The sequence below is a fragment of the Meles meles genome, chromosome 2 (genome assembly GCF_922984935.1).
Source record: "Meles meles chromosome 2, mMelMel3.1 paternal haplotype, whole genome shotgun sequence".
In the NCBI taxonomy this organism is placed as follows: Eukaryota; Metazoa; Chordata; class Mammalia; order Carnivora; family Mustelidae; genus Meles; species Meles meles.
In genome coordinates, this window is record NC_060067.1 from 156,513,275 (window position 1) to 156,657,453 (window position 144,179).

A 144,179-nucleotide genomic window follows, 5' to 3' on the forward strand; every position below is an offset into this window, starting at 1 on the left:
TGTGTGTGGTGTGAGAAAGTGGTAGTTTCATTCTTTTGTATGTAGTTGTCTAGTTTTCTTAGCAGCGTTTATTGAAGAGACTGTCTTTTCCCTATTGTGTATTCATGTCTTTTTTGTCATAAATTAATGGACCATATAAGTGTGGGTTTATATCTAGGCTCTCTATTCTGTTCCATTGATCTATGTGTCTATTTTGTGCCAGTACCATACTGTTTTGATTACTACAGTTTTGTAGTATATCTTGAAATCCAGAACTGTGATATTTCTAGCTTTATTTTTCTTTCTCAAGATTGCTTTGGCTATTTGGGTTTTTTGGTGGTTCCATACATTTTAGGATTAGTTCTGTGAAATGCTATTGGTATTTTGATAGGGATTCCATTGAATCTGCAGATTGCCTTGGGTAGTATGGACATTTTGACAACATTAATTCTTCCAATCCATAAGCATGGGATATCTTTACATTTGTTTGTGTAGTCTTTAACTTATTTCATCAATGTTTTATAGTTTTCAGAACACAGATCTTTCACCTCCCTGGTTAAGTTTATTTCTAGGTATTTTATTCTTTTTGGTGTAATTGCAAATGAGGTTGTTTTCTTAATTTCTCTTTCTGCTACTTTATTAAAGATTATATTCTTTAAGGAATTTATTATCAGTTTCTTCCACGTTCTCCAATTTGTTGGCATGTATTTTTTCATAGTATTCCCTTATAATCCTTTGTATTTCTATGATGTCAGTTGTTAAATCTCATTTTATTTCTGAGTTTATTTATTTGTATCCTTTCTCTTTTTTTCTTGATGAGTCTGGCTAAGGGGTTACCCATTTTGTTTATATTTGCAAAGAACCAGCTTTTTGTTACATTGATTTTTTTTCTTTTCTTTTCTTTCTTTCTTTTTTTTTACTCTATGTCAATTATTTTTCCTTATATGGAACCACAAAAGACTTTGAACAGCCAAAACAACTTTGGGAAAAAAAAAAAGCTAGAGGGATCCCATTTCCTGATTTCAAAATGTTACAAAGTTGTAGAAAGATTTAATTTTGTAAATATGTCAGCTCTCCCTAAATTGATCTCTAGATTCACTACAGTCTCAATGAATATTCTCACTAAATATGCATGTATGTGTACTTGAACAGATTATTTTAAAATGTATATGGAAGTTCAAAGGAGCAAGAATATTCAAGATAGTCCTTAAAAAAAGAAAATGTAGACATCTTCTCTACCATATATGAAGACATCATAAATTCTCATTAATTAGAATTGTATATTATTTGTGCCAAGAGAGACAAATTGAGCAATGGAACAGAGTAGGTAGCCTAGGATATACACTAGATTTATGACAAAAGAGCACTGTAAATCATTGAGAAAAGTTTTTTTTTCAAGAAAGGTTGTTGGGTCAATTAGCTATACTATATGGTAAAAACAAATTTAAGGATGAATTTGTCCCCAATTTCATGAAAAGCAATACTAGGTCGAGATTTACAATCTAAATTTGACAGGCAAAATAATAAAACTTTTGGAAGATACAGAAAGCATTTTGAAGAAAATATTCAGAGAGTATCTTTATGACCTTTAGGTGAGAAAGGAACACAAAAAGCCCAAATTAAAACAAAGTTTGATGAATTGGACTGTTGACATTAAAAATTTCTTTTTATAAAATGATATCATAAAGGAGGTAAGAGGGCAAGCCATTGGGCAGAAGATGGTTTTAAGACATGTAATAAAGCATTTGCATGCAGAATTTATATTAAAACCCTACAGATTGCTGAGAAAATAACAACCCAATGGGATAATGGACAAAATAATTAAAAGATATTTGGGAATTGATATTAAAGTGGCCAAGAAAACAAATGAAAATATCTTCAATCTTACTACTAATATAGGAATTTGAATGTGAAGTACATTTGGTTACTACCATACATCTGCTGAATGGCTATAAATTAACACCTTGATTATTTAAACTGTTAGTGGGGATGTGGATCAAAAAGAGCTGTTCTTCACAGCTGAAGATAGTCTAAATTCGTTCAACAGCTTGGGAAACTCTTTGGCATTATTTCCTAAAGTTGAAGATATACATGTTCTATGAAAAAACTTTAATGCCTGGGCATATACATGATAAGTATGTGTCCACATATACAACAAGAATCATTTAGCAAAAATTTACAACAGTAACAGTATTTATAGCAGTTAAATCCTAGAAACAACCTAAATGTTCATTGGTAAAATGAATAAATGTACTGTGGCATATTACTATGTGGAACACTATAGAGAAATTAAAACTAATGAACTACAGCTGTATACAATAACATAGTTGAATTTCATGCATGTTGTATGGCGTATAGTAAGCCAGATACAAAATGTATATACTATATCATTTCACTTATATGAATTTTAAAACAAGGTGACAGAACTAAACAACAGTGTATAGATATATGTGTTTTGGAGCCAGAATCCTAATATGTGTTCTTGTAGCCAGAATACTAATGTTTGGTTGTCTACCATTCTTCTAGTTTTCCTAGGCAAAAATCTGTATTAGCTTAAGCCAATGATAGTGTTCTCTATTTCTCTGCCAGTGATTAGTTTGAGGGTAGGTATGCAATTCATTTCTGGGGAACTTCTGAGAAAATATTCCTTGTCAATATAAGAAGAAATGTACTCTGTTTATTCTGGTGTAATTTGGTGGATCTGGATATGATGTCCAAAGCAGTGACAGGTATCTTGAGACCATAGGAAAAGCTAGTCAAGAATAAATCCGACTCTCTTCCAACATTTGATGGTATGGTTAATCTGTTGGATTAACCAGTTCAGAACTCTCTGACCTTTGGACTTCTTATGTGCAATAATATATTTTTTTATTGTTTAAGTCAGTTGAATATGAATTGTTTGTAGCTTGAACCTGAAAACATACTCACTGCTACAGCAAACATTTACAGTAATATATTAAAAAAAAACCTCACAGAATGGGAAAGAATATTTGCAACCCTATGTCTGATAAAGGTTTCCTATCCAGAATAATAAAGAACTGGCAACTCAATAATAAAAGACAACCTAATTAAAAAATGAATAAAGGATTTGAATAGACATTTCTACAAAGAAGATACAAAAATGGCCAATAAAACATGAAAAGATGATCAGCATCATTAAGTTGCAAATTAAATGCAAATTAAAACTACAATGAGATATTGCTACAGCAAGTAGGATAATGATAATAACAAAGACAGACATAGCAAATGTTGGTGAAGATGTAGAGAAATTGAACCTTCATGCACAGCTGGTAAGATTATAAGATGAAACATACAACTGTGGAAAATTGTTTGACAATTACTCAGATTTTCATATCTCTGGAATGAAAGATTTCTGTCTTACCTTGAGGAACTATGGACAGCAAAGCAAGGACTCCAAGGATGGAATGCAAGACCCTCATGATTGAATAACTAGAGAGAATCAGTAGCTTGGATGAAGAGAATGTCTTTGTATATTTAGGACTCAAGAGACAAGTTGTTGTATGATTATTGAACCTTTGAGTAGCAAGAACATTTCTGTGTTCCAATGAGCCTTCATATCAGGAAACAGCATGCAATAGACATGACTATCAGTCATTCACCTGATTTAGCCAAAAGGCTGAGAAGTGATGACTATCAGTCATTCAAACTACATTTGTCAAATGGTTGATTGGGTGTAGGAAAGGACAATAGAATGCACAGCACTTACAGAGGAGGAGAACCATAGTGAAGGAAGAAGACAGTCTGTTAAAAATCATTGTCTTATGGGTCCTGGCAGAACTGTAAAGGTTAAGGCATTTCCAGAGTTAAAGTATTCAATTTATTTCCTCACTAACAGGAGAATGGGACACATAGTTTCATTATTGGAGAAGGTCCTCCCTGTCTATTGAGACTTTGAAAATGACTTCTTGAGCTGACTCAGGATATGAGATTGGTGGAGGCACGTGGTGCTATTACTGTAGGTCTTGAAAGACGTAAACCTCCAAAGTCTTAGTCTAAGCCAGTGGGATTGCTGAAAGCTCTGGGATGACTTTCCCTAAGTCTGGGTTCAGGTTTTTTCTCCTCTGAAATTGCTGGGACAGTGGTACCTGGGAATAAGCATCTCCCCTAACCCTAAAAACTCACAGTGGGATTTTAGGGCCATTGGGGTGTGTGCTGGTTATTGAGGACTGTTCCATTTACTTAAACTTTTCTGACCTGGAGTCTTTAGTCTCTCTGATTATAAATTCAGAAGTTACTGATTTTTCTTCTGTGTCTTGTAATTCTTGCCTTCTTGATCATGAGGAAAAGCTTTGGAAGTATAGCTTACATTGCAAAGAAATCAAATTTATGAACACACATCATCAAGTTCCATTATGGGACACTGAGGACAGTATTTTCAGTGATACTTTGACATTTTCTATACATATTTATTTCCCATCCAGGTAAATCTGGAGCCAGGAGGTGGGCTTGAAAGGCTGCCCAGGAGGCCCAAGAACATTGGGTGATCCATGGGCTGGCAATCAGGGACATCAAAGAAAGGATAGGAAGAAGTTCACTGTGTTCTGGGAGTGGGTTGGTGTGCATCAGGTGAATGTTGAAAGGTAGCTTATCACCAAATTGTTTAGGGCCTCGGGGTGGGGGAAAAAGTACATTGAGAAATGCCTTTCATTAGAAGAACACGGAGAAGAAAATCAGATATCTATAAAGTTATCAAAGTACAAACTGTCACAGCAGAAGGAGAAAGGAGTTAATTTACCATGAGATAGTAAATTAGAACTAGGAAAATTACTGGGTTTTATTGGACATAGCTCTCCAGAAAGGCACTAAATACTCAATAAATAATTTATAATCAAGTGTTTATTGTCTATCTTCCCTCCCTGTACTCAGTAGTATTGAAAGCTTTGCAGTCCTTAATGCATCAATTATTTCTTTTTCTTGTTTTTGCAATCTTCCTAAATTAAATGTTTCCTTACCTTTGGCCTATAAATAGCCTCAAGTTCTTGTACTTTAAAAACAAAATATAAAATTATTTTTCTTGTCTTTAGTTTATTTTTATGCAAGACTACCTTTTTCACCTTCCTCTCAGAAAAATAGTAGTATATGCTCTGTTTAAACCCAATTCTTTCCATTCACTTCCTACCTTATAGGTTTCTGACATTTTCCTTCATTTTTCTACTGAAAATACTTGTGCTAAGTCACTAATAACTTTTCTCTCTATATAAACAAATACACGTTCACATATACACCCATAGATGCTTATAAACTCTGTTTTCATTTTCATTTTTTTCAAATTTTGATTCCTCAGTAGTCTTTTTATTTAAAAATTAGAAAACCTATAAAAATATTAAGATAATAACAAATATAATGCATTATTCTACCACTTAAAGTTCACTACTATTTTGGTTTATTTCTTTTCCATTGAAATAACAGATAGAGAAGAATTTAAAGATTATAACATGATACTACAAACTTCCTATATCAAATATCTGAATTAAATGGACACTTTTAGGGAAATACAGTTGTCAACAAAGTTGGCTAATCAAATAAAATTGCAAGTAGTCAAAGTTCTATCTTTTCACATTCAAGCTAGAATTTATGTACAAATTTCAAGGAATGGATAATTTCTGTTTTTTTAAAAATTATTTTTATTAATATATAATGTATTATTTGCCCCAGGGGTACAGGTCTGTGACTCATCAGGCTTACACATTTCACAGCACTCACCATAGCACATACCCTCCCCAATGTCTATAACCCAACCACCCTCTCCCTATCCCCCCACCCCCCAGCAACCCTCAGTTTGTTTTGTGAGATTAAGTCTCTTATGGTTTGTCTCCCTCCTGATCCCATCTTGTTTCATTTTTTTCTTCCCTAACCCCCACAACCCCCTGCCCTGCCTCTCAAATTCCTCATATCAGAGAGATCATATGATAATTGTCTTTCTCTGAATGACTTATTTCATTTAGTGTAATACTCTTTAGTTCCATTCATGTCATTGCAAATGGCAAGATTTCATTTCTTTTGAGGGCTGCATAGTATTCCATTGTATGTGTGTATGTATGTGTGTGTATATATATACACACATATACTACATCTTCTTTGGATAATTTCTATTTTATAAGAATAATTCACATGATAGAATAAAATAGCTAATCAACATTTTATGAAATAGAATGACTACTATATAGAAATGTCACAAGGACAATGTATTATGTATTAATTGCATAACAAAATACCCCAAAATGTAGTGGCTTAAAATAACAAACACTTATTACCTTATGGTTTCTGTGGGTCAAGAATCTGGGTGTGGCTTAGTTGGGTGACCATTTTATGCTTATAGCAACTTACATTCAATAGCTGACAAAAGCTCTATACTTTTACTCCCATGTTTTACATTTACAATGTCCCAATTTACGTCATTTTATATTGTGCATTTGTTAACCAATTAAAGTCACTAGAGTTACTTTTAGTACTTTTTCCCCCCTTTAACCTTTATACTATAGTTAAGTGGTTAACTCACTATCTTATTGTAGACCTAAAGTTTTCTGAACTTGACAATATATTTTTCACTTTTACCAGTTTGTTGTATACTTTCATATGTTTTCATGTTGCTGACTAGCATCTTTTTATTTGAGCTTGAAGGACTCAGTTTATTATATTTTTGTGACATGGTGATCAGTGGTGATCTAGTGGTGATCAGCTTCCTCATTTTTGTTTATCTGGGAATGTCTTTACTTCCCCTTCATATCTGAAGCACAATTTGCTATTTACTATTCTTGGATGCCAGTTACTATCTTCCAACATTTTGGGTATATTATTACACTCTCCTGGCCTGTAGGGTTTCCACTGATCCCTGACAGACTAATAGTGGTTCCTTTGTGAGGTATGCACATTTTTCCTCTGAATTTCTTTAGGATTCTTTCTTTATTTTTGATTTTCAATAGTTTTGTTATAAAGTTTCTTGGAGAACATCTTTTCACATTGAGATAATAGGGCACAGATAATCTATTAGCTTTGCAAACATGAATGTCCAAGTCTCCCCCTTGATTTGGGAGATTAATCAACTATTATTTTTTTTTAACTATTACATTTTTATTTTTATTTTTTTAAAATTATTTTATTTCTTTTCAGCGTAACAATATTCATTGTTTTTGCACCACACCCAGTGCTCCATGCAATACGGGCCCTCCCTATTACCCACCAATGGTTCCCCCAACCTCCCACCCCCGGCCCCTTCAAAACTCTCGGGTTGTTTTTCAGAGTCCATAGTCTCTCATGGTTCATCTCTCCTTCCAATTTCCCTCAACTCCCTTCTGCTCTCCATCTCCCCATGTCCTCCATGTTATTTGTTATGCTCCACAAATAAGTGAAACCATATGATACTTGACTCTCTCTGCTTGACTTATTTCACTCAGCACAATCTCTTCCAGTCCCGTTCATGTTGCTATAAAATTTTGGGTATTCATCCTTTCTGATGGAGGCATAATACTCCATCATGTATATGGACCACATCTTCCTTATCCATTCGTCTGTTGAAGGGCATCTTGGTTCTTTCCACAGTTTGGCGACCGTGGCCATTGCTGCTATAAACATTGGGATACAGATGGCCCTTCTTTTCACTACATCTGTATCTTTGGGGTAAATACCAAGTAGTGCAATTGCAGGGTCATAGGGAAGCTCTATTTTTAATTTCTTGAGGAATCTCCACACTGTTCTCCAAAGTAACTGCACCAACTTGCATTCCCACCAACAGTGTAAGAGGGTTCCCCTTTCTCCACATCCTCTCCAACACATGTTGATTCCTGTCTTGCTAATTTGGCCATTCTAACTGGTGTCAGGTGGTATCTCAATGTGGTTTTAATTTGAATCTCCCTGATGGCTAGTGATGATGAACATTTTTTCATGTGTCTGATAGCCATTTGTATGTCTTCATTGGAGAAGTGTCTGTTCATATCTTCAGCCCATTTTTTGATAGATTATCTGTTTTGTGTGTGTTGAGTTTGAGGAGTTCTTTATAGATCCTGGATATCAACCTTTTGTCTGTACTGTCATTTGCAAATATCTTCTCCCATTCTGTGGGTTGCCTTTTTGTTTTGTTGACTGTTTCCTTTGCTGTGTAGAAGTTTTTGATTTTGATGAAGTCCCAAAAGTTCATTTTCGCTTTTGTTTCCTTTGCCTTTAGAGACATATATTGAAAGAACTTTCTGTGGCTGATATCGAACAGGTTACTGCCTATGTTCTCCTCTAGGATTCTGATGGATTCCTGTCTCATGTTGAGGTCTTTTATTCATTTCGAGTTTATTTTTGTGTATGGTGTAAGAGAATGGTCGAGTTTCATTCTTCTACATATAGCTGTCCAGTTTTCCCAGCACCATTTATTGAAGAAACTGTCTTTTTTCCACTGTATATTTTTTCCTGTTTTGTTGAAGATTAGTTGAGGGTCCATATCTGGGCTCTCTACTCTGGTCCACTGGTCTATGTGTCTGATTTTATGCCAGTACCATGCTATCTTGGTGATCACAGCTTTGTAGTAAATCTTGAAATCAGGTAACGTGATGCCACCAGTTTTATTTTTCTTTTTCAACATTTCCTTAGCAATTCGGGGTCTCTTCTGATTCCATACAAATTTTAGGATTATTTGCTCCAGCTCTTTGAAAAATACCATGGAATTTTGATCAGAATGGCATTAAAAGTATAGATTGCTCTAGGTAGTATAGACATTTTAACAATGTTTTTTCTTCCAATCCAAGAGCATGGAATGTCTTCCATCTTTTTGTGTCTTCTTCAATTTCTTTCAGGAGTGTTCTGTACTTCCTCAAGTAGAGATCCTTTACCTCTTTGGTTAGGTTTATTCCCAGGTATCTTATGGTTCTTGGTGCTATAGTAAATGGAATCGATTCTCTAATTTCCCTTTCTGTACTTTAATTGTTAGTGTATAAGAAAGCCACTGATTTCTGTACATTGACTTTGTATCCTGCCACATTACTGAATTGATGTATGAGTTCCAGTAGTTTGGGGTGGAGTCTTTTGGGTTTTCCATATAAAGAATCATGTCATCTGCGAAGAGAGAGAGTTTGACTTCTTCCTTGCCAATTAGGATACCTTTTATTTCTCTTTGTTGTCTGATTGCCGTTGCTAGGACTTCTAATACTATGTTGAACAAGAGTGGTGAGAGTGGGCATCTTTGTCGTGTTCCTGATCTCAATGGGAAGGCTGCAAGCTTTTTCCCATTGAGGATGATATTTGCTGTGGGTCTTTCATATATAGATTTTATGGAGTTCAGGAATGTTCCCTCTATCCCTATACTTTGAAGCGTTTTAATCAGGAATGGATGCTGGATTTTGTCAAATGTTTTTCTGCATCAATTGAGAGGACCATGTGGTTCTTCTTTCTTCTCTTATTGATTTGTTCTATCACATTGATTGATTTGCGAATGTTGAAACAACTTGTAACTCAGGAATGAATCCCGCCTGGTCATGGTGGATAATCTTTTTAATGTGCTGTTGGATCCTATTTGCTAGGATCTTGTTGAGAATCTTAGCATACATATTCATCAGTGATATTGGTCTGAAATTCTCCTTTTTGGTAGGGTCTTTGCCTGGTTTGGGAATCAGGGTAATGTTGGCTTCATAAAAAGAGTCTGGAAGTTTTCCTTCTGCTTCAATTTTTTGGAACAGCTTCAGGAGAATAGGTGTTATTTCTTCTTTGAAAGTTTGGTAGAATTCCCCAGGAAATCCATCAGGTCCTGGGCTCTTGTTTTTTGGGAGGTTTTTGATCACTGCTTCAATTTTGTTACTGGATATCAGTCTATTCACGTTGTCAATTTCTTCCAGGTTCAATTTTGGGAGTTTATAGTTTTCCAGGAATGCATCCATTTCATCTAGTTTGCTTAACTTATTGGCATATAACTGTTGGTAATAATTTCTGATGATTGTTTCTATTTCCATGGTGTTAGTTGTGATCTCTCCCTTTTCATTCTTAATTGTATTAATTTGGGCCTTCTCTCCTTTCTTTTGGATTAGTGTGGCCACACTAATCTTATCAATCTTATTGATTCTTTCAAAAAACCAGCTTCTAGTTTCACTGATATGTTCTACTGTATCTCTAGTCTCTACCTCATTGATCTCTGCTCTAATCTTGATTATTTCCCTTCTTATGTGTCGAGTTTGTTTGATTTGTTGTTGGTTATCCAACTCTTAAAGTGTAGAGACAGCTGGTGTATTCTGGATTTTTCAATTTTTTTTGAGGGAGACTTGGATGGCCAAGTATTTCTCCCTTAGAATTGCCTTTGCTGTATCCCATAGGTTTTGGACCAAAGTGTCGTCATTCTCATTGGTTTCCATGAATTGTTTAAGATCTTCTTTGATTTCCTGGTTGATCCAAGCATTCTTAAGCAAGGTGGTCTTTAGCTTCCAGGTGTTTGAGTTCCTTCCAAACTTTTCCTTGTGATTGAGCTCCAGTTTCAAAGCACTGTGATCTGAAAATATGTTGGGAATAATGTTAGTCTTTTGGTATCAGTTGAGTCCTGCTTTGTGACCGAGTATGTGGTCTATTCTGGAGAAGGTTCCATGTGCACTTGAGAAGAATGAGTATTCTGTTGTTTTAGGGTGAAATGTTCTAAATGTAACTATGAGGTCCATCTGGTCCAATGTTTCATTCAATGCTCTTGTTTCTTTACTGATTTTCTGCTTGGATGATCTGTCTATTACTGTGAGAGGTGTGTTAAGATCTCCTACTATTAATGTATTCATATCAATATGACTCTTTATCTTGAATAATAGTTTTCTTATGTAATTGGCTGCTCCCATATTGGGGGTATAGATATTTACAATTGTTAGATTAGCTTGGTGCATAGTCCCTTTAAGAATTATGTAGTGTCCTTCTGTATCTCTGACTACAGTCTTTCGTTTAAAATCTAATTTATCTGATATGAGAATCGCTACCCCAGCCTTCTTTTGAGGCTCATTGGCATGAAAGATGCTTCTTCATCGCTTCACTTTCAGTCTGGGTGTATCTTTAGGTTCAAAATGGGTCTCTTATAGACAACATATGGATGGGTCCTGTCGTTTTATCCAATCTGCAACCCTGTGTCATTTTATGGACGCATTTAGGCCATCCACATTGAGAGTGATTATTGATAGATATGTTTTTATTGATATCATGTTACCTTTGAAGTCTTTCTTTTCTTTTTTTGATTGAACATGCTAATTTTTTTTTAATTAATTTTATTATTATTATTATTATTATTATATAATTATTAATTTATTTTTTCAGCAAAACAGTATTCATTGTTTTTGCACAATACACAGTGCTCCATGCAATACGTGCCCTCCCTACTACCCACCACCTGGTTCCCCCAACCTCCCACCCCCGCCCCTTCAAAACCCTCAGGTTGTGTTTCAGAGTCCATAGTCTCTTATGGTTTGCCTCCCCTTCCAATTTCCCTCAACTTCCTTCTCCTCTCCGTCTCCCAATGTCCTCCATGTCATTTGTTACGCTCCACAAATAAGTGAAACCATATGATACTTGACTCTCTCTGCTTGACTTATTTCACTCAGCATAATCACTTCCAGTCCCTTCCATGTTGCTACAAAAGTTGGATATTCATCCTTTCTTTCTTTCTTTTTTTTATAAACATAGAATGTATTTTTATCCCCAGGGGTACAGGTCTGTGAATCACTAGGTTTACACACTTCACAGCACTCACGATAGCACATACCCTCCCCAATGTCCATAACCCCCTCCCCCTCTCCAACCCCCCCTCCCCCCAGCAACCCCCAGTTTGTTTTGTGAGATTAAGAATCTTTTATTGTTTGTCTCCCTCCCAATCCCATTTCGTTTCATTTATTCTTCTCCTATCCCCCTAACCCCCCATGTTGCATCTCCACGTCCTCATATCAGGGAGCTCATATGATAGTTGTCTTTCTCCGATTGACTTATTTCACTAAGCATGATACCCTCTAGTTCCATCCACGTCATCGCAAATGGCAAGATTTCATTTCTTTTGAGGACTGCATAGTATTCCATTGTGTATATATACCACTTTTTCTTTATCCATTCATCTGTTGATGGACATCTAGGTTCTTTCCATAGTTTGGCTATTGTAGACATTGCTGCTATAAACATTCGGGTACACGTGCCCCTTCGGATCACTACGTTTGTATCTTTAGGGTAAATACCCAGTAGTCAATTGCTGGGTCATAAGGTAGTTCAATTTTCAACATTTTGAGGAACCTCCATGCTGTTTTCCAGAGTGGTTGCACCAGCTTGCATTCCCACCAACAGTGTAGGAGGGTTCCCCTTTCTCCACATCCTCGCCAGCACCTGTCATTTCCTGACTTGTTAATTTTAGCCATTCTGACTGGTGTGAGGTGATATCTCATTGTGGTTTTGATTTGTATTTCCCTGATGCCAAGTGATGTGGAGCACTTTTTCATGTGTCTGTTGGCCATCTGGATGTCTTCTTTGCAGAAATATCTGTTCATGTCTACTGCCCATTTTGTGATTGGGTTATTTGTTCTTTGGGTGTTGAGTTTGCTAGGTTCCTTATAGATTTTGGAAACTAGCCCTTTATCTGATATGTCATTTGCAAACATCTTCTCCCATTCTGTCAGTTGTCTTTTGGTTTTAACTGTTTCCTCTGCTGTGCAAAAGCTTTTGATCTTGATGAAATCCCAATAGGTCATATTTGCCCTTGCTTCCCTTGCCTTTGCCGATGTTCCTAGGAAGATGTTGCTGCGGCTGAGGTTGAAGAGGTTTCTGCCTGTGTTCTCCTCAAGGATTTTGATGGATTCCTTTCTCACATTGAGGTCCTTCATCCATTTTGAGTCTATTTTCATGTGTGGTGTCTGGAAGTGGTCCAATTTCATTTTTCTGCATGTGGCTGTCCAATTTTCCCAGCACCATTTATTGAAGAGGCTGTCTTTTTTCCATTGGACATTCCTTCCTGCTTTGTCGAAGATTAGTTGACCATAGAGTTGAGGGTCTATTTCTGTGCTCTCTATTTTATTCCATTGATCTATGTGTCTGTTTTTGTGCCAGTACCATGCTGTCTTGATGATGACAGCTTTGTAATAGAGCTTGAAGTCCGGAATTGTGATGCCACCAACTGTGGCTTTCTTTTTCAATATTCCTTTGGCTATTCGAGGTGTTTTCTGGTTCCATATAAATTTTAGGATTATTTGTTCCATTTCTTTGAAAAAAATGGATGGCATTTTGATAGGGATTGCATTAAATGTGTAGATTGCTTTAGGTAGCATGGACATTTTCACAATATTTGTTCTTCCAATCCAGGAGCATGGAACATTTTTCCACTTCTTTGTGTCTTCCTCAATTTCTTTCATGAGTACTTTATAATTTTCTGTGTATAGATTCTTAGCCTCTTTGGTTAGGTTTATTCCTAGGTATCTTATAGTTTTGGGTGCAATTGTAAATGGGATTGACTCCTTAATTTCTCTTTCTTCTGTCTTGTTGTTGGTGTACAGAAATGCACCTGATTTCTGTGCATTGATTTTATATCCTGACACTTTACTGAATTCTTGTACAAGTTCTAGCAGTTTTGGAGTGGAGTCTTTTGGGTTTTCCACATATAGTATCATATCATTCGCGAAGAGTGATAGTTTGACTTCTTCTTTGCCAATTTGGATGCCTTTAATTTCTTTTTGCTGTCTGATTGCTGAGGCTAGGACTTCTAGTACTATGTTGAATAGCAGTGGTGATAATGGACATCCCTGCCATGTTCCTGACCTTAACGGAAAAGCTATCAGTTTTTCTCCATTGAGAATGATATTTGCGTCTACGGCCATACCACCCTGAACGTGCCCGATCTCGTCTGATCTCGGAAGCTAAGCAGGGTCGGGCCTGGTTAATACTTGGATGGGAGAATGATATTTGCGGTGGGTTTTTCATAGATGGTTTTGATAATATTGAGTATGTGCCCTCTATCCCTACACTTTGAAGAGTTTTAATCAGGAAGGGATGCTGTCCTTTGTCAAATGCTTTTTCAGCATCTATGGAGAGTATCATATGGTTCTTGTTCTTTCTTTTATTAATATGTTCTATCACATTGATTGATTTGTGGATGTTGAACCAACCTTGCAGGCCTGGAATAAATCCCACTTGATCGTGGTGAATAATCCTTTTAATGTACTGCTGGATCCTATTGGCTAATATTTTGGTGAGAATTTTTGCATCTGTGTTCATCAAGGTTATTGGTCTGTAGTTCTCTTTTTGGTGGGATCCTTGACTGGTTTTGGGATCAAGGTGATGCTGGCCTCATAAAATGAGTTTGGAAGTTGTCCTTCCATTTCTATTTTTTGGAACAGTTTCAGGAGAATAGGAATTAGTTCTTTAAATGTTTGGTAGAATTCCCCTGGGAAGCTGTCTGGCCCTGGGCTTTTGTTTTTTTGGAGATTTTTGATGACTGTTTCAATCTCCTTACTGGTTATGGGCTGTTCAGGTTTTCTATTTCTTCCTGGTTCATTTGTGGTAGTTTATATGTCTCTAGGAATGCATCCATTTCTTTCAGATTGTCAAATTTGTTGGCGTAGAGTTGCTCATAGTATGTTCTTATAATTGTCTGTATTTCTTTGGTGTTACTTGTGATCTCTCCTCTTTCATTCATGATTTTATTTATTTGGGTCCTTTCTCTTTTCTTTTTGATAAGTCTGGTCAGGGGTTTATCAATCTTATTGGTTCTTGCAAAGAACCAGCTCCTAGTTTCATTGATTTGTTCTATTGTTTTTTTGTTTTTTTTTTTTTGTTTTTTTTTCTGCTCTGATCTTTGTGATTTCTCTTCTGCTGGGTTTAGGGTTTCTTTCTTGTTCTTTCTCCAGCTCCTTTAGGTGTAAGGTTAGCTTGTGTACTTGAGACCTTTCTTTTTTCCTTAGAAAGGCTTGTACCGCTATATATTTTCCTCTCAGGACTGCCTTTGCTGTATCCCACAGATTTTGAACCGTTGTGCTTTCATTATCATTTGTTTCCATGAATTTTTTCAATTCTTCTTTAATTTCCTGGTTGACCCATTCATTCTTTAGAAGGATCCTGTTTAGTCTCCATGTATTTGGGTTCTTTCCAGCTTTCCTCCTGTGATTGAGTTCTAGCTTCAGAGCATTGTGGTCTGAAAATATGCAGGGAATGATCCCAATCTTTTGATACCGTTTGAAACCTGATTTGTGACCCAGGATGTGATCTATTCTGGAGAATGTTCCATGTGCACTAGAGAAGAATGTGTATTCTGTTGCTTTGGGATGAAATGTTCTGAATATATCTGTGATGTCCATGTGGTCCAGTGTGTCATTTAAGGCCTTTATTTCCTTGTTGATCTTTTGCTTGGATGATCTGTCCATTTCAGAAGGGGAGTGTTAAAGTCCCCTACTATTATTGTATTATTCTTGGTGTGTTTCTTTGATTTTGTTGTTAATTGGTTTATATAGTTCCCTGCTCCCATGTTAGGGGCATAGATATATAAAATTGTTAGCTCTTCTTTTTGGACAGTCCCTTTGAGTAGGATATAGTGTCCTTCCTCATCTCTTATTATAGTCTTTGTCTTAAAATCTAATTGATCTGTTATAAGGATTGCCACCCCAGCTTTCTTCTGATGCCCATTAGCATGGTAAATTGTTTTCCACCCCCTCACTTTAAATCTGGAGGTGTCTTCACGTCTAAAATGAATTTCTTGTAGGTAACATATAGATGGGTTTTGTTTTTTTATCCATTCTGATACCCTGTGTTTTTTGATTGGGGCATTTAGCCCATTAACATTCAGGGTAACTATTGAGAGATATGAATTTAGTGCCATTATTAGCCTGTAAGGTGACTGTTACTGTATATTGTCTCTGTACCTTTCTGATCTACTACTTTTAGGCTCTCTCATTGCTTAGAGGACCCCTTTCAATATTTCCTGTAGAGCTGGTTTGGTGTTTGCAAATTCTCTCAGTTTTTGTTTGTCCTGGAAGCTTTTTATCTCTCCTTCTATTTTCAGTGATAGCCTAGCTGGATAGAGTATTCTTGGCTGCATGTTTTTCTCGTTTAGTGCTCTGACTATATCATGCCAGCTCTTTCTGGCCTGCCAGGTCTCTGTGGATAAGTCTGCTGCCAATCTAATATTTTTACCATTGTATGTTACAGACTTCTTTTCCTGGGCTGCTTTCAGGATTTTCTCTTTGTCACTAAGACTTGTAAATTTTACTATTAGGTGATGGGGTGTGGACCTATTCTTGTTGACTTTGAGGGGGGTTCTCTGCATCTCCTGGATTTTGCTGCTTGTTCCCTTTGACATATTAGGAAAATTCTCTCCAATAATTCTCTCCAATAGACCATCTGCTTCCCTCTCTGTTTCTTCTTCTTCTGGAATCCCAATTATTCTAATGTTGTTTCATCTTATGGTGTCACTTATCTCTCAAATTCTCCCCTCATGGTCCAGTAGCTGTTTGTCCCTCTTTTGCTCGGCTTCTTTATTCTCTGTCATTTGGTCTTCTATATCACTAATTCTTTCTTCTGCCTCATTTATCCTAGCAGTGAGAGCCTCCATTTTTGATTGCACCTCATTAATAGCTTTTTTGATTTCAACTTGTTTAGATTTTAGTTCTTTAATTTCTCCAGAAAGGGCTTTTATATCTCCAGAGAGGGTTTCTCTAATATCTTCCATGCCTTTTTCGAGCCTGGCTAGAATGTTCAGAGTCATCATTCTGAACTCTTGATCTGACATATTACCAATGTCTGTGTTGATTAGGTCCCTAGCCTTCGGTACTGCCTCTTGTTCTTTTGTTTGTGGTGATTTTTTCCGCCTTGTCATTTTGTTCAGATAAGAGGATATGAAGGATCAAATAAAATACTAAAAGGGTGGCAAAGACCCCAGAAAAATGCGCTGTAACCAAATCAGAAGAGACCCCAAATTGTGGTGGGGAGAAAGGGGATAAAAATAGGTTCAGAAATAAAACAAATAAAGAAAAAATATAAAAAAGAAGGAAAAAAATATATATTTTGTATAAACTAGTCAAAAAACGGTAAAAAAGAAAAGGGCAAAAGTTTTAAAAAATGTAGCAGAAGAAGAAAAAAGAAAGAAAAAAAAGTTGAAAAATAAATTGAATTAACCGCAAGACTAAAGAATCATGGGGAGAATTCCATGAGTTCCGTGCTTTGCTTTCTCCTCCTCTGGAATTCCCCTGCTGTCCTAGGTATTGAATCTGCTTTCCTTGATAGATGAACTTTGTCCTGGCTGGATATTTTGTTGATCTTCTGGGGGAGGCGCCTGTTGTTGTGACTCTCAAGTGTCTTTGCCCGAGGCGGAATTGCACCACCCTTACCGGGGGCTGGACTAAGTAATCCGCTCGGGTTCCCTTTTGGGAGCTTCTGTTCCCTGAACACTTTCCATAGAGTTCTGGAGTACGGGAATGAAAATGGCGGCCTCCTAGTCTCCGGCCCGGAGGAGCCAAGAGCCCGGGGCCCCACTCCTCAGTGCGCCCCCCAGAGGTAGGCGCCCAATCACTCGCGTATCCCCAGCCTCCAGCCGCGCTCCGAGCTCACCCAGCTTGCGACCAGTTCAAGGTAACCCCGAGCTGAGAGTTCAGTCCTCAGCTCTGTCTCTGTAGCTGGCTTCTCCATTCTAACACCTGCGAGCTCTGTGACACTCCGACACCCCTGATCCTTCTGTGACCCTGCGGGTCCTGGGGCCATGCTGACCCCGCGTGGGCTTCACCCATGTTTAGTCTCTGGAGCAATGTCCCTCAGTGGAACAGACTTTTAAAAGTCCTGATTTTGTGCTTCGTTGCTCTGCCGCTTGCTGGGAGCCAGCCCCTCTCCCCACGGTCTATCTTCCCATCGTTTTAGATTCACTTCTCTGCCAGTCCTACCTTTCAGAAAGTGGTTGATTTTCTGTTTCTAGAATTGCTGTTCTTCTTCTCTTCGATCTCCCATTGGATTTGTAAGTGTTTGCAATGTTTAGATAAGCTATGGAGCTGATCTCCTGCTACTTGATGTAGTCTCAGCCTGCTACTTCACCGCCATCTTGACTCTGCCTCCAGGAGCCTTGATTGGAACTGGAGTTCCACCTGTCATGACTTCGTGTTACCTTTGAAGTCTTTCTGTCTGTAGATTGTCTCTATATTTCTGTTCAATGATATTCTTAGGATTTTTGTTTTTCATAGAACCTCCCTTAATATTTCCTGCAGTGTCAGATTGGTGGTTGCATAGTTTTTAAGCCTTTCTGGTCTTGGAAACTCTTTATCTCTCCATCCATTTTGAATGTCAGTCTTGCTGGATAAAGTATTCTTGGCTGCATGTTCTTCTCATTTAGTGCCCTGAATGTATCTTGCCATCCCTTTCTGGCTTACCAGGTCTCTGTGGACAGGTCTGATATTATTCTAATGGGCTTTCCTCTGTATGTAAGGAGCTTCTTTGTCCTAGCTGCTTTCAAGAGGGTCTTCCTACAGTTATAATTCTTCATTCTTACTATCAGGTGTCTTGAGGACTTTCAAGAATCTATTATCTTGAGGGGGAACCGTTCTGCTTGTAGTACATGAATGCTGGTTCCATTCGTGAGATTGGGAAAATTTTCATAGACAACTTGTTCCACTATATCTTCTAGACTTCTTTCTGTCTCCTCCCCTTCAGGGATTCCAATAATTCTGATGTTGGAACGTTTCTTGGCATCATTTATTTCCCTGATTCTGTTTTCGTGGCTTCTGAACTGTTTGTTCCAGGTTTCCTCCTGATCCTTTCTCTCTATCTGTTTGTCCTCTAGATCACTAATTCTATCTTCTGTCTCATTTACCCTAGCTTTTAAAGAATTTAGATTAGATTGGAATTCATTGGGAGCATTTTGAACATCATCCCTGGTGGCTCTCAGTTCTGCCCTAACATTATGAACATCATCCCTGGGGACTTCAGTTCTGCCCTAATCAATTATGTTTGGTCATCCATTGCTTTCTCCAACCTAGCTATTGCCTGGATAATTGTTAACCAGAATTCCCTTTCTGACATATTGTCTATGTCGATTGCCATTATCTCTGTTGTAGAAGGACCATCCTCTGTGTTTTTCTTCTGTTGGGCATTTCTCCTCCTAGTCATTTTGGTGAGAGATGACTGATTGGATATAGCTGAATATATCAAACGTGGTGCAGTCAAGGGGCACCCTGGAACGCTTCTGAGCAATCAGGATTCCCCACCTAGATGAGAGGAAAAAGAAAAAAAAAAGAAAAAAAAAAGAGAGAGAGAGACATGGAAAAAAGGGAAGATAAAGGAGAAGGCTCAGCCCAAATGGGCCCCAAGGTAAGATTTATGAAGTATACAAGCAAAAGCAGACAAACAAAACTGATAAAAGAATATGCCAAGAGGAAAACAAAAATATGTATATATATAAAAGAAAAAAAAAAAAGGAAGAACCTCGTCAAAAAGAACCCCAAGTATAAGATTTATATACTATCAGGACAAACACAAATACACAGAAACACTGGCGGAAGAAAAAGATGGGAGAGTGGTTATAAATTCTCAGTGTGGGCAAGGAAGGTTCTTTTGATTCTTCCTGGATGTATCTTGATATCTTTGTTAAAGCACTCAACTTTCCTAAGATAAAGAGGGATTAAAAATTGATTTACCTATAGGGGTAGCATTGATTGGGGAAAGGGGATTACCTTGAAGTTTAACTCTATATGAATATTAGAAAATAAAAAATAAAAAAAGAATAAACTAGATTAAACTGAACTAAAATTAAAAAAAATTTAAAAATAGAAAAGCAAAAGAAAAACAAGGGTGCATGTATCAAAAAGTTCAGGTTAGAAAGTTATTATGGAATTTGATGTACTGGACATCTCACTGTGATGGTAAATAGGTTAAAAAATTATCTATATATATTAAAAAAAAGAAGCAGAATAGTGGGAATGATTTAAAAATAAAAGTTGTATCTATGAAGTAGTAGTGGCTGTTCTCTTGTTGTCTTTTTTTTCCCCCATTCCTGGTTGGTTTTCTGGGGGAGTGGCCTGTCCCATGGATTTTTAGTCAATGATGTTCCCTGAGTTATGTCCTCCCGCCCCCCTTAAGGGGGTGGGCTCTGAGGAGACCGGTTTTTTCAGGCTTTTGTCTCTGGAGGTTTTTATATTTGTTCATCTGTTTTCTCTCGCCTTGACAGCTTTTGATGGTTTTTGGAGGTTTAGAGGAAAGCAAACTGCACCCCAACCCCCTTCAGAGAGAAGCCTCAGCCTGCTCCCCTGTGGATGTTCGAGAGCGCATAAATTCCCCGTTGGCCGCTGGCAGAATGGGTTCTGAGTCGCAGTCCCTGGGGACGCAGAATCTCCAGCTTGTATCCAAAACCACGGCAGCGGCGGCTGTCTGGGCAGCTCCAGACCACCAGAGAGGTTCCAAGCAGTGATCACACACTGAGATTTTCCTGCTGGCCTGGGCTGGGCATTCCTGTTCTTTCCGGTCCAGGAGTTCCTGGTCTTTCTGGTCAGGGAGCTCCCAGCTGGCACTTGTGTGCACTCTCCCAGGGGAGGGTGTGGGGCGTGAGCTTCTCAGGCTCTGATGGCGCAGCGTGGGTCTAAGAGCGAGCGCCGGGCTGGTGGTGCCTGCCCATACCTCTCTTAAGGGAGGGTGTGAGGTTCACGCGTCTCAGGATCTGATGGCAGGGCCTGGCTTTCTGCCGTCTTGCAAGTCTCCCAGCCCCTCACAAGAGCTGGACCCCATGCATTCTCGGGCACACTGGCAGCTCAGGGACCAAGACCTGGTTTCTCCATAGCACTATCTCTGGCTCAGCACCAGGGGAGGCTGTCCTAGGTCTGGGGACTTAAGCCCCTGTCCCTAACTGCCCCAATTCCCACAACTTCCCCCCACAATCCTTTGCTCTTTTTGAGTGCTTTCAATCAGACTCCAAGTTAATGCTGGTCCCCAGTCGCAGGGCACTCTGTATTGGGGTATTACTTTCCAATTGGTTGCCTCTGGTGGCTTCCTCCCCCTTTTGTTTATCTTCCGATATCAGTCCAACATTCCCACTCTGCTTTACCTGCCACTGGCGTCTTCTGCCCCTGTAGAGATCCAGATGTGTATAATTCTGCTCTCAGGCTGATTTCATGGGTGATCAGAGTTCTTTGGTAGGTAATCAGCTCACTTTAGGGTACAGGTTGAAATGGCACCTCCTCCTACTTCCCCGCCATCTTGTCCCCCCCAACTATTACATTTTTAAATAAACTTTCTGTCCCATAATTCCTCTTTCTTTTTCTGGAATCCAGATTCTTTTCTATTCTTTTCTTTGTTAAAGATTTATTTATTTTTTTTGTAGAGAGATAGAGAGAAAGAGTAGCAGAGAGGGCGAGAGAGCATCTCAAGCAGACTCCCTGCTGAGCACAGAACCTGGCAGGTGACTCTATTCCAGGCCCTCAGGTTCATGACCTGAGCTGACACCAAGAGTCAGATGCCCAACTGGCTGTATACTCAGACATCCCTGGAATCCAGTTTATTCTAACATCTTTTTGTTTGAATGCCATAGATCCTTCAGGCTTGTTGTGCTTTTTAAAATTCTTTTGTTTTGTTCTTCCAACTGTGTTATTTCAAAATCCCTATCCTCTAACTTATTTATTATTCCATCTGCTCTACTCTACTGCAGGCATTCTCTATTCATTCTTCATTTCCTTCATTGAATCCTTTTTTAAAAATCAAGTATAACTGACATACAATATTGTATTAGTTTCAGATGCATAACAGTGATTTGGTATTTATATATTGCGAAGTTATCTGTCATCATACAAAGTTATAATTATTGACCATATTTTCTATGCTATATATTATATCTCCCTGTCTTATTTATTTAATAACTGGAAGAATATACCTCTTAATCCCCTTCACCTATTTTGTCCATTCCTCCACTACCTCCACTCTGGTAACTATCAGTTTGTTCTCTATCAATGAGTCTTTTTTTGTTTTGTTTTGTTTGTTTGTTTCTTGTTTTTTTAGATTCCATATACAGGTGAAATCACACAGTATTTTGTCTTTCTCTGTCTGACTTATTTCATTTAACATAATACCCTTTAGATCTATCTATGTTGCCTCAAATAGCAAGATTGCATTCTTTGTTATAGCTGAGTAAATATTACTTACACACACACACACCACATCTTTATCCATTTGTCTATTGATGGACATTTAGTTGCTTCCACATCTTGGTGATTATAAATAATATTGCAGTGAACATAGGCATGCATATGTTTTTTTGAATTCATGTTTCCATTTCTTTGGACAAATACCCAGAAATGAAATTCCTGGATTGTTTGATAGTTCTTTTTAAGATTTTTTGAAGAACCTCTATTTTGGTTTTCATAGTGACTATACCAGTTTACATTCCCATCAGCAGTGAAGGAGAGTTCTTTTTCCACATCTTTGCTGACCCTGGTTATTTCTTGTCTCTTCACTAATAGCCAGGTGTGAGGTGATAGCTCACTGTAGTTTTGGTTTGCATTTCGTTGATGGTTAGTGATATTGAGCATTTTTTTCATATGTCTGTTGGCCATCTGTATGTCTTCTTTGGACAAAATGTCATCTTCCCATTTTTCAATGGATTTTTTGATATTGAGTTTTATGTTTTTAAGGTATATTTTGGATGCCAACCCCTTATTTGATATATTACTTGTGAATATCTTCTCCCATTCAGCAGGTTGTCTTTTTATTTTGTTGGTGGTATTTTTTATTGTGCAAAATATTTTTGGTTTGATGTAGTCTCATTTGTTTATTTTTGTTTTTGTTGTCCTTGCCTGAGGAGATGGATCCAAAAAAGTATTGCTAAGACTAATGTCAAAGAGCTTACTGCCCAAGTTTATTTATTTATTTATTTATTTTTATTTTTAAATATTTTATTTATTTTATTTGACAGAGAGAGAGGTCACAAGTAGGCAGAGAGGCAGGCAGAGAGAGAGGGAGAAACAGGCTTCCCACTGAGCAGAGAGCCTGATGCAGGGCTTGATCCCAGGACCCTGAGATCATGACCTGAGCCGAAGGCAGAGGTCTAAACCACTGAGTCACCCAGGCGCCCCTGCCCAAGTTTTCTTCTAAGAATTTTATGGTTTCACATCTTATATTTAAACCTTTAATTCATTATGAATCTATTTTTGTATGTGGTGTAAGAAAGTTGTCCAGTTCCATTCTTTTGCATGTAGCTGCCCAGTTTCCCAACACCAATTAATGAAAAGACTGTCTTTTCCCTATTGTACATTCTTGCCTCCTTTGTCATAGATTAATTGACCATTTAAGCCATAGATTTAATTCTGAGCTTCTATTCTGTTCCATTGATCAATTTGTCTATTTTTGTGTCATTACCATACTGTTTAGATTAGCCTTGTAGTATGATTTGAAACCGGGGACCATTATACCTCCAGCTTTTTTCTTTCTCAAGATTGTTTTGGCTATTCAGGGTCTTCTGGGCTTCCACACAAGTTTTAGAATTATTTGTTTTAGTTCTGTAAAAAGTGCCATTGGTATTTTGATAGATATGGCATTGAATCTGAAGATTGTTTTGTGTAGTATGGACTTTTTAACAATATTAAATTTTCTAATCCATGAGCATAGTATACCTTTCCATTTATTTGTATTATCTTTAGTTTCTTTTATCAGTGTCTTATAGCTTTCATAATAATGTGTTTTACCTCCTTGGTTAAATTTATTCCTTGGCATTTTATTTTATTTTTTGATATAATTGTAAATGTTATTGTTTTCTAAATTTCTCATCTGATAGTTCATTATTAGTGTTTAGAAATTAGTATATAACAACAGATTTCCAAATATTGATTTTGTATCCTGCAAGTTTATTGAATTTATTTATTTATTCTAATAGTTTTTGGTGGCTGTCTTAAAGTATATATATGTGTATATATATATATATATATATAGTGCATATATATATATTTATGCACCATATATATGGCATTATGTCACCAGAATGTAGTTGACAATTTTACTTCTTCCTTTCCTATTTGGATGGTTTAGGTATTACTGTAATGCTGATCTCATAAAATGAGCTTGGAAGAATTCCTTCCATTTCAGCTTTTTGGAATAATTTGAGAATAGGTATTAACTGTTCTTTAAGTATTTGGTAAAATGCAACTGTGAAGCCATCTGGGCTTGGGTTTTTGTTTGTCAGGATTTTTGATTACTGATTCATTTTCATTACTAGTAATCAATCTGTTCAGATTTTTGTGTCTTCCTGGTTCAGTCTTGGAATATTGTTTGTTTCTAGAGATTTATCCATTTCTTCTAGGTTTTCTAATTTATTCGTGTATAACTGCTTGTAGTAGCCTTTAATGATTCTTTGTGTTTCTGTGATATCAGTTGTAATGTCTCCTTTTTAATTTCTGATTTTATTTATTTGGGCCCTCTCTCTTATTTTCTTGATGAGTCTTGCTAAAGGTTTATCAATTTTGTTTATCTTCTTGAAGAAAAGATTTATTTTTTTAGTCTCTGTTTATTTCTTTTTTTTTTTTAAAGATTTTATTTATTTATTTGACAGAGAGAGATCACAAGCAGGCAGAGAGGCAGGCAGAGAGAGAGAGAGAGGAGGAAGCAGGCCCCCCGCCGAGCAGAGAGCCCAATGCAGGACTCGATCCCAGGACCCCGGGACCATGACCTGAGCCGAAGGCAGAGGCTTAAACCACTGAACCACCCAGGCGCCCCATGTTTATTTCTTTTTTTTTTTAAAGATTTTATTTATTTATTTGCAAGACAGAGATCACAAGTAGGCAGAGAGACAGGCAGAGAGAGAGAAGGGAGGAAGCAGGCTCCCTGCTGAGCAGAGAGCCCAATGCGGGGCTTGATCCCAGGACTCTGGGATCATGACCTGAGCAGAAGGCAGAGGCTTTAACCCACTGAGCCACCCAGGCACCCCTAGTCTCTGTTTATTTCTGCTCTCAGTTTTATCATTTTCTTTTTTCAACTAATTTTATCCTTTTTTTTTTTCTAGTTTCTTTAGGAGTAAGATTAGATTGCTTACATTTGAAATTTTTCTAGTTTCCGGAGGTGGGCCTATTTCATTTTTTTAAAAGATAAAATACAAGTCAAATTTATTTGATTTGTCCAGTCAGCAATGGTGATCTTCTTTTTGGTCTTGCCATTCCTGGATCCAAAGCACTTCATGGCTTCCACAATATTCATGCCCTCTTTCACCTTGCCAAGGACCATGTGCTTGCCATGCAATCACTCAATTTTGGCTGTGCAGATGAAATCCTGGGAACCATTTGTATTGGGTCTAGCATTTGCTATGAGCAAGATGCCAGGATCCATATGCTTCAGGATGAAATTCTCGTTATCATATTTTCCCCAGAGATGGACTTGCTGCCAGTGCCATTATGGGATGTGAAATAACTACTCTGGCCAATAAATCCTAGAATAATCCTGTGAAAACAGGAACCTTTATAACCAAATCCATTTTCCCTGGTGTTCAGGAAAGTTCTCTGTTGTCTTTGGAAATTTGTTTGCAAACAGCTCAAAGGAGATGTGGCCTAAAGGCTTGCCATCCATGGAGATGTGGAAGAACACAGTGGGTTGTCTGTGGCTGGTAATATGGGTGGTTCTAGGGCAGCTGTGTCTGCAAGGCCTGTGTCTTCATTTTCATTTGTCTCTAAGTAGTTTTTGATTTTTTTTCTTGACCCATTGATTGTTTAGTGGCATGTTGGTTTCCATGTGTATGTTTGTTTGTTCCATTTTTATTGTAATTGATTTCTAGTTTCATATCATTGTGGTTGGAAAAGATGCTTGATATGATTTCAATCTTCTTAACTTTATTGAGACATGTTTTGTGGCCTCATGTGCAATCTATCCTGAAGAATGTTCCATGTGCACTTAAGAAGAATATGTATTCTGCTGATTTGGGTTTGAATGTTCTATATATATGTCTATTAGTTCCATTTGGCCTAATGTATCATTTAAGACCAACATTACCATATAAATTTTTTGTTTTGTTTTTGTTTTAAATTTTATTATTTATTTCTTATTTTTTATAAACATATAATGTATTTTTATCCCCAGGGGTACAGGTCTGTGAATCGCCAGGTTTACACACTTCACAGCACTCACCATAGCACATACCCTCCCCAATGTCCATAACCCCCCTCCCCCTCTCCCAACCCCCCTCCCCCCAGCAACCCTCAGTTTGTTTTGTGAAATTAAGAGTCACTTATGGTTTGTCTTACCATATAAATTTTTTGCCTGGGTGATCTATCCATTGATGTAAGTGGGCTGTTAAAGTCCCTACTACTATTGTATTATTGTTAATTTCTCCCTTTTTGTCTTTTAATATTTATTTTGTATGTTTAGGTGCTCCTATCTATGTAATGACCTTCTTTGTCTTATTACACTTTGTTTTAAAATCTCTTTTGCCTGATATTTATAGCAGCATTATCTACAATAGTCAAGTTATGGAAACAGCCCAAATGTCCGTCAGTTGATGAATGGATAAAGAAGATATAGTATATATAAACCATAGTATATTACTCGGTCATAAAAAAGAATGAAAGCTAGCCATGGATGGAGCTAGAGAGTATAATGCTAAGTGAAATCAGTCAATCAGAGAAAGACAAATACCATATGATTTCACTCATATGTGGAGTTTCAAAAACAAAACAAAGAGGAAAGAAAGAGAGAAAAACAAACTAAAAGCAGACTCAGCCTTTGAGAATAAACTGATGGTTACCAGAGGGGACGTAGGGTGGGGGAAGATGGGTGAAATAGGTAATGGGGATTAAATAGTGCACTTGTTGTGATGAGCACTTGGTGTTGTATGGAGGTGTTGAATCACTATATTGTACACTCGAAACTGATTACACTGTAAGCAGACTCCTGCCCAGCAGGGAGCCCAATGCAAGACTCAATCCCAGGACCTTGAGATCATGACCTGAGTTGAAGGCAGATACTTAACCAACTGAGCCACCCAGGTGTCCCTGCATGAAATATCTTTTTGTATGTTTTCACTTTCAGTGTGTATGTCTTCAGGTTTGAAGTGAATCTCTTGTAGGCAGCATGTAAATGGATCTTGTTTTTTTTGTTTTGTTTTGTTTTTTTAAATCCATTCAGTTATCTTGTGTTTTTTGATTGGTGCATTTAGTCCATTTACATTTAAAATAACAATTGATGTGTATGTACTTATTGCCATTTTGTTCATTGCTTTTGTGGTTCTCTGTTCTTTACTTCTCTTGCTCTCTTCTCTTATGATTTGATGCGTTTCTTTAGTGTTATGTTTGGATTTCACTGTCTTTACTTTTTGTGTATCTATTATAGTTTTTTTGTTTGCGGTTACTAGGAGGTTCATGTATAAAAACCTATATATATAAAATAGTCTATTTTAAATTGGTGGTCATTTAAATTGGAATGCATTATAAAAACTCTACATTTCTCCCCCCTACACGTTTTATATTTTTGTTATCTCTTAAGTCTTTTTATTTTGTGTATCCCTTAACTAATATTGCAGTTATACTTGAGTTTATAAGTTTTGTCTTCCAACAACTTCATACTAACTTTATAAGTGATTGATCCTTTATCTATATTATATGTTTGCCTTTACCAGTGAGATTTTTTTCTTTCATATATTTTCTTATTTTTAGTAATGGCGTTTTCTTTTTCATTTAAAGAAGTCCTTTTAGTATTTCTAATGCAATCTTCCTATTGTGGTGGGGCCGTGCCTGCTGGAGATATACTGATTTGTAGGACTATCCCATGCCTGACTGGCTACATAGTTCATCCATAACTCCTAAGATCATGCTGGTAGATGAGAGTGGCCCACCAGCCAGGTTGGTTATGAAAACTGGTTGCGAATGCTGTGGGTGCGTTATTGGGTGAAGATATTGTTGTGTCACCTATAGTTCTGGCCAACATGAATGATTGTGCATGGCTGGCAATGGGGTAGGACACCTGGTGTTAGTAGTCTAAAGGGAGGATTTTAAAATGTTGCCTGCCAGTCCAGGATCAGTGGAGCAGAACAAGATAGCAAAATGACTGCTAGCAGTGTTTCAATCCTCAGGGAGAGTCCTGGCTCTCTCCTCTCTCTCCTGTAGGCACTCCAAGATTAGTCAGTGGGTCTCCATCACCTATGGTCTATATGCTTTTCAGTCTGGTGTTTTTGTGCTGGTTTCCAGGTTGCGTGAGTTTGTGAATGAGTCCTTACGAGTGGGTTTTCCTTTCTCTTCATTTCTATAGTTTTCCTGGAGATATTCCCTGTTGGTTTTCAAATCCATGTGTTTTGGGGGCTTTTCTCTCCTATGCAGGATCTGAGAGCTGTGGAAAATCTTTTATCCTCTGTCCCTTGTTGTGGAGGCTCTATAGATTTAGGTTCTAGGTCCCCTTCAGAGGGAATTATTACATATGTAGTTGTGGATTTGTTGGGTCTACGAGAGGAGGTGAGCTCAGGATTTTCCTACACTGCCATCTTGAACCCTGTCCTCATTTGCTGAATTCTTAACTTTGGAATTTGTTGATATTGATAAGGGAAATCTGTGTTCTAAGTTGGCCAATCAATCCAGCAGGGGAATCCCAGTCTAGGCCCTAGGGCCATTACAGGATTTTCCCTCTAACAACCCCCCTTGCCCTGGCCACAGGCACAAGAGTGGCACAGATATGGAAGTAAAAGTGTATAAACTACCCCCTTTGTTTGTGCTTGGGGCTCAGACCTTGGGAGATTACTCTCCTCTGAGCCCACTAGTGTTAAATAAACCTCCCATCCTCCAAGGTCTCCGAGTACCGCATGGTTCTTTGGCCAGGATCTAGTCCAAGTTCTGTAACAGTATCTTGGGTAACAAGTTCATTTTGGTTGTGTATTTTTTACCCTTATATCATTGAGATATTTGAGTTTTCTGGTAGCTCACTGTTTTTTTTCCGTCAAAACAGCTATTTTTATTTTTTTCCAGTTTTATTGAAATATAATTTATGTACATCATTGTATAAGTTTAAGGGGTTCAGAGTAATGGCTTTACTTACATATATTGTGAGATGATTACAACAAGTTTAGTTAGCATTCATCATCTCATATAGATACAATAAAAAGAGAAAGTAAATAAATAAAAAAAAAATTTTTCCTTTTAATGAGAACTCAGGACATTTTTTCTTACCTTTCCTGTATATAATATAGCAGCATTAACGATAGTCATGCTGTATATTATATCCCTTGTACTAATTTATCTAACTGGAAGTTTTTATCTTTTGACCTCCTTCCTCCATTCCCTCCACTCCTACCCTCCTGCTTCTGGTAACCACAAGTCATATCTTTGCCTGAGTTTGGTGTGTTTTTGTGTGCTTGTTTGTTTTAGATTCCACCTACAAGTCAGATCATCTAGTGTTTGCCTTTCTCTGTCTCTCTACTTCATTTAGCATAATGCCCTCAAAGTTCATCCACATTGTTGCAAATGGCAGGATTTCCTCGCATTTTTAAATTTTAATTTTACTTTTTTGAAGATTTATTTATTTGAGAGAGTGAGAGAGAGACAGCACAAGCAGAAGGAGAGGTGGAGGGAGAGGGGGACAAAATCCTCAAGCAGACTCAGGATCCTGAGATCATGACCTGAGCCAAAATTAAGAGCTGGCTTCCTAACCAACTGAGGCACCCATGTGCCCCCTTTGTGTATGTGTGTGTGTGTGTGTGTGTTTGTGTGTGTGTGTTATAGTTAAATAATGCTCCATTGTATTTTTCATTTTTTCAAATAATGTTCCATTGTACCACTACTTCTTCATCCATTCATCTGTTGATGGACACCTGGGTTGTTTACATGTCTATGCCTATTGCAAACAATGTTGGTATGAACATGAGGATACAGATATCTTTCTGAATTAGTGTTTTTTCAAAGCATCTGTTTCACGTTCTTCATCACCTAGGTCACAATATTCCATGGATTTGAACACAGTTGTTGGGAATTATTATTTTCCTTTTGGTGATGACGTATTTCCTTGATTAGTCTTATTCAGAGGTGACACTCTTCATTGTTGTTGCTTTATCTGGGCTTGTTGAGGATTTTGTGTGGGGACCTGCTCCACTCCTCTCTCCCTCTTGTGGCAGAATTCTAAATTCTTTATGCTTTCCTGTGTTACAACTCACCAGGCTGGCTGCTGGAAACTTCTTTTATTGTCCAGAGGGTGGCACTAATGCACCAGTTTGTAGTTCTTCCCTTGCTGGCCCTGATCTGTTTTTCTGAGAGCATTCTTCTTACCAGACCTATCTACCACAGCACTTGGGAGAAAGTCTGAGGGTCTGGCGGGGAGGTGGGGGTGGGTGGGGGTGGGGTGGGGGGTGGGTTTAGCATTGAGGAGGAGGGTGTTGAGGGTGGCCTTGTGGAGTGATCCTCCAGTGGGTTAGTGCCAAAAGCTTGCATGCAGGATTCTGAAGCAGTCAGCAGGAGCTGTGTCCCTTTGAAATTCTTATTTGCTCCCATTTTTTCCTCCTCCCTCCCCTCAGACTTGGAGGTCATGCCTCAGAACTCTGAGTGCTGCCTGAGAGAAACAAGACTTCTCTGGCCATGACCAGCACAGCTGGGAAGACAAGCTCAGTTATTGAAAAATTCTTATTTTCTTTTTTTTTTTTTTTTTTAAATTACTAGCTAACATCTGAGCTGTCAGCATTATAATCTTTTTGCTGGTGGAGGGAGGGTCCTGCCCTGACACTGATGGCTGCTGACTGATCAGAGTGTGATGGTTGGTGAAGGCTGGGGTGGCTGCGGCAATTTCTTTTCTCTCTCTCTTTTTTTTTAAAGACTTTATTTATTTATTTGAAAGACAGAAATCACAAGTAGGCGGAGAGGCAGGCAGAGAGAGAGGAGGAAGCAGGCTCCCTGCTGAGCAGAGAGCCTGATGCGGGGCTCGATCCCAGGATCCTGGGATCATGACCTGAGCCGAAGGCAGAGGCTTTAACCCACTGAGCCACCCAGGCGCCCCGAAAAATTCTTATTTTCTTTTGTGATGACATGTTTCCTTGATTTTTCATGTTTCTTACAGTTTTATGTTGCTGTCTTTACATTTGAAGCAACAGACACCTACTGAAATCTTTGCTAGTTACCTTTGGACAGGGTATTCTTTTTGATGGTGGTGTTATTAACGGAGGCTTTCTCTTTGTATCAGCACACCTGCTCCACTTTTTTGCTCTCCCCTTTGGCAGAATTCTTAAGTTTTTATGTTTTCTTTGGTTCTTGTGGCTCACCATGTTGGCAACTGGAAACCTCTCTTGTACAGAAGGTGATACTAGAGCTCATGGCTTCTTGCTTTCCCATGCATGTCCTGTTTTCTGAGCACACACCCTGCCTATACTTCTGCATTTCACACATGCGTGGGGGAAAAATGTACACTGAACAAGAAAATGCACATACTTTTCTAAATATGGGGGCCAGTTAAAGAATTATTGGGGAAGAAGGAAAAAAAGGGGAAGAATTATTGGGGAAGAAGGTAAAATTAAGGCACATAGTTTTCCCAACTCAAAATTAGTTGCAATAAATACCCAAGGGATGCCACAAACAAAGCAGTGACCTTGAAATTATATGTGATTCCTATCAGAGTTTTAAAATGCTATTGTGTTTAATTCTAGAAACTACAAGACAAAATCATCATCAGGAGCCATTGTTTCCTCTTTTGTTTCTTAAAACAGAATGCAGTTACTAAACTGAACTTACAGTAAACATTAAGTTTCCTCACAGGGATCAAGCCCCAGGCACCAGACAGGTCAGTAGAGAGACACTTTGGTGGTGATAATGCCAGGGACTCCCTGGCTGCTGCCCCAGCTGGCTTATACCACGTATACATTCAGCAACTTAAAGAGGTTTCCTTCTCTCTCTACCTGATTAGGATTTTTTTAAAGCAGCAATGTTGCATTCTGTCAGTTGCAATTTCAGTATCTATTGAGATGATGAGAGGTTGCTCTCCTTTCATCTGCTGACACTCATTCCTTAGTAGTTTTTCTAATAAATTGCAGTCTTCTTGGATTTCTAAGACAAAATCTTTCTTGGTCGCAATACATTAGGCTTTCAGTACAGTGCATGGCTCACTTTGCTAGTATTTATTTAGGAGTTTTGCACATACTTGAAATGCCAGATTAACCATTTTTTTCTTCTTGGTGTGTTATCCTTTGGGTTTTTTTCCCTTCTTTTCAGTTGGGCTAAAATGCACATAACTCGAATTTACCATCTTAACCATTTTTAAGTGTACAGTTCAGTGGTACAAAATACATTCACACTGTTGTGCAACCACACACCATCCATGCCCCTAGCTCTTTTCATCTTGTGAAGTTGAAATAAAGCTCAAACTCTGTTCCCTTTCTCCCCCTTCTTTATCCCGGGCAGCCACCACTTTTTGTCTTTATGATTTTGGCAATTCTAGGTACTCATATAATGTTGGTATATAAGATATCCCCATCTCCCTGTTGACACTGTGTGAAAAACATTTTCTTCTTTATTTGACTCATTCTCTAAAATGTTCTATAATTCGGCATAACAAGATGGAATTGCTAATAAAATATTATGTTCATTCTCCAATAAATTCTGTATACATGAATCAGCAGTGAAACTTAATCTGAAAAATATGTGTTCCACAAAATATGAACACTATACACTAAATGCAATTTAGTTTTGGCTATGTTTTCTCTTCCAAAATGAAGCTACATTTACTTAATCCAAATAAATAACACTCAATATTTACTTTCTTAAGTGTTTAATTTTCTTTAAATGTGACAAAAATATGAGATTAAGGGAGATTGAAATTTTAACTACTTTTATATCCTACATTATTTAACTTGAGTTTTTTTTTGCCTAATATCCTGATTATATTATAAATGTCTTAAAAACATTTTTCCATATGTTTGTTTCTATTTAATCTTACTCTATCTAGTAAGGGTTTGGGACTTGCCAATATGTTTATAGAAGATACTGTTAACCGTTTAACAAGTTACCATTGGATTCTGCTTGGGGCTCATAATTAAATTATATATCCAAGACTCCAGAGCAGGTAAGTGAGGCCATGCTGCTGAATTCTAGCCAGAGAGTGTGAGCAGACGTGGCTGGTATCCCTTCCAGGCCTGGCCAGAAAAAGTTCTATGTATATTCCTCCATGTTCTTTCTCTCTTCCTGTTGAATGGGGTAAAAATGACATCTGTTACATTGAAAGCCACCTACTGGAGATGGCAAAGTCGCTGTTAGCTGGGTTCTGGAGTGACCACCTAGAGGTAGACTTAGCCTGCTTGAGACAACTTTCCTGGACTGCACGTGTCCATAGATTCTGTGTGTGGGAGAGTTTCTGCAGCATATTTGTTACTCTTCATTATAACTAGTGTTACCAATTTTTAAAAAAGATTTTATTTATTTATTTGAGAGAGAGAGAGAAAACAAGCAGTGGAGAGGAGCAGGGGGAGGGGGAGAGAGGGAGAAACAGACTCCCTGATGAACAGGGAGCCCTAGCTGGGGCTCCATCCCGGGACAGGACGCAGAGATCATGACCTGAGCTGAAGGCAGATGGAGCCACTCAGGCATCCCTAGTGTTACCAGTTAATACTGGAATTCCTGATTTGAGGTAAGATAAATAGAACAGGGTGGGGACAATAGATTAGGAATTTGGCAAACAAAACAAACCTCACACTATTATAACCTCTATACTGATTTGGCTCTAAGACAAAGGAGACTGAGGAATTCTGATTAATAAGCAAATTACCATTTAAGAACACAAATGCGAGCAATTTCACAAGATGAAGTATGACAATATAAGGATTTCTCTTGCCATTTAACCAAAAGTAGCAATTATGTAAACGTGTTTCCACAACCTTTGGGGCAATATTCTTATAGTGTTTCAAGGACTGTTTTAATGATCCACAATATATGTTGATGTCATTACACTGGAGCTCCTTTTTTTTTTTTTTTTAAAGATTTTATTTATTTATTTGACAGTGCATGAGAGAGCGCAAGTAGGGGAAACAGTAGAGGGAGGAGGAGAAGCAGGCTATCCACTGAACAAGGAGCCCAATGAGGGGCTCGATCCTGTGACCCCAGAATCATGACCTGAGCCACCCAGGCATCCCTACACTGGAGCTCCTTTTAGTAAAAATAATTTGGATGGGGCAAAAATGAACTGGTTTAAATACACATCTCTTGACTGATCTAGACTGATAGAGTAGGTATAAGACTATTCAGTCCAGTGGGTAGTCTCTGAAAACTAACTTCCTGTAGCTTTCTATTGAATTTACAAACATATGTGATATATGATGCATTTTTTTATGACAGCTGAGAATCTCAGCAATCCTGGGTCCCATATGAGGTCTTCCGTGCTCTGCTCAGAAGACTGTCGAAAGAAGAACACATTTTATGTTTTAAGGTTTTTATAAAAAGTGCAGCTCTCTCAACATTTATTTATTGAGCATCTACTTTTGCTCCGCACTGGACCCAGCTTTGCTCGGACAGCAGTTTTTCTTGTTTAGAATTTATAATCTAGATCAGATGTTATGGGGTTTCTTAAGAGAGGACTCTGAATTGGATTGTTAAGTAAAAAAATCTCCCTGAAGGAGGCAACAACTCAAGATGAGTCCTGAAAAGAACCTCAGCAAAGGTCATTTCAGGCAGAGAGAAAAACACAAGAAAGGGCACAGGCAGGAAGGAAATAAGACCTGTCACCTCTTGATGGAACTGTAAATGTCTCCTTAGAACCCAAAAGTTAAGTGAGAAGTGGGTTGAAGTGGTGACAGAGGTAAGAAAGGGATCAGATTATCAAGTACCAAATATACTATTCTCAATCATTGATTCTATCTGAATGGGGAGCTACTCAAGGTTTTCAGCAGGACGGAGCTGTGAAATTTGTATCTGAGACAGAGCAATCTGAAGAGTGTGGAGGACAGGAAGACCAGCAGCTGGGAGATCAGTCCCAAGGTTTAATACAACTGTCTGTGGAAAGTGGTAGGAATTATATAGTCGTGGTGATAAGAACAGTGAACGTTTATTAGACTGAAAGCTGTTATGGATTATTTCCTTCTATCTTGCAACAATCCTTTGAGATCAGTGATATTAGCTCATGTTTATCCTACAAGTGAGGAAAGTGAATATGAGGAAATTCATACTCATAACAAAGGGCACTGTGGGTATTTGGACCCAAAGCCTTTCACCAAAGTCCACACTGTCTACTGAGCATTTGAGCCAATCCATCAAATAGGTCCTATTAGCTCAACTTCAAAATGTATCTCACAACCGGCCACTTCACACTCCCTCCAAGCTGCCACCCTGGACCAGCCTCTATTATTGTCAGCCTGAATCATCACAGGTGCCTCTTCAGTCGGCTTCCTTACTGTCACCTACAGTGACAGTGTATTGTCCATTGTCACAGAACTGGCTGAGTAATCTTTCAAGTCTTAAACTATGTCAGTCTCCTGCTCACTGTTCCAATGGCTTCCCATCACAAGGTCCCATGTGAGCTGGCCTCCACCTACCTTTAAATTTGAGTCTCATGGGAGCAAGGCCAACTTACTGTCTACCCAGTTTTCCACTGGCTGTTTCCTCTTTTAGGAATGCCCCTTCCCCTTGTCTTTCTCTGGCAGGTTTCCTGTCATCCTTGAGCCCTCTGCTCAAATAACGATGCTCTCTTGACTAATTTCCTACATGACACTCACTCTAGGAGGGAGGGGGATGTGCGTGTATTTATATATGTGAAGAAACACCTTACTTTTACATCTTCTTGATTTACCCTTTCTTACCTTATATGGTATATTTTATTCTTCCTTAGGACTGGTCATTTTTTTTTTTTTTTAAGATTTTATTTATTTATTTGAGAGAGAAAGAGAGAGAGAGAGAACAAGCAGGGGGAGTGACAGGGAGAGAAAGAGGGAGAAGCAGATTCCCCACTGAGCAGGGAACCTGATGCAGGGCTCAATCCCAGGACCCTGAGATCATGACCTGAGCCGAAGGCAGATGCTCAACAGACTGAGCCACCCAGGTGCCCCAGGACTAGTCATTTCTGATTTCATCTATTGTTTTAGAATTTTTTGTAAGTTCAATCTCTGAACACAGCTTCAGAGCCTCACAGCAGTTTACTTCGTGTACTGTAATTCCTCCACTTTGATAATGAAGCTGAAGTTAAGAGAAATGAAGGGAACTGGCCTTTCAGTGAGTAAATAGGACTTTAACCCATTTCCAGTGTTTTTTCCCCATAGATCTGGATACAGTTTTCCTGAAGAGCAAATCCATATTTGTTGGTAAGCAGTTTAGCAGGGCACAAGTTATGTGCTAACTTCAAGCTCAGATTTACTGATACTTGTATTTATGAGCACTATTCAAAATAATCTTTTAAAAGCAATTTTATTTCTATTTTCCCATTTTTTCCTTAAAACTGTCAAAGGAAGCAACAGGTCAAATTACCCAATTTTGTAGATGAAGGAGACACAGAAATGTAGGTGACTGCCTAAATTGGCAGTCTTGTGTTCCAGAGGTAATACTTTTTCCACAAAACTGATGTCAGCTTAACTAAATAATAGTATTTAATTAAACTATTAGCATGCAAAGGACCTGTGATCAAATTAAGGACAGTGAAGAGTAGAGTAACTACATTTTCCAATGAGTTAGGGTTTGTTATAAGGGCTTTCATAGAGAAGTCGCATTTATGAGGACCCCTCTGTCTAAAAAAACCAAGGAATACAATTAACATGGCACAATGACAGAATTACAAAAACATGGTTAAAGAAAAACCTGGATCAATGAAACACTGAAATTTTGAGCATAGTATTATTTGTAAAGCACGTAATACATTTATAAAACTTAGCATTTGAGGATGGGAATAGAAAGGTGTTTTTTTTGTTTTTGTTTTTGTTTTACCAATTGGCATAGATAAATTTTCAAATGCCAGAGACACATAAATATTAATAAAAATATTAATAATTAGAATAGATCTAATCTTTAAAATGAATGTTAAGGAGGCCACCACGATTTTCCATAATGATGGAATCCTGGAATAGATTGAGTATAGGTGTGGAGCTATCAATTCCTAATCCTAAAATCAAGGCAAAAGTTTGAGACATTTATCCAGTAATTCAGTGTAAACTAATCCCTTTTATTTTTATATCCTGAAAGAATTTTTTACCTTAATAAATGATTACATCTACTAAACTGTGCTTTCCTTACTAGTCTGCTTTATCCACTTTCCTTGGGATTGACTTTGCTTTACAGAAAACAACCATTAAAATTTCTTTCCTTTGGAAGTGTTGAATCACTATACATATACCTGAAACTAATATAACACTGTATGTTAATCAACTGAATTACAATAAAGGTTTAAATAGTCAAGCATTATATACAGATACAGAAAGGCCTATACAAGTAACAAATGAAAATATAACTCCAAATCATGTGTGGACACTGACAGTAAGTGCATTGGTATATTCTATTCTGTATGATGCTAGAGTTAACAGTTGGTGATGTCAAATAGTGGTTTCCAAGGAGTTTACCTGATCAGAACTTTAGAAGGCTCTAGAAACCTTCATTTTTAACAATAGCCCCAGAGGATTCCAGGTTTTGATTGAAAGTATTGTTTGGGGAAGTACTTTTAATTTCCATTGTGTGTCAGATTACATACACATTAATTGAGGCAAAAATAAGTTTTTATTTTTCAACAGTAGTTGAACAAAAAGTATTTTTCTTATAAACACTATTGATAGACACCTAAATGCGATGTGGTTGAATTATAAAGTCATGTGTATTTGGTATTTGGTATTTGTATTTATTTCATAAAGGTAAGTATTCCAATGAAAAGCCATACAACAATGAGAAACAAAACAACAAATACAAACAAAGGCATTTCTCTGAATTCTGTGTTTTGTCAAGTATCAAAAGCCACCTATCTTTTAATTCTTTTCTTATACGTTATTCTGTATGTGCATTCTCTGCTTCTGACTGGATCTTCTGATTGGATCTTATGTCCTTTTCCATGTGGCATTTCCCACAGATATGTGTCATTGGCTGCTACTTTGGGGGTTGAATGTTCTTCTGAGTGTCTATTGTTCATCCCCAAGTAGCAGGGAATGACTTCTCACTCTGCACCTACAAACAGATTGTCCTCATCACAGTGTCACCAAGATATATATTTTTTTACCACTATCACAAAATTATCTTCCCATCATGTTTCTCATATAAAGGAAAATCTAGATCTTTTCACCGTGACATTTGTCATACTCATGCAATTCCACACAGTAAAGACAACAAAGGTAGATCAGGTATTTCAATATGATATTAAAAACCCAGTGAAATTCTCTGGTTTTGTTATGTTTCTTATAGTTTTGTTCTAAGTAAAGGATAGAAAAACAGTGTTATTTAAATGACCTTTACATGTTGACAAAATCCTAGGACTTTTGGACATGGAGGTAATGAAATAAAGCCTACATCAGATACTCCTCTGTATAGAATCTATAATAAGCAAATTATGTGGCAGCACATAGTTCAAAGCAGACAGAACATATCCTTCTCTTTTTTGTGTCAATTGGTTAGTTGCTAAGGAAACTGGTTTAATATTATTTATTTATTTTTCCCTTTATCTCACTTTTTGTGATGTTCTACAGTAAGTTATCACTGTCAATTCATTGTGTTTCCTGAAGACAGCCTACCCTTTTATATCCACACAACATTAGTCAACTCAGATCAGTTATTTGTGTACTTGGTTAAAGTCGAGTATACTTAAGTTGAGTAAATATTTGCATTGTGACAATTTCTGCTTTTTTTTTTTTCCTCTTGACGCTGAACAGTTTTGATTGCTTTGAAAGGGCACATAGCTTTAGCTGTCCTTGTTTCAGCTGTATCAAAATCATCACTGTCAGGGTCATCAGTGTATTTTATGTGTTGGAATGGTTTGTTTGCAAATTTGGTGCTATGTTGAACACAGACTTGGAGTTCTAATTCTGTTGAAAACAACGTGCTGTGAATGTCGAAACCCCCAAAAGACAAAATGTGACTTGGAGTCTGGCCACATGCTGAAGCCATAGCATTCACATATTTGTTGCTGATATCAAAACATTCTTTGATACAAGATTTAGAATGATGGAAAATCAAAACATGATTTTTAATCTTATCAGTAGTTCAAAAATTTCTTCTTTAAATTCAGAGTGATGGCCTCCAGGTAAGATGATAACTTCTAATGTTTGAAATTGCCATTTGACACATGTCACATTTATATAATCCAATCCTTTTCCACAGGAAATAGAATATTAAGCATGAGGTTTAGCTGTCAGAGAAAATTTCACTGTGATAACCTGTATCTCTAGAAGTAAAAAGAGATGTGGGAATAAGAAGTCAAGAATATCTTTATGACTTCCAATTCTAAAAAATGTGACAAGATGAATTTAAAAAGAACCTTTATATTTTTTAAATGTGTTGATATATTATTTGAAAAAAAATGCACGCAATGAGGGCAGTTAAACCAACAGAGGCAAAATTTGCCTTTTCCTGCCTCTACACCTAGTATTGGTTGGCCTAATAGGCTCATGTTAGTTAAAGGAAGAGATGGCCTTTTGTGATAACAAGTGACAAATCACTTGTATAATGTTATAACTTTTAAAAATGAAATAATTCTAAATACATTTATTCTATAAAAAAACTGAATTTATGAAGGATAAAGTCATTTTGCATGGGGGCACATCCTGGTATGAACTGGGTGACTGGGGTAGTTTCGCATCTCCTTCTTTCTCAGTGGACGTCTCTGCACCCCAGAAACTGTTGATCTGTTTCCTTGGTGAGTGTCAGGTTTGGCAAGAACATCACAGAAGTTTAAAAAAAAAAAAAAAAGATAAAAGGAAGTTCACTTTTATTACACTTAAAGAGAATGCTGACTGTTGAGCTTCGATTTGAAGTTCTTTTTTAGGGGAGGGATTGAAGTTATATGATTATGTGATTTTGGGGCCTGGGAGTGTTTAGAAGGCTTTGCTTATTGTTTATACCTGTATAATGTTTCAGAAATTCTTGGAATCATAGTAAGCACTATTTTACAATACGTTCCTTATTCTTTTGTTGTATGTAAAGAAGAATGACCTCAATGTAAGTTTCATTTCATATTTACCTGTAAAGACTATAATCATATTTTCTTTATAAATACCTCTGTTTTATCAATTAAATACAACACCAAATTGAAAAAAAGTTATGGGGGCTGATAATGTTCATATATATCTATCAAATTCTAATTAGCATATAATGGCCCAGAAATGCAACTAAAAAGGAGCTAAAGATAAGTTAGTTATTCTTAATAATAATGTAATAGAGCAATATATTTATTTATCTTCTTGAAATTTAAGGCAAAGCAGTAAGTAAATATTAATCTATACTACTTATTTTGTCTAAACCATCTATATGTTGTTATTTTTCTACATTTCATGAGTTATGGTAAACCTTCATGGTAAAAGCATTTTATCAGCCCAGAGTTTAAAAATGAAGTGGAAAGCTTAAAGCCAGTACAGCATGCACCAGAGCTGTCTAAAGCAGAGATCTTGCTGTGTAGAAAAAAGCACACAGAAATTTCAGCCTGACTCAAGAGTTTTAGCAAAAATATGTTAGAAAATACACTTTTTAGGTATCTCCCACTTCCCTTTTTTTTTGAATAGGAAATTCAGAATGAGATTTTACCCTTCTTTTAAGGTTAAAAAAAAAAAGTTATAGTTAGTTGTGGGGGATCCCAAACTCCAGCCATTATTTTTCAGATTAAAAAAAACAAAACAAAACCAAAAAATCAGAATTGCCACTAAGTGTGCATGAGAAAGAAAGAAAGAAAGAAAGAAAGAAAGAAAGAAAGAAAGAAAGAAAGACCGGGCGCCTGGGTGGCTCAGTGGGTTAAAGCCTCTGTCTTCGGCTCAGGTCATGATCCCAGCGTCCTGGTATCCAGCCCCGCATGGGGCTCTCTGCTCTGCGGGGAGCCTGCTTCCTCCTCTCTCTCTGCCTGCCTCTCTGCCTACTTGTGATCTCTGTCAAATAAATAAATAAATAACTTTTAAAAAAAAGCAAAAAAGAAAGAAAGACCTAACAGATTTATTAAAGGAGTTGACAAGATAAAGGAGACAGGAATAGGATAAAGAGATAATTTGGAAAAGAACTCTATAGAAAAGAAACAAACTAGACATACTTACCTGATATCTGTTTTTAATTCTCATGAAAATCAAACACAGCATAAATTCTGAAAACTGCTATAACTTCAAAGACAAGAAATTTGGAAAATTTTAAGGGAAATTTTACAGAAATAATAATTCTATAGTAGCTTAATCAGAAAAAATGATAACCGACATTACAAAAATGTAGGTACTTTGTGGATAATGTAACATTAAGGGCAGTGACAAAGGTACCTGTAGGTCCTTTGTGCTATAGGAAAGAGATTCACTAAGGTCACACAAATAATTGTAGGGATAAACTTATTATCAAGGTATTTGTGAAAAAGTAAGTCAGGCTTCTCAGGAAAAGAAGAATACACATATCTGTCCATTGAGTGGAAGAGGACCTCAATGCAAGTAGACTTTACAAAAATTAGGTTGTAATTTTGTCATCTGGTTGACAAAATTTAATTTGTATTTACTATATGTATTCGGGTTCTCCAGAGAAACAGAACAAATAGAGTGTGTCTCTGTGTGTGTGTGTGTGTGCACACAAAGAAATTTATTATAAGAATTGGCTCACATAATTATGGAAGAGAGCAAGTTCCATTATATGCAGGGTGATTTGTGGACAAGCTGGAGACCCAGGAGAGCTAATGGTTAATTTCAATCTGAGTCCAAAATCAGGAGACCCAGGAAGAGCCAATGTTTCAATCTGAGTTTGAAGGCAAACAGAAAGTTGATCTCCCAGTTTGAAAGCAGTCAGGTGGGAGTCTTTCTTACTTGGGAGAAAGTCCTCTTTTTGTTCTATATAGAGTTTCAACTGATTAGATGAGACCCACTCACAGGAGGGAGGGCAGTGTGCTTTACTTGGTCTTCCTATTTAAATGCTAATTTTGCCAAAAAACACTCTCAGAAACACCCAGAATAATGTTTCATCAAATAGCTGTGCACCTTGTGGTCCTGTCAAGTTGATACACAAAATTACTGTATAATGAATTTTTTTACTTAAATAAAAAAAGGGAAAATGTATACAAGACGAAAATATTTTTCAAATGGACTTTGAGTATCTCACTTCTTAGAAGCCAATTGCACAATATTTCCCAGTATTTGCTAACCATTTTAGTTATAGGAAGTAGTCATGGCTCATTGCAGTGCTGCTAAATGCCAAGCCCTATACCATGTGTTTTCTTTTTCATATATTAGAGTTCTGATAATTAATGAAATAACATTGATACATTAGTAACTGAAGTCTATGGTTTATATTAGGATTCACTCTTTGTGTTGCGTAGTACTGTTGGTTTTGACAAATGGATAATCATATATTCATCACTACATTACCACTCAGAATAGTTTCAGTGCCCTAAAAATCCACTGTACTCCACCTATTCACCCCTCCTTCCCTCCCAGAAACGCTTGAAAATCACTGATCTTTTTTGCTGTCTCCATAGTTTTGCCTTTTCCAAGATGTCATATAGTTGGAATCATACAGTATGTCGCTCTTTCACACTGGCTTCTTCCACTTAGCAATATGTTTAAGATTCTTACATGCCTTTGTATGGATTGACAGTTCATTTCTTTTTTTCAATGAATACTAGTCTCATGCATAGATACACCACATTAATCAATTCACATACTAAGGGATATTTTGTTTTATTCCAGATTTTGGCAATTATGAATAAAGCTGATTTTTGTAGGCTTTTGTGTGGACATATTTTCGACTCATTTGGGTAAATACCAAGGAGCACAAATGCTGGGTGCTATGATAAGTCTATGTTTAGCTTTGTAAAATGTAACACTATGTTTCAAGGTGTCTGTACTCCTTTGCATTCCCATCAGCAATGAAGGGGAGTTCATGTTGTTGCAGCGTCTCACAAGCATTTGGTGTTGTCAGTGTTCTGGTTATTGGCCTAGGTGTACAATGGTACCTCATTGTTTGAATTTACATTTCCCTAATGACCTGTTATAGTGAGCGTCTTTTCATGTACTTATTTGCCATCTGTATATCTTCTTTGGTGTGGTATCTCTTTAGATCTTTTGTCTACTTTTTAGTGGTGGTTGTTTTTTTATTGTTGAATTTTAAGGTTTTTTTGGGTATGTTTTGGATAATAGTCCTTTATCAGATATTCCAACAGTCTCTGGCTTGCATTTTTATTCTCTTAACAGTGTCTTTCATAGGCAGAAGTTTTCAATTTTAATAAAATCTAATTTATCAAAATTTTTAATGAATTGTACTTTTATGTTGTACACTAAATCTAAAGTCGTCTATCTAGATTTTTAATGTTTTCTACTAAAATTTTTATAGTTTGGCATTTTACATTTAGGTCTGTGTCAATTTTGAGGTAATTCTAGGGATAGATATAATATTCATATCTAGACTTAGTTGTGTGTGTCTGTTTGTGTGTGTGTATCTTTAATTTTTCCAGGACCATTTGTTGAAAAGGTATCCTTTCTCCATTGGGTTGCTTTTACTCTTTTGTCAAGTTAGTTGTCTCTGTTTATGTAATTTTATTACTGGGCTCTCTCTTCTACTCCATTCATTTGCCTGTTTTCGTCACTGTATTTTCATCACTGTAGCATTATAGTAAATCTTGAAGTCAGGTAATGTAAGTTCTCTGACTTTGCTATTTTGAAATATTGCATTGGCTATTCTGGGTCCTTTGCCATTTCATAAAAACTGTAGAATCAGTTTATTGGTATTCACAAAACAACTTACTGGGATTTTGTGGCATCTGTGGATCAAGTTGGGGAGAACTGACATCTTAACAATATTGAATCTTCCTCTCCATGAATATGGATTACTTCTTTTTTAAAAAGTCATCTTTGTTGTGTGTGTGGTTTTTTTTTTTAAGATTTTATTTATTCGAGAGAGGGAGATAGAGCACAAGCAGAGAGAGGAGCAGAGGCAGAGGGAGAAGCAGACTCCCTGCTGAGCAGGAAGCCCAATGTGGGGCTCGATTCCAGGACCCTGAGATCATGACCTGAGCCTAAGGCAGTTGCTTAACCAACGGAGCTACCCAGGCATCCCTTTGTTGTGTTTTTAATTTCAAATTCCAATAGTTCATTGCTAGTATATAGGAAAGCAATTGATTTTAGTATAATAATCTTAAATTCTGTAACCTTGTTATACTTGGATATTAGTTCTAGAGTTGGTCTTTTTTTTTTTAATCCATTTTGGAACCATATTAAATTACTATACAAATGTTAATTGATATTCCTATTATTTTAAAATAAGGATTAAAAAATCTATCATGCTAACTTTCCAGGTTTGTAATACCAGGAGACCATATTAAATTAGATATTTATTTAATATGTACATTTTGTAAGGCACTATACTAAGTATTGTTCAACAAAGTGAAAACACATTGAATCAATTTAAAGTGTTTTCAATCCATTGGAAAAGAAAAATCCACTATTTCAGTTATCTGTCAGTGCATAATCAGCTGAAATCTTACTGACTTAAAACAATGACATTATTTCACATGATGTTTTGAGTTGAGTAGGTCATTCTTTTGCCTATGTGGTAGGAAACTGGTGAATAGGCTGGGCTGAAAGTTGAAGATCTCTCTCATGTGTTTGGGTCTTGGTGATGACCACAATTTAGAGCACTTCACTTGTTTTTCCAAGTGGTCCCTTTCTACATCTGTGTACAATCTTCCAGCATTTAACTACATGAACCCTCTTTAAGCAGGATAGTCTAGAATTATTTTTTAGTATAACAACTTCTTGAATTCTAAGAGGAATTTTCCCAAGGAGATAAGGACCAATGTTCAAAAACTTATCAAGTCTCTGCTTTATCACATCTGCTAATGTCCCATTTTATAAACAGTAATGTTGCCAAGTCCAGGGTCATTGTAGGAGAATATAAATATAACATAAGATATGAAGAATATGAATACTAAGGGCAGCATTCATTGGACTGTCAATGTAACAGTTAACTATACACCAGAAATAAAAAGGGAGAGTAGATTATTGTTTTCCAATGGGATTAAAAAGTCAGTACTGATTATCTTGAAATGAGGAATATGTAGGCCAAGGATGAACATGAGATTTGAGATTGGTAAGATTTCAAATTATAAGCTTGATAAAGTTTTCCAAGTGTCAAAAACACTTCTTTTTTTTTTGTTGTTATTTTTTAATTTAAATTCAATTAATTAACATATAGTGTATTATTAGTTTCAGAGGTGGAGTTTCAGTGGTGAAGTTCAGTGATTCATCAGTCTTATATAATACCCAGTGTTCATTACATCACATGCCCTCCTTAATGTCTATTACCTGATTAACCCATTCCCCAACCTCCTCCCCTCCAGCAACCCTTAGTTTATTTCCTATGATTAAGAGTCTCTTATGGTTTGTCTCCCTCTCTGATTTCATCTTGTTTTATTTGTCCCTCCTTTCCCCTATGATCCTCTGTTTGTCTTCAAGTTTCGATAGCATTTCAAGTGGAAAAGCATTCAAAAAAAGCATGAGAATCCAGCATGAAATAAAGCATGCAAATAAAAATAGATTTGCTAATGTCTGATTTGAATGCAATATAAGCAATGAGAAAAAAACAGTAAAAGTTAAGATCTGGAAGTGGATTAAGACCATATGACTGAGAACCATGAGTATAATCTTGAGTTTGAATTTTATTGCATAATATTTTTTGGGCAGAAGAGAAACAGGATCAGACTTAAGAAGTAAGAAGACTTTTTTTTTTCTTAACATATAATGTATTATTTGTTTCAAGAGTATGGGTCAATCTTTTTTTTTTAAGAATTATTTATTTATTTGATGGAGAGAGAGCACATGCAGGGGGAGTGGCAGGCAGAGGGAGCAGGAGAAGCAGACTCCCTGCAGAGCATGGGGAGCTGATGCAGGACTTGAACCCAGAACCCGGGGATCATGACCTGAGCTGCAGGCAGGTGCTTAAGCAACTGAGCTATCCAGGCGCCCATCAGACTTACAGAATACACAGTGCTCACCTCAATACAGACCCTCCCCAATGTCCATCATCCAGGCACCCCATCCTTCCCACCCCCTTCCACTCCAGCAAGCCTCAGTTTGTTTCCTGAGATTGAGTCTCTTATGGTTTGTCTCCTCTCTGGTTTCATCTTGCTTCATTTTTTCCTCTCTTACCCTATGATCTTCTGCCTTGTTTCTCAAATTCCACTATCAGTGAGATTATATAATAATTGTCTTTCTCTGACTGACTTATTTTGCTTAGCATAATACCCTCTGGTTCCATCCATATCATTGCAAATGGCAAGATTTCATTTTCTGATGGCTGTGTAATATTCCATTGTGTGTGTGTGTGTGTGTGTGTGTGTGTGTGCATGTGTGTGTGTGTGTGTGTGTGTGTACATACACACACACACACCCCACATCTTCTTTATCCATTCATCCGTTGATGGACATCTAGGCTCTTTCTATAGTTTGGTTATTGTGGGCATTGCTGCTATAAACATTGGGGTGCATGTGTCCCTTCGAATCAATACATTTGTATCTTTGGGATAAATAACCAATAGTGCAATTGCTGGGTTGTAGGGTAGCTCGGAAGACTATTCTAACAGTAGAGTAAATAGTTAACTGAATGATGTTAGTTGGTCGTGGTGGAGTTGGAGGAAGAAGGAGTCACAATTTACTGAGAGGAAGTAAGCAGTATTATAAACTACTTATGTTGTATCCATCCCTGATAAAAATTTGGCAGATCTGGTGTGTGAAAAGTAAGATGCAACATATTCAGGGAGGCATGGACTTGAAAAGAAGGGAAGTCATGACAGGTGGAACTCCAGTTCCAATCAAGGCTCCTGGAGGCGGAGTCAAGATGGTGGAGAAGTAGCAGGCTGAGACTACATCAGGTAGCAGGAGATCAGCTTGATAGCTTATCTAAACATTGCAAACACCTGCAAATCCAACGGGAGATCGAAGAGAAGAAGAGCAATTCTAGAAACAGAAAATCAACCACTTTCTGAAAGGTAGGACTGGCAGAGAAGTGAATCTAAAATGACGGGAAGATAGACTGCGGGGGAGGGGCCGGCTCCTGGCAAGCGGCAGAGCAACAGAGCACAAAATCAGGACTTTTAAAAGTCTGTTCCACTGAGGGACATTGCTCCAGAGGCTAAACTGGGGTGAAGCCCACACGGGGTCAGCGTGGTCCCAGGTCCCGCAGGGTCACAGAAGGATCAGGGGTGTCAGAGTGTCACAGAGCTCGCAGGTATTAGAATGGAGAAGCCGACTACAGAGACAGAGCCAAGGACTGAACTCTCAGCTCAGGGTTACCTTGAACTGGTCACGGGCTGGGTGAGCTCGGAGCGCGGCTAGAAGCTGGGGATACGGGAGTGATTGGGTGCTGTCCTCTGGGGGCGCACTGAGGAGTGGGATCCCGGGCTCTCAGCTCCTCCGGGCCGGAGACTGGGAGGCCGCCATTTTCATTCCTGTCCTCTGGAACTCCACGGAAAGCGTTCAGGGAACAGAAGCTCCCCAAAGCGAACCCGAGCGGATTCCTTAGTCTGGCCCCCGGTAAGGGCAGTGCAATTCCGCCTCGGGCAAAGACACTTGAGAGTCACTACAACAGGCCCCTCCCCCAGAAGATCAACAAAATATCCAGCCAGGACGAAGTTCAGCTATCAAGGAAAGCAGGTTCAATTCCTAAGAAAGCAGCAGAATTCCAGAGGAGGAGAAAGCAAAGCACGGAACTCATGGCTTTCTCCCCATGAATCTTTAGCCTTGCGGTTAATTCAATTTTTTTTTTCTTTTTTCAATTTTTTTTCTTTCTTTTTTCTTCTTCTGCTAAATTTTCTAAAACTTTTACCCTTTTCTTTTTTAACATTTTTTGACTAGTTTATCTAAATATATATATTTTTTCTTTCTTTTTTATATTTTTTCTTTATTTGTTTTATTTTTAAAATTTTTTTCTTTTTCTTTCTGAACCTCTTTTTATCCCCTTTCTCCCCACCACAATTTGGGGTCTCTTCTGATTTGGTTACAGCGCATTTTTCTGGGGTCTTTGTCACCCTTTTAGTATTTTATTTCATCCTTCATATCCTCTTATCTGGACAAAATGACAAGGCGGAAAAAATCACCACAAACAAAAGAACAAAAGGCAGTACCAAAGGCTAGGGACCTAAACAACACAGACGTTGGTAATATGTCAGATCAAGAGTTCAGAATGACGACTCTGAACGTTCTAGCCGGGCTCGAAAAAGGCATGGAAGATATTAGAGAAACCCTCTCTGGAGATATAAAAGCCCTTTCTGGAGAAATTAAAGAACTAAAATCTAACCAATTTGAAATCAAAAAAGCTATTAATGAGGTGCAATCAAAAATGGAGGCTCTCACTGCTAGGATAAATGAGGCAGAAGAAAGAATTAGTGATATTGAAGACCAAATGACAGAGAATAAAGAAGCCGAGCAAAAGAGGGACAAACAGCTACTGGACCACGAGGGGAGAATTCGGGAGACTAGTGACATCGTAAGACGAAACAACATTAGAATAATTGGGATTCCAGAAGAAGAAGGAACAGAGAGGGGAGCAGAAGGTCTATTGGAGAGAATTATTGGAGAGAATTTCCCTAATATGGCAAAGGGAACAAGCATCAAAATCCAGGAGATGCAGAGAACCCCCTCAAAGTCAACAAGAATAGGTCCATACCCCATCACCTAATAGTAAAATTTACAAGTCTTTGTGACAAAGAGAAAATCCTGAAAGCAGCCCAGGAAAAGAAGTCTATAACATACAATGATAAAAATATTAGATTGGCAGCAGACTTATCCACAGAGACCTGGCAGGCCAGAAAGAGCTGGCATGATATATTCAGAGCACTAAACGAGAAAAACATGCAGCCAAGAATACTCTATCCAGCTAGGCTATCACTGAAAATAGAAGGAGAGATAAAAAGCTTCCAGGACAAACAAAAACTGAGAGAATTTGCAAACACCAAACCAGCTCTACAGGAAATATTGAAAGGGGTCCTCTAAGCAAAGAGAGAGCCTAAAAGTAGTAGATCAGAAAGGTACAGAGACAATATACAGTAACAGTCACCTTACAGGCTAATAATGGCACTAAATTCATATCTCTCAATAGTTACCCTAAATGTTAATGGGCTAAATGCCCCAATCAAAAGACACAGGGTATCAGAAAGGATAAAAAAACAAAACCCATCTATATGTTGCCTACAAGAAACTCATTTTAGACACGAAGACACCTCCAGATTTAAAGTGAGGGGGTGGAAAACAATCTACCATGCTAATGGACATCAGAAGAAAGCTGGGGTGGCAATCCTTATATCAGATCAATTAGATTTTAAGCCAAAGACTATAATAAGAGATGAGGAAAGACACTATATCCTACTCAAAGGGTCTGTCCAACAAGAAGATCTAACAATTTTAAATATCTATGCTCCTAACATGGAAGCAGCCAACTATATAAACCAATTAATAACAAAATCAAAGAAACACATCAATAATAATACAATAATAGTAGGGGACTTTAACACTCCCCTCACTGAAATGGACAGATCATCCAAGCAAAAGATCAACAAGGAAATAAAGGCCTTAAATGACACACTGGACCAGATGGGCATCATAGATATATTCAGAACATTTCATCCCAAAGCAACAGAATACACATTCTTCTCTAGTGCACATGGAACATTCTCCAGAATAGATCACATCCTGGGTCACAAATCAGGTCTCAACCGGAATCAAAAGATTGGGATCATTCCCTGCATATTTTCAGACCACAATGCTCTAAAGCTAGAACTCAGTCACAAGAGGAAAGCTGGGAAGAACCCAAATACATGGACACTAAACAGCATCCTTCTAAAGAATGAATGGGTCAACCAGGAAATTAAAGAAGAATTGAAAAAATTCATGGAAACAAATGATAATGAAAACACAACGGTTCAAAATCTGTGGGACACAGCAAAGGCAGTCCTGCGAGGAAAATATATAGCGGTACAAGCCTTTCTCAAGAAACAAGAAAGGTCTCAAGTACACAACCTAACCCTACACCTAAAGGAGTTGGAGAAAGAACAAGAAAGAAACCCTAAACCCAGCAGGAGAAGAGAAATCATAAAGATCAGAGCAGAAATCAATGAAATAGAAACCAATAAAACAATAGAACAAATCAATGAAACTAGGAGCTGGTTCTTTGAAAGAATCAATAAGATTGATAAACCCCTGGCCAGACTCATCAAAAAGAAAGAGAAAGGACCCAAATAAATAAAATCATGAATGAAAGAGGAGAGATCACAACTAACACCAAAGAAATACAGACAATTATAAGAACATACTATGAGCAACTCTATACCAACAAATTTGACAATCTGGAAGAAATGGATGCATTCCTAGAGACATGTAAACTACCACAACTGAACCAGGAAGAAATAGAAAACCTGAACAGGCCCATAACCAGTAAGGAGATTGAAACAGTCATCAAAAATCTCCAAACAAACCAAAGCCCAGGGCCAGACGGCTTCCCAGGGGAATTCTACCAAACATTTAAAGAAGAACTCATTCCTCTTCTCCTGAAACTGTTCCAAAAAATAGAAATGGAAGGAAAACTTCCAAACTCATTTTATGAGGCCAGCATCACCTTGATCCCAAAACCAGTCAAGGATCCCAACAAAAAAGAGAACTGCAGACCAATATCCTTGATGAACACAGATGCAAAAATTCTCACCAAAATACTAGCCAATAGGATTCAACAGTACATTAAAAGGATTATTCACCACCACCAAGTGGGATTTATTCTAGGCCTGCAAGGTTGGTTCAACATCCGCAAATCAATCAATGTGATAGAACACATTAATAAAAGAAAGAACAAGAACCATATGATACTCTCAATAGATGCTGTAAAAGCATTTGACAAAGTACAGCTTCTCTTCCTGATCAAAACGCTTCAAAGTGTAGGGATAGAGGGCACATACCTCAATATTATCAAAGCCATCTATGAAAAACCCACCGCAAATATCATTCTCAATGGAGAAAAACTGAAAGCTTTTCCGCTAAGGTCAAGAACATGGCAGGGATGTCCATTATCACCACTGCTATTCAACATAGTACTAGAAGTCCTAGCCTCAGCAATCAGACAACAAAAAGAAATTAAAGGCATCCAAATTGGCAAAGAAGAAGTCAAACTATCACTCTTCGCGAATGATATGATACTATATGTGGAAAACCCAAAAGACTCCACTCCAAAACTTCTAGAACTTGTACAGGAATTCAGTAAAGTGTCAGGATATAAAATCAATGCACAGAAATCAGTTGCATTTCTCTACACCAACAACAAGACAGAAGAAAGAGAAATTAAGGAGTCAATCCCATTTACAATTCCACCCAAAACTATAAGATACCTAGGAATAAACCTAACCAAAGAGGCTAAGAATCTATATGCAGAAAACTATAAAGTACTCATGAAAGAAATTGGGAAAGACACAAAGTAATGGGAAAATATTCCATGCTCCTGGATTGGAAGAATAAATATTGTGAAAATGTCTATGCTACCTAAAGCAATCTACACATTTAATGCAATCCCTATCAAAATACCATCCACTTTTTTCAAAGAAATGGAACAAATAATCCTAAAATTTATATGGAACCAGAAAAGACCTCGAATAGCCAAAGGAATATTGAAAAACAAAGCCAAAGTTGGTGGCATCACAATTCCGGACTTCAAGCTCTATTACAAAGCTGTCGTCATCAAGACAGCATGGTACTGGCACAAAAACAGACACATAGATCAATGGAACAGAATAGAGAGCCTAGAAATAGACCCTCAACTCTATGGTCAACTAATCTTCGACAAAGCAGGAAAGAATGTCCAATGGAAAAAAGACAGCCTCTTCAATAAATGGTGCTGGGAAAATTCGACAGCCACATGCAGAAAATGAAATTGGACCACTTCCTTACACCACACACGAAAATAGACTCAAAATGGATGAAGGACCTCAATGTGAGGAAGGAATCCAGTCAAGGCTCCTAAGTACTTAACATAGTTTAGGGACAGTTTCACTCTCTTTCTCTCTCTCTTTTTATTTATTTATTTAACAGACAGAGATCACAAGCAGGCAGAGAATCAGGAAGAGAGAGAAAGAAGCAGGCTCCCCACTGAGCAGAGAGGCCAATATGGGGCTCGATCTTAAGACCCTGAGATCATGACCTGAACTGAAGGCGGAGGCTTAGCCCACTGAAACTCCCAGGCGCCCCAGGGACAGTTTCTCTTAATTTCCTTCTAGTGTGATCACATGGATGAATGGAAGCTTATACCCAGGGCTTAATGAGAAAGAAATGACTTTACCTTTTTTGGGGGGGGGTGAGGTAAAACAAGGAGGGACAAAGGACATGTTATATGGACTATATCCATGTGAGGGGAAAAGATCCTATATACATATGGAGTTCTTTTCCTTTCACTGTGATACAGAGACTCTAGAGGGAGAGATTAATTTTTTAGGGCAAATATTCAAGATTATTTTTCCCTAAGAAATAGGAGGACGGGCAGTAGAGATATGGCGAGATGCTAACAGAAGAAGCAAAGTGACAACAGAGGTTACTGACTCACCAGCCTGATTTCCTTTCAGATCTAAGATATTTATATTTCCAAGATAGTTAAAAATCTAGTTCCCAGGTGTTTGTGATGACAATTCAGCTTAAGTGGACAAAAACACCCTAAAGCCTTCAGCGTTGAGTTAAGCCCGACTGTACAGGGAAAGAGAATAGGGGAGAGGATTTCGCCATGAGCCTCAAAATGATGGAGAAGCCACAAAATAGATCATGCTGCTTTCTTTGTATATGATCATCACTTACTTTCCCGGTAGAATAAAGTTATAGATCAATAATGATAAGCATAGACAATTGACTCTTGAACAATAAGGGCATTAGGGACACCAATACTGACACAGTAAAAAAAAAGCCATGTAAATTTTGACTCCCCCATAACTTAATTACTGATAGCTTATTGTTGACATAAACAGTCAACACACATTTTGTATGTTATGAACTATATTTTTACACTAAAGTAAGCTAGAGAAAGTAAAATGTTATTTAGAAAATTAAAAGAAAGAGAAAATATATTTGTTGCCCTGTACTGTAAAAAATGCATGGGTCAGTGGACCTGCACCATTCAACTGTGTGTTGTTCAATGGCCAACTGTATATGCAACTGCTAATTCTTCAGAGGAGAGTTAACCCTTTCAAATGATTTGATTTGCTAACTGTGGTGATGAGTGGGAATTATAGAAAGTGAGAGAGGGTATACTTCTCTTAAATTACTGAGAAGGACTGACCAACAGTAACTCTATGGTTATTGGAGAGGGCATAGAAACAAGTATAAATAGGGGAAGACACAAGGGAAGGAAGTGAGAGAGAAGAGATGGGAGGAGGGTTGAGTGGATGAAGACTTGGGAAAAGACAAAGGAACAAGGCAAGATATTTTACTTGAGAGAGAAGAAGGAGAAAAGTCACAATTGGCACAGTGAATACAATTATGGGATAAAAAGGTGCATGTAGAGTGTTTATAGAAATGTTCTGGTGTTATGTGTCCTGGAAACTTTTAAAAAATTACATTTGAATGAGTAGGTATTCCTACTTTTATTTTCCTTTTACTTTTAGAGAAGTCACAGAAAAATCTGGTGGTTTAACAATGGCAAAAACTGGATGTGCTGATCTTGCCTCACATCATGTAAAGTCAATATATACTATCCCAGTCTAGATATGGATAATGAAATAAAGATGGGTTCTATTCAGATTTAAAAAGACTTGAATATAAAAATATTTTAAGTCACAACAAGGGTCATAACTTAGAAAACAAGAGAGAAAAAATAGAAACACCAAAGGAAAGTAGGCCATATAGCAAAATTAAAAAAGAACAAGATTCAAAACAGTGAATAAACTATACAATAGAATTAAAACATAAAACACTTACTAAACTAGACAGAAAAGTTAAAATCATTGATAGAAAAATGGAAACTCCAATGTTTGTCAAAGATAATGTAATATAAAAATAAAAATAAAAATCATGTCAATATAAAATGGATATATTCCCCATCTTCATAAAAACTTGAAAAATAAAAGACCTGATAAAAGTACAATAAGAAAATGCAAACAAAAGACAAAAACAAAAGCATGGATTCCAATATTAATATGGGAAACAGGAAAAATTTAGTTAAAAAACATGAAGAGAAAAATCATAATAGTGATAAATCATACATTCTACAATAAAATATTTATTTATTTAAAAAATATTTATTCATTTTAGAGAGAGCATGAGTGGGAGGGGCAGAGGGAGAGGGAGAGAGAATTTGAAGCAGACTCCATGTTGAGTACATTAAGCCCAATACAGGGTTTGCTCTCACAATCCTAACATCAGGGCCCTGAGATCACCATCTGAGCTGAAATCAAGAATTGGGCACTTAACCAACTATGCCTCCCAGGTGCTCCTACAATAAAGATTTGAAAGACAGAGCTTGTCACATGATTTTTTGGTATCCAAAAGTAGAACAGAAAAAATTATAAATTAAAGTTTCATTAAAGTGTAAGAATTAATCAATAAAAAACCAATAATAATGTTGGAATTTCTCTCATGTAAATTAGAAAGAAAAAATATCAGCATAACCATTCTGACTCCTGTATTTTATAAATTTTTCCTTGAAAAATTATATAACACAATAGGAAATATTAGGAAGCAAAAGCAAAATGTAATAGATATATAAAAAAATAAAATATTTCAATAAATGAAAAATTCATGAGAATCAATTTTATATTAATAAACCACATTAAAGTTATATAATTTAATATCAAAACCAAAATACATTTTGAAAAGGCATGTCTGACTTTTATAAAACACCTACTTGTCAGAAATATAAAAGAAGCCTGGAGGAATGTTTTTCTTGTTCCAGTGACTTTCATAAAGATATTTATTTCCTTGCCAAATTTCCCCAGATCTAAATAATATAATGTTATTTTAATTAACTAAGAGGTTTAAAAAAATAGGATAAAAACACCTGAGATACATTTGGAAAAAGTTTTTTTTAAGTTTTATTTTATTAATAATGTACCATCCTTGCCCAGAACTCAAATCCTTAGAAATGACAGAGAATGAATATTTATTAAAAAAGATAAGCAAAATGCATAATTACCATGACAATCAGAACAAATTTCAAGTTGAAAGGGGGCAGCAACTTGGAATAACCACCTGAAGCAGAAAAGCCGTTGGGATGAATTTGAAAAAGATAACCCCAAATGTACCCAGTACTCAGGGCTGTGGCTCTGAGGGTATTTCAAGGTTGGACGTGGGGGACACTGCAGCGGTATAGGAGTCTGAATATTAACTAGTTGATGTCTGGGACAACAAGACAATTTGTAATATTGACACTGACCAAGTCTTTGGGTCTAAACAAAATGCTTTTTGTACTATATTCTGTTGCCCCAGAGAGAAGCAGTAAGCATATGCACCTTAGTTGGAGACACAGGGCAATTTGCATGCAATCCGTGACATGAAGGAGGAACAGGGCACTTAGTACTCAGCTCAAGCTGGCTCACCTTTTCCCACAGCCCATCATGTTCCTTCTCATCATCACTAGAAAGACACAGATTTTACAAAAACATAAATGAGAGTTAAAATTTATAGGTAAGAATACCATTAGCAATTACACTCCTTCAAATGAAATAGCACAAAACTTAACAAATTGAAAGATTTCACATCTGCATATAGTAACACTGTTGATAGAACAAATTTAAAAGATATTAGAATACTCTGAGAGTTGAGAAAAACATGGAATCCATATTTGATTACCTATCAGATCTATGAGTTATTTGATCAATTTGAAGATATTTGGAGATCATGGCTGATATGTAATCCTACATGGTACAGTCAAGGAACAGAATGGCTTTTTGGCTTTTTTTTTTGTTTTAATGATCACAACTAGGCAGAGGCAGGCAGAGAGAGAGAGAGATGGTAAAGTAGGCTTCTTGCTGAGCAGAGAGCCCGATGCAGGGCTTGATCCAGGACCTGAGCTAAAGACCGAGGCTTAACGCACTGAGCCACCCAGGCGCCCTGCTTTTTGGCATTTCTGTTTATGAGATATTTTTGGTCTGAGTGTGAGCTAACCCAGCATGGTAAATTCTAAATCATGACAGGAAGCTACTAAGGACTCAGAGTTCTTATGGGAAACTTATTTTCTTTTGGAAAAACAAGCAGAAATTCAAAAGTCACACTTTTAAGATCCTGAAATCTAAATAATTATTCATCAGTGTTTTTATAAATGTTCTTCAAGCATCTTTTTTTCATTTTATTGAAGACAAATCCAGTCTCAAAAATGATTATAATTTAGGATATGGATTTGGTTGCTGTATCAAAGCAACCAGATTTGTTATTTGTATCAAATAACAAAGCTGTTAACATGGATAACATAGAAAACTGAAAGAAGGTAAATAAAAATCATATATCAATTTCTTCTCTCAAGGAGAATCACTGTTTTTGTTCTAGTGCATTTTCTTCTATGCATTTTTCTATGTATGCATGTGTGTGTATTAAGTGTAAATTAGAAAATTTATACCATTTATATAAAAAGATTATACTGTCTTACAACTTTGTATCACAAATTTTCAGTAAACCTTAAACACCACCATGGAATTAATGTTTTTAGGAAAATTTATTTTGAACTCCATATAATTTTTTCCTTTATATATGTCATAGTTTACAAGGCTATTTTCACACTGTTGGACATTTAAATTTCTTCCAGGTTTTCACTATTATAATTAATGGCACAATATTTTGATTCCTATGTAACACCTGAATTTGAGATTATTTATTAGCATTGATTCTTGGAAGTAGAGCTATTGATGAGGAAAATTGTATGACCCCTGATTTCTATTGTCAGTTTGCTGTTCTGAATGTTTGTAGCAGTTTATACATCCACCAGTGCCTCACTTCTTATATACTTTGCCAGCCATGAGTTTCACAGTATTTTAAGAATTATTGCTTGAAAATTTTTAAGTAGCTCCCTTGATCCTTGACTATTTTATGTTTTCCAGTCCTTTATGAGCCAACTGGAAAATTTGTCTTGTTTCAGAAAATGGTACAGTTGTAGATGAATTTTCTATTTTTAACTATCCTTGGATTTAATCTCATTATCTTTTTTATCAAGATGGACTGATGACTTAAATATAAAAATAAAATCTCTGATATGATAACATAATAAAGTCAAGATTTTCCTGACAAAATTAGATGAGGAGGAAATTATAACTGAATAAATAAAATAAATCACAAAGGAAAATCCACATATGTAATTAAGAATTGAAAACTATAAAACAAATCATAATTGGAGAAATGTGTCTTTAATATGGTTGTATATTAATGTATACATATGAATATGTAAGTAGTAAGATGTGTATACACCCTGTACACTCTGATGCTAGGATGTATTTGACATTCCATATTTTAGTATTTTCTCATTTTTTAGTTTTATTTTTGTTATCTTAATTATTTCATTGTTTCTACTTATTTAATCTTTCATATAATATTAGATGGTGTATTTCCCTTTTATTTGGGTCAATGTTTTTATGCTTATCACCAATTTTATACTTATTATCAGTATTTGTCTTAAAACTTTAGGGTAGCCTAAAAGATATAAGTAATTCTTAGCATTCTTTTTTTTTTTTTAAGATTTTATTTATTTATTTGACAGAGAGAGATCGAGAGCACAAGTAGGCAGAGAGGCAAGTAGAGAGAGAGGGGGAAGCAGGCTCCCCGGCCAGCAGGGCTTCATCTCAGAACCCTAAGATCATGATCTGAGCAGAAGGCAGAGGTTTAACCCACTGAGCCACCCGGGCAGCCTTGGCATTCGTTTTTGAAGACACTGTGTTATAACTTTAATATGATGAGTGATAAATTCTCAACAGCTATTACTAAATCTCTGGTTGCTCAATAGCAGGCAAGAGGAGAAAAAAACAAAACAAAACAAAAACCTAAGCCCTTATGAAGCTTTAAAAATTGCTTATTGAATTAGGTGTTTTTTTTTTTTTTCTGACAGTGTTCTATTGAGTAATTCTATGGCAAAAACCTCATGTTCTGTTAAAAAATATTTAACATTTTAAGTTCCATACTGAAGGACTAAATCCTAGCAGTGATATTTTGCTATTCTTATCTCCTTAGCCTACTAAATTATTTTGGATGTTAATGAGGAATTTAATGTTAATTGAGAGGGACATGGGCTATAACACAACTGACCTTGAAATATCACAATGATAGACTTGAAAGATATTTTGGACATAATCTAGATCAGCATGAAGGAAAAAGATTGCAGGTGGTTGGCACCCAGTTCTAACCTAGGACACCTGGGGAAAAATGACCTGATCAAATCACCTTGTAAACATGCCTCCTGAAACTATTCCTTGATGGAAAGATAAAACTCTTATTTATAGAATGATTTTAGCAGGGTATATATGGTCTGTTTGTTGTTGTTTATGGCAAACAAACCAAGAGTCTGTAGATTGATGAGTTGTGATTTACTGGAAAATGTCAGTGTGAACTGTGTAGTTAGGGAGTATAAAATAGAGATGTTTCATGATTAGAAGAACTTTCATTATACAACGAGGCCCTGTTTGGTTTACTTAGAAACCTCATGTATTAGTTCTGGGCCAGGGTATATTCTTATACATCAAGAAAAGACCCAGATAGCTAGTTAGGAATTCCAGAACTTTCCATATTTGTCTGTTTCCCAGCCACCCCTATCCACTGAATTATCAATGAAAAATGACACTGGGTAAGAGATGTGACTCATGGCGGTGATGATTTAAAAATCCTACCTTCTGTGATATCTTCAACCTTTTAATTCACAATTGAGAGCAGAGGCCCTGATGGGGTAAATAACTTTCCCAGGGGTGCTTTATCTGTGTAGATGACACTCATTAGATGTGTGACCCTAAGAAGTTGCTTAATATTTTTATGCTCAATTTTTTCATTTGTTAACTGGAAATAATAATGATACTTGACTCAAAGTTTCTGTTCAGATTAAATGAGCTAATTTATATTGACATAATTAAAATTTTTTTGGAACGATAGTAAAAATGATGTGTCCATTGTATTATTATTTAGCACACTGGAGTTGTTTGCTTTGGAGTTTGACTTTTGGTTTCTGGTCCCACACACTGTATCTTCTAGGGTTCATGAATTTTTTTTTTTACTGAAGGAGAAAATCTTTTTTTTTTTTTTAAAGATTTTATTTATTTATTTGACAGACACAGAGAGATCACAAGTAGGCAGAGAGGCAGGCAGAGAGAGACGGAGAAGCAGGCTCCCTGCCGAGCAGAGAGCCCGATGTGGGGCTCGATCCCAGGACCCTGGGATCATGACCTGAGCCGAAGGCAGAGGCTTTAACCCACTGAGCCACCCAGGTGCCCCTGAAGGAGAAAATCTTAACAAAATAAGAAATTTCAAAATGTGCTCTTAGTTTTATAAAACAATAAGTAATTAGAATTCTTCTCTTTCCAGACTGTATAAACAATGTTTTGAAGATCAATTATTCTTGCATAGAAAAAGGATTGGGGGGCGCCTGGGTGGCTCAGTGGGTAAAAGCCTCTGCCTTCGGCTCGGGTCATGATCCCAGGGTCCTGGGATCGAGCCCCGCATCGGGCTCTCTGCTCCGCGGGTAGCCTGCTTCCTCCTCTCTCTCTGCCTGCCTCTTTGCCTAGTTGTGATTTCTCTCTGTCAAATAAATAAAATATTAAAAAAAAAAAAAAAGAAAAAGGATTGGTAGAGTCTATAAATTAGAATAGAAATCATCACTCTAACCATATTCAGATTCGCTTTTGCTTCCGAACAAGTACAATGTAAATTAATAATAGATGAGGAAAGAATATCACTATTATAGATGATTTGTAACTTTGGAAATTTATATTAAATGAGTGATATGTTTGGGGGAGGTCCTGTGTCTAACTATTAAGCTTTACTTATTATATGGGAAATAATCTGAGAAGTGTGTTCACATAAACTCATCTCACTTAATAAGCATAATAACTTAATGAGATAGATATTTTGATTATCCTTATTATACAGAGGATGACTTTGGACAAGAAGTGTTTAATAAGTTACTCAACTTCCAATACCTGACAGTGGTTGCCCAGCTATTAAAGACCAACAGTCTATGTCCTCTAGTCTCAGACTTCTTCCCTGCCGTACCATATTGGGCAAATGAGTGCTCTGAGTCTTAGTTTTCTTCTCAGTAAAATAGTATAAAGATGAGATAAAGTATTCAAAGCACTTAATGGAATGCCTGGTGTATCCTCATAGCCTACTAAATTCATAAAAAAAATTGGTGGTCACATAGATAACAACAACAGGATTAGAGTCAATCCTGATCTATCAAAGATCATCATTGCTTACAGAATTGGAGGGAATACTTACAAAGATGGTAAATATTTAGCTAATTATTTGTTCATTTGATGGATTTATTTTGCTTTAGCTCTTGTTGAACATAGTTCTTAAAAACAAAAACTTTTGCCATCATAATGTTAGTGATTTTCTCTTAAGAGCTGAGTGGTGGTGTTGGAGAAAGGTAGGGTAGGGGCACTGGGTGGCTCATTCTGTTGAGTGGCTGACTCTTGATTTCACCTCAGGTCATGATATCAGCGTCCTGAGATGGAGTCCTGAGTTTGGCTCCATACTGGGTATGAAGCCTGCTTGAGATTTTCTTTATCTGTCCCTTCCCCCAACTCGTGTGCACAATTACTTTCTCTCCTAAAAATAAAAGGATAAGTAAAAAAGGAAATGGAGAAAGGGGGCAGAGAAATTTAAAAGGCTCTCTAGTCAATTTGTTTACATTTATTTTTACAATGAAAGATAACCTCATTGAAAACAATAAGATAATATACTCTCCTACAAAAGAAGATGCATTTTACTCCTTTTTCTTTCTTTTAAAGTAATCTCTTTACCCAACATATGGCTCAAATTCATGACCCCAAGATCAAGAGTCAGATGCTCTACTGATGGAGTAGTCAGGCACCCAAGAAGATGTTGTTTTAATAGATTGTACCTGTGTATCTTTTTATATAAATGGGATAACAAAATACAACACTACAGATATTAGTGTTTTATTAAGAATATGTATTTTTACATGAGCCAGGAAGAAAACGGATTGGCAAAATCAATAACCTGAGACAGAAATATAACTTGTAAAACAATTTATTTCACCAGAACAAATAACTTTCAGTAGTCAAGAGCAGCTTATTTTTCCTGTTGGTGTTGTATGATTCATCACTCACTGCTTTGAACATTTCCTTTGGTTGTCATATCTGTTAAATAAGAAAATACATCTTTAATTATAGTTCAAGAGAGCACAACTTTGAGAAGAACAGCATTTGTATTTCAAATACACATTACTCTCCAGTGCTTTCAATTTACACAAGAAGTGTCAGTGCCTGTCAAGTATATATCAATAAGTCTCATAGATTAGGTGTTATACACAGTTGATAACATCTATCTTCACAGAATTTATGGTTTAGGGAACTAGAATAGCCATACTCAGCCTGCATGAAAACTAGTCTATAATGCTTCATATCTCACAGTACATTTTGTTGTGACTTATTTCCTTGGGTATTAAGAAAATATTTTTAATTCATAGGTAAAAATATGAAGACTTACAGAGTTTGATTCAAGTGAGCAATATATATTGCTAGTAAATGTCAGTGAAAACTTAAAATCTGATCTTCAAATAACAAATTTTGCCTTCTTTCCATAGATGATAGGTTTTTTTTTGCCAATAGATACTCTTAGAAATAATATAAACAATATACAAAAATATTTCCTTAGATCACTTTAAAAATCTTTTATGCAATTTCAGTTCAGTCTAATTTAATTTAAATTCCAGTGTTATGTTTGTTTCAGGTGTATAATATAGTGATTCAAGAGTTATAAGGTTTTTTTTTACATTATTTGGCATATTTAAACAATTTGATAGATTTGATTTATATTACAAGTGGAATGGTAGTTACATATTACTTTTGGAAGAGTTTATGAGTTCGTGAATAAAGCCAAGTTAAATGATTTTGAAAAATATTTATTTATTTATTTTTAGAAAGAGAGAGGGTGCAGATGTGTGTGAGCTGGGGGAGGGGCAGAGGAAGAGGGACAGAAAGAATCCTAAGCAGACTCTACACTGAGTGTGGAGCACAACTCAGGGCTCAATCCCAGGACCCTGGGATCATGACATGAGCTGAAATCAAGCGTCAGATGCTCAACTGACTTACCCATCCAGGCACCCCACCCCCAACTTAAATGATTTTTAAAAATTTCTACATGAAAATGATTAACCAGGATCAAGTAAAAAATACTGAATTTCACTCAGTTCATCTGTCTATTCTTGGATTCCAGTGGTTGTTATTCTTTTTATTCTTAGATTTGGGTTTGAATGCTAGAATTTTGGGGTGCACTTTGAAAATTAAAAGTATCTAAAGGATATAAAGCCTAGGAAAAATTATAGTATTCACTGTCACAGTATATAAGTATCTCTAAGCTATATAAATTCAGTTATAGTACTATTTACGTGGTTGCTTTATTTTTTTTCTTACCACTTTCAAGATTTTCTCTTTGTTGTTGGTTTATGGCATTTTTTATGATATATTTGGTGTGATATCTTTCCATTTATCCTTTTAGAGTTTGTTGGGCTTCTTGAAAGTGTAGATTAATGTTTTTCAAAAAATTTTGGAACTTTTTATTATTTATTTATTTGTCTTTTTTCTCCTCTTTTTCTCTCTTCTGGGGCTCCTATTGTGCATATCTTGGTATACTTGTTGGTGCTTACATTACTTTGAAGTCCTTTTTAAAATATCTTTTCTTTCTGCCTTTCAGATTACATAATCTATATCAATTCTATTTTCAAGTTCACTGAATTTTTTTTAGCTATTATACTTTTCAACTCTGGAAATTCTATTTGATTCTTTTTTATAACTTCCATTTCCTTATTGATATTCTCTGGTGGATCAGACATTGTCATCATGCCTTCCTTTGTCTCTTCTAAACTCCTTCAGTTCTCTGAACACATTTATAATGGATGCTTTGATATCTTTGTTAAGTTTGGCATCTCAGTCCTGACACAGTTTCTGTTGCTTTTTTTCCTGTATATGGGTCACATTTTCCTGTTTCTTGTCATGATGCAGTTTTTATTCAAAATTAGACATTTTAGATGATGTATTGTATTGAACCTGGGTCCTGATTCTCTCATGAAAGTTCTTGTCATTTTTTACCTTCATCTCTTGTCTCTGTGTGGGCATGAGAACTCAAGCCCCAGTTCCTGCTTCAGTATGCCCTCTGCTCTCAGGGCAGCTGGAGTGTCAGCAAGAATGTTTACTGATTGGCTTGTTGTTTATATCTTTGTGAATTGTGTATCTTTAAAATTGTTTGATTCTTTACATTATTTATTTTTAAAAAGATTTTATTTATTTATTTGTCAGAGAGAGAGAGAGAGAGCAAGCACAAGAGCAGGGGGAGTGGCAGTCAGAGGAAGAAGTAGAGAGAAATGGGAGGGAAGAAGAGGGAGAAGCAGGTTCTCTGTGGAACAAAGACCCGGACCTTGGGATCATGACCTGAGCCTAAGGCAGATGTTTAACCAACTGAGCCACACAGGCATCCCTGTAAATATTTAAATATGAAAGTATCACAAGATTTTTTTCCTCCAGAAATACAGGCATGCCTTGTTTTCTTGTTTTCCTTTATTGTGCTTTGCAGGTGTTACATTTTCTAGAGATTGAAGGTCTGTGGCAACCCTTCATCAAGCAAGTCCATCAGCGCCATTTTTTCAATAGCATTTGTTCAATTGCTGCCTCTGCCACATTTTAGTAATTCTTGCATTATTTCAAAATATGTCATTATTATTCTATTTGTTATGGTGATCTATGAGCAGTGATCTTTGATGTTAGTACTATAATTGTTTTGGAATGCCTCAAACTGCACCCATATAAGACAACAAGCTTAATCAATAAATGCTATGTGTGTTCTGACTGCTCCACTGACTAGCCATTTCTCTATCTCTCTCTCCTTTTCTTGGAACTCCTAGTCCCCGAGACACAATAATATTGAAATTAGACCAATTAATAATCCTACAATGGCTTTTAAGAGTTCAAGTGAAAGGAAGATTCACCCATCTCTTGCTTTAAATCAAAAGCTAGAAATGATTAAGCTTAGTGAGGAAGGCATGTCAATAGCTCTGGTATGCTGAAAGCCTCTTGCAACAGTAAGACAAGTTGCGAGTGCAAATGAAAAGTTCTCAAAGGAAATGGTATAGTGCTACTCCAGTGAATACATGAATGAATAATTGAAACAGCTTTATTGCTGATATGGAGAAAGTTTTAGTGGTCTGGATAGAAAATCAAACCAGCCACATTAACTTAGGCCAGAACATCATCCAAGGCAAGACCTTAACTCTCATCAATTTTATGAAGGCTGAGAGACATGAGGAAGCTGCAGAAGAAGAGCTGGAAGCTAGGAGAGGTTGGTCCATGAGGTTTAAGGAAAGAAACCATCTCCATAACATAAAAATGCAAAGTGCAGCAAAAAATGCTGATGTAGAAGCTTCAGCAAGTTATCCAAAAGATCTAGCTCAGATAATTCATGAAGGTGGTGACACTAAACCACGTATTTTCCATGCAGATGAAACAGCTTCTGTTGAAAGAAGATGCCATCTAGGATTTTCATAGCTAGAGAAGATAAGTCAATAACTAGTTTCAAGACTTCAAAGCTTCAAAGGATAGTTTGACTCCCCTTTTTGGGGCTAAAGCAACTTAGTAGCTTTAAATTGAGGCCAATCTCACTTATGATTCTGTAAATCCTGGGGCCTTTAAGAATTATGCTAAATCTACTCTGCCTATGCTCTATAAATGAAACAACAAAGCCTTGATGACAGACATCTGTTCACAACATGGCTTATTGAATATTTTAAGCCCACTGGGGAGACCTACTGCTCAGATAAAAGATTTCTTTCAAAAAATTACAACTCGCTGACAGTGCAGTTGATCACTAAAGGCTCTCACAGAGATGCAAAAAATATTGTTGTTTTCATGCCTACCAACACAATACAACATCCATTCTGCAGCCCACGGATCAAGCAGCAATTTCAACTTTCAAGTTTTATTATTTAAGAAATACATTCCAGGCTTTTAGCTGCCGTAGTGATTCCTCTGATAGGTCTGGGTAGAATTAATTGAAAATCTTCTGGAAAGAATTCACTTAGATGCCACTAAGAACATTCATGAGTCATGGGAAGAGATCAAAATAACAACATGAACAGGAGTTTGGAATAAGTGGATTCCAACCATCATGGATGATTTTGAGGGATTCAAGATGTCGGTGAAGGCTGTAATTGCAGATGTGGTGTAAAGAGCATAAGAATTGGAATTAGAAGTGGAGTCTGAAGATGTGATTGAATTGCAACAATCTCATGATAAAACATTCACAGATGAAGAGTTGTTTTTTATAGATGAACAAAAAAAAATTTTTTTTTGAGATGGAATCTACTCCTGGTGAAGATGCAGTGATGATTATTGAAATGTTATGAAAGGATTTAGAGTGTCTTATAAACTTAGTTGATAAATGTGGGGCGGGGTTTGAGAAGACTGACTGCAATTTTGAAAGAACTTCTGCTGTGGGTAAAATGCTATCAAACAGGATCACATGTTACAGAGAAATCATTTATTTATGAAAGGAAGAGTCAATCAATGCAGCAAACTTCATTGCTATCTAAAATGCCACTTCCACCGGAGTCTTCAGCAACCACCACCTTGATCAGTCTTCAGCTACCAACAATGAGGTAAGACGCTCCATCAGCAAAAAGATTACCACTTGATGGTTAGCATTTTTTAGCAATAAAGTGTTTTTAAATTAGGGTATATATATACATATATGTATATATGTGTATATATATATATACACACATATATATATACACATATATACATATATATATACATATATGTATACACATATACACATATATATATATTTTAGACATAGTGCTATTGCACACCTCATAGACTACAATACAGTCTATTATGCATTGGGAAACCAAAAAAGTTGTTTGACTTGCCTTATTAGAGTATTTACTTTATTGTGATGGTTTGGAACTAAATGCACAATATCTCCAAGGTATGCCTATATAATAAACATGTTCAGACCAGCAAAGGTATGTGTTCTCCCACTAAACATTCTTTAAAGATAGGTGGTTAGAATAAATTACTTACATGGAATATTAAGCAAATAATAAGGAAATGACACTTGATAAGAATAATTACATCGTGTTTAATGTTGTTGTCTAATTCCAATATCCAAGGATTTCGTTTCAAGGAGAAGGTACTGGAAGGGTGAATCAGTTCTTACCCTATCAACCTCAGAATCACACTTCCTAGTCAAAGTGATGGCAGGTGCAACAGAGAGCCTGTTCTCCTTCTGTCCTACCAGTTTATTTGGATGAAAGATTTATCAGTTTTGTGACATTGGCATGGTTGTGAAGATTGGGGAGAATTTTGCAAGATGGTAGATATTGCCATTGATTTGATTTTTAGAATATATTTACCAACTTGTTGAATATTAAAAATTTGAATATTTGCCATAAAACTCTATTGTATATTTTTAGTGAGGATTACATCTTTATGTTATGGATCACAAAGGGGATTTTGGTACATTACATTTACATTATTTTACATTTTGTATTATATTTGTAAGAGAGAAGCAAAAGTCAGACCACAGCAAACCTTTCATGGTTTTGAATCTGTATACTGCCTAAAAGCATTAAGAAGGATGTCATGATATTTCAAAAAGGAAAATGTACTTGCTATTAAAAACAGCATGGGTATGAATGTTGATATTCAAATTAAAAAAATATAATTGTTGTAAACACGGAATATATTTCCCCAATATAATGACTATAAAGTTCTATTTCATTTTCAAAATCTGCATATCTCTTCCTTCTTTTTATTTTTTCCTTTTACTAAATCTTTTCTGCTCCTCATTAGTAGATATAAAACTAACTTTATAGTTTTGTAAATATTACCAACATTACAAATGAATATACATATTACTCATAATTACAAAATTTCCAAAACTCAGAAAGCTATGTATTTCCAGGAAACCCAAGATAAATATCAGGAAAATGTGAATACTAAACTTAGTTAACATCTCTGATATTAAATTACATTAATTTACAAGGTTCAGAACTATAAGGGAGGCATACCCAGATTTGAGCTTCCAAACTTGACTCTGGTGCTGTTAAACTCTATTAAAGTCCTTACAATAAGGCTATGTGAAGGCAGAGTATGGAGAGTTTGGCCAAAGTACTCCATGGTATTGCTGCTTCAGCGTTCATTGTATATGTCCAGGTGGCCTCCAGAGACCTCAAAGTGACTTTAGCACCTCCTGCTAGCTCAGAGCAGAGTCACAAGGAGATTTCAGTTTCTGATAAGACTTGCCCAGCAGCCTATGTAAACAACAGTCTCCCCCCAGTTCCCAGGGCCCTCCTTTTCTGTATCTCTTAGATAAGACTCTCATGAATCTTACCAAAGGTCCACTCTTTTCAATTTGAACTGACCAATCTAGCCTTAGCTGGGGAGCCCAAAGCACTTTACCTGCAGACCCTAATAAAGGCATGTGCCCCAGGTCCGGACTGTCTGCTGGCATTCTGCCTTGACCTCCCACAGTGGCCCCTCAAGGCATCCTGCATACTTCTTCCAGGACCTGTGATTAATAAACTTATCTGTTTCACTTTCTCTTGCCATCTCTTGACATCTTTTGGTCTTTTGTTGAACCTTGGCTAGCCATCCAATATCCTGGGCTCTGCTTCACAAGTGTGAATTTAACAAAGTCACAACACAGAGAGAAGATAGCCAGGTGAAGACGGAGGCAGAGATCTGAGTGATGCTGCCACCAGCCAGGGAACACCTGGGTCCACCACAAGCTGGACGAGGCAAGGAAGGATCCTTCTCCTGAGGCTTCAGAAGGAGCATGATCTACCAGCACTTTGATTTCAGTCTTAGAGCATCCAGAACATGAGAGAATAAATTTCTCTTGGTCTAAGACCCACTCTGTGATATCTTGTTTTCAGCCTTGGGAAATGAATATAGGTAGGTGACTTCTTTTGGTTTTGACAAGCCTGGGAACCAGTGCTTCATCTTATGCTTTTATTTTTGCCACCCTATGCGATATTGAGAAAGTGACATTGCTAGGAAAATAGATTTATAGAATTTACAGAATGTAAGTACTTAAAAGGAACTTCGAACCTTAATATCAAACCATTCACAGAGCAGAGGTAGAAAAACGTTTTCATAAACCTGTTTCTGTTTCACTTCAGGAAAATTGAGACAAATGTTGCTTTGTTGTCTCAAGTTAGTAGAGATGTTTTCAGTTTCTAGACATGGGACAGTGAAACCTATCAATCATGTGAAATATGCTGTGTGTCTCTGAACAGTCTCTGTAGATGAAAAAAAGTATCTATAAAACATAACCTCGCTTTGCCAAGAAATGACAAATAAGTTTACTTGCTCTCATTCTGATCTAAACATTAATTTTTCCATATTTGCTTCCCTATTATGTTTTTAAAAATATTTAGCATTCCAAAACTATTACTCAAAATATAAATATTATTTGAAGAGCAATAAATATTTACTCAGATTAATGATTTCTTGAATCATATGTTTAATAAAAAATCCTTTATAAGTCTAATTAAATAGATTAACCAAAACAGACTGAAATAAATGCCACTCCATCCTTCATTGGCCAGCTAAGATAGATAAAGGCAGAGAAGAAAAGGCCCAGTCATGATACATAAGAGCAAATAACATCCGTGAAACAGATCCTTCCTCCTTCCTGAAGACCTTAAAATCACAAATCTTCTGACACAAATTAGCTTAGGAGCTCACAGGATCTAGAGAAAATCCTCTGGCTGTTATTTTCTCTTTGTACTGAAATGTGGGGTCACCTAGGAAAACATTCATTTCTACACTACCCTTCCTTTGCTTTCCTATTATTTTCTCTCCACAGTGCAATTTATCCTGAGCAGACTCACCTGCCCCTTTAGATCAGAAGATGTTAATTTTATGTAAATATCATGTAAAAGAAGTTGTGACTTAGGGAAGGACTTGCCAACAATATTTCTTATGTTACTGTTTCATCGTTTGGCTCTATGATATTCTTACCTACTTCTTCAAGCATTGGAATTTCAGTAAGATTTTCTGGTGAGCATCTCAAAGCGTGGTCCAGTATTATATACAGTAGTTGTTAAAATCAATTGAGTTAAGGTATTCAGGATTCATTCTCCTTTAAATATAGAAACATTGGGATTACCCATCTGCAAGAGATAGTTTTCATTTCCTTTGGTTCCAAAACCCTAAAATGAATTGTTTATTAAATGTTATATAAAAAATAATGGACTTTGCAGCACGTAATTCTCTGCCATAAAAAAGCAATCAAACTGGTATAGCTAACACTGGTGCCTGAACAATGCAAGCTATTATGTAAAATTGGAAGGAAATGTGCAATAAATTAGGCACTAGGCACTTGTGCTTGCTAGAGGCAAATCTCTCTTATTCCCTCTTTTTGAAGTAAGCTCTTGCATGACTATAGTTTTCCTTTATGCACTTTGCTTTCTACATGTGTATCATCTTGAATACTCTGTGTGTGTGTGGACAGTAAGTAGATAGATAGATAGATAGATAGATGGCAGATAGATAGATGACAGGTAGATAGGAAAACACCTAATATAGGAAGGAAGCTTAGAAATCATGCTTCACTACTACACCCTATACCAAATTAAAAGAAACTTCTTTTTTAAAAAAAGATTTTATTTATTTATTTGACAGAGAGAGAGATCACAAGTTGTCAGAGAGGCAGGCATAGAGAGAGAGGGGAAGCAGGCCTCCTGCTGAGCAGAGAGCCCGATGTGGGGCTCGATGTGGGGCTCGATCCCAGGACTCTGAGATCATGACCTGATCCAAAGGCAGAGGTTTAATCCACTGAGCCACCCAGGCGCCCCTTAAAAGAAAAGAAAAGAAAAGAAGAGAATAAAAGGAAAGAAAATTCTTAGCACAGAATGCTTCGAAAGTGCTGGTGAACGCTTTAGTACATTAATTTATTTCTATCCAATTACATTTGGTGAAGGTTGTACCAATTTATATGGCCACCAACAATGCACAAATGTATTTGATTCATGGAGCTATTTTCAAAAGTTTTTAAAAGTTTGACAGTTTGATAACATGCAAATAGTACTCTATTGTTGTTTTATAGTGTCTTTGGTAAAAAGTTTCATTATTTTACTACATATTCAATAGTCATTTATGTTCTCTCTTTTAGAGGGTAACTTTGTTGGAATTACCTTTTATGCTTTACAGTTGGGATTTATTATTTTTTTTTAACTTATTTGGTAGAATACTCTAGTTAATTTTTGTGTGTGTGTATATTTTAAATATACTTTAGTATTCAGACTTTTTTAATATTGTGATTTTTGTCATATTATCTCATAACTTTTTATATTTAAATCTATCAATTTATACATTTCTCATTTTTTTGTAGTTAGACAATACCCAGCTGAAGGTCAGCTAAATATCCATGTATGTATTTTATAGTTTGCTCATTAAAACAGATTAACCATTAAATCATTCTGTAATTCATTGTATACATAGGAATATTTTCTAATAAATGTATGTCCATTTATGAATTAATCCTCTTACCACTGATTTAAATCTCATCACTACACATATTTCATTCTAGTAAGCTTAGTTTTGTCACTTTCTGGTATGTTATGGTGATTTATCCAGTCTAATTATAGAACAATATTATTGATTATGTGTTCCGTAATAACTGGTGGTAAAATCAATCTCTATTATTCTTCTAAATCAAAACATTCTTGAAGATTCTTAAAATATAATTTACAATTAGTTTTTCAAGTCCAAAAATATACCTTGGGTACTTGTTTTAAATTATGTTTATTGATGCATTTTAGAAGCATGGTTTATACGGCATTATGTTGAGTCCAAAGTCAGGAGCCAGGAGATGGATTGCTCTAGTTCAAATCCTGGTTTTACTGCCTCCTCTCTGTGATCTGTGCCCTGGTTAGGCTAGGCACAGAATCCAACTTAACTTAGCTTCTCCATGCCTCAGTTTTTTTCATGTATGAAAAGCAGAATAATGAAATTAGCTACCTCCTTGGGCAGTGGTCAGAATTAAATAATACCATATTGACATAGATTATTGTCTAGTACAGAATAAGTGCCATTTACAAATTTCTTACTCAAAACTACTTTTGTATCTTTCCATACAATATTTTTACCAGATTCAGAGAATTATTGCCCCTTTCTTGTTTACACTAAGTTCTAATTTCATCCCTTACCCTTCTAGCTCTTGGTAGCTTCATTCCTTCCTTCTATTTCCTTGGTTTAGCTTTATTTTTCATTTATTTATTTATTTATTTGAAAATTAGGTCTAGTTCTTATCATTGTTCCCTTTTACATGAACTATTAGGAATGTGAATTTCTCTGCCTACAGCTTTGGCTATATTGGTTAAATGTTACCTGTAGTAGCACGTTCTTATTTTCTTCACTATAACTTTGTTGGCCAGTCTAGTTTTTAAGTTCAGATTCACTCAAATTTAAATATGCGCAATGGTTTTAAAAAATTTCAATGGTGATTTGAACTCCGCAATGACAACATAATTGCCTTATCATGTCCCAGTTTTGTATCTAGTTTCTTTTTTATTCTTTTCGTATATTATTTCTTTTGGCAGCATTTGTTTACCACTTCACCTTTCTTTTTGTGAGAGTAGGCTGTTAGTTAGGTGCTAACAGCATGTCTGCAGGGCAGGAAAGAAGAAGTAATGGCCAACCACAAGGAGGTCAGAGACCTGTCCTGGCAGCAGTCCAACACAAAACAACAAGAAAACAGATCAAACCAGATGGCTGAGAAAGTAGGTCAAAGTTCACGTTATTCCTTCATTTTACCCTGTTAGCACACTAAAATCTCCTCCCTGAGGGGCCATGGCAGGACCAAATAAGGAAGAAAACTGCTGAGATCAAGAGCCTCTGGTGACATTTTTTGGATGGGCTGTCAAGGCCTTAGAACCCAAGGTCTCTCCAGTCCAGCTGGCACCAGTTTCTTATTTCACAAAGGATAAAATTTTTGAATTTTATGGTAACATAAATTTATTTCTTAATTTATTATTTATAAATTTATAAATTTATTTCTAATGTATATTTTCTTTCAAATGTGTGCATTTCTTCTAAAAGTTGAATTATAGATGTTCTTTTTCAAAAAAAATCATTTTTATAGGGCTTTAGTTTTTGAATTCATCTGATTAACCAGAGCTCTATCTATTACTACTTTTGTATTGAAAACAGGATGGGAGGAGTCACCTCAATTTCTCTTAGTTGCCAGCTTTCGACACTAACATCATCTTTGAAGCATTAAAGCTAAACCCAGGTTGATATGTACAGGCCCTAACCAACTTCTTGACATTTTATTGCCATTTAGTACTATTGGTGTGAAACTATATCGGCCAGTTCTAGTAACTGATCGTCTTGCTATGAATTATAAAATTCATTAATAGAATTTGAAGTGGTTTGTACCATTTCCTTCACTATAAAGAATAATTGACATATACAATTTCCACGATGATTTTCCCAGGTACTGCTTCTTCTACTGCCTGCATTTTTTCCCTACAACAAAGCATAATTCTTGTCTTTGATACAAAGATTGTTGGAAGTGTATATCATACTGAATATACAAATGTGAGGTATCATGGGAAATCAACTCCCAGATGGGGGACCACTCTCTTTTCTCTGGCCTGAGAAAGGACTGGCCACACGATGCATAGGTTTGGTACATAGAGCTGGGTGGTACACTATGGAATATATTGACCACCCAATATTTATTTCCCACCTCTCTGATAACAGAAGCCAGCCTCTATCCATGCATCATGATTTGCTTGAGCCATTCATAACTATCCTGTTGTCCTTGCCAGGTTGTCTGCAACCTGTCCCATGACATTTCAGTGTAAGTGTGATGGAGTGGTTTCTGAGAGAGTCTGTGTTGTGTACATGGAGGTCTTGGTCCTTGGATTCCCTACAAGAAGATTTATGTTAGAATACACACTCAAATAAAGATAATCAGTAGGAAAGGAGCAAGCACAAAGTGGTTTACTAAAGGAAAAGTACACTCTCAAGGTGGGAGAGTGGGCAGGTCCCACAAGATGGAACCAATCCTAGGTTCTTTTGTAATTGGATATTATTGGCTCTCTGTGGGCTAGGAGGAACTGTGACGTACAGTGGAGTGGTCTCTGATGGAGGCTGCTTCCAGTCATTTGAGAAACTCCCATAGGTTGGGAGGGGAAGACTTTGATCCTACAGGGTTTGTACCAGAACCATCATGATGGCAGTCTTTCTCCATCTGTTGGGGCTGTTCCCTTAATGCAAATGCATTATGATGAGTCTAGAGGTTACCTTGGGGCAGAAATGGAAGAGTGCACATGTTCTGCACCTCTGGTTCTTGTTCTCAGGCCCAACATCTTGGAAGTCACAAGGCCAGAATGTTGAGCTCTTGGGTTTATACTGTGTAGCTTATTTATCACCGTCCTTGCTTTTAGCTCCTGTTTCTGTTCTTCCCCTTCTAGGACTTGGCACTCTGCCTCTGGTGTTCCTTCCACTGCTCGACTGGCTTCTACCTAACAGGAAGACTTTTGCTTGACTGATAAAACAGAAGAGTGGCTGACAATTCTCTTCCTTTGCTTTTTCTTTCTTTCTTCTTTTTTTTTTTTCACCTTGAATTCAGTCCTGATACTGTGTTGCAGCACTTGTCTTATGACCACAAGGCAACCAATATGATTATGAATGGAAAATGTCGTAAAAATGTAAAAATCTCCTAGCACTGGGTCTGTATGACACTTTTCAGCACTGAACTACAGCAACAGCCAGCTTGGACTTCATTTCGTATATAAAAACTAAGCATTTATTTATTTAAGCATTATTAAATAAATGCTTGGTTTTTATATATGACAGTTGAACTTCTTTATAATTTTTTTAAAGATTTTATTTATTTATTTGACAGAGAGGAAGAGATCATAAATAGGCAGAGAGGCAGGCAGAGAGGGAGGCAGGCTCCCTACTGAGCAGAGAGCCTGATGTGGGGCTCGATCCCAGCACCCTGAGATCATGACCTGAGCTAAAGGCAGAGGCTTAACCCACTGAGCCACCCAGGCGTCCCAAAAGTTGGATTTCTTACTTGAATTTGAAAGCATTCCTTCTCAAATATACCTGCTATATTTACTCTCTTTTTTTACCTCTAGGTTACACTAGTATTTGAGTAATACAAATTCATTATAAATTCTTGTAAATGATTGAATAACATTATAATATCCAGTATTGATAAAACTTTATATTATTTTCCAAATATGTTTATAGATTTTGTAACCAAAATTAAAGGAAGGAAAATTAATTGCGTATAGATTATGCATGTAACTCCAAGTCAGATTATAAGCAAATTACTCATGTCACTACAGTTTTCTTTCTGCAAGGGTATCACAGTTTAGGATTTTACTCTGGAGCAGAGGCATATAATTTGATATCCCCACATTCCATTGCTTCTTCTGCTATGGATTGAAAACTCTACAAACAATGTATGAAACTGTACTGTCGACCTACACATTCCACTCCACATTTAACCATCAGATATGATATTGTGATATTTTTCCTTTTATGGAGAGAGATAGTGTCAGAGAACTGCTGCAGAAATAGAGCAAATCTCTTTCAGGATCTGACCGTATAACTTTTGATCTTTGTGGTTGTGAATTTTAGAGACTGTCTTCTGTAGAATATCTTAGATTTTTAAAATATTATAATAGCTGCCATATTTCATCCAGTTTATTGTTTTTTCCCTATTTTATAATTCTTCAAAGGTAGAGGTCACTGTATCTGACATATGGTAGGTACTCCTTAAAGGCTTCCATGCTGAATAAATGAATAAACTAGGCAGTTCTCAGGGTTTTTTTTTTTGTTTTTTGTTCTTTTGTGTGTGTGTGTGTGTGTGTGTGTGTGTGAGAGAGAGAGAGAGAGGGGGAGAGAGCAAGCAGAGAGGAGGGGCAGAGGGAGACAGAGAGAGAGAATCTCAAGCAGGCTTCACACACAGCATGAAGGCCTACGCAGGGCTCCATCTCAGGACCGTGAGATCATGAAGTGAACTGCAATCAAGAGATGGATGCTTAATCCACCGAGCCACCCAGAAGCCCCTCTCAGATATTTTTTTTTAAGTGGACTTTATATTTCAGGGCATTTTTAGGTTCACAGCAAAACTGAATGGAAGGTACAGAGATTTCCTTTGTACTCCCTGTCCCCACACAGACACAACCTCCCCCCACAATCAACATCCCCCATCAGAACAGTACATTTATTATATTGACGAAGTTACATCATTATCACCCAAGGTCCTTAGTTTATACCACAGTTCATTCTTGATGTTGTCTATCCTAAGGTTTTGAGAAATGTATAATGACATGTATGTACCACTGTGTTATCATAAAAATAGTTTTACTGCCTTAAAAGTTCTCCGTACACTGCTGATTCATCCCTCCTTCCCTCAACCCCTGACAATAATGTATCCTTTTACTGTCTTCATAGCTTTTCATTCATTTAGTTGGAATCATACACTATGTAGATTTTCAGTTTGGCTTCTTTCATTCAGTGATATGCATTTAAGTTTCCCCATGTCGTTTCATGTCTAGGTGGCTCATTTCTTTTCAGCACTGAGTAATAGTCTATTGTCTGGATGTACCACGGTTTATTGATCTAATTACCTATTGCAGGACATTTTGGATAATTCCAAGTTTTGTCAGTTATCCATAAAGCTACTATAAGCAATCATATGCAATTTTTGAATAGACAGACTGTTTTTTTAAACTTCTTTGGGTAAATATCAAATAGTGCAGTTGCTGGATGGAATGGTAAGAGTACGTTTCATTTCGTAAGAAACCGTCAAACTGTCTTCCAAAGTGTCTATACCATTTTGCACTTCCACCAAGCAATAAATGAGCTTTACTGTTACTCCACGTCCTTGCTAGTGTTTGGTGCTGTCAATGTTTTGGACATTCTGATAGCTGTAAGATAATGGTTTTAATCTGTGGATTCCTACTAATGATTACCAGCAAAGATTTTCTTTCTTCACTTTTCTGTAGAACTGGAAAATGGAAGATGCAATTCTTAAAATTTTCTTTGTGATTTTCAACCTTGAGGCTTGTTTCAAAAACATGAAGAGGGTGTTGATCTTTGCATGTGAATTTTCCTATTCTGAATATTTTTTTATCATATTTGCTCCTCTTAAAACAATCAACTGATATTTAATATATTTGGCTCAATATGAGTCATAAATTGAAAGATAACTTTCACAGGTCTGATGAGTTTTTAGCAACCACATTAATTGATATTATCCTGAAGGCAGACATAAGGTTTTCAGAGTACAAGACTTGTCATTACTTAAAGCAATGAGCACAGGAACCTGGAAAAGAGGAACCTTGAAATGATGAATCTGCTAATCCATACAGGCTACATGCTAACTGCTATCCCCCTCAGACCTTTGCTTCTAATCTTTTGATATGTGAATGACTAACTCATTGATCAAAGTTTCATTTCCCACCTGCGATGTGAACCAGTAGACTCTAAATCTCTCCCATTGTCTGTGGCTGTTCAATCAGCCTTGAAATTTCAAGGCTCGTCTTCTAACCAACATCCTAGTGTTCTTTCCCCAGAAACACTCATGAGGCAGGAACAGGAAAATATTTTCTCTAGAGTAAAACAAAGTCAATAGCCAAAATAATGCTATGCTTCATGAAAGTGTTCTTTTGTTCCTTAAGGAAGAAATGTAAGAATAGTTAGAATTCAGATGCTTTGCCGAGTTTTCAGAAATGAGCAATCTGAAGTTGAGTCCCTGTGACAGGCAACAGCTAGGAACTAGATTTATGTAGACTGACAGAACTGGTAGGAGGCAGAGGAGAAAATCACTGAAACCAAATTGTAATGGACCTGACCTTTACCTTGAACTTCTGACCTGTTATGTCACCTATTTGGCCGTGACCTAAGAGTCCAGTCTTCGGTCTGAAAACATCAGAGCTCTAAGTTTATGTAACTTCTAAAAACAAAAATCAGGTGGATCAAATCGTTCTCTTGTGAGGATGATGGAATGGAAGTGTTGGGTCAGATATGCCATTTTTTTTTTTTTTAATTCCACTTATTTATTTGTCAGAGGAAGAGAGAGAGCTTGAGAACACAAGCAGGGGGAGTGGCAGGCAGAGGGAGAAACAGGCTTCTCACTGAGCAAGGTGTTTGATTCCCAGGACCCTGGGCCACAGACACTTAACTGACCGAGCCACTTAGGCATCCGAGATATACCCTTTTGTCTTTTCACCTTTTAGTGCCAACACCCAGGAAATGGCCTTTATGAATTTAAAAATATTTTATCTTCAAGAGTGCTAATTGAGTGCAATCTTATTCATAGGTTATGAAGATATAAAATAGTCTGCTACAAAACTACTGACATGAATTCAGAAGCCATCTGTATTAGGAAGCTCACTCTTTTATATGACATTTTATGATTCATTTCAGCAGCCTCAGAGTGGCCCTGAGACGACACTCCAAATATACTAGTCCTGTGAAATGAGCTCTGAGAATGCTGCCTTAGGGAATAAGCGAGATTGTGGGCTTTTTTTTTTTTTTTTTTTTTTAAAGGCAAGCGAAGTTTCCTCCCAAAAGAATTTCAGAAGTTGAGCAAACATGGTTAAGCACAACTAGTTAATCTAGGGGAGTGGAAGTAAAAATGTGAGTGTGAAATAGAAAGTGAAAATGAACAAAGACTAAAAGGGAAAGCTGAGTATAAAGTACACTGCTCTATCTTTTCCTATTCTGACCTTCCCACATGCAGGAAACATAAAATAAATATGGGAGTAAAACAGGCAACATAAGAAAATAAAATTCAGAAGCACATTTCTTAGGAGGAAATGTCAAAGAAAGAAAAGATCAGGGTGGGCTAATTAAGTGAAATGGAATGTCCCTGTTGCCAGTTTATTTTAAGAAATTCTAGATGACAAAGCTTGTCCCCAAAGTTGATTCATTTTTGCAACTTGTAGCAACCATATGGTTGCCAGGCCTCTCATTACACCAAGGGGTGCCCAAAGCACTAGGGCATGGGGCCACTAATGAACAGCTCTGACTTCAAATCTGCCAGGAAAGCCAGGGTCTGAGTAGTGTTGCCTTGGGCTATGATTTTATACAGCCTCTTGCTCCCACAGTCAACATATGAGCATCAGAAGACAAATCGGGCAGGGTCCTCATAGGGCCAGAGTGTCAGGTGAAAATCAGAAAGTAGAGCATTAGGCAATTTTTCTTCAACTTCATTAAAGACATTAAAAAAATCTATATTTTTGTAGACCCATTTATTTCCTTCACAGTTATTTGTTAAGGTCGGAGATGCTGAGAAATGCTTTTGGCATCCTGGAAGAGCAAGGGCAAGAGAAGCAAGAAAAATATATGGAAGAGGAACAGAACAGTTTGTTTTTCAATCTTCAAGCTGTTTAGTAGTTACTGTGGAAGAAATTTAAGAGAACTGAGATGAGTTCTTAGTCATCCATGTCCCAGTATAGGAAGAACTCTAGAAATCTCCTCTTAGAGCTTGAGAGTAATCAGGAATACTACTCATTGAAGGGTTCCAGGAAGGGGAGGACTGTTGAATGATTGTAATATGAATACAGTAGACACAGTTACAAACAAGGGAATTATTTCTCTTTTTATTCTATCTGTTCAGATTGCTTATGCAGTGCCCCAGATCTGTTTTAAGATGATCTTTTCCAAAACTTTTGGTTAAGGACATGGTAAGTTAGCTTTTGAAATTATATAACCTGACACTTGAATTTCTTTTTTATGGTTGATATGATTTAAAAGAGAACAAGAATGAGGGGTGGCACAGTTGGTTAAGTGTCCAACTCCCAGTTTTGGCTGGCTCAGGTGGTGATCTCAGGGTCCTGGCATTGAGTCACATGCTCAGCTTGGAGCCTGCTCAAGATTTTCTCCTTCTTCCTTTGCCCCTCCCACCATGCTCTCTCTTTCTCTCATATAAATAAATAAATAAATGAAAAAAATAAGGATAGCGATTTTTATTTTTATTGCGATGATCTGTCAGTTATTTTTCCCCAAATAAAATATGGCAGAGGGAGGCTGACAGAACATTTGGCCTTGCTCTCATGTTTCACTTCTTTTCAAAAATGTGAAATGTTTAAAGATTCTTTAAAAGCCCATTTTTGATCAGTATTTAAATAAATACTCAGATCCTTTTCAAAAATTAAAAAGCTTTCACAGAATAAATCTTGGTATTAGGATTAATTCAGGTTAAGAAGAAAGTTATTTGAATGACCCTCAATTTCTAAAGAAGTTAGTAAACTTGTGGTAAAATATGGAGCAGATTTGGATTGATAGGTAATATAGTGATTGCTATTTTAAGTTTTCTTGCAACAATCACCAATTGGAAAAGGAAATTAACATCTTTTTTTTTTCTTAAGGTAAATTAAACTGTTACATTAGAAATATTGGCATTATTAAACTTTTCTGTCAGTGAATTATTTAAGACTCTAAAACATCTCTGGCCTCTGGACCTCTTCCCTGCACCTGAGAGACAATACTACTTTGGAATAATCCAAGCTGGATTATAATGAATGATCTGTTACTGGTGTCATTTGTCAATGGAGACAATGATGGACCTGGTATGTTCTGAGGAATTTAAGAGATAACTGATGCTCTTGGTAGAGGAAGAATGGACTTTGAATTTGGGGGGAAAAAAACAGCAAAAATGCGACAAGAGTGTTTATAATTTTGTGACTTCAGATAAAATACTGCAGATTCCTGAGGCTTGTTTTTCTCTTATCTTAAACTGGAATAAATAGAAGTTTAATATATGTATGAATTATGTGCCTTCTTATGATAGCACATATAAGAAAGGACCTTGTACAAGGTAGCTGCCTCATAAATATTATTACCATACTCTCCATATTGCCTCTCCTAAATGCATAGTGTTGCACAATTCTAACTCTGACAAAATACAGAACCTTCCCAGGAATGTCATTTTAAATCACCAGATCTGTATTATGAACTCATAAATAGTATTTATTGTTTAGTGATATAAAAGCATTTAGAGTAGTTAAGCACCTTTCAAATTCTACTCTTATCATCCAAAAATATGATTTGCATGTTTCCTTTTATCTGTGGCTTACCTGCTTCTCCTCCAGGAAAGTTATCTTCCACTAATGTGGATTTATCTGTCCTCACTCTTTCCCTAATTGTCGGTTCCCAAAGATGGGAACCCCTCTGCTAGGAACTCAGCCTGTCATTCTTAACACATTAATATCCTCCAATTTCTGCATCTAAATCATAATCCTTTCTAGCTATTCTATAATTTCTTTCTTTTTTTCCACAAAGCTTTTTAAGGCAATCTATCATTTAAGTTTTCTCTACTTCCTCATTGGCAGTTCCTTCCCAGATTGGCTTCTATTTCCATGTTCTACTAAATTATTCTTTGTAAAATCAGCTTTCACAGCCAAATTAAAAAGTCTCTCTCTTTCTTTTTTATCTTAAATCTCTGTAGATTATGATGCCCTTGACCATTTTCTTTTCCTTCAAACTCTTATCTTTGGTGTACATAAAAGCACACTTTTGGTTTCCCTCTTAACTCTTTGGGATCTTCCCAAACCTTTTCATAAGTCCCCCTGCTCTGCTAGACCTGCGAATATTCCTAATGCCTAAGGCTCTATCTTAAGCCTTATGTTCACCTCCTACTCTATGTTCTTCCAAGATAACCTCATTCAAATCTATGGTGACTGCTACCAATCATATCCCAAATATATATTTGCATTCTAAATCTCTCATGCTTCCCCTAAGTGTCTAATTGAAATCTCTGCTTGGCTATCTCATAGTCCCTTAAACCAACTATTAGAAGTAATTTTTCAGCATTCCTCTATGGTTTTACACAAATTGGCTTAACCGCCAATATTTCCACCTTGGCAAATGTTGCCATTCACAAACAACTCAGCTTCTTAAGACAGATCCGGCGATCAGCGTTGAGTGACATTATTCTTGCTCATCTGTGCTCTTCTCTCATTTACTTATCCTTCTTTCTGGTGTGTTTTTCTCAAGTTCTTTCTCCAACTCATTTTCTCTATTCTCAGAGCCACTGCCTTAGTTTGGACTGACATTATTATTATTGTCATTATTATCCAGATTAAAGCAAAATAAGATGCTGACTGTCAGACTCTATAGCACTGCTATTGTCAACTTTTTAAATGGCAGCATAGATCATGTCACTTTCTTATTGAAAACTCTTCATACTTCTTCATTTATATCAGGTATATTTAAGAGTAATCATGTTTATCATGTAAGCTCCTCATGATCTCTTCCTTGCTATTTCTTAGGGCTCACTTCCTGTTACTACCACAATTATCTTTGATTTAACTAGGAAGAAATACTAACAGTTCCCCAAAGATATGATGGTCTTTCACCCTCTATCATAATCCATGGTATTTCCTTTGATTTGAATGCTCTTCTCTTTAACCTCACTTTTATTATAATTCTTTAATTTCAGTTTATGTATTGCTTCCATCAGAGCCATTCTGGGTTTTTGCGAAATCTCTTTTCTCTACTTTTATTCCTTCCATGACAATGCATTATGTTTTACTTAAACTGGTCTCTTTGACAATAAATGCTAGTTCTTCGAGGGCAAAACCACATCTTATCTAGGTCTATGTTTTTAGCTTATGGTGTTATGTCATAGTGATTCTTTTATGTAAATAGCTGTTGAATAGTGATTAAATAAAAGTTCAGCATACTTGTGAGGGAATGCTCTTTGAGTGGGAACAGATGAGCTAAGTGGGAAAGCTACAAAAGATGATCTCTTCTTATGATTTTATCAAAATTGTCTTTGTGAGGCCAGATAATCAAGCTATGACAGTTAATCTACTTTGAAAGATGTGTGCCCTCCTATGTTCCTTGCCTCATTATTTACAATAGCCAAGATATGGTAGCTAAGTGTCCATTAGTAGATGAATGAATAAAGAAGATGTGGTATGGAATACTGGAATATTACTTAGCCATAAAAGATGGATATTACAATAGAATATTACCATAACCATAGAATAGAATGAATAGCTATAAAAAAGGATGAAATTTTGTCAGTTGTGACAACCTGGATGGGCTGAGGGTATTGTGCTAAGTGAAATATGCCAGAAAGGCAATAGAAAGGCAAATAGCATATTATTAAAGAAGCTAAAAAAACAAAGTAAATGAACAATAGCAAAACACAAATAAACTCATGAATACAGAGAACAAATTGATGGTTGCTAGATGGGGTGGGGGATGTGGGAAGATGGGCAAAATAGGTGAAGGGGATTAAGAGGTACAATTTTCCAGTTATAAAATGAGTAAGTCATAGGGATGTAATGAATAGTATAGGGAATATAGTCAATAATATTGTAATAACTTTGATGGTGACAGATGGTAACTAGGCTTATTGTGGTGATCATTTTGTATATAAACGTTGATCACTATGTTGTGCACCTGAAACTAATATAGTATTATAGGTCAATAAAACACGCACACACAGACACATACACACGTGCAAAAATTATAAGGTTTTAGGGTTTATGATTACCAGGTATTGGAAATAACATATTCTAGGATTCAGGATGTGAATTTTCATAGAATAATCTTCTTTCATATTTTCCTGAGTTTCTACTCAAGCAAAATTTCTCTTCTAAGTAGATAGGAGTTTAGGAGTTGCTGCAACTTTTCTGTCTCTATTTGTAATCTTTACATCTGTCCTGATTATTTTAACTCATTTATCATTTTGTTCATTGAAAATACATAAAAACTTCAAGGGATATATGGGCGGTGCAGTCAGTTAGGCATTCAACTCTGCAGATTGAGCCCTGCATCAGACTCCTTGCTCAGTGAGGAGTCGGCTTGAGATTTTCTCTCTCTCTCTCTCTACAATAATAAATAAAGAAATCTCTAAGAAAAAAGACAATACACAAAAAATTCAAGAAGGCAATCCAAAATACTATTATAGCATTTATATAACAATTATATTTAAAAATATAATTTTGTACATAAGAGGGAGTGGATATTTCCTAGTCTAATCCATTAATTTTAAAGTCTTAATAGTGAAGTTAGTTATATAAAATCACACAGCACACTGGTAATTTAAGGATTAATCTCGGAATCTACTTAATGAATAAATTTTTACTAATCATTAAAAAAATTGTCTGGCTATTATAAGAATTAGCTGCAAAATGTTATCACTATAGTGTTTATTTGGCAAGTTCTTAAACACTTGAATTATATAAAATAACTGGTATTTTTAGTATGGTCTGACATTATGAGTTTCATTTTCTTGTTAATCTACCTTGAAGCTTTTTATTTTCTTATTCTTTGGCTTTTCTTGTTGGCTACAAAAACGAAAATAACCTAATATAGGAGTGACATTTTTATCTCCTGGAAAATAGCAATTAAGCAGCCAAGGAATAATACCATATTAATTAATAATAAAATTAATATTTATTGAGCACATGTTGCTTTCCTCTTCCTGTGTTAATTATATAGCCTGTATTATCTTATTTGCTATCCACAATGGTGCTATTTAAAAGACAGTTTTGAATCATTTCTGCTACACCTGAAAGTAGATTTTGTTTGACTTAAGCAAAAAACAAATGAATTAAAGTGATGATGGAAAACAACAGAATTCCCCAGAGGCCTAGAAATCATGTCTTGGAGAATGTATATGCAGGAATAAAATGTAAGCCAACTTAATTCCTATGATAATAGCAGATACCAGGTCCAGTGGGAAAATGGCTGCCATTACTGCCACACAGTAGGTACGGCAAATTGTGTGGCTGATGCTCTGGGCACTACTGCCTGAGGAATGGGACTTTGTTGTAATTACCTTCACTCGCAGAGATAATTATCTGATCTCTTCAGACCAGAGCAGGTATCTCATCAAATTAGCCAGAGCAGTATCTAGCATTTTAAGCTTCTATAGTGATAGGAGGGCTCTATTCCATCAAGATTCATATGGTGGGGAATTTTATGACGCTTAGAAGATTTAGACACTCAACAGCCTGAAAGAACAACTAGTGATCATTTTACAGGTTAGAAAATTGAAGCCCAGAATGGTCGTATAATCTGCAACAAGACACAGAACAACTGGCAGAGACTTGACTGGAAACTAGGTCTGTATGATTCTCACATTTGTGCTCTGGCATTATCCTATCCTCCATTTCTGGTTTGGTTCAGTTATTCCCCTAGTTGTCATCTCTGATTCTTAGAAATCACAAGTGCACACTTCTCATCATTTTCTGTCTGGCTGCTGAGGGGTCCGTATTACTTCATCTCTTTTACTTTCTGAACCAAAGGGAACACCAGTTTGCATTTGCCTGTGTTACTCTTTCGAATGGCAGTTCTTGATATTGCTTTGAGATTCTTTACACAGGAAATTCACACATAGCTGAACCTTAGCCACACAATATTTTCTTTTTAAATGTGAATTTTTAATTCATTTTATATACTACCTGTCTTGAGGCTGTATACAGATATGATGATCTTAGTCCAAGATTTTAGACATTGATTAATAGTTGAATTTTTAAAATAAATTTTTTTGGGAAGATAAATGTAGAAGATGCAAGGGCATTAGAGAATATACTTGGAGGCTGTAAACATTTTTGAAGCAAAGGGAAGAAGATTTTAGGCATTGTCAGTTGCTAGGAAACCATATCTCGATTAGTATCTCATGCCTTGCTCTAGGTCCAGAGAGTACTAGTAGGAACAAAAGAAAATTTGATGCAATAAAATGTTGTTCATTTTCAGTGCTTAAAAAAAGATGACTGCCAGAACAATTAATTGAAGAAAATGCTGTACCAATGTTAGGACTCAAATCAGATATTATCCATTATTTGGAGACTTGGGCTTAAGCTGTTGTACAATTATGAAATTATATGGTGGCATGAATTAATTACTTAAATTTTTGGAGGATTAGGGTCACTATTTTAAAGTTTTCATATAAAATCAAAAATAGTTTTTAATAGCATGTTGCATAATATATGACATGCATATAGTATATAGTATCTGAACCAGATGTGCATTTATTTTGCACATATTTGATCCTGATGAGCCCTCATGCAGCTCTTCCCTATCCATTCCATCAACTCTCGTTTGGCTTATGGCAATAACCTTTTGACAGGCTTCCTGGTCAACGATCTTTCTCGTAGAGCTAGCTGTCTTTCCTAAACAAAAACCTCATCCTCTGGGGAAATAGTTACATAAAAACAGATCAATAAACTTCCTTCCCTAAAATTCAATAAAGATAGACTAAAATAAATGGAAGCAGTAGAACACGAATGAAAGAAAAGCTACATGTTCATTCTATAAACTTTGAAAACTGCCATCGATAGAGTTTTCTATGAGTTACTGAGTGATTCCTCTCTGATTTCTTTTGAAACAGTATGGTGGGACAAAGCGGGTGGATACATTTCTGAAAACTGCTGCAGTAACAGATATCTAGAAGGAAAAATTCAGAATAGGCATATGGGGTGGCCGGAAGCGCACAGAGCAAGGACAAATGAAAAACGTAAGCCCTAGTGCACCACTACAGCGGAAGAACGTTTATCTCTGGTCAGGGAATTTCAGGATTTATCAGAGTAGTTTTTCTTGAGAAAAGAAGAGTGGGAGACATCTGGTAAGTTACCAATTTTCTAGATCTCACAACAGAGTCTTCAGAGAATGGAAAAAGCAAAGGAATAAAAAAATTAAGAACTGGTAGAGATACTGATGACCCTGGGAAAAGATGAAAAGAAATCTCAGTTTAGTTTAGTTCCTCCCTCCTGCTACAAATAAATAACAGTATCTGGAACCATTTCTAAGTTTTGCTTTAATTTAGAAAATTAGTTAATATTGTCCTCGAAATATTAGTCGACAAATGCAGTTAGAAAAAGAGAATGGAATGAGTGACATACATAATGGAAGCCCAGAAGAAAAATATAATTACCAGTAATTACGTAACAGAACGCTTTAAATTGCAAGAGACTTCACTGAAAATGGAAAAACATGGAAAGAAAGATATAGTGGGTTACATCAATAATATCTCAAATTCAAAGCATTACTGGTACAAAGCTAGTAAGGAAATATAAGGAAGTAAATATTATATTCACATTAAGAACATGATCAATAACATGCTTAGTGAGGACTGTAGCAAGAAATATGTAGAACATCTACGTAAATAAAGTTTTTGAAATAAACCAATACACTTAAAAGAAGATTTGAATAAAGAAACCACCTCATTGTTGAAGCCTCCGTATTTTGAGTATATGGATTTTCCTTCAAAGGATTTATAGATGAGATGTAGACCCAATAAAAATACCAAGACTTTTTAGAGTGGGGAGTAGAACTTCACGAAATCATTCTGAAGTTCTTCTGAAGAATAAAAATAAGTGGCTAGTTATGGAGGGTGAGGGGAGAGGGACTAACAAAGTAGAGAAGAGCAAACACAGTCAAATATGTCATGAAGGCCAAAAATAAGAAAGAGAAGGAAGCTGGGTCTATACTTATTCCTTATATCACAATACATTCAAGATGTAATATAAAATTTAAAACATATAAGTCTGAGAAAAATACATGCATTAATATTTTGAATGAGAGAGCATCTTTGTTCCATATGCTATAAAACCAAGAAGTCCAAAATAAGATGATTCCTGAATTTAACCTCCTCATTATGACAAAAATAGAAATAACAAGCCTGAATGTCAATGTCAAAATAAGGAAAAATGAAGCCTCTTTGGATAAAATTACTTGTCCCATACAAGAAACCAGAAAAATTTTGATATATAACATGCTTATGTATCATTGGGTAAAAACAAACTAACAGAAACAGTGGCCAAATTATATTGTAAGGCATTGTACAAAGTCAGATAAAATGGAAAGAGGCAAACAATATTTTTAAAAGCTTCAATTTCATTTTTAACTTAAAAATACTGTCAAAATAACAATAACCACTTTTCACTTATCAGATTAAAAATAATGAAAATGAATCAGCTAAATCTCTTTGTGGCAATGTGGAAAATAAAGATTGCGGGAGAACAAAATGAGCAAAAGTTATGGGCTGCTGTGTGTTCTATAGTGTGGGGCATGCAGATTCCAGATGCCTTCTCAGTGCTAACCCTAGCTACCCTCTAGGGCACTTTTGTAGGGGTGTTAACAAAGGCACCTTATACTCAGTTCTCACTACTTTCCCACCCTGAAGTCTGGCCTTTAGCAGGTATACACTTCTGTCCACAAAGTTGTGTTCACAGGAAATGCAACTTTAGTTTTCTATACTCTATTTCACATTTCAAGTTCTTCACTTCAGTTCAGAGTTTTCTCCCCTTTATCTCAGGTTTGCATTTGATTCTAAAACATCTTAGTCAATTTCAGTCCTTGCTGACATTTGCTGACATGTCCATTCCCTCCTTTGGGCATCAATAAGTGGTTCATGCACGTTGCAGCTGTGCTTTTTCCGTGCTTTCCCCTTTTTTTTTTTTTTTTTAAAGATTTTATTCATTTATTTGAAAGACAGAAATTACAAGCAGGCAGAGAGAGAGAGGAGGAAGCAAGCTCCCTGCTGAGCAGAGAGCCAGTCCCAGGACCCTGGGATCATGACCTGAGCCGAAGGCAGAGGCCCCAACCCACTGAGCCACCCGGGCGCCCCCGTGCTTTCCCATTTTTGTCTTGAGTTCTAACTCTCCTAGGATCCTACTTGGGGGTCGGGGAGCAGGGGCCGTAGATCCCATTTGCAATCAAATCACACAAAGTTATTTGTATATTCTTTTGCACCTTTCTCTTTGGGTTTGACAGCTTTGAGTCTGGTTGTATCAGGTTCTCTTCCTTTACCCCTCTACTTTATCACTCTACTGGCAATAATGCTTGCTCTGATACAGGAGGTTATATTTCTATCTGTGGAGTCCCTTCAGGGCTCAGATCTGAATTTTGGAACTCATGAGCCTTTCCTCTGCTCTAAATTTCTTTCCTGAGGCAATGAATGACAAATGACCCTCTAGGTATTGGGGAATGCTTAGGGGCAAAAATCGATAATATTTAACAATATCTGCTGACAGCTGTTCTCACTTGTAACTGATGCCATCTGCAAAAGATAAACAAGGACAGAAATGTGTGATGGCACAAGGATGGGTTGTAGGAGCAGTTTGGGGAGACAGGCTGGGCAGAAAAAAAAACCCTAGTAGAGTGGTATCTGAGCTGCTGCTGCTGCTGCTGCTGCTTCTTTTTTTTTTTTTTTTTTTTAATTAACGTATAATGTATTATTAGCCCCAGGGGTACAAGTCTGTAAGCTGAGCTTCTTTTGAAGAATGTGATGAATAGTGATAGGAAGAAGAAGGGAAGAAAATTTATGGAATTACTGATGTGTACATTCTGAGACAGAGAATGGCTCGAGACAGGCTGAACACATAAGCAGGGACCAGGTGATGAATGTGATGATTAAGCACTCACACTTTATGCTGTAGATCACGAGATGCCAATAGACATTTTAATTAGGAGAATAACATTATTTTTTTGCATTTGAAAAGATCAGTTGAGTGGCAATGTATTGTATGAATTCGATGGGAACAAACCAGATTTAAGCAGACAAATTCATAGGCTCTTTCCATAGTTCAGACAATGGCTTATCAATGATGGAAGTTAAAAAGACAACCTTGAGAAATACTTAGGTGGTGTCTTGTGAGAAATTAGATGTGAAGGGTGAGGAGAAGAAAGAAATGAGTTATAGCTTTTATTTTTTTGACTTTGTGCTCTTGAAGCACAACAAACCAAAAGAAGGAGAAAGAGTAGAAAGAGAAGAGAAGGGCTCTGGGGGGCACTGAACAGTGAAATTGGAACAGAAATTAGTTTATTCTGAACCTGGAACTATCAAATGTTAAGGTTGTCAGAAATTCCATATTTTCTCTCTTTTGCCATTATTCACTTCTTTTAAAAATTGAATTTATGTGGAATAAGATAAGAAAAAGAAGAATTAATATTTTTGAGACAAAATGTTGATATTGAGGGAATGCTCACTTCTTACAGTTTTAAAGTACCAACTTAAAAATATATTTAGTTGCTTGATTTTTCTCCCAGCCTAAATTAATACACTTAAAAACACTTAAAAACATAAAAAGCTGTATATGAGCTGATCAAATCTAAAGAAGCTAAAAATTATGCCATACAAAAAATAATCCACCTGTTTCAATGAATTCACAGCTGTAAAACATTTTACTGACATTGGCCCACATCATAAAACAGTTTTCTGCTTACTTCTGATTTTAGAATGTGCATCATCTGGCCTCCTTATAAATTCTATGCTCTTTTTATGTTTCTACTATTAATTAGTGCTGATTTTCCTTTATTTAAACTCCCAAATTGTGAACACAGAAATAGTCTGAGGGTTTTAAGTGCTCCAAAGTATAATCAGTAGACTTAAAAAAAAAATCAAGATGGAAATCATAGTCCTACTTGCTTTTACTCAACCCGACTAAAAATGGACAGTGAGGTTCTGTGGTCTGAACTACTATCTGACTGAAATTAACGACAGTATTATCACCAAAGTTAGTTGAGAGATACTTCTGTGCAGCCATGGCTAGAATCAGGTGCATGGAACTAAGAGATCTGGAAGGTAAATATATGTTCAGTAATATTAGGTAATACCGGGGAATTCTGACCCACTTTTAAGAATAAGAAATAAGATTGTGAACACAAATTTAGGCTCTACAGTTAGTTTTCCACTCAAATGAGAATGAAATCAAAACAAATTATAAATTTTGAAATGCATACAGATGTCTCAAACATCATATACTTCTGAAAAATAATGTTCATTAAATTACAAACATTTAAATATTTGATTTATAAGAATTTATATTACATATCTGAATGTTGATTTATAACAAAGTAATCTTGTACATTTTGTTAATAGTTGTAGAATTTAGGGAAACAGCTTTCAATTTATTTCATGTATATGAGATATAAGATTTCAGTACCTTCTACATTTTCTCATGAAGTGGAATCTTAGATACTTTTTGAGGTGACCACATTCATTAACCAGTTGGTCACACTGTTAATGTTTTCTAGAAAAATCTCATTCCTCTTCATTAACTGGATTATTAAAAAATCTAAGAGATTACTCAGCTGTAAAAAGGATGAGATTTTGCCATTTGTGATAAATGGATGGACCTAGAGGGTTTAAGTGAAATAAATCAGACAGACAAATACCAAATACCATAGGATTTCATTTATATCTGGAATCTGAAAAACAAATGAGTTAAATAAAAAGGAGAATCAGATTTACAAATACAGAGAACAAACGTGGGGAGGGGTAGGGGAATGGGCAAAAATGGGTTAAGCGGAGTGGGAGGTACAGGCCCCCAGTTATGGAAAGAGTAAGTCACGGGGATGAAAGGTACTGCATTGGGAATATAGTCAATGGTGTTATAATAGCTTTGTGTGGTGACAGATGGTAACTATGCTTATGGTGAGCATAGTATTATATAGAGAGTTGTTGAAGCACCATGTTGTACACCTGAAACTAATGTAACATTGTGAGTCAACTATACTACAACAGCAACAAAAATTGTCACAATGGCCATCCCAGATTCATGAGGAAGGGAAAAAGACTCCACAAGTTGATGAGCAGAGCAAGGTCACATTGCAGAAGAGCACATAGCACAGGAGATTACAGTTGTGGCCATCTTTGGAAAATCCAATATGCAATATACCTTTCTTACAACATATTACAACCAGTTCTTGTATTTTTTAAGCCATACTTTATTCTTCACAATTTCTGAAAGTAAAAATATGTGCACATAAATATAATAAAAATGTTCTAAGAATCCAAGAAGCCGTTCATTTCTTTTCCTCTAAATATGCTTCTTAACGAATAAAATAAAAAACCTTAATGGGTACTTTGCTAAATCAGAATAATTTGTAATTATTCTATTGCTCAAATTTATTACTTTTGTTTCGTATTCCATTAATTTATACCCGAGTTTTCTTTTGTTCTTTGGTAAGTTAAAGATAGCAAAATAAGAAGATATTTATATGTGTCCTCGTCAGAAGCTTATAGTTATCACTTGTTTTATTGAAATTTTCCAACGTATTTTTAATATAATTAAAATAATATATTTGAGCAACTTATTTAATACAATTCTACATTCTTGTATAATTGGATTTCTTCTCTCAGTTTTCAAATATACATATTAGAGTCCATAAAATGTTGGATGGCTTAATCAGCTTTTTAATGGATAGATCTTAGTTTCTTAAAATGGTGAAGGTACATATGTGTTTAAAATATTTCAAACCTATATATAGAAGAATGAAACTTGACCGTTCTCTTATACCATACACAAAGATAAACTTGAAATGAATAAAAGACCTCAATGTGAGGCAGGAATCTGTCAAAATCCTAGAGGAGAACATAGGCAGTAACCTCTTCGATACTGGCTACAGAAAATTCTTTCAAGTCATTTCTCCAAAGGCAAAGGAAACAAAAGCAAAAATGAACTTTTGGGACTTCATCATGATAAAAAAAAAAATCTGCACAGCAAAGGAAACAGTAAACAAAACAAAGAGGCAAACCATGGCATGGGAGAAGATATTCGCAAATGACCCTACAGACAAAGGGCTGATAGCCAAGATCTAGAAACAACTCCTCTAACTCAACACACACAAAACAGATAATCATGTCAAAAAATGGGCAGAAGACATGAACAGACACTTCTCCAATGAAGACATATAAATGGCTAACAGGCGCATGGAAAAGTGTTCATCATCATTAGCCATCAGGGAGATTCAAATCAAAACCACATTGAGATACCACCTTACACCAGTTAGAATGGCCAAACTTAACAAGACAAGAAACAACAAGTGTTGGAGAGGATGTGAAGAAAGGGGAACCCTCTTACACTGTTGGTAGGAATGCAAGTTGGTGCAGGCACTTTGGAAAACAGTGTGGAGATTCCTTAAGAAATTAAAAACAGAGCTACTGGGGTGCCTGGGTGGCTCAGTGGGTTGAGCCACTGCCTTTCGCTCAGATCATGATCTCAGGGTCCTGGGATCGAGTCCCGCATCGGGCTCTCTGCTCAGCGGGGAGCCTGCTTCCCTCTCTCTCTCTGCCTGCCTCTCTATCTACTTGTGATCTCTCTCTGTCAAATAAATAAATAAAATCTTAAAAAAACAAAACAAAACAGAGCTACCCTATGACCCTGCAATTGCACTACTGGGTATTTACCCCAAAGATACAGACATAGTGAACAGAAGGGCCATCTGTACCCCAATGTTCATAGCAGCATTGGCCACAATTGCTGAACTGTGAAAAGAGCCAAGATGCCCTTCAATAGATGAATGGATAAAGAAGATATGTCCATATATATGATGGAATATTTTGCCTCCATCAGAAAGGATGAATACCCGACTTTTGTATCAACATGGACTGGACTGGAGGAGATTATGCTTGTAACTGTCCCTCAGAACAACACACTGCTTAAAATATAACCTATGAGAGATTATATTAGTTACCAAGCATGCTTAGATACAGCCTTAAGAAAAACATGTACTGGCAATAGGTCTCTGGGGGAGAGGATGATGTCCTTGAAGCCAAGCAGCTGGGAACATCTGGCCTGCTCAGGGCAGAATGATGTCTGCTTCATTTTCCCATTATCTCCCCTTCTCTGGAGAGCATCAGCAGTTAGTCAGATAATCCTTTCATTTGAGCTTGCTCACTATAGGTCATGTACTATGAAACCAGGCATATTTTGCCTTTCTTCTTATGTATCTACAAGACTCATGGTCAATGTGTAATGTACTGTGACTTCTTTGTTGGTTATTACTCACTTTCTAATAAATATGAGACTGAGGAGGTGTTCGGTGTGACAGTCTTTTCTCCTGTTGTCCCCTGCTCCCAATCTCTTGCAGGTGACTTGTTTGTGCTTCATTCTTCTTCCCTGCACTGTCAAGAGGTGGCAGTGCTGAATGAAATAAGTTAAGCAGAGAGAGTCAATTATGATATGGTTTCACTTACTTGTGGAACATAAGGATTAACACAGAGGATATTGGGTGAAGGAGAGGAGAAGTGAGTTGGGGGAAATCAGAGAGGGAGATGAACCATGAGAGACTGTGGACTCTGAGAAACAAACTGAGGGTTTTGGAGGGGAGAAGGGTGGATGTTTGGGAAGGCCTGGTGGTGGGTATTAAGGACAGCACGTATTGCATGGAGCACTGGGTGTGGTACATGAACAATGAATCTTGGAACACTGAAAAAATAAAATTAAATTAAAAAGAAATTTCAAGCCAAGATTAAAAGAAAGCATATGTATTGCATACTGCCTATATATGGCAATATTAATTTATTCAGCTATGGGTATATTTAGGGAATATTAATTTACTCAGCAACTTAAAAATATTGTAGATACACCTTTTTATTTCTCTGAAGGCACATATTCTTTGTACAGATGAATTCATTCAAAAGAAGTTGTAGTCCTTAGCTCTCACCTTTCATTGTGACATAAGACAATGTTGTTTTTGAGCAGGTTATAACCATCCCATGCTTGTGTTGTATAAAGTCATATACTGATAGTTTCTATATGGCAAAAACATGTTAAAATAGCTGCAAATACTTTCTATTAAAACAAGTATGTACCCCACGGAGAGGGCGTCGGGCGCATCGGGAACACGTGCATTCCTCTGGTGAAGGAGGGGCAACGGAGAGAGTAGAAATGCAAAGTTGTTCATCTTGAAAGCTCTTTCTTGGGGTGCCGGGGCGGCTCACTTGTGCAGCCTGTGGGACCAAGCGGCCCTGGGCGTCTCGCTCAGCAGGGACTCTGCCCCCATCTCGCACATGCGCTCGCTCTTCCTCTCTCCAACGAATAAATAAGAAAGATCTTTAAAAAAAAAAAAAAAAAAAAAAAAAAAAAAAAAAAACCAAGTATGTACAATTATCTATAACAGATCAGTGTTGGCCATGTCGTATTTCACATGGTGGTGGGTGGGTAAATGCATATCATTTGAATATTCCTCTTGCCTATTTGACAAGATGTTGACCTAGTTCATTATTATTTGATTTACATACATTCCAAGTAAACATAAATTTCTCATGCTCTCTGAAATCTTTGTGACCTTTAAGGGGTGTCAAAATATTTTGGTCTGAGAATTCATCAAGTTTGAGTAAGAAGTTTCTTATTGAAAATAGTTTGGAACAAAATGATGTTATGCAGGTATTAGTCTTGGAATAGGCTAGCTAGGCTCTCAAAACATTTTGATTATTGGATTAAAAATATATCCATTTGAGAAGCATTAATTATGTCGATTGTTCTACATGATTTTCTGTAAAAATTATTGGGAGTGTGATTTCTGAAGGAAACAAACTGTCTTTCAATAACGGAGCAGAATAGAATTGTGGTTCATTGTAACAAGCCGTCATAAAAGAGCACAGTGCATATCAAGTTAACGCATTCACCAAATGAAGCTGCTACTGACCTTCAGGGCTGCCTTATTTTTGCACAAATTGCGCATCTTGAAATTGCTATGTTTTACTGAACTATATATGATTGTGTAATCAGATTACTTTTATTCCGAATACATTGCATTATTGACGAATATGTGTGCATTTTGGACTTTTGTTTCCCAAGGCCATTTTGCTGTGTTAGTGTGACATTGCATGCCATTTCATCTAGTGCCACCAGAGTCATTAAGGCCAATGTGTCACATCTGCTAAGATGTGGTCCAATATATGAATATGAATAAAATGTGAATATTCACACACAGAAATACCTGCTGTTTAATTACTCTCTTAAATTTATGCCCTAAAAATACAAACATTCTGATAAATTCTCTTTCACCCAATTCTTATTAAAAACTGTGGTGCATTTATAACTGCACGTATTGCATTATCATGTATATTTCACTTGCATTCAATTCCTGCTCTAAGGATTCCTTAATTCCTGGCTCAAAGTATTCCTTAATCTCCTGATGGTTTATTGATTCATTCAAAAAGAATCTTTAGATATCTCTGTTGTTGTTCTTAAACAGCTTTATGGTGGGGTAATTTATATGCAAAAAACTGTACATATTTAATCAAGTTTAAATGTTGATGAATTTTGGAGATAAGCATATGCTCATGAAACCACAATCAAGGCAACAAAAGTATCTATCCCCCCAAAAGTTTTGTCCTGTCTTCCTTTTCAAAAAACACTTAACATGAGATCTACCCTCTTAACCAATTTTCATTTTTAAAGATTTTATTTATTTGAGAGAGAGAAAAAACAAGCAGGGCGAGGGACAGGGAGAAGCAGGCTCCTAGCAGAGTGGGGAGCCCAACAAAGGGCTCCATTTGGGCCCCAGCATCATGATGCAAGCCAAAGGCAGATACCCAACCAACTGAGCCACCAGGTGCCTCTGATTTTTAATAGGTATGGAGGAGTTTCAGTTATGCAAGATGAAAAAGTTCTAGAGCTCTGCAGTGCTACACAATTAATAATTCAGTTACAATTAATAATTCAGTATTGTACACTTCAAGTTTTATTAAGAGGGTAGATTTCACCTTAAGTGTTCTTAACATACACACACACATCTTACTCCCTGTGTTTGGGTGATTTCAGATATAGGATTTTGGCCTTTATTCCCCAGTGATGCTGGAGTTAGAAGTGCTACATTAGATTATTCTCACATTTATTCCTTCCTATTTATGAGTTCAGTTTCTTCCCAACTCTATTCTTGATGTCATCTATATATTAACATGGCAACAAACTCAGATTTGCTCTATCAACTGAATATCACGTTTTAGTTATTGTTCATGTAATATTCATTATATTCATTTACTTAGTGCCCCTTTTATTTTTTTCCCCCCACTTGGAGCCTTTCATAAGTAAAGTGCTCAGTTAATTTTCTTTCAAAACTTCTTTGGTATTAATAATTATCCCCTTGTAATATTGGTTTTGTTTTTACTACTTCTCTTCTCTCTTGTCCTATATTTAACATTTATGTCACTAATACAAAATACCACAGAAAAGCTAGTTTCTGAACAACAGAAATTTATTTCTGCCAGTTCTGGGCTGGGAATTTCAAGATCAAGGTGCCAGCCTGATTGGATGAGGACCCTTTTCCTGGTTTATAGAAACTTCTCCTGTGTCCTCCTGTGAAAGGAACCTTTTTCATAAGGGCTCTAATCCCATTAATGAGGGCTCTGCCCTTGTGACTTATGCATCTCTCAAAGGTCCCACCTCTTAATAGCATCATTTTTGGAGGTTGAGATTTCAAAATAAAAATTTTAATGAGAACAAACATTCAGATCATAGCAATATATAAAGAAATTAAATTGTTATTGTGCTCAATTTAAATCATTAAAATTTTTCATTGGCTACAAATTTTGTAGACCCAAGTTTAACTTTTCAAACAACTTCTTCACTGCATTGACTTTTTTACATAGCAAATCATGTTTTTATTAATAATTCATTATGTTATAATGGGGTCTAAAGAAAAACATTAAAATACTGAAGAAAGAAGTTGCTCTGTAAAATGTCTGAATGTCTTTTAAAAATAAATTTAAGTATAAAAATTTGAGTAATGAGGCAAAACAGATAGTTCTCAGGAATTAAAACATTAATTTCCAATTAAAATATTACTTTCTCTGTGAAAATCTCCTGGATTCCAACTATAAATTGGCTTACTAAGTTACTTTCTCTTCTTCCTCTTCATGTTATCTTTCTTTGTAACACAGTTTATTTCTTCTATGTGTCACAATTTGTGATAGTATCCTTAATTTTGTTTTATGCCTATAATATCTTCTTACCCATTAGATTCTAAATGGACAGAGTGGGCCCATATTTGAGTCACCTATGAACTGGCAGCATCTTGCACTATAGTTGAGTAACTGAATTAGTCTATTAAGCAGCCACTACTGCCTGGCCAGGTGCTAATAGAGCATGAAAAAAATAATTGTGGTAGTACCTGTCATCAAGGAGCCCAAAACCTAGCAAGAAGAAAGGTATGTTAAAAAAGCTCCCAACAACACTAGATTGAGAATATGCTTATAATTCACACTTGAATGTAGGCTAAATTAGTAGAAAGGAAGGTCATCTTCACACTAGAAAGTCAGGAAGGATTTGTGAATAGAAGTTCTTCAGCTAAGATTCGAAGAATGAGTTCACATGGACTAGAAGGGAGAAAATGATATGCAAAATGGAACAAAATATAATAAATAGAACTTGCAAAGAGGAAGAAAACAGGAGAGAACTTAACACTTTATTTATTTATTTGTCAGAGAGAGAGAGCAAATAAGAGGGCACAAGCAGAGGAAGCAGCAGGAAGAGGAGGAAGCAGAATTCCCACGGAGCAGGGAGCACAATGCAGGTCTCAATCCCAGAACCCTGAAATCATGACCTGAGTCAAAGGCAGACATTTAACCGACTGAGCTACCCAGGTATCCTGAGAACTTTAAAGATGTTGTTGCGTTGCCTTTGACCTCCATTGCCTTTGATATAATTTATTACTTTTTTTTTTTCCTATGGCTACTTTCAAATTTTTCCTGTACATTTTGGTTTCTAGCAGTTTAAATGTGATGTGCCTATGTATAGTTTTCTTCATGTTTATATTGCTTTGAGTTTGCCGAGCTAATTGTAACTATATGTTTGCAACCATTGGTTGAAATTCTGACCCATTATTTCTCCAGATATTTTCTTCTGTCTCCGTCTCTCTGGTATTCCAAGTATTTGTAAGCTAGGCTGCTTCTTTGAGTCCTTTTTTATTTCTCTGGTTTAGATTAGACCATTTCAGTGGATGTATCATCAGGCTCCCGGGCATTTTCTTTTGCCATCTGCATTTTGCTACTAAGTCTATCCAGTTATATTTACAAAAGGCAAGATGTGGAAGCAACCTAAGTGTCCATCAATAGATGAATGGATAAAGAAGATGTGGTATATATATACACAATGGAATTTTACTCAGCCGTAAAAAAGAATGAGATCTTGCTATTTGTAACAACCTGGATGGGATTAGAAGGTGTTAAAGCTAAGTGAAATAAGTCAGAGAAAGATAAATATTATATGACTTCACTTACATGTGTATTCTAAAAACCAATACAAATGAGCAAACAAATAAACACAAAAAAGTAGAAACAGAACCATAAATATAGAGAGCAAAGTGGTGGTTGCCAGAGGGGAGAGGGTGAGGGGATGGACAAAATGGGTGAAGGGAAGTGGGAAGTACAGACTTCCAATTACGGAATGAATAAGTCACGAGGGTGAAAGGCACAGCATAGGGCACCAGAAAGCATCTTCTTTTCCTAATTGTGATGAAAATGCCAGGTTTGTATGTGTGGTAGAATGCTCCTCCCCCCTCATATCTTTCCTTGGGTAGGACAGTCACCTACCCACTCCTCTGGGGTTTTGGCTTATCCTGGAAAACCAATGAGATTAGAAGGGGGGAGGACAGTGTAGTGGAAGGTAGAGAAAACAGATACTCTTCACATAACTAACTGAAGTTGGGCTATAAGAGGTGGTGCATTAGCAAAAATTGTCTTGTGGTTTTCTCCACAAGAGAAAAGGTCTGTGGAGAACTTCCTTTCCACTGTGGAAACTGTGGAGGTCCTTCCTTTCCAACCATTGTAGAATCTGAAGACTCTTCTCTTCTCTTCAGCTTCTCTGTGGAAGACCAACCTGTGACTGATATTCTAGGAGAGTGATTCAGAGACAAGAGTATTTCTCAGGCTCTCAACTGTATGGTGGTGCGTGCAGAACATAAGAACTGGTTACTGAGGTGCTTAGTTAAGAAAAGACACCAAGGACCATATATTTAGGCTCAGAGAACCCAACAACAATTGTCTTTTTAGCTTTGTGCAAAGAGTGTTGGAAGATACTAAACTGACACAATCACTCCTGCTGTGCCTCATCAGGATGAGAAGATGGGGGAAGGGGATGAAATCAAATTTTGGGCAAGTACAGTAAATGGAAACTGTGGCATCCTCCACCCCCACTGAGGAGTATAGAGTGGTGCCAAGGGCCTTAAGAGAAATGCTTTTTCAAATTTGGGGTACCACAATAAATAGGCACTAGAATTTTGTTTCTGGGGTGGATTTCTGTTTCATTAATGGTTTACCTTACCTGCTTTGCTGCCATCAGAAAAGAGAAGAATACTGGAAGGAGATGGTATGGGTAAGGAATAGTGGGTAGAATGGACATCAGGATCACTATTCCCTTTCAAGTCCTTGGTTCCCTAGAGGAATTAAAGGTGAATTTTGCAGGTACCAGCAAAGCCAGGAATTGGTATAAAAATGAGATAGTTTGAAGAGCTTATTGAAAGTCATGGCAGAAAAAGTCAATTGATTTATGATAACCAATCGTGTAGGAAGATAGGTTTGGAAAAATGAAATTTATGACATTACTAGAAAAATAAAACTGTTTTATGTTTATACCTACATAAATTTAGGTTCCTAACTAAATCAGTTAATATCAGTTCACCAATTTTCATCTAAAGTTTCATCTAATTCTTCTAATTAGTCAAAACTATAGTAGAACCAAAATAATAATCAATGGTATTATCCAGAAGTTCTTTTCTTGAGACTAGAGAAATGTCCTATCTTTCTGTAGGTGAGGACGGAAAGAGGATAAAAAGCAGAAGGAAGGGACCGTGACTGGAATAGCCTATGTATTACATTCTATTGCTGTGTAACAAATTATCCCCAGTTTTAACAGTTTGAAAATGAAAATGTCTATTTTCTCAGTTTCTGAGGAATCTGGGAACAGATTTACTGAGTAGTTCTGGCTCCAGGTCTCTCAAGAGGTTGTTGTCAAGCTGTTGGCCAGAGTCACAGTCATCTCAAGGCTTAACTGGGGCTGGTGAATTGGCTTCAAAGTTTACTCGCAGTGGTTGCCAGGCCTCTATTCCTTACTAGCTGATGGCTGAAAACTAGTTTCTTACACCTGGGCCCCTGTCTATGGCTGCTCACGGTATGGCAATTTGCTTTCCCCAGAGTGAGACCTCCAAAATAGAAAGAGGAGATGCCCATGATGGAAACCACAATCTCTTAAAAGCTAGACATAAAAGTGATGTGCTGCCATTTTTGCTCTGTGTTCTTGGTTACATAGGCCCACTCTGGTTCAGTGTGGACCCGATACTCAAGAATGTAAATACCAGGAGGCAGGGATCCTAGAGGCTGGCTGTCACAATCAAAGTTTTAGTGACTCTCTAAACTCAGGCAGGGGGGCGCCTGGGTGGCTCAGTGGGTTAAAGCCTCTGCCTTCAGCTCAGGTCATGATCCCAGGGTCCTGGGATCGAGCCCCACGTTGGGCTCTCTGCTCCACAGAGAGCCTGCTTCCTCCTCTCTCTCTGCCTGCCTCTCTGCCTAGTTGTGATTTGTTTGTCAAATTAATAAAAATATTTAAAAAAAATAAACTCAGGCAGGAGTGGGGAAATATTTCTCGTTGCCACGTGGATGTTGAGTCTCCCTTTGGTAAACCTTAAAACTAGATAATATAAAAGATTTATCTAGAGGGAGTATCATAGGAATTGTATAATGAAAAGGAATGGGTGTTTGATTGTAGATACCGAACCTGGTATCACAGAATCCAACCACTGTCTATTCTGACCTATAGAAGAGCTGGGTATTTCTGGAGAAATTGGCAACTCTTCTCAGGAAGCTCATATGCCGTGTACAGCACACATCAATTTCCTGTTAGTCACAAATGGAGGAGCAAGTGGTACTGAAGAGGGAAGAGAAGACTGGCTGAGGACAAAGCAAAAGGCTGACACCTTGCAATCTTCCCCCACCCCCACTCCTGGGTGGGACAATCGTGACATTCTTTAAGAATATCCCACTATCTTAAAGTTAATAGCTTGCTAAAAGGGAAAAACAACCTTGCTGCAGGCAAGGCCTCTGGTATCTGGTACCTTGTAGATTCTCTTTAGCATATGAAAGTTCTATTGAAATCTCCCTTTCCCCTACCTTCCCCCAACTCCATCGTACAGAACCTACCACCCCTCACAACCCTGGGGCAGCATCTCTTCCTGCCTATGGGTCCAGTCCCCATGCTTTAATAAATCACCTTTTTGCACCAGAGACATCTTAAGAATCCCTTGCCCCACCGAACCCCACCTATATTCTAGAACTTCATCAGTACTACTGTTAACTGCCATCTTTAGAGACTCCTCAAGAAGGCGGCATGTGAAGAGTGTTCTTCCTTTTTACCTCGTAGGGGTTGAATTGTTTCCATCAAAAAAATATATGTTGAAGCCCTTACCCCCTTGTTGGTGAGTGTGACATTATTTAGATACAGGGTCTTTACAGGTATGACAAGTTAAAGTGAGATCCTGGGGGTAGGCCCATTCCCACATGACTGGTGTTTCTATAAGAATAGGAAAATGCCATCTAGAGACAGAAACATATGAGGGGAGGACGTTTTGTAAGGAGAGACAGAGATTATAGTGTAACTACAAATTAAGGAACTGAATAATTGCTGGCAAACTGCCAGAAGGGAGGAGGCAGCAGGAAGGATTCTTCTCTTCAGAGGAATTGTGGTCTTGCTGACCCTTGGATTTCAGTTTCTAGCCTCTAGAACTATGAACAATAAATTTCTGTTGTTTTAGACACCCTGATTGTGGTACTGAGTTATAACAGCTCCGAGAAATTGATGAAAACCTTACTTTGGACTGTAAGGACCTATTTAGCCAGAGTGCTTCCACCCCCTTAAACAATAACTTTGTTGTTTAAAACTTAAACTGTCCCTGCCCCCCTTCCCCCAGGGGACTTACTTAAAAACACGTCCTGGAAACCAGTGCCAGGTAACAAAGCCCAAATACAAGGGTGGGTCAGGCCAGGGGGAGACATCCTATGGGGGGGGGGGGCGCATACTGTCTCCCCAGTTACCAAGGAGTATGGGCCCTGACATTTAAGGCACCTTTTGGGCTCCAATTCTGACCAAGGTGATAGCTGGTTCAAATGTCTACTAGGGTAAACTGTAATTCAATTGGTCACTTATGTGTGACCTAACATGACTGTGCAGCTTTCTCTGTGTGTTACAATTTCATTGGCCAGCCCAACCACATGGTCTTTGCCCTTAAAAGCTAGTCTGTGAAGCAGAGAGAGGTTGCCCTCTATGTAAGAGGCATGGCCCCGAATGTTCGGTTTGATTCTTGATGCTTGGAGCAAAATAAAGCTTTGCATGACCTTTGCTTTGTATCAGTCTTGCTCCTTTAATCACGGACCCATTATTGGGGACCTAACAGGACCAACGCACTTACCTAAAATGCTTTGTGCTTTGTCCCAAAGCAGTGAATCTAAGAGAAAAAGGTTAGATGAAAATGGAGAAAAGATAGAGTTTGTAAGCCTAACAATCCACTTGGAGATACGTGAGAAGAGGTCATCAGTATCAAAGAAACAGGTTCAGAATTTGGCTCATCTGGGCAAAACTGTAATTTTCTTAATTTCACTAAACCTTATATTTTGCACTGGTAAAACTATTCCTGCTGATCTAATGACAGAAAAAATCCTAGAGTATCCAGTGGAAATAGGAAGCATGCTCCCTGTGGTTTCCCACTTCCCTCTGCCTTTCACTCCACCTGAGCCTAGCCCCAGGAGGCCCAGTCCCTTCCACCTAGCTGGCTCACTTGCTCACCCTACAGGGGCCGAGCCTTCCAGGCTTCCTTGGAGTCAGGGGTCTTTTCCAGCGTTATCACCATTGTGTGCTCTGTTTTGTCTCCAAGCTTTGTCCTTGTTATGTAAAAGAAGCTCTCTTTGGAATTTAGAAAATCTCTTTCTCTCTCAACAAAGGCTGGATTTCCACAGCAAAATCCCACTAGGAAATTAACAAGCCACGTTGGAAATTCAAAGCTGAGTAGTATTGAATGCCCTTTCAGAGATTTTTCTCCTTTGAACGTGCTATGCATGTTACTTGTGATTTACCCACTCTGAGAAAGGCTTCCATTTCATTTCTCCTTTTCTACAACACGCTATACTCCATGGATCTGCCTGTACTGTCTGAAAAACAGTTAAGTGGGGGGGAAAGTGTTGTAGGAAAGAACAGTAGGGTTCAAAGCCATTGGCCAAGAAAGAATTCTTGAGACATCTTTGGGACAAAAAGGTGGTTTTATTAAAGTACGGGGAGAGGACCTGAGAGCAGAAAGAGCTGCACTGGGGTCCCGAGGATTGGCCCATTGTATACTGTCAAGTTGGGAGGGGATTGGGGATGGTGGAAGTCTCTAACGAATTTTGGAAGCAAAGTTTCCAGGACCTTGAGGAGGCTAGTTGTTGTTGGGGAAAATGTCATTTATTACCCATCTTATAAAACCTTAGTCCTGAGACCCTTAAGATGTATATTGGTGGGTCATATGCTTGGGGGATGATTGCCAACACGTATCTTGAGGGATTTAGAAATAAAGGAAATTTCTGAAGGAAGTTTTGTATGTTAAAGTAGACTTATAGGATCCTGGTTGTGGGGAAGAGGGCAGTTAGGCTAGGATTGCCTTTTGCCCTTAGCAAAGTATTAACATAGAGGCAGCTGAGTGCCTAGGTGAAAGTCACTCTGCCTGTTTCAAGGACTTGTCAGTAGGCTCTAGGTAGTAAGGAAATTTAATGATTTTTCTTTTGCCTTTGTTTCCTACATCAAGAAGTGCATCTTTTCTTTAGCAAAATGATAGCTGTGATCTAAGTCCAAGCTAAAAACGCCATCCTCCTTTTAGAAGCTTGAATGCCATGCTAAATTTTTTTTGGGGTGGTGGGGTCTTCTGAAAAACATAAATGTACTTATTATTTTAAAAATATTTTTACTTATTTATTTGACAGAGAGGGGGTGAGAGAGAGAGAGGGAGAGAGGAAGTGCAAGCAGACAGTCACAGGCAGAGGGAAAGGGAGAAGCAGCCTCCTTCACCCAGCAGGGAGCCCCATGTGGGACTGGGTCCCAGGACCCCGGGATCATGACTTGAGCTAAAGGCAGATGCTTAATCAACCAAACCACCCAGGTGATGAAGTTCTAGAACATAGGTGAGGTTCGGTGGGGTGAAGTCCAGAGCTGATAACCAAGAAAGAATTCTTGAGACATCTTTGGTGCAAAATGGTGGTATATTAAAGCACAGGGACAGGACCCGTGGGCAGGAAGAGCTGCTGCCCTAGGGATGTGAGGAGTGGTCTATTATATACTAGTAAGTTGGAGAGGGATTAGGGATGATATAAGTCTCTAAGGAATTTTGGAAGCAAGGTTTCTAGGACCTTGAGGGGCTAGCTATTTCTGGGGAAAAGGTTATTCATTACCTTTTAACCTTCTCGTGAGACCCTTTAGATGTATATCAGTGGGCCATTTGCTTGAGAATGATTCTCGACACTATCTTGGAGGTTTAGAGATAAGGTTTCCTAAAGGAATTGTTAAAGTAGACTTACAGGATCCTGGTTGGGGATAGGGGGTTGGTCAGGCTAGGATTGTCCTTTGCTCTTAGCAAAGCCTTAAGGTGGAGGTCACTCTGCCTGTTTTAAGGGCTTGTCAGTAGGTAAGGAAATTTAATAATTATTCTTTCTGCCTCTGTTTCCCATATCACAGGGACCCAAAACAAAATTTATTTCTCACAGATCTGGAGGCTGGAAGTCTTGAGGTCAGGATGCCAGCATAGACTGGTCCTGATGGGGGCTCCCTTCTGGGTTGTTGGGTTGGGACTTCATATCTCCTCATTTGACAGGGAGAAGCAGCAACCTCTCCAGTGACTCATACAAGGGTACCCATCCCATTCACTAAGGCTCCGCCCTCACGACTTCCTTTAATCCTAAATCCCTACCTCATAATATCATCATATTGGGCAATAGAGTTTCAACATATGCATTTTGGAGGGGTGCAGATATTCAGTCTATAACCCAAGATCTGATTTTTCTCTTCTAGCTCAGTATTGAATTATACTGCTTCTTTATAATGTCAAGTTTCCATAATGGCAAAATTTTTTTTCCCACTTAACAGATTTTTGTAATTTGATTATTAGATTATACAGTGTGTAAATGGAGTGTCTCTTGATCAGATGGAGGCCCTCAAATGTGGGGCAATGATTGGGTAGAAGCTGGTGGCATGGGAGGTGAGAGCATTCACCTGAGACAGAACAAAGGAGATGGAAGCTTATTGAATACACAAGGGAGCAGAAGGCAGGACAGCAGAGCAGAGGCTGTCTGAAACAAGGCAGTGGGTAGGGGCTGTTTTTAAAGGGGGAAGGTGAAGAGTTATGGCGGCATGTGGAATCTTCTCTTTTTTTGGTATCTATGCTTAGTATTAAGTCATTGGTCAGGTAGAGCCTATGGATGTTATAAGGTGGGCCACCCCAGGTGAGGTTCGGTGGGGTGAGGTCCAGAGCCAATGACCAAGAAAGAATTCTTGAGACATCTTTGGTGCAAAATGGTGGTTTATTAAAGCACGGGGACAGGACCCGTGGGCAGAAAGAGCTGCAGCTGCCCCGGGTTGTGAGGGATGGCGGGCTCTGTACCTTGTGGTTGGGGGAAGGTGAGGGAAAGGGAGGTTTCAATGGAGCTTTCATATGCTAAAGAGGGCAGCTTGATCAATGTTGTCTTTTGGCAAGCCATTAACATCAGGATAGTTGGGAGATCCCTGTCTTGCACGATTGTGATCTCTGCAAGTTAACTATTTGTTTCTCATTTATGGCGGTCAGGGGTGCATTAGGAATGTCACACATATTAGTAAGGGGAGCAGGTGGAGGGGGGTGCAAGGTGCCAGCTTTCGCTTTGTCCTCAGTCAGCCTGCTGCTCCCTCATCATATGGACCTTGTGTATTCAGCAGGTGGCCCTTTCTACATTCCATCTCTCAAGCCTGTTTACCTAAAAGTGGCCTATACAGATTGAGACATTTATATAAAATGTTAACATATAATACTTTGAGTTGGGTTTTATTCATTCAATAAATATTTATTGAGGGACGCCTGGGTGGCTCAGTGGATTAAACTGCTGCCTTCGGCTTAGGTCATGATCTCAGAGTCCTGGGATTGAGCCCCGCATCAGGCTCTCTGCTCCGCAGGGAGCCTGCTTCCTCCTCTCTCTGCCTGCCTCTCTGCCTACTTGTGATCTCTCTCTCTCTGTCAAATAAATAAATAAAATCTTTAAAAAAATATTTATTGAGTGTTATCACCTCTGTGCTAGCTCCTGGAGATACAGTGGCGAAGGAGCCAGTTAAGGTCTCTGTTCTCATGGGATTTACACTCTAGTGGGAAAGACAGACAATGAATGAACCAACAGTCATTCATACATTAGTCAGACCAGCAGGGGAAAAACCAGAAATATCCCTGTGTTTTGACAAATGCATACACCTGTGTAACCCAAGCCCTCATAGACGTATGGAACTTTACCCAGTTCCAGAGAGTTCCCTCATGCTTGAAGTGTTCTCTAGAATTTGGCACAACTGGCTCTTTTTGTCATTCAGAACTTAGCTTAAATATTTTTTTCCCTATACTCTCTCCTCCCCTCCAACCATGCTAATTTTTAATCTAACCTTGTTAAATATTCCCTTACTATGCAGCAGGGATGGTATTAAGATTATTAATATGTAACCCATATATTCCCATCAGTATTTTGTAAGAGAATCTCCTCAAATATTTCTAAAATCAAGTTATGTTTTACTTTTCATTGCTGTCCACATTGCTTTCAGACACTCCACTAACCATTTTTATTATCAAATGTTGAAGTAATGCTATTTATTTGGAGCATTCCTTTGAGCCTAATTAGAATTTTGACATTCACTTAATAGATATTGAAGACCACAGAAAATTGCTATAAATTATTAAGGATAGGATTCAAGTGTTCTGTTGTAGGATCCAGGTTAATTTGTTCCTCAGAAAATCAGTTTGCCTTATTTTTTCTCAATCATTATTTTGAAGTAGATAGGTAGTAGAAAATTTCTTTGTAAGAACTTCCATGTATGTGCTGTATAGAAACAAGATGTAAGGTCTATTCAAAGAATTCCTTTCTTCTTTTGTTTTTCTGTCTTTCTTTCCCCTCCCTCCCTCCCTCATTTCCTTCCTTCCTTCCTTCCTTTTCTTCCTTGTTTCCTTCCTTCCTTTTTGGAAGTACAAAGTATTTTACAGGATGATACACTAACATTCATTTCTCTTTCTGTGTTACATATTTGTTTTCACCTTCAGAGATTTCAACCATGTGAGAGATGACTTCTATTAACTACCACCTATCCTTCCCTCTCTCTGCATTTGCTATTTATATAGGCATAATGTTACCTGAATTGGCTACCTTGTCAGAAACAGCTCCAACTGAAGTTCAAATTCTTGGAAAGAAGATTTTGTAGTATGAGCCACAAACAAGATATTTGCAAAATGAGTGACAAATGTTAAGACCAAACATAAATGACAAGTCTCTCTTTACCCCACCCAATACCTGATACACTCATCCAAGATGAGTAACTCAATTAGTGTTGTTTGTAGCCATATAACCTCAGAGAGTATAGAATCTCAAAGTACCCCTAATCCTCCCAAATAGTAGACTAGTGGCTATCTGGCAAGTCAGTATGAAAGACAGACCGAAATGGAAAATGAAGGCTGATGACATTAAAAAAAAAAAAATGGTTAAAATGAACACAGTCGTGCCAAGGGATATTTATTGAAATGGAGAAGCTAGTTGCATACTGTTGGCCAGATAAGAATTGAGATTTTCATAAGGTGCTTTTGTGTATTAGTAATAGCAAGTCTTCTTAAAACAAACCAACCTCTCTCCTGCTTGCAAGGGAATGACTTTGAATTAGTCCGTAGAAGAGATACCTGGTCTACTGCGGTACTAGCAGCAGTTGTTCTGATTTGTCATTCTTGAAGGCAAGACTCTGCTTTTGCCATTTGACATAGGCCTTTGTTTGCATCTCCAGTAGGTAAATAACTGTAACCTATTGAGCTGCTTCTGGAAAGGGTAAGGAGAGATGAGTGCAGCACAGGGAATTAGCTTCTAGCCAGGTTTTTCTGGATCACTGAACATCACCCTATAAACAAACCTTTGACTGTTAAAAGCTTAAAGTCCATTTACACTTTTATTTCATGAATTTTATTTATGTCTTTTTATTTATTCTTTTTCATGGTGGAGATGCATTCTGAATTTGATGTGCTGGTTCCAGAGAGTAGCTTTAAAAATACTATTAAAATAATATGTGTTTGCTTCTTTACCTTTGGGTTTTAGTTTTATAAGGGTTTTTAACAATTTTTTGTTAACATAATTTTATAAGTCTTTGAACATAGTAAGAATGAATATAGTTTGGCAATATTAGTTAAAATTTGCATGTATATGTGAAAAAAGCATTTTGGAATACAAACATATTGGAAGTTCTTAGAAGGAAAGAGAAAAATAGCTATTTTTGCACCACTGTCTCAGTTTAGTATGCAGATATTTGCTCCAGTTCAATGAATATCTAAAATGAAAATTCAACAACAGAATTTACACTGGATAGTATAGATTTATTTTAAAAGTTAGTAAGTCTTGTTTCTGAGGTCTTTCCTTCACAAAATGAATCTTGAGTTCTCATACCTCATAAAGGCACAAATAAATTCAGGGTTCATGAATTAATGAGTTATGTAGGTGTAAAGAATTCAATGAGAATGAATATATCCATGTTCCCATTCTCTTTTATAAGTGTACTCCTTTAGTACTAGGTGTTTTCCATTTAGGAGAGGCAGCAAGAGTATAGAAGTAGGTTGAGATTCAGGATGTAGAATAATCAAAAGCCACTTAAATTTGATGTAAGTGGACTGAAATGGTCCAAATGACAGTTTATCATCTATATGAAACTTTTCTTAGGGAAAAAAATCTCCACCGTAAGGATAAACATTGGCAAAGCTCTCTTATATAAAATAAAGGTAATATAGACACAAGCTTTGCCTTTTTGACAGAATCCATTTCACCTCTAGGAATTGTGTTCTGAAGATAGGAATCATAGGAGCTACTTGTCTGTATGCCTCCAAGAATACTACTTTTATTTCATGTCATTTCGTTATTTCATTTCATGTTTTATAAAATTCCATGAACGGAAAAGGCTAGCATTATATTTACTTGGAAATAAAACAAATAAATGCAGCTGAAATTCTTTAAAAGTTAAAAAAAAAATGGAGGAATGTTGTCAAACTTTCAGTTAGAAGGTAAGTAAGTACTCAGGATGTCATGTATAACATGATGACTAGAGCTGCCACTGCTCTGGGATATATAGGAAAGGTATTAAGAGTAAATTCTGAGAGTTCTCATCAAAAGGTGATTAAAATTTCCTTTTCTTTTTATTATATCCATATGAGAAGATGGATGTCTTCTATTGTAATCATTTATTTCTCTCTCTATATATATATATATCAAACCATGATGCTGTGTGCCTTAAACTTATACTGTAATATTTGATTATTTCTCAATAAAACTTGAAAAAAGCTAAAAAAACCCCTAAGTGTTACAAATATAGCTACAATTTCTAAAAATGTTAAAAAAAAATTGTTTACTAGCTCAATTTTTTTTTTTCCAGCAGCAGTGGATCAAGTATATTTATTATTAAAGATTTTACATATGGAGTATAATTCTGTCTAATGTAATTATCATTGTATCACAACAGGATTTGGTTTTTCTCATCTTGCTACTGATTATCTTTCTGATCTTGGTTGCCTAAAACAAAAGGATATTTTGGCTTATGATGTGTGGCTGAAAATAAATATAATAGATGTTGTGTGACTGAAACAAAACCCCATCTAATTGCTTTCATTCTGGGTCCAGAATTCTGTTTGCCTCAGAGCAAAAAAGGAAGCCAAGTAGTGCTGCAGGTATATTTTTCTTAAGAAAATGATTCAGAATAAAATATACTGCTCAATGGGAAGAGAGGTTAGGGAATAGAAATATGATCATAAAAATATTTTGCATCCTTCAGAAGGTATAGACTGCCTTAGCGGCAGGAAAGTACACACCATTACATCTCAACAGAACCATGTGTACTAGTCAGGGTTCCCTTACAGACACACCTAGAATAGTGTTTGGCCAGCTGTCTATGGCTCAGTCAAGATGACACACAAAATGAACCATCACACCATGTAAACAGGAAGCTGTGGTGGAACTGTCAAGGACAAAAGGCCATTCTTGTTTCCCATCACTGTAACAATAGCCACACATGCACTCTGATGCTCATCCCAACAATTTAAACTACTTGTGAGAGGAAGAAGTAACCTTTGTGTCCAAGGATGTAGAGATTATCAATCAGTCCTTTTCATAAGGAGTTGCTGATGGAACAAGTTCAGGTTAGACACTACATATGTCATTCTACATGTCGTCATGCTCTATGTCATGGTGTCCTTCATTACAGTAGTTATTAATAATTGTGACCTACTAGTGTTCTTTGTTAGGCGGTAAATATAATATTGAGGGGAGTCACAATGTCTGTATTTTCATTCTGATTTCCCCAGTGCCTGGTGTGTAAGAGTAACTATTGAGTAAATTCAGGTCAAAAGGAAGGGAAATATAGAGAGGTAGATCCAGAAATTAAAATCAATTGAAAGAATATGGAAGAGCTAAGCACATAGGAATTGGAAAAATATTTTCTATGAGAAGAACAGAATACCTTTGGCTGGATATGGGTGGATACCAGAGTGGAGCGTTATTATAATGGTATAAACTTTGGGAACACCATATGGGAGTAGAAAATGAACAAAACTCTTTATGTGCTAAATCTAATCGGATGCCTTCAGACTGCTCTGATCTGCTTCCACAACTTATGGACCTAATTGAGCTTTGTGAACCCCTGTTGGCCTTTGGTCTCCTAGTTTTCTCTTGATTACCACATCATTTTTAGACTAAGATGTACCTCCTGCTGAGGGGTTATTTTTATAATGTTGAGTACTAGAAGGGTCAGGCTTGGGTCAGAAGAATTGGTAATTGCAAAACTCAGTGCTGCTGAATTAGAAGGGATAATTATTAGAGTCAGTCATTTTGAGGAACTAGGGAAATTTTATATGCAGTTTCTGACCTCGAATTTATCATTTTTCAGAAAGCTTCCCCAGGAGTGTTCCAGCCTTTGCAGACTTGACTGGGTATATTTGCTGGTCTGTGTCAATCTAGGGATTTAATCAACAGCCCTCCTAGAGGACAGCAGATCGCAATGGATGGATGAGCTTCATATCTGTCAGTGTACATTCTGAAAAAATGTGTAACAGTCATCGAAAGTTCAAACATGCAAATACAGAGGTCCCAACACATGCCCAAATTTATGAGTTCAAGGGACTTCCACAACGGGGGTTCATACTTGAATAGATGAGGCCCTTAGGAAAGTCATACTGTGGGATAGGAAAAGCAGCTTTTGAGGAAGGAACCCAAAGGAGCCATTATGAGCAATGACAAAGGAGAGGGCCACAGAGCTTGAGTTGGTCTGACCAGCATGCTCTGGTTCTTAGAGGGAAGTAAGGTTAGGCTGCTGCTATCCCCCTAGCCAGACACTACTTTTCCTCTCAAATGTTGATGTTCATTGGAAGGAGGAGGTCTGTAGAATAGGTAAGGGGTTTTCAAAAGCTCTGCTGGGAGAAGCTCTTTTGAAAAAAGTTGTTTATCACCAGCTCAAGGATGGGTAAGAATATGATAAGGTCCTTGGGGAGGGCCTGGAGGAGTCTGGCTGCAGGGCTGGCAGTGACTAAAATTAGCTTGATTGTTCAACTGGTGATTACACAAGTAAAATGTCAATGGAAAGAAATGAAGAGAAAATTGTTTACTTACATTAACTATTCATTTTTAGTGTTGGAAAATCTAAATGTCAAAGATAGATCTGATCTTTATAGTGAAAGGGTCAGAAACCTCACAAGATCAATTATAAGAAATAAATTAGCGCCGTAGTCATGGAAACGTGTGTTGTATTTTTTTAAACTAAATATGCACACTTGACTCTAACAACGAACCCAGGGCCTGTGTCAGGTCATAGCAACAGGAAGGACTCGTCAAAAAATATGATATAATTTTCTTTTTTAGCATCAGCTGGGGACTATCTTGGAGGGGTGAAGCCTACCCGAGAGGAAGAGCCGTCTCCAGCAGTTATCTTCTGGGGTCAGGTCTGCCAAGTTTTTCTTCATTAATTGTCTTGTTCCTTCTTCCTGCTCTGACTGAACCCGTTCCTTAATAGCCCAGATTTCATTCTCAGTAGCTCTCATGAGAGCAGCTTGTTGCGGATGGACAATAAAGAGGGGCGATGTTTTACACAGGATTTATGTTAGCTTATTTTGCCATGGATTTCAGAGCTACCCACTTGTTAAAAACCTTCCTCTACCCCTAACCGCATCTGCAGTTAGCATGCTGAAATGAACATGCGACTGTTCACCTGGTGTACAAAATAATTTTCCCTGTGGTGTATTTCCTGCATTTATTATTGCCAGTTCGAAGGCATTCAGGGAGATAAAATGAGAATGAAAGTTCCCACAATTAGTTTGGTTTTAATGTAAGTCCGGGAAAGATGTATATCCTAAGCATTTTATTTTCAATTTCATTCATCTCTAAAATAATCGAATAGCTTTTCGTTTCATGGAGTGTGTGTGTGTGTGCGTGTGTGTGTGTGTTTCTTTTATAGAGAGGTATCTACCAATAACACAAAAGGCATCTTTAATCTGTGGTAACATTTTCTAGTTCACTGCATTTATTTTATTTGTGGGGAATCTTTGGGGAAGTCTGTTGTTTCATAGCCAGCTTACTGATATCTCCTTGGCAGAGTTCATTAAATTAGTTTTATTGCTCTTTATGACATAGACTGATTTGATTTGATTTCATTTGCTTACTCTTATTTTCCATTATTTCAGCCTCTGAAGAATAGTATCTTTATTAACACTCTGGAACTGTACTCCCACAAAACAAATAAACAATTGAAACTTCTACTTCTGTCAAAATTCTTTTATCTTTAAAGGTCAGCTCAAATTGTACTTCCCTTTTGTGGTTTTTCTAGATTTCTCCTGAGTCAAAAGTATCTTTTTTATCTTGTATGATCTTTTAGCACATTGTATCACCTAAAAAAAAAAACCTTTTCTGTAAATGACATTTGACATTTAGGAAAAGTAGATCCTCAGGCTTTAAAAGTCATGAAATGTGTAAACACAATTTAGTTTACGTTCTTTCTTTTGCAGCTGTAGTAATTCAAGACACTACTTTATAAATTTTCTTTCTTCTTGTTTCCACATAGTAGGATAATAGAAGATTTTATATATATGTATATATACATACACACACATATATATATTTCTAGACAGAGAGAGTGTTCATGTGAGCAAGTAGGGTGGAGGGTAGGGGTGGGGAGGACAGCGGGAGAGAGAGAATGTTAAGCAGGTTCCACACCCAGCATGGAGCCCAACTGGGGCTTGATCTCATGATCCTGAGATCATGACCTGAGCCAAAATCAAGAGTCCAACACTTAACCGACTGAGCCACCCATGTGCCCCAGAGGATATCCATATTCTTAATCAATTTACTGTTTTTCACTTTATTTCAAATTTCTATTTCATGGTAAAGGGTGGGGTTGGGGAAGCTTTGTTAGACATTTCTACTTTTCCCGCCCTTCAATCACAGCACTAGTAGCTTATTTTCTTTGCATTTTTTTTTTTTTTCAAGAGAGCCCCCTCATTGAGATGCATATGCTAGAAGGACAGGTAGGTTTCCTCACTTTCTGAGTGCTTCATACACACAAATTAATGTCAGAGAAGCCAGTTTTAATATCTGGTAAAATGGTGCCCCAAAATTGGTTACAGATCATGAGCTTTTAGAATTCTGAATGAATAATGAAAAATGCAGTTGACAAGGACTAATGGTCTTCTGTGGTTATTTACGTCCCTCACTGGGTTAAATGTATATTTGAAGAAAAACCTGATACTAGTTGACTCTTTTTTCTTTCTTTTTTTTTTTTTTTAAGATTTTATTTATTTATTTGACAGACAGAGATCACAAGTAGGCAGAGAGGCAGGCAGAGAGAGAGGAGGAAGCAGGTTCCCTGCTCAGCAGAGAGCCCAATGCCGGGCTCCATCCCAGGACCCTGGGATCATGACCTGAGCCGAAGGCAGAGGCTTAACTCACTGAGCCACCCAGGTGCCCCTTCTTTTCTTTTTTTTTTAATTAAACATGCTACTAGATCAATGTCTTATACAAAAATGGTGTTTGTATAAAGTGAACTTGTTTGTGTAGGTCTGTATTTGGTGGACAGGTCATGGCAATGTGCTGTGAGGGGTTTCAGGGGAAGAGTAGAAGGTGATAGTTAAGAAACAGCACTCTAAATCAGAAATAACATTATTTAGATCACAGAATTTATGTACTTCTGCTTATTAGATTTCTCCTCTTGGAGGAATTATCTACTCTGAAAAATTTGGAAAAGTTCATCTACAAAATGGAGTAGAAAATAATGGTATATACTCCCTAAAGTTCTCATTAGGATTAAATTAGGTAACACATTCGATTAATCCTGGCACTAATAAGCATTCAATGGAGACCAGTTGTTGCTATTAATTTTAATTATGATCATTAATCCATTAGTTATATTTATTTTCCATAAATGTGTTCATGGAAGGATTTGCTCAGAATATGTTAAACAGGCAGAGAACTGAACAACAATGGGAAGCATTCTTTATTGAGGCCAAACTTACTGAGAATGTGGTGTGGGAGTCACTTGGAGCATGATAGTGGGTAAAGAAAGGATTAAGGAATAGGCAGGGGGAAATAGGGGACCCCCGACTAGGCTCTGAACCTCTTCCTGGCAGCCAAAAGCGGCTAAGCAAAGGTGAGCAAGAGATGAGGGACTAGATCAGACCACCTGGCCCTGCGAAGTTAGTATTTTTCTTTGGTTGCTGTGGTGTAATCACAGAAAATGACCAAACTTCAAAGAAATAAGTTATTAAGGATGTTATCAATAGTTCTTCCTCAAACCAAGATGGCCCATGAATCTCAAGGCCACAAGCTCCCTGGTCAAGTTTTCGATAAAAGACTGGCTCTAAAAACCCTCAGTGGCAACCCAGTCAAGACCCCTCTCACTCTAGAGAGCTTTCTCTTTCCTTTCTGCTCTCACCCTCGCTTTATAAGCTTTCACTTCACTTCACTCTTTTGTATCCATGAAATTCACTCTTCGACTCCGTGAGACAAGAAACCTGCAATCCTGCAACACTAGGTTTCTTCCTAGTGAAGCATTGCTCTTGTTGATTTTGCTTTCAAACTAGTTGTTTATCTACTGAAAGCCAAATCTCCTTGCATTTGCATCCACTGATCTTGATATGCACTATTATAAAAATTAGAGTACGTTTACTGTGTCATCTGACAACTCTGCTTCATCAACTTTTGGGTAAATAAGGTTACATAGTAACAGGTGATTTTTAATTGTTGTGACAGTGTTGAACTTCATTCCAATGAAGTCCAGTGAATTTTGAAAGGCATTCTCTTGCCTTACTCTAGTGGTTGAGATCACAGACTCTGGTATTAGATTGCCCAGGTTTGAAAATTGGTTCCCAAGAGCTGGAAACGTTTACTAACCTCTCCTTCCTTCAGTTTCCTTGATGGTAAAAAATAAATGTCAATAGTACCTACCACTTAGGGTTATTGTGAGAACTAAATATTTTAGTACACTTAATGTGCTTGGAACAATGTTTGGCACAAAGTAAGTGCTTAACAAATACTAGTTATAATTTTTACTAAACTTTTTTTAAAGTGTGAGAGAGGAAGGGGAGGGGCAGAGGGGGAGGAAGAGAGAATCTCAAGCAGGCTCTATGCCTAACACAGACCTCAAAGTGGGGGTCCATCTCATGACCCCAAGATCATGACCTGAGCAGAAATCAAGAGTCCAACGCTTAACCAACTGAGCCATCCAGGTACCCCTAAACATTTTTAAATTGCTTTGGAAAGAAACTGGTCTCATTGAACTTAATATACTTTATGTACTGTGGACTTCATATACTGTAGAGCCTGAATGCAAACATGCTTGTAAGGCAGAGCTCTTTTTCTGCCTACTATAAATGTGTGTGTGTGTGTGTGTGTGTGTGTGTGTGTGTATTGGAAGTTGCTCCTTGTTATAAAGATTAAAGTTCAGCAAAAAGGCAAATGGGTAGATGTACATTATGAATGGGACATATGTGGTGTGCACTTGGTCTGCAAATGGTTGACATATGCCAGTGGTTAGACAGCACAGTTCCATAATATATGCAGCAATGCCTTGACAATTCTATTTATTTTTTCTTTTGAACTTTAAATCTTTCGACAATGGCTAACTTCAATGAGAAGATTTCCTCAGTAATCACTGTGGCTGATCAGGTATAGAGAACACTTTATTGTGACATATGTTTGGAAGGCAAACTGTCAACAACAAAGCAGGGTTCTTGACATGATTGTTACTTTTGCTGGAATAAAACTTCCAGTATAGAAATCTCAGAAAACAGCTGTTTTTCATTAGTACATGACAATGTGGTATATTTTCAGCAGTGAAGCTTTTATTCAAATATTATACAGAGCCCATTATTTAATACAGATTTTTTTTTAAACTACTGTTGTCTTTGAAATGGAGCTTGAGTTCTTACTAAAGGTTCTACTTATCTACATTGATGGTTCTGAGACATTTTCATGGTACCATTGGTACTTCCAAGTATACCCTTGACCAGGGATTTTAAGATCTTTGCTCTCCCATAAACTCAGTCATTTATTAGCTATATCACTTTGGGCAATTTCTCTCAAGCTGGGCCCATTTCCTTAAATTTAAAATGGGCTCAATGACCCTCTTCTGTCATTTTAAATGGCAATCATGGGGTTAAGTGAGATGTATATAAAGACAGACTGAAAAAAATCTGCCAAATACAGGTAATATAGTTTTTTTGTGTGTGTTATGTGGCCCCCTTCCACCCAAAAAGCTCTTTGAAGTATATGGTCAAAATTATATATTTTATATACGTTTTATATGTTCTCCCAAGTAGATTTTTTAAAATTAAACTTCATATTTTGAGATAACTGTCAATTGACATACAATTGTAAGAAATAATACAGAGAGATTCCATGAACCCCTTAGCTAGGTTTCCCAGTGGTAATGTCTTGCAAATTTATAAGATGATATCACAGTCAAGGTATTAAAGTTGATAGAGTCAAGATACACAACATTTTTGTGTCACAATGTCTTGTGTCACGATGATGACACAATGTCATCACAAGCATTTCTCAGATTGCACTTTTTCAACCATACCCATGTCCCTCCTATTGCATCTGCTCTTGAAGCCTTGGCATCATTAATCTGTTCTATATTTCTGTAATTTTGACATTTCGAAAATGTTATAAAAATGGAGTCAAATGGTATGTGACCTTTCAGGATTGGCTTTTTTCATTCAGTATGTTCTCTAGAGATTCATGCAGATTTCTGTATCAGTAGTTCTTTTTTTTTTTAATATTTTATTGATTTATTTAACAGAGAGAGACAGAGAGATCACAAGTAGGTGGTGGGGGGGGGGTAGCAGGCTCCCTGATGAACAGAGAGCCAGATGTGGGGCTCGACCCCAGGACCCCGAGATCATGACCTGAGCTGAAGGCAGAGGTTCAACACACTGAGCCACCCAGGTGCCCCAGTTCTTTTTTTTTTTTTTTCTTTTTTATCAGTAGTTTCTTTCTTTCTTTTCCTTTTTCTTTTTCTTTTTTTTTTTTAAATTGTTAAGTAGTACTCATGGTCTGGTTGTACCACAGTTTGTTTAAACACTTGCATGTTCAAGTGTACCTGGGCTGTTTCTAGTTGTTGGCTATATATAGCTATATATAACTATCAAAACCTGCTATAAACATTGATATATAGATTTTTTTTATGAACCTAAGTTTTAATTTGGTGGAGGACAGAGAGTGACCAATAAATGCCCAGGAGTATAATTGCCTTCTTGTATAGTAGTTGCATGTTTAATTTGTAAAGAAACAGAAACTTTTACAGAGTGCTTGTCAATTTTATATTCCTACCAGCCATAAATGAGCCATCCAGTTTCTCTGTATCTTTGCCAGCATTTTGTGTTGTTACTATTTTTTATTCTAGTCAGTCTGACAGGTGTGTACTGATATCCCCGTGTTGTCTTAGTAGGCAGTTCCCTCATGTCTGATGATGTTGAGCTTTTGACCTATGCTTAATTGTCCTCTGCATAGCCTCTTCAGTGAAACATGTTTCATGAAATTTGCCTACTTCTTATTGGATTGTTTTATTCCTACTGCTGTTTGAGAATTTATTTTTTCTAGATGCTATTCCTCTGTCAGATATATGGTATGCACATAATTTCTTCAGTTTATAGCTTGCCTTTCATCTTCTTAACAGACTTTTGCAGGGCAAGTTTTGTTGATCTCCAATCAACCACATTTTCCTTTTAAGGATTTTATTTTTGACATTTAAGTTAAAGAAATATTTTCCTGGCCTTAGATCTAAATACTTTCTCCATTTTTCCCCTCTGAAAGGTTTATCGTTTTGTATTTAAGCATGTGATCTGTTGTGAGTTTATTTTGGTATAATTTGTGACAGGTCAAGGCTCTTTGTGGGGTGTTTTTTTTTTTTTTTCAATATCTACAGATGTCTACACGCTCCAGTATCATGTGTTGAAAAAGCTATTTTTTCACTGAATTCCATTTGCAACTTTGTCAAAAATCGTTTGGACATAGTTATGTGCATCTATTTCTGACTTCTCTACTCAGTCTATATGCCTATCCCTTAGCAATCTCACAGAGTTCCAATTGCTATAGTTCTAAAGTACCTTGAAATTGAGAAACCTGATTCCTTCCATTTTATTCTTTTTTTCAAAATTGTTTTGACGGTCTTCGTTTCTTTTCCTTTTCTTATAAATCTTGGAATAGTCTTTTCTTATCTGTAAAAATATTTGATAATATTTTGATGGTAATTTTATTAACGTTTGCTTACCCTGTCAAATATAATTTTGAAAACTCAAGAGGAAAAGGAAAATATATTGAATTTACCCAAGTTTTTCTTACCGTGTTCTTTTTCCATCCTGGTTTTCTTAGATTTTATTTATTCATTCTTTCTGTTTAGAGAACTCCCTTTTGTTAGTTTTTTTTTAAAAGTAAGTTCTTGCTGGCATCAAATTATCTTGATTTCCCTTCATCAAACAGGGAAATATTTTGATTTCCTCCTAATTATGAATAATATTTTCATGGATATAGAATTCTAGGGTTGACAGTTTTGTTCTTTCAGCATTTACAGATATTTTGTTACTTCCTTCTGGTTGAAACAGTCTTCCATGAGGAATCTGCTGTCATTTGACTTTTTCCTCCCTTATCAGTAAGGTATTTCTCTCTCTCAGTGCTTTTAATATATTTTTCTTTGTTTTTAGGTTTCAGAAGTTTGACTGTGCTGTACTTGGTGTGAATTTCTTTGGGTTTGCTAAGGGTTCAGTCAGTCTTTTGAATTTGTAGGTTAACATCTTTGTAGAATTTGGAAAGTTTTCGCCATTAATTCCTTAAATACATTTCTAAACCTACCATCTTCTTCTTCTCCTTCTAAGATTCTGATGAGATTAATATTTTATCATTTTCAAAGCCCCATTCACCTGTGAGACTCTGTTGATTTTTTTAAAGTCTAATTTAATCTCTGTTATTTGGATTGGGGAATTTTTGTGGATTCGTTGTCAGGTTCACTGATTTCCTTCTTCTGTGTATTCTGTTGTTGAGCCCATCACTGAGATTTTTCCTTTTGGTTTTTGTATTTTTCAGTCCTAAAAGTTTCATTTCATTCTTTTTTATATCTTCCATATTTCTTTTTGCCAAGTCTTCCTATTTCTCTGCTGAGAATCTCTATTTTTTAATTTGTTGCAAGCATGATGGTGATTGCTCATTGTATCACTTTAATGATGGCTGCTTTAAATTGTTTTTCAGATATTCCTAAAAATCTGACATCTCAGGGCTGACATCTATCTATTGTATATTTTTCATTCAATGTGCAATCCTCCTAGCTTTGGTATACAAGTGATTTTTCAACTTAAATATGGCTTATGTTATATATGATGTATGAGTCTCTAGATCTTATCAAGATCTTCTTTTTTAGCATTCTTTCTCTGAAGTGACTCTGGTAGAAGAAGGGTAGTTGCCTCATTACTACCAGATGTTAGAAGTGCAGATTCCCCAATTGGCTACTCTTGACAACCAAGGGGAGAGATTTCTCATTATTTGTGGGTGAGGATAGAAGTTCTGGCTAACCACTAGGCCTGCACTAATGCCTCCCTGGCTGAGAGGGACAGAAGTTCCTTTCATCTCCTTGGCCTTGACTTACACCATGGGGACTTGGGATCTTGTTACCATTGCATAGTAGTTAAAGTCCTTAGTTTGCACTAAGCCTCCTCTGACCCCACAGTAGAAAAAGGGAGAGGTACCTTGTTACTGCTGGGTTGAACTAGAAATCTAGGCTCTCCATATGGTCTCCCTCCACTGATGCTGAGGTTCACGCTCTTGTTGCCCTCCCAGTAGAGATGAAAGTACAAGTTTTTTACTTGGCCTTATCCAATAACACTCAGGTGATGGTAAAGATGGGAGAAGGGAGTTAAGAGCTCCTTGTTATAACATGGCAGTGGGGCAAGTCTAGATACCTACTGGGCTTTTGCTGGCCATAATTTTTTTCTTTCTTTTTTTTTAATTGTTTTTGTTGCTGATAGAGTGATTATTGTCTAAAAATTATGTGTCTTTTTTTTTTTTTAAAGATTTTTATTTATTTATTTGACAGACAGAGATCACAAGTAGGCAGAGAGGCAGGCAGAGAGAGAGAGGAGGAAGCAGGCTCCCCACGGAGCAGAGAGCCTGATATGGGGCTCAATCCCAGGACTCTGAGATCCTGACCTGAGCTGCAGGCAGAGGCTTTAACCCACTGAACCACCCAGGCACCCCTAAAAATTATGTGTCTTGCTAGGTTCCCCCTCCCTAACTAATCTTCCTTCTCTCCACCTTTCAGAATCTTCTTACATTTGTATTATATACAATGTTCAGGGTTTTTAATTGTAATTAGTGAGAAAAATTGGTAAAAGTGCATCTTCCCAGAAGCAGAATCTCTGTAGTTTATAAATATATAGATTTTCACTGCATTATATTGTCTAGTTCTTTACAATCAAGATCTTATCTGTGTCACCAAAAGTTACAGTGAGGAATCAAAAAACAAGCAAGGGAGTTTAACATCATCAATTGTATTTTAAGGGCAGTATTTGAAGACAGAGACAACTTTTTCAGAGTAGTTGAAATCATTGTGGCATAATTTTATTTGAAGTCCAAAAATAAAGACCATTGAACTCCGATTTCTTTTGAAATAGAAAACTTAAATGACACATTAGTCTGTAATTTTTTGCATTCAATTATTCATTTAACCAATGGAATCTGTAGTATGACATCTAAAGTTTGGGGTAAATATATCTAAACTACTGATTGAAAACATAGTTCTGTCATGCCACTATCCTCAGGTCTTATAAGTTATATTTTAACATAGGGCTCTGGAATTCATCAAAGCAAATAAATGATAGTTGAAATTTTGGTTGTTTAAAAATGTAGACTAAGTAAGGCAAAAGGAACTGTAAACAGAGCCCTAGATCTAAGCAAGAAACTGAAGGGAATAAAAACTTCCATGTCCAGATTGATATTTATTTTTTGACTTTGGTTTATTGTTCCTGGCAGCACTCCACAAGACACAGAGATCACTGGGATCAAATAATTTTTTTAAAAGACTTATTTATTTGAGAGAAAGAGAGAGAACATGCAAGGGGAGGGGCAGAGGGAGAGGGAGAGAAGCAGATTCTGTTGAGTGCAGAGCCTGATGTAAGGGTTGATCTCATGACCCTGAGATCATGACCTGAGCTGAAAAATCAATAGCTAGTCACTTAACTGAGCCACCCAGGCTCCCAGGGATTAAATTTTATATTCTTGCAGAATACCCATTTGAACCTCATAAGGTCACATTTAAAACAAAGCTCTCTATCCATTAACATTGATGAAAAGAGCAAGTTCATCTAGCAATAATTAATGCTCAAAACTGACCAAGTTAATCTGTGTCTCACAGACTGCTTAACAACCCTCCACTATAGTCACCTGCCCCTTACCACACCGCCCCTCCCCTCCGCTCCCCCCCCTCCCAGCACCATTCAAGCAGATCTACTTGAACAAGACTTTAAGGATCATAAAAATTTCTGTAAGAATCCTGAATTGTTAAAGAAAATGGAGAAAAGCAATCTGTGACCTAATCTGCATGATTTTTTCCTGGTGAGTCATGCAGAGACGCAGAGCATTTTGGTGCTACATAAAGCAAAGGATCTGTGGAAAATAGAAAGGTGCCACTGCTTGCTGTTTGCTGTGGCAGTTACCAACTTTCTAACTTTTTCTAAAGAAAAAGATCTTGATAAAATGTTAAAAAAAAAGACGAAGAATGTGAGATGCTATAGTTCTATTTTCTGTGTTTTAAAAATCATACCTCATTCCTTTGACAAACCGGTGTTTCTTTTCCTATATATTTTTCCCCCAAATCTTCAATTTGTATTTAGTTCATAAGGTTAAAAAAAATAGAAGAAAGGGGCGCCTGGGTGGCTCAGTGGGTTAAAGCCTCTGCCTTTGGCTCAGGTCATGATCCCAGAGTCCTGGGATCCAGCCCCACATAGGGCTCTCTGCTCTGCAGGGAGACTGCTTCCCCCTCTCTCTCTGCCTGCCTCTCTGCCTACCTGTGATCTCTGTCTGTCAAATAAATAAATAAATAAATCTTAAAAAAAAAAATAGAAGAAAAGGGTGTGGCTGACTTCCTTGCTTGGTCTGGTAGTTCCTTCCTACTTTCTGACATTTATTTTAATTTTTACTTACATTCATTTTCCTAGTTCCAAGCTCCTCGGAGATTCCTCTTTCCTTCCTGAAAAGAAAGAAGAGAGGAAAGAGCTCTGGCAAACATGTTGGATATTTTCTCTTCATGTAGAAGACTTGACTGAAAGCACTTTTGACTTCAGTTTGTAACATTCTGAAAAGAAAGGAAAGGAAAAGAGATGATTGAGAGAGAGTGGGAGCAGGAGCAGAAGTGAGATGGAAACCTTTCCTCCCCTAAAACAAAATAAGAAAAAACATCATTAGTGAGAAGGGAGCTCAAGTCTTGTGTAAAAATCTAGTATAGGTGATCACATGATGTTGTTAACTATCTCTGTGTGAAATTGTAGTCCAGCTTCCAGGTTGTGTGGAGCTAGCTTGTAATAACCATCCGTAGGGGAGTTAGAAGAAGGGCTTGCCAGCCAAAGGATTGTGTTCACTTGTGTTCTGAGTTTCTTAGCAGGCAAAAATCCTTAGGCAAAACCTTGGACTTTTTTTTTTTTTTTATAGTCATTTTCCATGATCTGTTGATCATTAGAGACCAAGCTGAACCAGAAATACATTTGAAAATTTCAAGCTTATTTGTCCTCAGCCTCCATCTGAATATGCCCTGGTGCTTAATAGCTTAGCACCCTAGCCCCAGTATAGCTTCCAGACAGGAATCAGTGGGCAGTGTTTTAACTGCCTTTTACAGTAGAAATAAAAAATGATCTTAGAATTTACAATCAGATGGACTCCCAAGAATTTGAGCGCTAATATTTTTTCAAAGGAAGTTCAACCCATCCCAAAAGTGATAGCTTTTTAATGATCAATTTAGCGAGGCTGAACTATAGTTCCAAATTATTCAATCAAACATTGAATGTTGTGAAGATTTTGTAGAGTTAATTACAGTCCCTAATCACTTGATTTTAAGTTAATCAAAAAGGAGACTATCCTGGGTGGGCCTGGTCCAATCAGGTGAGCCTAAGTAAGCAGCCCAGAGCCTTTGATGAACTCATGCCTTGAGTTTTGCATTTGAGTTCCGTGTTTGTGTTCCCCCTTTGATTGCCTTTGGAATCAGCCTCAGCTGGTGCTCATGGAGTTCCAGCCTGCTTATGATCTTCCTTTTCTGAACATCTTCTACCCTATTGATTTTCAATTTGTTTAGAAGGCCCACACAACTGTATAAGCCAATTACTTATAATAAAACTTCACTATATGCTTATTCCACAGTTCTGGTTCTCTAATTGAACCATGACCAAATTATGGAAAAGTAGCTGTCATTTCTAACACTGCAAGTAAACTGAAATGGTGCCTCTAAAAACTGGGTGTCACTTTCTTTTTCTTTGGTCTCTGAGAACTTGCTTTTTTGGCCATTTGGGGGACTAGATATTGTCAGGAAAGTGATTGAAGGAACTTTTGTTTGCTTTAATTTTAGTTTTCCTATAACATGAAATTTTGGGGGAGCTAATAAATTTATAAAATGTTGCTTTTTTTTTCTATACAAACATGAGAACTAATGGACAAATTATGTTCTATATGCACTTTTTATTGTCTGGACACAGAGCCTCAAGTGTGTAAATAAATTTCAGCTTTCTTAGTTCCAGATACATACAAAGCAAGTCTCTGGAGGCTTCCATAGGCCCAGGGATGGCAAAACCACAGGTCAGCATTTGCAGAAAGTTAATAACTGACTTTATTTCACTCACACTCAAACTTGTAATAAAATACCATTCTGTCACAAGAGTCCATAACTTTTTAAAGCAACATTTGTTCAGGTTGTTCCTTTGAAACTGGCTCACTGCTTCTGACTCCAGCAGTAGCCTCTGCCTGCCTGACACTCACTACTCCCAGTGTCAATGACAGTGAAGAGACCTTCTTGTGGCAGCTAATGAGGGGACTGCTGCAGCAGCTGGCATCGGGACTCTATGGTTTGCTTCTGTCAGCCAGAGACCTGACTCTCTGAGAGAGTGCCAGTTGGTGGGTGGACCCTCCATCAAGCATGGGCTGTCTTGATTATTATCACCAATCAGAACCCAAGCAACTTATCCTGTTTCATCACCAAGCCCTCATAAAAAGTTCTGAAGCAGGCTGAGAGCATCTAAGCAAAAGGCTGTGTCCCATTGTGAATGTGGAGACACTGTGTAGCCACTGCCGTCCTGCCTTGACATTCCTGGGTCATGTTGTCGTTTGAGGGCTGCTGGGCCCCTTTCCTTCTCTGGGTCCTCCTTCCTCATCACTGGAGAGGTATAGGCATTTGAGGTATTGCACTATCTTTCTGTTTTGTTTTGTTTTAGATCTATTCATTTATTTTAGAGAGAGAAGATAGATACGCAGAGAGAGAGATAGAGCATGAGTGGTCAGGGGAAGGGGCAGAGGGAGAGAAGCTGACTCCTATTGAGTGGTTGAGCTCCATGTGAGGCTCAATCTCACAACCGTGAGATCACAAGCTGAGCTGAAAATAAGAGTCTGTCCCCTAACTAACTGAGCCACCCAGGCACCACTGTCTTTCTGTTCTTAAATGGAAATAATGAAAAAAGAAAAAAAAGAAGTTGGCTATAAAGTAAACCAATCCAAATGCATGGATATTAGAAAACTTGGAACTAGGGATTCTTGAAATCTTACAAAAGACTAGATAAAAATGGATGTTGGTACAAATTTGGGCTGACAATAGACCTCTCACTTGCTTAGCTACTAATGCACATAACTAGTAAATATAAAGTTTATGTCTTAGAGAACTATAATATTTCAACCTGTACAGCCAAGAGATGGAGAAGTCACTCAGGTGCAAAATTTTTCAGATTTATGGGCCCTAAGCTCACTTCCATAAATGGACTGAGACTCTGAGACATAAAACAAGTGACTGGGTGATGAATGAACTGAGAAACAAAGCCATAAGCCACAAATGAGTGTAGATGACAAATGAATGAGTCTAGAGCCAAGGCAGAGAAACGGCGTTTTTGTTTGTAGATAAAGCTGCTTCCACATGAAATGGTTTTCATTTTGGATGGCTCCTTCTCTATTTCTCTGCAACTGTATGTATAGTGGCCAAATAGATTAAAACAAACTTAATGAGACAGAATTCACAGTGCCTGTAAAGTATAAGAACAGCTGAAACCATTTTCCTGAATGAACACTAGGTTGTGAGTTTTTTATAAGGGAAAAATATCTCTGGGCAAAAGACAAGGTAGAGAGCAAAAACAAACAAACAAAACCAAACAAACAAAATAAAACCTTTTTGCCAAATTTTAGAAATGCTGCTCCATAATGAAGCTAAAATGGTGGGTATTTCCTTATGGAAATGCATTTTTATTTATAAAAGCACAATGAGGGGCACCTGGGTGGTTCAGTGGGTTAAGGCCTCTGCCTTTGGCTCAGGTCATGATCTCAGGGTCCTGGAATGGAGCCCCGTCTCAGGCTCTCTGCTCAGCAGGGAGCGTGCTTCCCTTCCTCTCTCTCTGCCTGCCTCTCTGCCTACTTGTGATCCCTCTCTGTCAAATAAATAAATAAAAATCTTAAAAAAAAAAAAAGCACAATGAATGAAATATACATTTTGTTTTAAAGTTTGCATATCTCAATGTTTGTGTCACTGAGCTCTGAGGATTTATGTTCTTTAGGGTTTATCTTAACCTACCTGATTCTGTCTAAATTCTTTAGCATTTGGTGACCACTGGGTTATTTTTATCCTGCCTAAAATTTTCTTAGTGTTTTTGTTAGCATTGGTCAACACTGAGTAAATTCAGAGGAGAAATAATATGAGGTCATTAATTAATTAATTAAATTTAATTTTGTATGCCAGGCACTGTACTCTGGGCTAGAGATGAGACAGTAACCACATTAGGTTGTAGGATTTTTATCCTTGAGACTCAAATTCACTGGAAGTCTAAAAAGGCATGGATCTAGTCAAGAATTTTGATTTACACTCTTAGTTTAAAACAAATGATAAACAGTAGGGAATATTATCCTTCTTACAGCTTAAGTAAGAAAGATTCTAAAGGGAGTACTTTATTTATTTATTTAAAGTTTTATTTATTTATTTTAGAGAGTGGAGGGACAGAGGGAGAGAAAGTCTTAAGTAAACTCTGCACTGAGCATGGGTCCTGATAGGGGTCTAGACGTGGCACTCGATCTCATGACCCTGAGATCATGACCTGAGTTGAAACCAAGAGTCAGAAGCTTAACTGACTGTGCCACCCAGGAGCCCCAAAAGGGAATACTTTTAATACATATGGTATTAAGTTGCTTCTATTTTGATATGTAAGAAGTAGTATGAATTCTCAAAAATGATTACCATTGAAAAACGTAGGAAAATAATATAGTTTTTTAAAGATTTTATTTGAAAATAACATTTTAAATGGTCATTTTACAGCTAAGTTCCTAGGTATATAACATAAAAAATAAAAGGATATTTCTTATGAATCAAGTACATACCTTCGTAATTCTGGAGATAAAGAAAATGCTAATGTACTTTACCTAGTCTTATTAAAGCTTTATGACTCTCTTAATTTGCAGGATACATTTTTTTAAACTCTGATGCAACCATTTTTTTTTTTTTTTTTGCAACAAGATCTGACTTTCTCATTCCATTAGAATTTACATAAACAGGGACCATAAAAAATATTTTTTCTGACCTCAAGGAGCAAAAATATCTCAAACAAACAACCTAACCTTACACCGAAAGGAGGTGGAAAAAGAAGAACAAACAAACAAAAAATATTTTTTCCTGCTGACAAACAAAACAAGAGATGGAACACAGTGTACTCCTGCAAATTCACAGAAGACACAGATAATAAGCACATTTACAATCACTGGCAGCAAGGCTGAAATTATCCCTGCTCCTATTAGGCTAAAATATAATGAGCAGTGGTAGGTAACTACATGGTCACATTCCCACAGTCACCATGAGAAAATGAGATCTGTTGCTAAAATAATGAGGAGAAAAGAAGAGACTCTTCTCTACACGATATGTCTTTTTAAAAAATATTCTTTGCCCTCACATAATGAGAAGAGACGGAGAGTGACTTATTTTGCTTAAATTTGCTACCGTACCTACTTCCAAACAACACAAATACATTTTTTTCCCTCTCTCATACTCAAATCCTTTAGGGTATCTGGAAAAATTCTAGGGCATGTAAAATGATTTTTATTCTACCCTGTTTGATTTCTTCTGTTTTCCTGTGTGTACGCACACAGTGGTTAAACCATCAAGCAAACAAATAAAAAAAAAAAAAAAACAGAATAAGAGAAAACTAGTTAAATTTAGTAAAACAGCCCATTATTTTGGGAACAAGTTAAAAATGGATAAAAATACATATTGAGTTTGAAATTCAGTCCTTTGGACACATTTTGAGAGTCATTTTTGTATGAAGACTGATTATATGTATTAGATCTCTAATTGAGCATGAAAAGTATCAGAAAGCTTTAAGAAATACCTCAAAATAATGACTTCGTGGGATTCCAGAATTTGAGTGTATCTAGGAAGGTGAAAAAGGAGAAAAGGCAAGGAATTCCATGACTCCAAAATGGACATTTTCAGTATATTGTATCTTGAAATATTTTAAATCTTTTTTCCCATTTTTGAATTGGAAGAAAGAAGGCGTGGTCAAAATTGAAGTCTGGCCATGGTCATGATCTGACCCTTATGATTATAGTTTCATTAAAGTCACTTTCATTTATTATTTCAAATTCCAAAGTCACTTCAAATCACCACTTTCAAATGTAATCTGTATTATGGACTGACTGTGTCCCCCTCAATTTCATATGTGGAAGCCTGGATCCCTAATGTGACTGTATTTGGAGGAAAGAATTGTAAGTCATAAGGTTAAAGGAGGGCACAAGATGGGGCCGTAATCCATTAGGACTGGTGCTCTTATAAGAAAGGGAAGAGACACCAGAGTGAGAGCTCTCTCTCTGTCTCTCTGTTATATGAGGACTAAACAATTTAGCACATCCAAGAGGTGGCCATCTGCAAGCCAGGAAGAGAGCTCTCACCAGGAACTGAACTGGCCAGCACATTGATCTTGGACTTATCAGTTTCCAGAACTGTAAGAAAATACACTTCTGTTGTTTAAACCACTTGGTTAATGGTATTTTTTAAGGCAGCCCAGGCAGACTAAGGCAGTCTAAAAATAAATAAATAAAATAAATAAAAATAAATCAAACCCTAAAAATAATCAAGATCTACATACTGTCAAGTCTGGTAGCCTCAGGATGAGGGAGTTCAACCCCTGAGGCCAGGATTCAGGCCCTGAGGAGTCATTGGAGAGAAAGAGTCATCGGCAGTGGTTTATCAAGCTTAGGTTGAGGCATTGACTTAGATCCCATATGAGAAATTTTTGCTAGCTACCAAAGACTTTTTTTGAAAAAGATTCAGCAAGGGACTCATTTACTTATAAACATGTAGAGTCTAGAAACTGCTGGTTTCAGACATTAATGTGGAAATAACTTCATTTGTATTCTCAGACCAATGAGAACTGGGGATTTCCTGATAATAACACTTATTTCCTGATTCTTAATTATATTCTTAATTAAATATATTCTTAATTATAGTTAATTATTTAATGAATGTACATACGCATGTTGCATACTAAAATGAAAATAGTAAATAAAGACAATTGTAAAAGTCATATGTAACATTAAACTAACAATATTTTCTGCAGAAGAGGATAGATATTCATAATTATATATAAGCTTTCATTCATCCTTTCTTCTGTCTGCCACTACCAACAAAAATGCAGCAAGTAGAACTTGTATAATCAATTAATTGTATAGCTGAGATACTCTAGATATTTTAATAGAAAAGAAAGACATTATGCCTGTGATGCCTGTTGTGGAATTCAACAAATTCATATGATGAAGCCATGAAGTCATTGTAGTTGGAGGTAGAGCCTTTATTGAGGTAATTAAAGTAAAATAAAATCATTAGGTTCTAATTAGGCTCTAATCTGATAGGATTAGTGTCCTCATATGAAGATGAAAAGAATCTGGAGGAAAGGCCAAGTGAGAACACATGGAGAAGGTGGCCATTTGCAAGCCAAGGAGAGAGCCCTCACCCAATCCTGCTGATACCTTAATCATGGCCTTCAGTCTCCAGAATGGTGAGAAAATAAGTATCTGTTGCTTAAGCCATCCAGACTGTGGTATTTTGCTATGCAGCCCAAGCAGACTGATATAATGCCCTAATGTGGTAATACCAATGAAGATTTTGCTACAGATGACACATTTTTATATATAACTTCTTTGATTACAGTTGGGTCAAGTATTTGCCACATCTCAAACTTGTAATTGCACATAAACAATTGCAATGATAAGATGTTCTAGAAAGTCAAAGAAATGAATAGCTATAAAATGCTATAGTTATCATTTTGGCTAATTGTTATTAAAATCACTCTCTTCATATGACTTCCAAGGCAAACAGAAAGTAATATTATTCTAAGAAGTGAGAGCAATATTAACATGACCAAATTTTAGACTACTTTCATCATAGTATTTGGAAAATCTCCAATAATATAGACACATATGCAAACAATAAACTATGAAAACAATCAGCAGTGCAATTTAAACAGTTTGTAGTTTTACAACAGATGGAGTTTTCTTTCGAATATAGGAATTATGACTTGCCATGTTTGGGTAAAATCCACTTTTAATTTTTTTCTCTTATGTTACAAAAGGAATAGATAAATGCATATTTTTAAAATTGCTGCTGTTAAAAAAGAAAATAAATTCCTTAGTAAAAAAGAAAAATAAATAAAAGGTCCCTTTTATTTAATGTTCTTTAAGACCATCTCCTTCTTAAAATAATACTGTTAATAGTTTGAAGTATGAATAAATATATGTGCACATATATGATACACTTATACATACTCTTTAAAAATATGATATTACTACATATAATGCAGCATGCTTTTTTACTTCACATTGTATCCTGGTATCTTAGTCTGTTTGGTTGCAATAACAAAAATACCAAAGACTGAGTGGCTTAAAAAATAAATATTTCTTTCTCATAGTTCTGGAGGCTGGGAAGTGCAAGATAAAGGTACCAATTGATTTGATCACTGAAGAGAGCCTGCTTCCTGGATCACAAAGGGCTGTGTCTTCACATGGTAGAAGGGGCAAAAGAACCTTCTGGGATCTCTCTAATAAAGGCATTAATTCTATCAATGAAGACTTAGACCCCTGAACATAATCACCTACCCAAAGCCCCACTTCCTAATGCCATCACATTGGGGTTTAGGATCTCAATATATGAATTTTTTTTTAAAGTTTTTATTTATTTATTTGACACACACAGAAATCACAAGTAGGCAGAGAGGCAGGCAGAGAGTGGGGGGAAGCAGGTTCTCTGCTGAGCAGAGAGCCCAACACAGAACTCAATTCCAGGACCCTGAGATCATGACCTGAGCCAAAGGCAGAGGCTTAACCCACTGAGCCACCCAGCCGCCCTCAACATGAATTTTTGAGGGACACAAACATGCAGCTTGTCGTATCTGGATACATTTTTATGTCAGTAGGTAGAAATCTGCCTCAAAATTTTAAAGACTAAATAGTATTTCATTATATGTAACAACAAATAATTTATTTGGCCCCTCCTCTTTTGAGGCACATTTAGGTTGCATCAAATCATTGTCAAATTATCTGCTGAAGATGTTTCGTAAAATTACATACTCACCAGCCTGGCTAATATTGACATTATCATTTAAATACTTGTTGATTTGATAAATGGAAGTTTTATATTATTGTTCAAATTGGAAATTTAAAGTTAAATCTTAATCATTAAAAATAAATATACTGGAGTCAGATAAAACTGTGACTCTTCCATATGTTTTTGCTGTAAGAAATTGGTGAAGGTATTATAATTTTCTGAACTTCAGCTTCCTGGGGCTCCTAGGTGGCTCAGTCAGTTAAGTGTCTGCTTTTGGCTCAGGTCACGATTCCAGGCACCTGGGATTGAGACCCTGCTCAGCAGGGGAGTCTGCTTCTCTCTCTCCCTCTGTGTTCTCTTTCTCTCTCACTCTCTCTCTCTCTCAAAAAAAAAAAAAAACAACTCTAAACTTCACTTTCCTTATGTATAAAACAGAAATAATAATACCTATGATATTGCGATAATTATATGAATCTGTGCCTATCATATAGCAGCACCATGTGTGGCACTAATAAAATTCTGTATGTATATTTAAAGAAAATAGTAGTAGTAGCAATATCATGTCCCTATTGTTGCACTAACCCTCATTTTTACAGGCAATTTTTTGGTAAAGTTCTTGTTCGTATCCTTTACCTCTATGTTTTTATTCAGCATCAGTCTTCTTGTTGATTTGAGGTGTTGGATTGGAGGAGAATTAAGGCTTTTATTTAGGGTATGCAGGTATCTTGCCACTTAATATTGTCATCATAAGTTTTCTGGCCTGTGGGGCTGAACTTACGGGCCTTCTCTGGCAGTAATACTTCCTGATTGTATCATAAAGACAGAGCCAGTCACCTGCTAGGGCTGTGGCATTGGGCAAGTGTGTGCAGCTGATTACAGCCTTTTCCATTTGCCCAACGGACTCACCTTGACATAATTCTTTCTCATCTCCAACTGCTTCTAATCTTGTAGTCTTGTAACTGCATTGCAATTTTCTAGACATTCCAATGTTGGTTTGGACTTAATTTTATCTTTATAAAAGCCCTTGTCATTTCAAAAAAATTTTTGAAGGAGTGATTTTTTTGAAGGAGTGAATATTAAAGGAATTTTAAAGGAGTGAATATTAAAAGCAGTTTGTCAGTCAAAAATATTTCATTGAAATGTAATTATTTTTAAAAAATAAAATAACAACAATAAATCATAACAAAATCATAAAAAAAAATCGTAGCTCGGGTCATGATCTCAGGGTTGTAAGATCAAGCCCCACATTAAGCTTGAGTTTTTTTCTCCCTCTCCCTTTGACCCTCTCCCCTGAACACACTCTCTCTCTCTCTCTCTCTCTTGCAAATAAACAAATAAATTTATCTATTTAATTTAAATTTATTATTTAAAAAAATAAATCTCAACAGGGAAAGTGCATAACTTTCTCACTAGTCTTCTGTCTGAAGGTGAGTGAGTGTTACACTAAGTGCTGAATGAAAAGAAAAGGGAAAGAGAAAGAAAAAGAGAAAGAGAAAAAGGAGTATGAAAAAGAGAACAAAGACACAGGCTCAGTGATGGTTCATATCAACACATTATATTCACTTTACAGGTCACTTCTACTTGGTTAATATACATTAACTTTAGGGCATACACAAGTGCAATAAAATAAATACTTTGGAAAAATGATATTCTATAATATTCTATTTAATTCAGTCATTTGGTCTTTATTCTCATGTTGGCTTTAAGTTGTAGATTCAGTTTTTAATATTTTAGAAAGATATGTAACACATTAGAGCTTGAAGCAAAGTGTAGCCGGGGTTAGCATAATGAGATTTCTATATTTTGTGGTAAAATATCTTTAAGGAGGCACAAGAAACGTGGTTGATTTAATTTTATCAGAGAATTTCATTTATTCAATTCATTTATTCATTCAATTATTCAATTATTCTAATTCCAGATGAAGAATGACAAACTGACAGCAGCATTGTTTTCCATTTTAATGTAAATTTCTGTTTCCTTTCAAATATAGTTCAATTTGAAAATATCACCATTGCTTTTTTTTTTTTTTTTTAACCTATTTTCAGTTGCCTGGGGTAAAGTGAATATATATATATATATATATATATATATATTCACTTTTCAATATATATAAAATATAAAATACTATATATATACATGTATGTGAACAATTACCTCCTTCCTTTTTCAGATTTCCTTTTTTGCATAATTTTCTTTCCCACTTCTTTCTGCTCTCTCATCCTCAATATAAAGTATACCAGTAACTGCAAAGCTCTAGAGATATTGGCACTTTATATTCCTTATTGGTGATGAAATTCCAAATCTAAGTTTTCTAAAAGTAAACACAAATTCATGATACAAAAGAAAGTACTAGGGACTCACTATTCCAAAATATATTTCTCACAAGACTATTGAAAATTTTTTGTTGGATGTTGACAATATTATTCTCAGTTTTATTTTTACTCAGAGTGAAGTCAATAAAATAACAGACATTTTTTTAAATTTTGGAGTACCTTAGGCAAAGTATGTTTGGAAAATTAAATTTCACCTTCTAAAATATTCACATAGTTCCCTAAAATCTGAGATGTGTGGATTTAGTTCAAATGCCTATGTGTCCATTTCAAAATAGTTGCATGTTTTTGTTCTTTTCTATAACAAAAAATGGAGGGTCTCAGAAAATAGTCTCACTGATTCAAAATGAGTTAGCTTTGAATGAGTTAGTGCACATTGAAAATATTTAACTATCCTTCAACCATTAGAAAATATTCTCTTTTGATGTCAGTGGATTAGTTAAAAAATGCAACACTTCACTTACATCTAATACATAGCAAACTTTCACAATTATCTAACCTTATACTAGAGAAGAGAAAATATGAAATATTTATTGATTTCTGGAGAGGAGGTAAGTATGAAAATTAAATTTTATTACTGTACTAGCTCAGAACTGCATTAAGCATCCTTTGTAAGAGGTTTATAATTTCTGTTTTACAGATGTTAAATAGAAACTTCAAAAAAATTGATGAACTCGCCTCCAGTCGCAGAAAGAGAATGTAGGTGAATCGTAATTTGCATTCAGATGTTTCTGCAAAGACTGCCTCTACCCTTGCTGCTCTATTATATTCTCCTGTTTTCTCTTTGGGCATTTATGTGCATTTATCTTGATGGTAGCGCCATTCTAAATACATAATTTGCATCATTACACTATATTCATAAATTTATGAGAAAGGAATAAAGAATGAAGGGGAAATGAGAAGGAGTGAGAACTACAATGAAAAAGATGGCAAGAGAGCGCAGGTACACAAGAGAAGAGCTCTTGCAAGCTCTTTTCTTTCCAAAGGTAAACCAGGACTGCTGGTCTACTTTTAGTTTTCCTTTGCTTTGGGCCATTTCTGCAGTCATTCTGAGGTAAAATTTATTCCCCAAGTATTTCTAAAGCCACTAAAATGCCCTTTCTCTTAGTACACAGAAGAATTCCTCTGTCATTTGCTTAAACGGACCTAGGGAATAGAAGAGGACTGTCCTTCGGTCATCTTTTTAGTTTATATGAATACCCAGGGTCACCATCCAGAGCTTGTCAGTGCCTTTCTGTAAAAGATTCCTTCTCTGAAGCAACAGACTACCCAGGTCTCATATCATCTGGTCCAAAATTGTCCTCTGCCTTCTTTTGTTGTTTTCTATTTAGTTTTTAGATACGAGCTTGACATTTAAAAAGTTTTCTTACAAGCTGCCATTTGACATTCATGGATGAATCCACACTTGTCAGGGTTTGGCAGACTTAGTAAGAGAGGCCGTGCATGTGTCATTCCTTATTCATAAAGCCACGTTTATATACAAACCACTGATTATCTGAATACTAGGAACCTTCCAGACTTACAGCGATCTTCAGTTGTTCGTAACAACTTCTAAGACACCTGGAATCATGGCGATTTCTGTCCTCTGAATTTCAGTGGAGGGAACTACAGAACATACTGACTTAAGGTTTTCCTTTTACTTTCTTGAATGATTGTTTTTTAGCTGTCAATTTCTTACTTCCCAAATAACATAAAAGATATTCATGTAATGATGTTTTTAATGCTCTTTGCGCCCATCCTACCTCCAAAAGCCCTAAGTCGGCATCTAACAACAAGTGGGCAATTAACAACTATTTCTATTAATATTTTTTCTCTTAACCCATATTTAACACAGTAATAATGGTAAGGACAGATAACAATAAACTGTTCTGCAATTCCTTAATGATAATGTACAAAAAATGACTAGGTTTCAGTGTCCACTGGAGAAGCGTGATATAGTAGCAACAGGGTTAACATGAGAATCTAAGAGGCTTTTCATTGTACTAGTATCAACTTGTAGTCAATTCATTTGTGTCTGGGTGTATCACTTCATCTCCCTGGAACTTTTCCTTATCCTTAAAAAAGGGAACAGGGCAGATGTTCTTTACATGTAGGGTTTTTTCCCGGCACTAACCTTCTGGAAAAAAAGATCTGATTCCTCTCCTTTATCTTTATAATATGCCACTTCAGTTGCTTTCAATTTATGGGCAACACATTATGGATCTTTTCACATGTTCTGGATTCTCCTGCAGGTTCAAACAGGCTTTCACGATGAAACTGCACTCTTGGCTCTTGTTCACAAGGGAATTGTGTGCTTTAAAGTTAACGTTATCCTATGGTTTCTTAGAAGAATGTTAAGGAGCAGCTGGTATGCTTAGCCATTCTCAACTAGTCTGAACCATTAGATACTATTTACGGCTCTAGGGGAGAACTCATGTGGAGGGCACACAAAAAAGACCATTTTCACCTATACTACAGGGCTCGATTTTTCTGTCTCATTTTTCTTCACAGAAGTTAGTTCTCCCTTGGTTACTGTGTTCTGTCTCTTTAACCAGCAGTAAGGGACTCAGACTGTAACAATAGCTTCTGGTGTGTTCTGTTTTGTTTGTCTCTTCTGAATACTCTCACTTAGATCTCCAGCATTGAAATGGGAAAGAGTGGTTGAGGGAGTAGGGATAGTGAATTACCAGGAAGAAGCAAACCAAGGAAAAATAAGTGAGTTACAGTCCTAGTTGGAGTTTGCAGAGCACTGTACTAGCGGGAGATGCAAGTTTATTGTGAAGGATGGGAACACTGTGGGAAGGGTATAGGTGTTGGAGTGGCAGAACCATTTGGGGGACAACAGGGGAAGAATCCACTGGTTCATTGTGACTCAAATGTTCCTGTTGCACACAGCAGAAGTTCTTGAAGGGATTAACTGACTACCAGCCATAAAGGGTCCCTTGGAAAAGTGAAATGTTTTCAGAGTGATTCGTGTGCATATGAAGTTGAGTAGTGAGATTTCCTCTGAAAGAGGATCAAATTTGTCAGAGAAGTCTGAAAGAACACTGTTGTCATTCACTAAAATGGATAGTGGTCATGGTCCAGGTGATCCCAGAGCTATACCACGAGACATTTAGGTGGTTGGCGACATCTGTGAGTGAGTCTAGGTGACTAACTGAGGCGTGTCAGCTCTTACAGGTTAACTGTGACTAATCTTCTATTTTGGGTACTTCTAAGCACATAAATTGTATCTTGGGATAAAGAAAAGGTGGAATGGATTGGTGAATAGGCCAGATTTAGAATTGCTAAATCAGACTATGACAAGAATGTGAACCTTATGTATTTCAAGAAATCAATAGCTTGGGCTAAACATTTAAAATATGTTTTCTGACATCAGAGAGATCAGAGTTCAGAATGAAGGAAAATATTTAGTTGTTAAGGAAAATTTCAGCTTGCTCTACTTTTATTTTATGTTTTATGATTAAGACTATAAAATTTATACTTATTGAAATTTTGTCCATAAGTCTCCGGAGCTATAATGCCTCTATTAAATGGATATTGTTTATAAGTGTGTTATAAATTATATGATGATATATCAATTCTCTTTCAATGTTACTTGTTTTTTTTTTAAAGTTTTTATTTGAGAGAGAGAGAGAGAGAGAGAGTGTGAGAGACCTGAGGGACAGAGGGAGAGGCAGACCCCCTACTAAACGGGCAGTCCGATGCGGGCACTCCAGGATCATGATCTGAGCCAAAGGCAGATGCTTAACTGACTGATCCACCCAGGCAACCCTTCCAATGTTACTTGTAACTTAGGATCTAAATTACTTGGCAAAAGGATTGGATGCACCAGGAGACGTATCATATACAACAATATCAACAATATCATGCCACACATACATTATTTAAGTATCAATTGAATGGGCTGTTGAGAAAGACATGAGTATCATGAATATTCAAAGTAATAAATAGATATTGTTCTAATAAGGAGATTATTTGAGAGACAAAGCACTTGATGATTCTGTAGACTGACTTGCACCACACTCTACGAATGTTCACAATAAGGAAACAAAGTTCTGGGGACATGCTTGAGTCTGTAAAACTGTCTGGAATCATAGGGCATTTCCTTAGCTTGTTCTAGGCTTTTCCAGAATCTCTTAAGCTGTTTTTTATCTCCAGATATGGGAGATCTAGAAGGAATGATAATATAAGAATAAACCCTCAAGGACTTCTGAGACTGAACAAAACTCTAACTAGTAGTTGAGAGCCATTTCCCAAGTGTGAGGAATTCTGAAGACTGCCTGATATTTTTCTTTTCCCCCAAATTTTATTTGCATCTGAAAGGTACACAATTCGTACAATAATGATGGAAACATGCAGTACAAGGGAAACTGAAATACTAAATCTAGGCAATCCTAAACCTTTAAAGAAATCTTTTGAAGGTGGGTGCCTCGGTGGCTCAGTGGGTTAAGCATACAACTCTTGGTTTTGGCTGGGGTCCTGATATCGTGGGTCATGATCTCATGGGTTGTGACATCAAGCCCTACGTCAGGCTCATCTTGCTTAGTGGTGAGTCTGTTTGAGATTCTCTCCCATTGCCTCTACCCCCACCTGCTGTGTGTTCTCACTCATAAGTAATTTTTTGAAGAAAGGCTTCCCCCTCATTTATACTTCTTCCCTCTCTCTTTATCATTCCTTTCTTCCTTTTCCTTCCTCTTTAGCTCCATCTCTCCATCGTCTTTTCTTGCCCCCTCCCTCCTGCCTGCCCCCCTTACTTCTTTCTTTCTTCTCTCCTTCGCCTTCTTCTTCCAGCCCTTCATCTATTATTTCCTTCTTTTCTACCTACCTTTCTTTTTTCCTTCCAACTTCGTTTTCTTGTGATTATTATTTTCCTTCTGCATGGTCCTTTGTTCTTAGCACATTTTTTGTTCTTTTTATAGCATACACACAGATGAATTTTCTTTGTTGCCTAAGTAAAGGTAAAGAAAAGATGTTCTGTTTTTCTTAAAGAGTACAATTCTTTAGTCATTATTCATGGTGCCCATCATGTACTAAATGTAATATAAATTAAATGTACTTATACTAATAAAATGTTTCTCCATTTTGTAGCAGAAATAATTATTTCTTATTTTTCAAGTTAAAGTCTTTGTTTTATTATTCAGGAGTCTCCCACTGTTCAACCTCAACATGGACTTCTCTCTTTAACAGTAAGAGATAATATCACTGCTATTTCCTTAAATTTATAAAATTAAGTCAAAAGAGACATCTACATCAGTTTCCATTAGCACACTAGAAATTCTAATAGTTTTAATCTAGAAACTAAAAAGTATTACTGAATTATATGATCAGAATTGAACAAAGTGTTCCTAAAGATTCAAATAACCAAATAATCTGGCTCTTGGTACAAATAAATTTTATTCAATTTGGGGAGATAAACTGACACACACACCGCTATTAAAGGGTTGCCAAACTGTAATAAAATGTAATACATACTCAGAATATTTTCAGTAGTCTGTGAGGTTAATATAAACTTGATTTATAATGTTCTGCATATCAAATATATAGACATTAAAATAGATGAAAAATAATCAAGATCTTCATGTACTTTTTTTCCATGTCAATTCATGTTACTTTTTTTAAAAAAGTAGGTAGATTTGAGCTATTCTGATAAAATTCTTAGTGTTAATTCACATCATTGCCATATACATTATAACTGAGGATTGCTAAGTCTCTCTTTTGTAATCCTTTCCAGTTTTCTAAATAAATAAGTTTAATGTAATAGATAGTTATCAGTGAAGTGGTATTCTTCTTGACTGTGGCACAATATGAGTCACTCTTTGTCAGAAAACAATTCCTATCATGCAGTTTTCACTTGTCATCCCTAAAGCCAGTTTCCCCACCAGTATTTCCTATGGCCACGCTGGTGCCCATTTCCCATACACTTGGGTAAGCCCAAAACTGGGTTTGTTAAGCTGACCCTGACATTTCCTTAACTTTTACCCCTTTCTATATCATATAGACCATCAAATCCTGGCCATTTTTCTTCCTATATTTTCCTCGAATTCTATATTCTTTCCATTTACAACATCACCAACCTATTTTAATATCCAAGACAATTACAACTATTAATGGGACTCTCTATATTCAGTCTTCTTCATGAAGATTGATCTCTACTCTGCAACCAGTTATTTTTTATGCCTAAAGCCTTTTATGTTTTCCCATGACCTTAAGAAAAAAGTTCCCAATTCTTATTTTGGTCTTTAAGACCCAACATGATTTTGTTTCTTGTTTGTTTCTCCAACCTCATTTTTGTCCCTTTTTTCCATGCATTGGGCACACTGACCTTTACTTTTTCATTTTTTGAATATAAGGGATTTTACATAGAACTGCACAGTGTCCTTTTTTGTCTCATGGTTTTCTCTCACACTGAAAACAATGCAAATGTTTCATTTTCAAATGAAACAACACCCTCAGAATTATAAGGAATATTTTTCAAATGCATATTAGTAGGGTTAAGACTACGTTTTTTTTTTTTTTTTTTTAAAGATTTTTTTATTTATTTATTTGACAGAGAGATCACAAGTAGGCAGATAGGCAGGCAGAGAGAGAGGAGGAAGCAGGCTCCCCGCGGAGCAGAGAGCCCGACGCGGGGCCCGATCCCAGGACCCCGAGACCACGACCCGAGCCGAAGGCAGCGGCCTAATCCACCGAGCCACCCAGGCGCCCCAAGACTACGTTTTATTAGGTATCCCAAGGAAATGTTTTAACCTCCAAAAAAATTGAGAACCCTTATTCCATATATTAGGTTCCTTTATATTTGTTAGTGGGTCTTCTCTTCTCAATCAGTACTCTCAATTTAGGTAATTTTATCCATTTCCCACTTGTTAGACCTCATCTACATGCCAGAGAAACTGGCATGTAAATATCAAGCCTCTCTTTAACTATAGACTTGGACGTTTAATTCCCTCCTTAATGTCTTCACTAGATGACTCACAGCATCTCAAATTAATAAATAGAGGTGCACTGACCTCCTTATGGTAACCCTACAAATCTTTTCCTCCTCCAGTGTGCCTCCTTGGGTGTCTGCCCATCCACTTGCTCTTTCTAGAAACTTTTCCTTCATCTCCCACAAATCCATAACTATATCTTGTCTTTATCTTGAAAAGTTCTTGTTTTTTTTTTTTTAAAAGAATATCTGAAGAAAGTGGAAGATTTTTTTTTTTAAGATTTTATTTATTTATTTGACAGACAGAGATCACAAGCAGGCAGAGAGGCAGCCAAAGAGAGAGTAGGAAGCAGGCTCCCTGCTGAGCAGAGAGCCTTATGCGGGGCTTGATCCCTGGACCCTGAGATCATGACCTGAGCCAAAGGCAGAGGCTTTAATCCACTGAGCCACCCAGGAGCCCAAGATGGTCACATTCTTATATTTATTTTATGTTTATATATTTAATATATTTATGTTTTGTCGTCTTCCCACCTTTATTGATATAACCAGGGACAACTGTAACACTTAAATCTCAGCCTAAAAATCGTCCAAGGCCATCATTACTATATTTTAAAGCAAAAGAGAGACAATCTAAGCATTTATTTGGCTGAGCCTGAGCTTAGGAGAATTGTGTTGGAGTGGGGTCTAAAATATAGACCTAAAATATAAAATAAAATATAAAACTAAACCTAAAATATAAAACTGCAATATGACTTTTGCTATTTTCCTAGTGTCAAAACTTGTGCTTTATGGCTCTCACTTTAAAATGATATCCTCAGACTACATTGAAAAATGAAATAGAGTAAGGACATGATTTACTTATTTAAGAAATATTGCATATTTGTTAAAGTAGAAAATACTATGCAAATATTTCTTATTAATTCTTTTGTTTACAATTTATGAAATGCTTTTTCTCATGACATTTCTATTTTTATTTTTTTAAAAAATTTATTTATTTCAGAGAGAGAGAGAAATCAGAAAGAACATGGTGCAGAGGGGCAAAGGGAGAGGGTGGGAGAAAGTCTTAAGCAGACTCCATGCTGAGCATGAAGCCCGATGTGGGGCTTGATTTCACAACCTTCAGAGCACAACCTGAGTTGAAACCAAGAGTCAAACTTTTAACCGACTGTGCTACTCAAGGTGCCCCTCTACTTTTTTAAAATAAAATTATATTCCTTAAAGTGAGATAAGGCTGTTCAGAAGTAATGGGATAAGTACTATGCAGGGAGAAACGTGGTTTTCAGATGAACAAAATATTTTAGTTCATCTTACGGTTGCATCCAAAAAAAAGTAGTTATTATCTAAAATAATTTTCAGTTTAATATGATATTTTGCATGATTTTTCACAACCCTTCTTCCCAAAGCCTGAACAGACACAATAAGCACATTTTAAAATTATTTCTATGACATATTCTTTAATTGTAACTATTGTCAAGTGTAAATTTCTATAGCTATATATGATTTGATAGGAATCAGACTAGATAAACTGAGATCAGCATTTGGATTATTACTCTTTTCATTTTTTTCTAGTCATGTCCAAAAAAAACAGGAGAGCATTGTTTCTTTTATAAAAATTATTTTAAAGATTTTTATTTATTTATTTGACACAGAGAGAGAGAGAGAGAGAGAGAGAGAGAGACCACAAGGAGGCAGAGCAGCAGGCAGAGAGAGAGAGGGAAGCAGGCTCCCTGCTGAGCAGAGAGCTGTATATGGGACTCAATCCCAGGACCCTGGGATCATGACCTGAGCTGAAGGCAGAGGCTTTAACCCACTGAGCCACCCAGGTACCCTGAGAGTGTTGCTTCTTTGCTTTCATATAACACATACAGTTTAGAGATACTCATGTATTAATGCTTTCATTGGATATTTAAGATTAAAATAGCTTCAAGGTGAAAAATACTTGACCTGAATTACTTTGAAATTGTGTGATCTGCTATACACAGTGCTTACCTTCGAAAGATCATTGAAATACATGTTTTCCTTATATTTGGCAATAAAGAGTAGGGTGAGAAACTATGGCCTCATTCCTCAAGCAATTTGTTTTTAAGATTTTTATTTATTTATTTGAGAGACAGAAGGAGTGAGCATGAATGGGGGGTGGGAAGGCAGGGCAGGGGCAGAGGGAGAGGGAGAAGCAGATTGCCCACTAAACGTGGAACCCGATGCAAGGCTAGATCCCAGGACACCGAGATCATGACATGAGTCAAAGTCAGATGCTTTACCAACCAAGCCAACCAGGTGACCCTCCTCAAGCAATTTTTGTTAACTATACACTATTATTTTAAAATATTTTACTTAAGTTGATTAAATAATAATACAAAAATTGGACATGTGAATTAAAAGATTACAAACTGGAAAATGGCTTAAAATAATATAACTTTCTAGGTTTGTCTTTTCCTCAAATGGCTTTTTTTCGGTGAACTCTTGTTGATATATGAAGAGATAAAAACTATAATAGCTATGTTATAACATTTGTATTTCCATATTTACCATATAGGTTGCAAATTGAAGTGGTAATATTATTGATAAAATATATTTGTATTTATGACTATCCATAAATCTTACTTAAATATGTATTAATCAATGGAGAATTAAATTAGAAGAATTAGACATACAATATATAAATTTCAAATTTATGACAATTGATTTTTGATTTAAGAAATAAGCAATTTCAGGATCATAGATTTAATTGTAAAAATGAAATAATTCAAGTATTAGAAAAAAACAGGATGGACTCTCTCTAATCTACATGTAAACAGAGGTTTTCTAGCTATGACATATATCCAGATGTAGTAAAAGAAATGACTGATAGAATTGCCTACAGTTGAGAAAAATGCCCCTGTAAATAGCCAAAAACATTTTATTTTAAGTGTCAAGAGGTGACTGACGAGAGACAATATTAAGACATCTTGAAGATGATATTTGCAGCACCTATCACAAAGGACTCATGTCCCAAGTAAATAACTCTTATGGGTTGAGGAGAACAAAACCAAAACCAGATAGAAAATGGGCAGCTCTGGGGCACCTGGGTGGCTCAGTGGATTAAAGCCTCTGCCTTCGGCTCAGGTCGTGATCCCAGGGTCCTGGGATGGAGCCCCGCATCGGGCTCTCTGCTTAGCGGGAAGCCTGCTTCCTCCTCTCTCTCTCTGCTTGCCTCTCTGCCTTCTTGTGATCTCTGTCTGTCAAATAATAATAATAAAAAATAAAAAAAAAAAAAGAAAATGGGCAGCTCCTGCTCCTCCCCACTCCAAAAAAAGAAAAAACAAAAAACAACCCACCCCACATGTGTTTGTTCATTTGTACAACACACGTGCACAGGATAAATCAGCAACTAATGTGATTATTTTACTTATAGAAGTCAGGTGGGAAGTCTGTAGAGAGGACGGGAGGATTGGAATAGCAGGAGTGATGTGGAAAGGACAATTCTTTGAGTAAGCTTTTTTAAAAAGTTCTGAA

General features: G+C 36.8%; 1 pseudogene; it reads right to left on the bottom strand.

The window, feature by feature from the left end:
- Window positions 1-24,975: 24,975 nt before the first annotated feature.
- LOC123936920 lies at window positions 24,976-112,194 on the bottom strand (annotated as a pseudogene).
- Between the last annotated feature and the right edge of the window lie 31,985 nt (window positions 112,195-144,179).